General features: G+C 41.5%; 7 protein-coding genes across 9 annotated transcripts in view; 4 read left to right on the plus strand and 3 right to left on the minus strand.

Annotated features, from left to right (window-relative positions):
* Positions 1-4,544, plus strand: part of sarm1 (sterile alpha and TIR motif containing 1) — a 6,937-nt gene extending 2,393 nt beyond the window's left edge. The window contains exons 2-10 of the mRNA XM_010867134.3: positions 1-18; positions 316-546; positions 754-966; positions 1,805-1,896; positions 2,167-2,360; positions 2,439-2,571; positions 3,307-3,496; positions 3,877-3,998; positions 4,175-4,544. The exon at positions 1-18 is cut by the window's left edge and continues 370 nt beyond it. Of these exons, the coding sequence (XP_010865436.2) occupies positions 1-18; positions 316-546; positions 754-966; positions 1,805-1,896; positions 2,167-2,360; positions 2,439-2,571; positions 3,307-3,496; positions 3,877-3,998; positions 4,175-4,328 (1,347 nt within the window). The 3' untranslated portion in view covers positions 4,329-4,544. The remainder of the gene's footprint in view (positions 19-315; positions 547-753; positions 967-1,804; positions 1,897-2,166; positions 2,361-2,438; positions 2,572-3,306; positions 3,497-3,876; positions 3,999-4,174) is intronic.
* Positions 4,545-8,710: 4,166 nt separating this feature from the next.
* On the minus strand, positions 8,711-16,232 carry slc46a1 (solute carrier family 46 member 1). Of its 2 annotated transcripts, XM_010867014.3 has the most exons (7): positions 15,591-16,227; positions 12,592-12,826; positions 12,237-12,393; positions 11,615-12,099; positions 10,596-10,679; positions 10,334-10,490; positions 8,711-10,213 (listed from the first exon to the last, which is right to left on the minus strand). In XM_010867014.3, exons 1-7 carry the CDS (start codon positions 15,915-15,917, stop codon positions 10,156-10,158), a joined length of 1,503 nt encoding a protein of 500 aa, XP_010865316.2. In that variant the 5' UTR covers positions 15,918-16,227; the 3' UTR covers positions 8,711-10,155. The 2 variants fall into 2 exon arrangements, 1 of the variants encoding a protein (XP_010865316.2); XR_001197905.3 differs by lacking the exons at positions 8,711-10,213; positions 10,334-10,490 and adding an exon at positions 10,779-10,910 and having other exon boundaries at positions 10,594-10,679; positions 15,591-16,232.
* An 11,642-nt stretch (positions 16,233-27,874) lies between these two features.
* On the plus strand, positions 27,875-55,733 carry foxn1 (forkhead box N1). The gene is made up of 9 exons (XM_010866904.3): positions 27,875-28,137; positions 48,047-48,207; positions 49,693-50,061; positions 50,398-50,505; positions 50,833-50,963; positions 51,614-51,710; positions 52,728-52,935; positions 54,013-54,486; positions 54,603-55,733. Exons 1-9 carry the CDS (start codon positions 28,104-28,106, stop codon positions 54,923-54,925), a joined length of 1,905 nt encoding a protein of 634 aa, XP_010865206.2. The 5' UTR covers positions 27,875-28,103; the 3' UTR covers positions 54,926-55,733.
* Positions 55,734-56,552: 819 nt separating this feature from the next.
* unc119a (unc-119 homolog a (C. elegans)) lies at positions 56,553-81,632 on the minus strand. Its single transcript, XM_010866793.5, has 5 exons — positions 81,229-81,632; positions 61,268-61,381; positions 59,754-59,847; positions 59,176-59,348; positions 56,553-58,410 (listed from the first exon to the last, which is right to left on the minus strand). The coding sequence occupies exons 1-5, from the start codon at positions 81,509-81,511 to the stop codon at positions 58,298-58,300; spliced, it is 777 nt and encodes a 258-aa protein (XP_010865095.1). The 5' UTR covers positions 81,512-81,632; the 3' UTR covers positions 56,553-58,297.
* An 872-nt stretch (positions 81,633-82,504) lies between these two features.
* On the minus strand, positions 82,505-86,165 carry crybb1l3 (crystallin, beta B1, like 3). The gene is made up of 6 exons (XM_010866673.1): positions 86,101-86,165; positions 85,199-85,272; positions 84,883-85,001; positions 84,421-84,553; positions 83,815-83,957; positions 82,505-83,710 (listed from the first exon to the last, which is right to left on the minus strand). The coding sequence occupies exons 2-6, from the start codon at positions 85,262-85,264 to the stop codon at positions 83,542-83,544; spliced, it is 630 nt and encodes a 209-aa protein (XP_010864975.1). The 5' UTR covers positions 85,265-85,272; positions 86,101-86,165; the 3' UTR covers positions 82,505-83,541.
* A 2,253-nt stretch (positions 86,166-88,418) lies between these two features.
* cryba1a (crystallin, beta A1a) lies at positions 88,419-91,820 on the plus strand. 2 transcript variants are annotated; one of them, XM_010866490.2, is made up of 6 exons: positions 88,419-88,485; positions 89,366-89,429; positions 89,596-89,714; positions 89,942-90,083; positions 90,544-90,686; positions 91,289-91,820. In XM_010866490.2, the coding sequence occupies exons 2-6, from the start codon at positions 89,391-89,393 to the stop codon at positions 91,434-91,436; spliced, it is 591 nt and encodes a 196-aa protein (XP_010864792.1). In that variant the 5' UTR covers positions 88,419-88,485; positions 89,366-89,390; the 3' UTR covers positions 91,437-91,820. The 2 variants fall into 2 exon arrangements, with proteins under 2 accessions (XP_010864792.1, XP_010864869.1); XM_010866567.4 differs by having other exon boundaries at positions 88,432-88,476.
* Positions 91,821-95,969: 4,149 nt separating this feature from the next.
* Positions 95,970-116,351, plus strand: cpda (carboxypeptidase D, a). Its single transcript, XM_029119478.2, has 21 exons — positions 95,970-96,768; positions 97,311-97,558; positions 103,593-103,735; positions 104,088-104,257; positions 104,474-104,788; positions 104,989-105,101; positions 106,628-106,819; positions 108,044-108,211; positions 109,262-109,371; positions 110,315-110,417; positions 110,507-110,649; positions 110,878-111,047; positions 111,306-111,608; positions 112,099-112,294; positions 112,865-113,000; positions 113,130-113,276; positions 113,367-113,465; positions 113,779-113,843; positions 114,091-114,222; positions 114,905-115,193; positions 115,318-116,351. The coding sequence occupies exons 1-21, from the start codon at positions 96,104-96,106 to the stop codon at positions 115,548-115,550; spliced, it is 4,140 nt and encodes a 1,379-aa protein (XP_028975311.2). The 5' UTR covers positions 95,970-96,103; the 3' UTR covers positions 115,551-116,351.
* The last annotated feature ends 2,892 nt before the right edge of the window (positions 116,352-119,243 follow it).

Consider the following 119,243-nt stretch of genomic DNA (forward strand, 5'->3'; position numbering starts at 1 on the left):
AGGGAGATCGAGAAGGAGGTGCTCTGATTATTATTATTGTAGCTGGGAGAAAACATTTGTGAACCCTTATGAATTACCTGCATACATGCAAAAATGACTTCTGAAATAATGTCTGATCTTCATCCATGTCATAGAAATACATGAAGATTTAACAAATAACACACACAAATATAAACTTTTACATGTCACTGTTGAACACATTGTTTTTTTTTGGGCCTATGCTATTTATGTTTCACCATTGTGTTCAATGACCAAGTAGGCCTAAATCACTCTGGATAACAGTGTCTGTTACATCACCACACTGTCCCATGTAAGGTGGTGAGGTCGGGGACTTTGGAGCTGGTGGAGCCGTTTATTGCGTCGCTGGACCCAGACGAATTTGCCCGTAGCTTGCTGGACAGTGCTGACAGCATGCAGGGAAGGACGGCAGCAGACCTTCAGCAGCTGCTGCCTCTGCTGGACGGGGCCAGGGTTGAAGGGAAGTGCATCGCTGCCTTTTACCTGTGTGTGGAGACCAGCATCAAGTCACGCCAGCGCAACACTAAGGTCAGTCAGGCAGTAGGGATGAACAAACAGCCATTGGATTAACCAAGGTGAGCGTTTGGCTTCTTGATCCAGGTGTGAGTTGTAAAATTCAATGCTGGAGAGTGAAAGCCTGCACATTCCGGGGGAGCATATTTCTGCCTAACACTATGGACTATATGAAGTCAATGGGAACACTGCTGAATGTGTGTCACATGGGTCCCGTTGTAGATCTTCCAGGAGATAGGCGCTGTGCAGAGCCTGAAACGGATCGTCATGTACTCCAGCAATGGGACGGCCTGTACCCTGGCCAAGCGCGCGCTGGGTATGATGAACGAGGAGGTGCCGCGTCGTATCCTGTCCTCTGTGCCCAACTGGAAGAGTGGCGAGGTGCAGAGATGGCTTCAACAGATCGGCTTCAGTGCCTACACCGAACGCTTCCAGGTGTGTGTACTTGTGTGAGATAGAGAAGTTAAGAGAGAGTTAGAGGGAGAGACTAGGTTTGATAAATGTACACAATTCTTAGCTGGTTGTTTAGAACCTAACCATTTGTCGTTAGTGTCTTACTGGTTGGGTTCAATCAATCAAATGTATTTCTAAAGCACGTCTTACATCAGCAGTTGTCACAAAGTGCTTTTACAAAACACCCAGCCAGTAACCCCAATGAGCAAGCAACAACTGTGTTAAAGTAACAGTGGCTAGGAAAAACTCCCAGAAGGGGCTGAAATTTAGGAAGAACCCTAGAGAGGAACCAGGCTCGGAGGTGTGACTAGTCCTCTTCTGGCTGTGTCATTTTAAGAGTACAAGTTGTAATAATTCATAAATACATGAGGGCTGTGTCCAGAGTCTATAAAACCTAATCCAGGTCAGAAGCATGACCAACTGGATACGGACAGGGACAACCCAGGGGGGAATGGTCAGCAGAGTGGCAGCAAACACAACCAGGAGGACTTTGGACAGGGACAGCAACCAGTCTTTAGAGCCTGGCACTCAGGAGGTCTTAGCCCACACCTCCTAAATTTAAACTGAGCAGGAGACAAGGAATATATAGAGAGCGTATTCCTTAGATTTACAAGGATTTGTAAAGGAAAACTGACCCTACACCCTCGGCACAATAAAAAACCTTGAGACTGAGATGGGTGCAGTGACACTGTGGCCCTGTTATGAGGGTGTATGTAGATAACTACCCTGATTGTTCATTAGAATCTTATTGCTGGTGATTCTTTAAAACCTTGCTGACTGTTCTCACATCTATTCCTTTATCTATCTGTCCATCATCCAGGAGTTGCAGGTGGATGGAGACCTGTTGCTAAACATCACAGATGAGGAATTGAGCACAGACTTGGGCATGACTGCAGCACTTACACGCAAAAGGTCAGTTTAATAACATATCCGTTTGAATATATACTGTAAAGCAGTTGACAGTCTAAAAGTTGTAAAAACAAGCGTAGAAGTTGCGGACTTAAAATGTGCTGACAAACCCAATTAACACAAGTGAAAGTGGTTGTACATAAATTCTTTTCAATCTCATTCCCCATCCTGTCAATCCTCTTGCTGCTAATTTTTTGCTCAGAACCTTATTTTTTTACTCTCTATTTTTCCCAGATGAATGAAAAATAAGTGTTTGGTTACGTTATCCACCAGGTTCCTTAGGGACCTGCGCGTACTCAGGTTCTACGCCAACTACTCAACCTGCGATCCCAACAACATGGCCGACTGGCTAGGTGAGGTGGACCCCCAGTTCCGCCAGTACACCTATGGCATGGTGCAGTCTGGCATGGACCGCAAGAACCTCTTCCAGATCACCGACCAGCAGCTAAAGTCAGACTGTCACATAGGTGGGTTGTGAGCCGGTAGAAATATTGGACATTCCTTGCTAGACAGTGGACAATAAAGCCATTATATTTATCTTTTAGAGAACGGCATCCATCGTGCCAAAATCCTGGCAGCCGCACGTCGGCCGACAAAGCCGTGTCTGACTGATGCTCAGCCCCCTGGACCGGATGTGTTTATTAGCTATCGCAGGACCACTGGGTCCCAGCTAGCCAGGTATGGAGACGGGGAGAGATCAGGTTGGCAGGGGATATTAGCCAGGTATGGAGACAGGGAGAGGAGATCCAGTGGCCAGGGGATATTAGCCAGGTATGGAGACGGGGAGAGGAGATCCAGTGGCCAGGGGATATTAGCCAGGTATGGAGACGGGGAGAGGAGATCCAGTGGCCAGGGGATATTAGCCAGGTATGGAGACGGGGAGAGGAGATCCAGTGGCCAGGGGATATTAGCCAGGTATGGAGACGGGGAGAGGAGATCCAGTGGCCAGGGGATATTAGCCAGGTATGGAGACGGGGAGAGGAGATCCAGTGGCCAGGGGATATTAGCCAGGTATGGAGACGGGGAGAGGAGATCCAGTGGCCAGGGGATATTAGCCAGGTATGGAGACGGGGAGAGATCAGGTAGGCAGGGGATATTAGCCAGGTATGGAGACCGGGAGAGATCAGGTTGGCAGGGGATATTAGCCAGGTATGGAGACAGGGAGAGGAGATCCAGTGGCCAGGGGATATTAGCCAGGTATGGAGACAGGGAGAGGAGATCCAGTGGCCAGGGGATATTAGCCAGGTATGGAGACGGGGAGAGGAGATCCAGTGGCCAGGGGATATTAGCCAGGTATGGAGACAGGGAGAGGAGATCCAGTGGGCAGGGGATATTAGTTGGGAGGGAGGAGGAAAGCTAGGGAACTTTGATTTAAAAATCAAAGTTCCCCCACCCCCCACCCCCATTCCCCAGTCTGTTAAAGGTCCACCTCCAGGTACGAGGCTTCAGTGTGTTCATTGACGTGGAGAAGCTGGAGGCAGGGAAGTTTGAGGACAAGCTGATCCAGAGTGTCCAGCGGGCACGGAACTTCATCCTGGTGCTGTCGGCCAACGCCCTCGACAAGTGCATGGGTGACACAGGAATGAAGGACTGGGTGCATAAGGTCAGGCATAGGTGGATCTATTGACAGAGGAGTGCTGCGTGCAGAACAATATACGGTTGGGAGAAATAGTTTGTAAACACACTTTAATTACTTGGGACCTCTTGCATGAATGGCTTGCTTCAGGCTAAGCCACAACATTTCAGTAGCCTGTGCTATTTGTTAAACCCAATGTATTCCCAATAATGAAGAAATAGACTGCTGTCCTGTCTGAATCAAGTAATTACATTATTTTCAAATAAAAAAATTTTTGTAGTCAACTTGTGGTAAATTTTAGGTACACTAATAATGGTTTGTAGATATTATGTGCCGCGCCAACCCCAATATTTACGTAATGTAAACATTTTATGTCTTTCTGTGAACTTTCCCGTTCGATCCTACAGGAGATTGTTACAGCTCTAAATGGGAAGAAAAACATTGTACCTGTCACTGATAACTTCATGTGGCCCGACCCAAACTCTCTGCCTGATGACATGAAAACCATTCTCAACTTTAACGGCATCAAGTGAGTTAGTCTGAGGTGGCAGACTCAGTTTGTATGTTTGTAAACTTCTCCAAAGTGCATTTGTCAATTTTGATAATTTTATTTGTCTTTCTTGCACTTTCCTTCCTTCCTATTTATCTTATTCCCTCTTTCTTTGACTCACGCTTTTTGCCATCCATCTTTCTTTCACAATACAGGTGGTCCCATGAGTATCAGGAAGCCAGCATTGAGAAGATCCTGCGTTTTCTAAAGGGCAACCCCAGCCAAGACCAGACAGACTGCTCCCAGACAGACTGCTCTCAGACAGACTGCTCTCAGACAGCCTGCTCCAATGGATCTCAAGAGAAATAGTCTGTGTAGTCTCTTTAAAATGCTAAGAAAACAATAGCTATCATTAATCAGTCCTGACCAACAGAGAATGCTCTGCATATGCGGTGTTTTGATCATATATGCAATTGGGATAGGACTGGATTTGGTACCAGCCAGTCAGGGTTGGATAGGTTACTTTTTAAATGTAATCCGTTACCGTTACAAGTTACCTGTCCACAGTTGTAATCAGTAATGTTACTTTTTGATTACTCAAACTCAGTAACGTAATCAGATTATTTTTAATTACTTTTAGATTACTTTAATATTAAAAGGCATTAGAAAACAAATAGGAATTAGGGCTGTCATGATATCAGATTTTCACTACAGTTATCGTTGCCAAAATAATTCACAGTAACGATATTATCGCGCTATCTATAGAAAATGTAAAAGAAAAAAATGCTGTCAGTCAAAATCATCTTCAACTTTGTTTAGTTTTAAATTTTTTGGCTAATGAATTACACTCAAAATGAGAATGTATGGCCTTGGGGTCTGTAACCATAACTGTACAAATAAAAATATAAAAGCATACAAACAATTACACTTAATGGATGATGAAAAGGCCACTGATAAACAAAAGATCCACAAGGCCTAACACCCAGAGGAGTTTTTGGAAAAATACAGAACATTTTCACCTGGTGAATAGGCTACGAAAAGGCCTTCATCCAAACACTAGTGTATAGGTCCAGACCAGTGTTGCCAACTCCTTAGTAAGGAAAGTCGCTATTGGCTATCCTAAAAGTCGCTAAATGACGTCATCACCTAATTTGCATAATTTCCCATCAGCATCATAAATAGATGTTTTTTTCTTTTTAACATACAAAACTCTCGTTGGGGAAAATAATATACATGCGTATTTACAAATGTCCAGGTACAAGAAATAATCACCTGTGCAAAAAAAACAAAGAACAAATCAAAAAAGGGGGCGCTATTTAAGTCAAAATCAAAAGGCTAGAAATAAAATAAACATTTACAGCGACTCAAGGGGAGATATCATCATGGTCATGGATTAAGAGAACTGCACCAACTGCATGTGATGGACGCTGCCTGTAGGAGAGGAATAACGTCATAGGAGAGACAAAAAGAGTGACAAAATGTTTAGAACTACAAATTAACTTTTTTATAAACCAACCCTCCTCCTTTATCCGGGCTTGGGACCAAAAGTTACCCAAAAGAGACACTCTGACGGAGTGCATGCGCGATTCATTTTCAGTCTGGACGCGGCGGAGTTGCAGCTCGGAGGAACTGCTGTGTGAGGACTGGGCCGCCTGTGAGTGCTTTCAGATGGGGGAGGTGCCCACGGGGGAGGGGCCCACTTTTTTTTGTGGAAAAAAAGTTGCTAAGGGGGTCTGAAAAGTCGCTAAATCTAGCGACAAAGTTGCTAAGTTGGCAACACTGGTCCAGACTCGTAGTTTAAAGAAATAGATAATTTGGCCATCGAAAAACCGGGAGATTAAAACGTCATGTGAATGGGCGACTAAAACGGCGCGTCATTTGCGGATATCTCCCAGGGTTTCTAGTGGGGCTAACGAGTTGATTTCAACACCAGTGCATAGATCCCGTCTCCTTTAAGCACATACACCATTTGTCTATAGGTGACATGAATAAGGTATCCACAAACCGAGAGGAGCTTTTGGAAAAATAGAACCAAGTGAATACAATATTATCACATGCGTATTATTAACATGATATCAATATTTCATTTTTTGAATATCACAGTTATCAATACCGGTATATCGCGACACCCCTAATAGCAATAGCCTATAACCAACTGAACACATTTTGTAGGATCAACCAATGTTAGAGTTTACATAGCTGGCCAAAAAAACTGAATTTGCATACACTTGTGTACACGAAATCTGCAGCAGTCTGATGTTTTTCTCCACAACCACAAACTTTGGCAAAACGTTGCAAAAGCCCCAGGCACGCAAATGCACGTTGGCAAATGTGAACACCCGCACACAAATACATTTTACCCACGTGAACGCAATCTGTGATTATTAGGGCCACCAGCCATGGATTTTCAAAACGCAAATGAAATAAACTGATTATGCACCTGCACTCTTAGCTTAAATTCAATGCAGTCAGCAGCCAATGATAACCACAATTTTCTGAGATGCTAAATCAGGATCACATGGACTACCTGAATGGACGGAGTTGAGAAGGCTGCGTCAAATGCTAATCATCATCCTTTGGTAAAGTGCTTCCCAACACATTTTATCCTCAAATGTTTTATCTTGAAGGTAGTGCCATGTTACAACTATCAAACAAATAGTTGCCTAATCTTTGAAACTCTTCCTGGCTTTGTTGTTCGGTGCGTTTGACAAATAGACCTTGAAACTAGAAAAATATATAACACCAGGTAGGTCTATCGCCTATCATTGTTCTGAGAAAGATGCGTCGAGTGGATAACTAAATTACATTTTCTATGAGTAGGCTTATTATCGTAGATACACTCCGTTTTTACCAATAAAACTAGCGCTTCATCGGTCACTAATCTGGTTATGCACGCCCACCTTTGCGCGCATGATGATCACAGCCAACAACTGAGGAGCGCAATTGTTATTTTGGTTTTAAAACATTATATAAAAAAAATATCAAACAAGCAATGTGTCATAATTATTTTGTTCAACTATTCTTTTACAATTGAAGTAATCCAAAAGTAATCATATATTTTTTCAAAAGTATCTATAATCTGATTACAATATTTTAGTTGGTAACGTAATGGAATAGAGTTACTGTTTTCTTGTAATCCGTTACTCCCCAACTCTGCAGTCAGTGAATGAGATGTACAGTGATTTAAAACATAGTCCGTAGTATAAATAGTCAATGTTATTCAGGTTTGGAAAAAGAAACATTAGAAATTGCCTAAACTGCAGTGCCACTGTAATAAGCTGTTATAAGCGTGGTCAGTTATATTGTTGGCATCTCAGGAAATAACCAGTGTGAAAAATCGGATAAAATCCAGCATAACATTACATAACATAACACATATGACCAACCATCTGGAGAGTCTGTTTCCTTGACATAACAGTGCTTTTTTTTGTTAGGCCCATACTTTTCACTTTCATCCTGTCTTTTAATGTTCCTGTGCAAAAGACAGTGTATGTGAAATAATATCAGCTTTTCATGGTGCTTATAAATAGAATGCTGTATGCTTATTCTGATCTCGTGATCTCATGATGAGGTAGCTCTTTTTCAATTCCAGGAACAACAGCCACTTTATCTGCTTCTTCTGATAAATCGCTTTTAGTGTCACACCCAGGTAGGTCTGATGGGTGAAGACAATGGTTTCCCAGACTGAGCTTTATATCCCGCCAGTTACATATACTCATATAAAATGTACACTTCTGCACAGCAACTACAGGAGGTTCACAAAGAACCAAACAAAAGGCGATTAAAAATACCATTGTCAAAGTATCTTGCGGATGTAAAAAAAAACAGATATATTCCCTTTCCCTCTATATTCCCCTTTGTTCACAAAACCAATGTGTACACTAGACCTTCAGACTGAAGCTGCGAGACGTTTCCATCTCCTGCTTCGCATAAATGATTGCAGTATACAGTCTCGGCATGTTGCATTGCTTAAAACACCTGCAGTAACTATAACTTGTGCTTTGGTTACTTCTTAAAGCTAAGAGATTCTGTAATTGATTTGACAATAAGTTATTAGGTGCATGGAAGCAGTAAATGGAGAGCAATAACCATTAATTGAGGGTCAAACTTACACCAGTATCAGCTTTTCTCCTGTTAAAATCATCGAACTGTACTATTATCTGTATTGAGATTATACAAAAAGTTAGCAAACATGCAGTTGAGTTATAATATTCATAGTTGAATGAAGTGGAATTATCAGATTCAATGACATCATTGTTTTCTATATTTGTGTTCAGTCAATGTCGATTTAGCTAGTTTATATGGTGTGTAGGAAATGTTCCCTAATATACATTTGTCATTTATGAAACGCTCTTATCCGTAACACCTTGCAGCAAGAGAACCACACAGTTGTAGTAACATTTGTCCCCAATAAAGAAATTCAGAAATCTCTGTGGTGAAGGACATCAAGTGCAATTATTATAATATTTTGTGTGTATGTGTGTGTAGGAAGGGTTACAGATGTTTTTGGAAGATGGGCATATGGACTATATGGAAAAGTTATTTGAATTTCCCTAAACAAGACTATATTTTCCTTTACACAGAAATGTCAGCACCTGGAATTTGGTTATATTTGGATTTCACCTTCATGCCAACAAGCTTAAGAATGATTAGGAATGTTTATTCTGAAATGTTTTCCGCTTGAATGTCAGATTTTTCTCATATTGTGAGTAAGATTAGTACTTTTTGCTCATCTTTACAAAGGGTCAGTAATTCTGGATATATACATGTATCACGTTTCTCTCAATACAAGTTTTTTATTTCAGATTCTGGCAGTGTTGTCATTTTACCATACAGTGATTTAATAAAAACAACTAACCCCCAGTATAATGCTAATCGGTTATTCTTTTTGTTATTTAAAATACAAGGTAACACTGAGCTTAACATTTACATGTAATAACCATTATATTGCCTTGTAATTGATAACATTTTCATAGCAGCTTAAAGACGCATTAATAACTCAAAATGTATTGTGACACTGATGAAATACCATTACTTTGTCATGCTTTACTGAAGAGTTTAATATGCCTTGGCCACAATGCCAGTGACATGGACCACTTTGTTACTCTGAGGCCCCTTGTTCCTTTCTTTTAATTAAAAATATTATTTATAGTATTTAAAAACCTGTAGCTTTATCTGTGGATTTATTTAAAAATCTGTAATACTGCACAGCGCAGAAAATCAATTGACATTTATTTGAGTAATATCAGAACCTCTTACACAGGGCAACTTCCAGTCAGTGCTTTTAGTTGGTTTCATGATTTAAAAGTACTGGAAGCCCTTAGGCCTTTCACTGTCCTTTGCTCTCTGGACCAGATCAAAATAAATTATCCCAAATACTAAGTGACAGTTGAACCCTTCCCCCGGCTTAAACTCCTTACTTCCACTGGACCCTTTTATGTGCTAGAAGAGATCTGGTTGCCTACCTGGGCTACTGACAGTTGAACCCAGGTCACACACCGACTGGCCTTGCCAACTGTTGTATGAAGGGGTGACAGGGTTGCAGTGTAAGGGCACTTAAGGGAGTTTACACTAGGCTATCTATGCATGGAAAGATGACAGTAAACTGTAAGCAATGTAACTCAATAATCCCTGACTGCTGCTAGAAGCCGATGGGTCTGGTTGTGTTAGGGTCTGGTTATGTTACAAGATACTAATGGTTGAGTCTGGACAAGTTGGTCTCAAGCCGAATGATCTGCTGCTGGCCTATTGTGAAATCAAGATACACGGTTATTGAATGAGATTTTTTGAGTCATCTATTTTCTGCTTACCCTTGGATAGTCTGATATAGCAGTGTGGCTCATATTTGACCACAAGTGAGTGTCAGCTCAATTTGATTTTCAGTTTAAAATACAATAGGGAAGGCCTTTCTCTTCTGGTCTTCAATGACATGGATGTGCTGTATGTCAGTCACGGGGTTGAACAAGCCTTTTGGTCATGGTATTTTGGAGGTGAAGCCACTGCATCCCACTGACCGTCAGTCAGCCGGCCTGCTTTGCTGAGTATGCACTAGTCAAAAGCAGTGCTTCGAGCCATACGGTGTTCAGAATAATTCAATTACGTGTTAGGTGTCCAGTACATGTTCATCTTCAGCTGTGTTGGTTGGGCATCAGGAGCATCAGTCGTCCAGACACACAGGCTGTCCGTTCTGTCAGTATCAGGATGTTGCCAAGTCTTCTGTTCTGTGTGGACTTTTATCTTGACACTCCACCGCCCTGAAGACACAACACACACTTTTAGAACCCAAATGAGAAATGCCCATAAGCTTCAATGCAACGTCTTAGTAAATACCAGTTATCCTTGAAAACAAGGCTAAATTTGTGAGGAGGTCTTACCCAATAATCCCAGCAGGAATGAGGAGCACGAAAGCTCCTAAGAGGAAGGGAAATCCCTTCATGATGTGCAGTGTGGCTGGGTACAGAGAGTTAAACATGCTGCTGGCCACCAGGGAACAAAGTCCCTCCACACAGGCCACAGAGGCAAACAGAGCACCTGAACAACACAGGGCCAGTAGTGAGCAGTGCGTCACCTCCCTATAACTTCAGAAACATTCATGACATTCTACAGGCGATATCATAGAGCAGGACTGCACTGTACCTTGTTCTTCAGGCCCCGCCAGTTTGGACAGTTTGGCTCTGAGGACAGGAGTGACAGCCATGTGGAGGAAGCACAGCCCATAGCCTGGAATATGTAACATAAAGTATTTTTCCATGTATTCATCAATCCCCATCACTAGGAACACAGCAAGGAAGCTGACAGACCCTGTGTGACCTGACTGACCGGTGTGTAAACTGCGGGAGGTGGTTGATGGGACAGCTGGACAACTCCGGCGTGGCACAACAGAATTAAGGTGCTAGGAGCTGGGTCTGCCTCTGCTGATTCCCTTTTCCACCAGCGTACTTGCTCGAATTCCTTAATGATACCGCGAGGAGAGGTAAAACAACCCATTTTTAGTTGCAGACCTTCCTGTTGGTTGCTAAAATATATTACGAACAGTGCACACTATTGGGGGAGGGGGGGGGGGCGACTTGGAGACACCAGTTACTCTTACTCAAAGCCATGTCATTTCTTTCTTCTAATCTCACACCTTACATTTCTTTCTTCTAATCTCACACCTTAAATCTTTTCTGGAATATTAATATCAAGGTACTGAACGTTTTGAGATTTAGTTATAAACAAGTGTCAGAGAGCATATTAATAAAATGCACATAAAATAAACAGTGTGATAACTGGATAGAGTCCTGTGTCAGTGGAGGTCTAGTAGGCGACAACCTTTTGGCACAATGGTGTTTTGAGCTTTACATTGAGGTTTCGCCACTGTTTCAAGATTCCAGGTTGAATGAACGGCGACTAATCTTAAACACAGGTTCAGTTGTTGTTTTGATAAAAACAGTTGACAGTTCAGAAGAGGGCAAGTTAAAGATAGAAGAGTGTGTGTGTAATCTGCGTGTGTAAAATAACGTGCAGGAAGTGACGTCAAACCTTAACTCCTTGAAATACATTTCCGCAGGGGCAAGCATGAGGTCATTAAACCCAGTTGATAAACACACATGACATCATTGCAATAAGGTGATCTTGATCCGTTTTGCCCACTTGGTCTCTCCTCAGCCTCTCACCTGTGAACATGAGCCCAGTAGTGTTGGCCAGCGAGATGACCACCAGGCCAATGATGTTAGACGTCAGTCCCACCAGGGCCACCCAGGAGTCCTGTAGACAGCGCTGCATGGCCCTCAACCCCAGAAGGCTGCTCAGGTAGGCCAGGTTCTGGGCAGCAGAGCCCCAGCCGATTAACCCCGAGCCCCAGCACAACGGAGAGCTGAGCTCATACAGAACATAGAGCTCCCGGCTGCCAAAGTGCACCGTCACCACCAGGAAGAAACACAAGGTGTAGAACCACAGCTTGTACCTCCTCCATTTTGGGTAACCCCCAGCCACGGCGGAGTCGCCCAGTGCCGAGTATAGGCGGTAGACGGCGCGATGATGGCGGGTGGTGAGTAATTTGGCGCTGGGGTCAGTGGTGATGGACTCAGGGACAAACAGGTAGGCATAGAGGGCAGCGGCCAGGTTAGTGGCCAGGACCAGCCAGAAGGGGTTAATGTACCTGTGGAGGAAAAGGAATCCTGGAGAATAAGGTTATTACGGACTGGAGTTAAATTACACCACTGAATCAGAAGTTCAAAGGTTCCAAACATAATTTTAAAAATGATCAAAGAAGAATATAAGTTGGATATAACGTACCCTTGTGCTTGTCGCCACTGCCCACCTATGATACTGGCCAGCATGCCAGCCAGTCCCAGACAGGCCTCCAGCACTGCTACCCTGAAGGTCCGGGAGGCCCTGTCACTTGTGTCGGCCACATAGGCAAAGCAGCCTGCCAGTATTGTGTTGAAGTCACCTGGGATAGAGAGAAGTTAGTTACTCAATAAGTCTGTTGTGTCCACATAATAAAATAATGTAATTGGTGTTTCCGGGTTAACGTGTTAAATAAGTTGCATGTTTGGGTTGTTATCATACTTCCATCTGAAAGGAAAAACTACAAATGAATCATCCCAAGGATTATTAAAACCTGAGTTGTACATCGGGGTCATGCTACCTGAGAGGCCAGAGAGCATCCGGCCCAGGAGGAACCAGGCAACGGGAAGCTTGAGATACATGACCACCAGGTAGACCCCAGCTTGCAGGGCCAGACCCAGGCAGGGCAAGATGAGCACAGGCCGCCGCCCCCCCTTGTCACTCCAGGAGCCCAGCAAGGTCACCACCAACAGCCCCACTGCAAACCCTCCCAGGTTGATGTACAGGTTCCAGTGGGCTGTCAGGGTCTCCACTTCCTGATAAGGAGGTAGAGGTCAAAGGTAAAAAGGCAATATGTAAGATTACTTACATATTGTACTACTAGCATAAATATATAATATATTTTGACAGAATTAATCAGTGACTGACCTATTCCCCATTTAAACCTTCTTGCCAGTCCGTCTATCACTTTGCTTTGACTTGTAATCTCACCCTGGACTAGAGCCATATGCACATTGACCACTTGTGCAGATGTAACCACTACAGGCCTTCTCCTTGCCCCAACCTGAACGGGAACCAGCGACCCTCAGTACACATCCAGAATAGTAACCCGCAAAGCATTTTAGTCACCGATTGCTGACCGGGGGAAAACAACTACTTGTAGATTGTAGTGTTGATATTGTTACTGATTGATATGCTACTAGCTCTCACCACTAATTTGTCCAGAGGGATTCAAACTCAGGGTCCCGACCCCCAGCAAGGTCATGGAAGAGTTGCAGGGCCATTTTTTGTTTTTACAGAATATTAAAAAATATTTATATATATACACACTCACCTAAAGGATTATTAGGAACACCATACTAATACTGTGTTTGACCCCCATTCGCCTTCAGAACTGCCTTAATTCTACGTGGCATTGATTCAACAAGGTGCTGAAAGCATTCTTCAGAAATGTTGGCCCATATTGATAAGATAGCATCTTGCAGTTGATGGAGATTTGTGGGATGCACATCCAGGGCACCAAGCTCCCGTTCCACCACATCCCAAAGATGCTCTATTGGGTTGAGATCTGGTGACTGTGGGGGCCATTTCAGTACAGTGAACTCATTGTCATGTTCAAGAAACCAATTTGAAATTATTCGAGCTTTGTGACATGGTGCATTATCCTGCTGGAAGTAGCCATCAGAGGATGGGTACATGGTGGTCATAAAGGGATGGACATGGTCAGAAACAATGCTCAGGTAGGCTGTGGCATTTAAACGATGCCCAATTGGCACTAAGGGGCCTAAAGTGTGCCAAGAAAACATCCCCCACACCATTAAACCACCACCAGCCTGCACAGTGGTAACAAGGGATGATGGATCCATGTTCTCATTCTGTTTACGCCTAATTCTGACTCTACCACCTGAATGTCTCAACAGAAATCGAGACTCATCAGACCAGGCAACATTCTTCCAGTCTTCAACTGTCCAATTTTGGTGAGCTCGTGCAAATTGTAGCCTCTTTTTCCTATTTGTAGTGGAGATGAGTGGTACCCGGTGGGGTCTTCTGCTGTTGTAGCCCATCCCCCTCAAGGTTGTGCGTGTTGTGGCTTCACAAATGCTTTGGTGCATACCTCGGTTGTAACAAGTGGTTATTTCAGTCAAAGTTGCTCTTGAATCAGTCGGCCCATTCTCGTCTGACCTCTAGCATCAACAAGGCATTTTCGCCCACAGGACTGCCGCATACTGGATGTTTTTCCCTTTTCACACCATTCTTTGTAAACCCTAGAAATGGTTGTGCGTGAAAATCCCAGTAACCGAGCAGATTGTGAAATACTGCCCGTCTGGCACCAACAACCATGCCACGCTCAAAATTGCTTAAATCACCTTTCTTTCCCATTCTGACATTCAGTTTGGAGTTGAAGAGATTGTCTTGACCAGGACCACACCCCTTAATGCATTGAAGCAACTGCCATGTGATTGGTTGATTAGATAATTGCATTAATGAGAAATTGAACAGGTGTTCCTAATAATCCTTTAGGTGAGTGTATATGTGACTATGATCACCTTGTTCAGAAAGAGCACTGGATTAACTTTTAAATGGTCAAGATATATATTTTAATTAAAGGTGAACTTTCACATAGTCATAATAGACTACCATAAATACTAATCTGCTCATGTTGCTTTAAGAGTAACCAACTTCGGCACAGCCAGTTAATAAACTGCTATAAACATTTATTGTTTACCTGGTAACTAACATAGCACTCTCCCCTGAACAAGTCCTGTTGCTAGTGATAGATTTCTTCATGTGCCAGTGTGTGATTCTTTTAGCTGCTTATCAACAACACTTCTTTCTCATTATGTTTATACATGGAGGGGGACCAGACGATGTTCAGCCTTCACTTCATAAGTCACCGCTCATTCCACTCCAATACACACACCGAGTGAAACGTCATCTTTAGACTTCAGTAGCCCGGGGAGTCTAAGGAAGGTTTACATTGTAAATTCGGGACGGTAGCTTGCAACAATTTCCACCTGTTTACAGGATAAATATAAATTCACCGACACAAATCTGGCCACTGGTCTCGTTCATCTAACTATCTAAATAATGAATTAAACATTCTATTCATGGTGATGTATCCTACAAAAATGAGGTTCACATTGGTGGAAATTTGCAATATGTTGTTCTGTTTCGTTTAGTCGCGCTCCGCAAAGGCGTTTTGACAACAGTGTAAATGTCGTCAGGATTTTGGTCAACATTTGCTTCAATAAGCTCTACAAAAAATAAATGTACTTATATTTAGCCAATACTCATGAAGGTCAACTTGTACTATATTTACTCTATGAAAATGGCCCGGTGGATCTAAAAAATCCCTATGGAAAAATTAATGGTGTAAGAACTGAAAGAGACGCTTTTCCAGCTGTGCCGCAAGGTTTTATAGGGATTCTCATTCATACTACTTCAGTGTATACCCAATCAGAGCTCAGCGAAGTCAACATATACAACAGAAATGTAATGATAACGTTGGTAAGTTCAGTTCTGCTAGTAGAGTTCAGGTCAGTGCAATATACTAAAGGTTCCAAAACTGTTCCCACACACCTTTTGAAGTGGATCCGGGGGCCCGGAAATGTTGCAACCCCCATTTGATTTTGACCCATTGTAGCCGAGATCTTCGCTTATGCGGTCCCACAAGTACTGGGTCGACAGCGGCCACTGAAGAGACAGCGAAAACATAGACAAGAACATCACGGGTTCTACAGAAACTGAAAGCGGGCAGGCGAATGGCGGCTGTTTTGAGCAAATATGTTCCTTCTTCTGAACCTCGTTTTGGGAAACTGTGTCATTTATCGTTCTGTCGTTGTCTGTAGATGATAGCCCCGATAGAATATCCTCAGGAAGAATTGCTCTGGTGTCCCAGTCTTCCATAGTGTTTCTAACATTTAGCTACCGCAATGGCTGCATAGTAGGTCACCAAAATAAAATGTTCCAAATAAAACGCGGTTCCTCCGTCAACAGATAACTGCGAGACTAAAATACTTTGTGGACAAAATGTGAAATAATATAATAATATTCCCGTTTGTTTTTAAATGCAGTGAAATACGTAAGTAAAAAGTTGGCTGATGGACTTCGGCTCGAGTGCATGCATAATTTTATGAAGGCTTCGACTGGCAGCTGGCTGCAGACTTCATCTCTCAGGCACCTCTCTACAGCCACCTATTGGACACCTTATCTCTCAGACACCTCACCAACAGTATATCTTGAACTATTCAAGAGACCAAACCAACGTTCAGACTTTTGAATTAAAAATATTTAAAACTTGAGGACTTTAACTACATACTTGTCCTAAAATAACAGCAACTAAAGCTACAGGAGTTACCAAACATACCAACTGTAATATGGTCAAATTCTTTTAAACTGTTTTCACTTTGTGAAAAACCTCACCATAATTACTCACCCTCTCTATCCTGCCACCTACTGGAGACCATATATCTGGCCCCTCACCAACAGTGATGCAGTGGGGGGTAAAACCACATAAATGCCTTTTTTTAAACCTTTGCATGTGTGAAATAGTGTTCGGTTTTATTTAGGTGATTTTTGTTCACCTATTTTTTGTTGCGTTCCCAGTTATTCAATGCTGAGAATGTGAATATGACTGTTAAAACTTTTCATCACGCCAGCCTCTTTGCAAATATTTGGAATCATGAGTCGTGTGCTCGTCGTGCTGGCGTCACTTTACAAGCAGTGCTTTTATTCACAGCAAACGTAACTCTAACCCGCGTGGATGCCCCAGACTGACGTTAATCAAGCTACTGTTATATCCCAAATTGACCCTTCGTTAACTCTACTACACCTTCGGCCCACATTCATGTACATACATACATACATATACATATATATATACACACACACATATATATATACACACACACATACATACACATATATTATATATATATACACACACACACACACACACACACATATACACACACACACACATATACACACACACACATATATACATACACATACACATATACACACACACACACACACACACACACATATATATATATATACACACATACACACACACAAGTTTGTACAGCTACCCTCATGGGGACCAGAAAATAGAAATTGCATGCTCCCTTGCCCTAAACTTAACCCTAAACCTAACCTTAACCTAACCATAATCTAAACCTAACCCTAACCTTAACCTCAATAAAGTAACATTTATGCCTAAACTTCACCTAGATGTAATGCCTAACCTTAACCCTAAACTTAACCAATGCCTGGACCTTTAAGAAACCCCAATTCTAACTATAAAATCAATTGTAAGTTTGACCCTAAACCCTGAGCCGGAAATTGACTTTTGCCTCATGGGGACTGGCAAAAGGTCCCAATGAGGTCAATTTTTTCTGGTTTTACTATACTCATTGGGACATTTGGTCCCCATTTGTTCAGTAAGACCTAACCCACACACACACACATATAAAAATGTACCACTATATCAATGCTTTTCAACTGCAACACAAAAACCCACGAATACGCAGCCAAACTTCAAATTATGAAATTATATTTTATACAAATGTATTATACATATACACACATACATATATACATATACATACTACACATATATATACACATATACACATACATATACTACATTTGTATAAAATAACTCGCCAACATTAACTCAACCACTGAAGCTAGAGACAAACCAACATTCACGTTTTTGCCCTCCCAAGGTTTCTCAACCATCTTGGCCCCGTTTCAACTTGTATTGTGAACCAATTCTGTAATATTGTGAAACCAACTCTTCACAATACCCCATAGATTTTCTATAGGGTTTAGGTCAGGTGAGTTTGTTGGCCAATTAAGAACAGGGATACCATGGTCTTTAAACCAGGTACTGGTAGCTTTGGCACTGTGTGCAGGTGCCAAGTCCTGTTTGAAAATGAAATCTGCATCTCCATAAGTTGGTCAGCAACAGGAAGCATGAAGTGCTCTAAAACTTCCTGGTAGACAGCTGCATGGACCTTGGACCTCAGAAAACATAGTGGACCAACACCAGCAGATGACATGGCACCCCAAACCATCACTGACTGTGGAAACTTTACACTGGACATCAAGCAGCGTGGATTCTGTGCCTCTTCTCTCTTCCTCCAGACTCTGGGACCTAGATTTCCAAAGGAAATGCAACGTTTACTTTCATCAGAGAACATAACTTTGGACCACTCAGCAGCAGTCCAGTCCTTTTTGTCTTTAGCCCAGGCGAGAGACTTCTGACGCTGTGTCTTGTTCATGAGTGGCTTGACACAAGGAATGCGACAGCTGAAACCCATGTCTTGCATACGTCTGTGCGTGGTGGTTCTTGAAGCACTGACTCCAGCTGCAGTCCACTCTTTGTGAATCTCTCCCACATTTTTGAATAAGTTTTGTTTCACAATCCTCTCCAGGGTGCGGTTATCCCTATTGCTTGTACACTTTTTTCTACCATATATTTTCCTTCCCTTCGCCTCTCTATTAATGTGCTTGGACACAGAGCTCTGTGAACAGCCAGCCTCTTTAGCAATTACCTTTTGTGTCTTGCCCTCCTTGTGTAAGGTGTCAATGGTTGTCTTCTGGACAGCTGTAAAGTCAGCAGTCTTCCATATGATTGTATTGCCTACAGAACTAGACTGAGAGACCATTTAAAGGCCTTTGCAGGTGTTTTGAGTAAATTAGCTGATTAGAGTGTGGCACCAGGTGTCTTCAATATTGAACCTATTCACAATATTCAAATTTTCTGAGATACTGAATTTGGGGTTTTCATTAGTTGTCAGTTATAATCATCAAAATTAAAAGAAATAAACACTCAAAATATATCAGTATGTGTGTAATGAATGTAAACATTATACAAGTTTCAGTTTTTGAATGGAATTTCTGAAATAAATCTACTTTTTGATGATATTCTAATTTTATGACCAGCACCTGTACATCACTTTTCCAGTCTTTTGCTGCCTCTCTCCCATCTTTTTTTAAATGTGTTTCTGGCATTGAATTCAAAGTGGGCATATGTTTTTAAAGATTTTTTTTTTCTTCTCAATTTCAACATTTGAAATGTTGTCTTTGTATTGTTTTCTATTGAATTTAGGCTCTACATGATTGCCCAAAACCATTGTCTATGAACACTGTACATCGCAGTATCCACAAATACAAATTAAATTGACCTGATGGACAAGAAAAGAGACAACATGGGGGGAGGGGGCCAGCACAGTGGCAGCTGAAATAGTCAGGCATCGTCTCGATCTGCAACTCAACCAGGAGGACTCTGGACAGGGACAGCAACGAGTCCCCCAAGACAGATACTCCACAGATGTGGGCAAGGACAAAACGGGAGGAGACTGGGAAAATTCAGAAAATGCATTCCTCATATCAACAAGGATTTATAATGGAGAAGGAGAACTTAGTGGAGAAGGAGAACTGACTCTACTCCCCCATCACAAAAATACAGCAGCGTAAGATCTGGGACTGAGACAGGGGGGTCCGGCGACACTGTGGCCCTATCTGGGGGAGGCCCCGGACAGGGCCCAAAAGGCAGGAAATCAATCCACCCACATTGCCAGGCATCAACCAAAGGGACACCCACCAACTGCAACCACCCTGAATGAGGGCCGAGTATTGCCAGCAGAGGACAGCCCAATTGCCCAAGAGCGCAACAGAGAGACAACAACAAGCCAGTGACTCCGCCCCCGAGAGGCATTGGAGGGAGGGCATCCAAATGGCGATGGGAGCCCACCTGGCAAGACAGCAAGGGTGGACAGTATCAAGCCTTTCTGGTCACCTTCACGCCCCTGGGCCACGCTACACCTAATCATAGACCATGCTGTAGAGATGAGTCTTTAGTAGACACTTGAAAGTTTGCACTGAGTTTGCATTTCTAACCTTAATTGGCACAGTAGTGGAGCTCTATGAGAAAAGGCCCTGCCTCCGTCTGTTTGTTTTGAGATTCTAGGTACAGTTAAAAGGCCTGCATCTTGGGATCGTAGGTTACGTGTAGGTATGTATGGCTGGATCATTTCAGCGAAGTAAGTAGGAGCAAGTCCATGCATTCATTTATAGGTTAACAATAAAACCTTAAAATCAGCCCTAAACCTAACATGTATTAACAAGATTCAGAACCTTTGCCGAACTCTTGGCCCAGCTCATTTAAGATGGACTGAGCCGAAGTGCAAAACTGTCCTGTGGTCTGACAAATAAAAATGTGATTGACAGTGTCCATGATTCCCAATTATTTTTGGGAATCATGGACACCGTGTCCTCCGGACTAAAGAGGAGAGGAACCATCCAGCTTGCTAACAGCGCACAGTTCAAAAGCCAGCATCCGCAATGGTATGGGGGTGCATTAATGCACTTGGCATAGGTGATTTGCACATCTGTGAAGGCACCATTAATGCTGAACTATATATATATATATATATATATATAGTCCTGTAGTATAATAATCTGGGTGCTAAACTGGGCCTGCCTGCATTCCAGACCAGTCACCCATTAAAAACATTTGGCGCATTATGAAATGAAAAATATGACAGAAGATCCCAAACTGTTGGAACAGTTGAAATCCTACATGAAGCAAGAATGGGAACAAATTTCACTTTCAAAACTACAGAAATTGGTCTCCTCAGTTCCCAAAAGCTTAAAGAGTATTGTTAAAAGAAGAGGCGATGCAACACAGTGGTAAACATTCTCCTGTCCCAACTATTTTTAAATGTGTTGCATCAAATTCAAAATGGGCATGTATTTTTCCAATAACGTTTTCAGTTTCAACATTGAATGTGTTGTCTGCTAGGTCCTCGCAACACCCCGGCACCAGCCTCCCGCGCCCTCTGCCCGGTAACACTGCGCCCTCACGGCGTAGTGAACTTGAACGCAGCTCTCAGTCCAGGTCACAATCACCGGAATACTAACACCGGAGTCTCATTGTCTCCTCCTATTTAAGCCAGTCCTCCGCCACCACTTGGTTGTGAGGTATTCTTTGTTGTGAACGTGCCAAGCCTTTGCCTAGCGACTGAGCTAACTACTTTTGTTCCTACCGGTTGTTATTCTCTCCCCTTGCCCTGTTCCCGTCTGTTTCCATGTCTAGTAGCCTGCCTTCTGACCTGCCTGCCTGCCTGCCCAGTGGACTATTCTGCCAAGCCTGCCCGTACCTGTACCGTGGCCTTCTCGAATTGTCAACCGGTTACCGAACTCCTGCCCGTCCATCTCGTTGTGATTCTTGCCTCAGCCCTCGTGCCATAACAATAAACCAGACGGTTGCGTTCCGCAATTGGAACCTCATCCCGTGGTCCGAGTGTTCATTACATTGTCATTTTTTGCAGTGTCCCAACTTTTTTGGAAATGGGGTTGTAATTTATAGTGTAGTTTTGAATAATAGTATAAAGTGTAGCTTTATCCGCTGTTTTCCTATCAACAAATTGGCACAAAGTGACCTTGGAACATACTTAGTATAGAATGATGATATATTGAAGCAGAAATTAAGATAGTTCCCCCGACATAATGAGGTGCATTCAGTTCACATGAACATTGGATAGCTCTTCACCTATGAATGTGTTTCTGTACACAGTTCCAACACCATCATCCAAACAAGTTCACAGACAACACCACAGTGGTAGGTCTGATCAATGAAAAAGAAGAATCAGCCTAAAGGGATGAGGTCAAGTGCCTGGCGGCATGGTGAGCTGACAACAATCTGGCCCTCAATGTAAAGAAAAAAAGTCATAGCCCAGTTCTCATCGAGTGGAGCATCTGTCCAGCTACTACTCTCCTTGTACTACTGGACTCTGACACTGCTTTACAAAGTCTGAAAAGGACATTTTTCAGTTGCTACATGTCTACCTCGGGAGCCTCACTGCTGCTATCCCTACATCCCAGTTGCACACGCTACCTTTAATTTGCCATCATTGCACATCTATACATCACACTTGTAACATACATTATACTTAATACTTGTAAATACTTGTACATTTCTGCCCTCTTCTATTTGCCCTTCTGGTTAGATGCTTACTGCATTTCATTGTACTGTACTTGTCCTGTTCAATGACAATAAAATTGAATCTAACAGGTCCCACTCTGATTCGAACCCCAGTACGAGAGTCAGGCTCTCTAGCAAGGAGTCAAAATCCCATAGGCTCTAGCGTTTTGTCAGGGCATCGGGGAGTGAGGTTTTTCACACATCGCATGGCACTGTACTCACTGGCCTCCATTAGATTTACTAAATCACATATTTTCCTAAAACTTTCTCAAACATTCTCTACAGAATCTGAGGTATGTGTATTTCCATTTGGTGGGTGAGGCAAATTGAGGCTTAAAGATATTTAAAGGACAGTGGCGGTGCTGACAATGTTCCTAACTCTAACTCTATCCCAACTCTTCTGAGTTGTTAAACTGATGGTTCAGCACAGCATCTTCTCAGTTTAATTGAACATCCCAGAACATAAAAACAGCCAGTCATTACAGAGGAAACAAACAGTTGGAGCAGGGTCAACCCATCCAACAAATGTGGAATAGAAGTTTAGATTTTAGCAGAAGCAATGTTACAGGCGCCTTAATTTCAACTTCTGTTTGTTTGGGAACATTGTGTTTCATTGTTTATGTTACCATTTTGTTTAGTCTGCATAGTATGCTCCCACTGCCAGTGTGATGTTGTCCTCGCATCATCCAAAGACATGGCTTGATTAGAAAATATTATTTATAATTATAATATCTTAGACAGTCAGTGACGGGAAAATGTATCCACCTCTGACAATATTTGAATAATGCAAATAAAGTTTGAGCTCAAAGATGTTGCTAATGTTAAGTCTAAAACTGAATGCACTTTATAGAGCTTACATATGTTTGTGTGATCATTCATCACTTACATTTATATGGATGCTTTGACAGTACTGATTTAGCTTGTACTAAAAGTTAAAAGTAAGTTTGTAGGTATTTGAAACAGGTCCAATTCCACTCTCCTTTTGTCAAATGTGATTTAAATTGTGTATTAGATAAGTTTGCTGCTCTTGTTAAAAGCGTCAGCTAAATGACTGAAATGTAAATTGGGCAGGCACACCACTTTTCCAGTTTTTTTTCATAGATTTTTTTTGCCTAAGGTGATGTTCATGGTGCATGTGCCCACACTTGTTTCATAGATTCCTTAGAAGAATATTCTGACATATCTTGTTGAATTAAAAGTGAATTCCATAAAAAATACAGTAAGATACTTTCTGTATACTAATAGAACAATTTTGAAATATAATTTGAAGCTTTAAACTCACTAACAATCAGAATATCCCAAAAAAAATTATTTTTGATGAAAAGTAATTTCCATTATTGCAGCTGAAATCTCACTACTGCTGAAAATTAAAAGCTTGTAGAGTTGATCTTGAGTTTGAGTTGCAGTCTTCACAACATACCACAATATAACATACCATCATGTTAAATGTACATACCTTTTCTATAAAAATATTTAGATCTACACACACACACACACACTCTAGGAATACACATTATGAAATTATGAATAGCATGAACTGTAGAAATATTCCTTCGTTTTTTAAATAGTGTTGTGTTTACTTTGCCCTGAGATTGTGACATTATGTAATGGCAGGGGTTGAAGTACCAAATGTGCTTAGGAGCTTACATTTTCTAGAGGCATTAACTCTGTAAACAGTGTTGTTTCAACAGCTATCATTCTACTGTACAACAGAAACTTGGCTTCAAGACACTTGACAGAAAAGAGCCAACAAACAGGGATTACAGTTTTAATACTATGCCACTAATGAGATTTATGTTCAATATGATTTTTTTGTACGTGCAGTTCTGCGTATTACATAAGCTGGATAGAATTAAAAAGAAATATTACATGTAATTATATGAATGAAAAGTTCTGTCTCAGTTCAACTCCTAAGGATAATTTTGATTGATTTAAATTGAACACACCCATCCATGCTTAGTCATAGTACTGAGCTGCCAAGAGATGACATGTCTTATCTGTTATCTTTCGGCACTTTGTATTGTAAAACACCCATACACACACTGCTCTCTCTCTAATGTACACATATCAGTTAGAACAGGTAAGGGTGCAGGGAAATGTCTGTGCCTGTTGCAGTTAGGATTCATAAAGAACAGATGTGAAAATCTGATATCAACCTAGGAGGGGAAAATTACATAAACATTTTCTCAAGAGCTATTCTTGATGGGGATACCAAAAGTAGTGCTGTCAGTGGCGTCGTTAGGCCTGAGCGTCTGGGGCTCCAGCCCCGGATCTAAGCCCTGAATGTATTGTGATCCTTGCAACGCCTCTGAGTGCTGTAATACTGTTTTATGGCGCTTTTCCACTGCATGGTACCGGCTCGACTCGGCTCGCCTCACCTCTACCCGCTTTGGGAGCTTTTCCACTGCATGGTACCGTCTCGATTCAGCTCGCCTCACCTCTACCCGCTTTGGGAGCTTTTCCACTGCATGGTCTCGACTCGGCTCGCCTCACCTCTACACGCTTTGGGAGCTTTCCCACTGCATGGTACCGTCTCGACTCGGCTGGCCTCACCTCTACCCGCTTTGGGAGCTTTTCCACTGCATAGTACCGTCTCGGCTCGCCTCACCTCTACCTGCTTTGGGAGCTTTCCCACTGCATGGTACCGTCTCGACTCGGCTCGCCTCACCTCTACCCGCTTTGGGAGCTTTCCCACTGCATGGTACCGTCTCGACTCGGCTCGCCTCACCTCTACCCGCTTTGGGAGCTTTCCCACTGCATGGTACCGTCTCGACTCGGCTCGCCTCACCTCTACCCGCTTTGGGAGCTTTTCCACTGCATGGTACCGTCTCGGCTCGCCTCACCTCTACCCGCTTTGTGAGCTTTCCCACTGCATGGTACCGGCTCGACTCGGCTCGCCTTACCTCTACCCGCTTTGGGAGCTTTTCCACTGCATGGTACCGGCTGGACTCGGCTCGCCTCACCTCTACCTGCTTTGGGAGCTTTTCCACTGCATGGTACCGGCTGGACTCGGCTCGCCTCACCTCTACCTGCTTTGGGAGCTTTTCCACTGCATGGTACCACCTGCGTGAAGTTGCCCCCCCCCCCCCCCCCCCCCATGCAAAACGTCGTCAAACTATGCTCAATCGTTTGTGCTCCGTTTGTAACAAGTTTCGTTTGTGCTGCTTCGGTTTTTTAGATATTAAATCCGAGGTCACTCAGCCCCCCCACATGCTCCAAATTCACCCAAAATAGTCTTGTTCGTTTGTGCTTCATTTGTGCTGGTTTGTGCCGATAAAAGTTTCGTTTGTGCTGCGTTGGGTTTTAAAATATCAGAAATTAAATCAAATTAATGTTAATATTTATTAGACCTATAGGCTACAAATAAGGCTGACTGAATAAAATAGATAAATCAATGGTCACAAGATCAAAAATAGTTATAGACAGCTCTGTATTTTTGTGTGAAGTTAGTCAGTAGCCTAAGCCTATGAGCATTTTATTTCGGTTTTGTCTATTAAATCTCTAAAATGTTAGATGCTAATAAAGATAATTTAATAGAACATCATGCAACTTCTACTCTCAACTATGGTCATGAGCTTTGGGTCATGACCGAAAGGACAAGATCCCGGATACAGGCGGCCGAAATTAGCTTTCTCCGCAGGGTGGCTGGGCGATCCCTTAGAGATAGGGTGAGAAGCTCGGTCACCCGGGAGGGGCTCAGAGTAGAGCCGCTGCTCCTCCACATCGAGAGGGGTCAGCTGAGGTGGCTTGGGCATCTGTTTCGGATGCCTCCGGAACGCCTTCCTGGGAAGGTGTTGCGGTCCCGTCCCACCGGGAGGAGACCCCGGGGAAGACCTAGGACACGCTGGAGGGACTATGTCTCCCGGCTGGCCTGGGAACGCCTCGGTGTCCCCCCGGAAGAGCTGGAGGAAGTGTCTAGGGAGAGGGAAGTCTGGGCATCCCTGCTTAGACTGCTGCCCCCGCGACCCGGCCCCAGATAAGCGGAAGAAGTATGGTATGGTATGGTTGATCAACATTGATCAAAACTAAGAACCTTTCTTAACTGAGCACCAATAATAATTGAGCATACAAACAACATTTTACTATGATTTCTAATGAATCATGTGAAATTGAAAACTGGAGTAGGTCTAATGATACAGAACATTCTGCGTTTACATCACAGGAATAAATGACATTGTAATTATACATATAATATATAACCGAAAATAGCTAAAAAATAGCAAATAGCTTGTAATAATATTTCACAATATCAGTATGTTCAATAAAAAATAAAAAGCCATAGTGAGCTTAAGAGACATATAGGCCTATAGCCTTTACAATACACACGTGTATAAACACAGCAAACCGATTATGGTGCGTGTATTTGTGACAATTTTTATATTATTAACAAAACACAGCATACAGTAAGTAAAAACACTTACCTTGAAGTTTATGTCGCATCCACACATCCTGTGATCCGCATCAGTTTGTTAAAAGTTGAAAACGCACAGGATAACAGAAACCTATAAGTGAATATTGTGATTTGGTTTGCCGATTCTTTAGGTCTTACCTTGTTACTTCAACTAGCCTACTGTTAAAAAAAAGTGGGCTGGTACACAGTCTATAATTCTCTCTCATTCAGTGTCTTTCCCATTCATTTAGTTGTGCACAAACGGAGCACAAACGAACGAGAATTTGGAGCGTGTGGGGGCTGGTGACATCATCAACAATAATTTAATGTCTAATATTTTAAAACCCAACGCAGCACAAACGAAAATGTTACCGGCACAAACGAAGCACAAACGATCGAGACGATTTTGGGAGAATTTGGAGCATGTGGGGGGGCTGAGTGACCTCAGATTGACCTAAAAATATTATTTTAATATCTAAAAAACCGAAGCAGCACAAACGAAACTTTTTACAGCACAAACGATTGAGCATAGTTTGACGACGTTTTGCGTTTGGGGGGGGGCAACTTCACGCAGGTCATGGTACTGGCTCGCCTTTTTTGATTTTCCACTGGCCAAAAGATTGGATAGTACCTGGTACCAGATACTGTTTTTAGTACCTGCTTCGTCGAGGTTCCAACCGAGCTGAGACGATACCAAAATGTGACGTAAAAACACGGAAGACTTCTGATTGGACAAAACTGACCCAAAGCGTGTTAGCCATCCAGTGTCAGAGAAGGTTTTTATAAGGAGAACCGTGCCTCTTTGCGCGTCTGTGCCAGAAGTCCTTGCATAGAGATGGGTTAATTTCAGTGCCAGTGCATATACTGTAGGACCAGACTTGTAATTTAAACGATCGTACTTTCCCAAAACTGCTCTCGGTTTGGACCTACGCACTGGCGTTGAAATCAACTCTTTATCCCCGTGAGAAAGTAGTAATGTCAAGCCAAACAGAAGCAGCCAACCAAGCTTTCTAACTATTTTTGCAGTCTGCAATGTATTAGACCGAAGTTACTGCTCACGCGTACTTCCTCGCTCTACCACTCATAACGCTGCCTTGTGTAGCCTACAGTAGGCTACTCTTGATTCAGTCGGCGTGGTACTATACCCAGCAATTAATAAAGCAATTATTTATACCATTTTAATCGAGATTGAGGGTTATAAAGGTTGTTTTAAATGTGTTGGCGTTGAAATGTTAGGTGTATAAGCTTAAATCTAACAGAACATTGCAGTTAAGTAATCTTTTATACTGCATGGCGATAATTCTGTTGGAACTTTTTCACTGTTTTTCAAACCATGTTGTCCAGATTTAGTTTACTTTTGATTTGCCATTCAGTTTTTTAATTTAATTTAAGTTTTTTAATTTAAAAGAAAATTGTTAGAGTTAATTCAATATATTTTTCTGTTCACTGCAGGGTTTACCTTAGTTGTCAAATGCTGTCTTTTCGCCGGTATTAGGTGTACGATATCTCCATTGTTTGTCGCGTTGGAGTCATGGCAGGTTTCTTGTGATGTCACTATGGGCGGGTACAGGTTACAATCTGCAGTGGAAAATCAACATAGGCGAGCCGGGACCATGCAGTGGAAAAGCGCCAATAGTTTGCGCGCCACTGTTACTCTGCAAATGTAGCTATCGCGTGTGAACCCTAACAACATAAAACAAACTGGATGTTAGCTACGTACATTGAGTGCCTTTCTGACGGTAGGCACGAACACTCACCTTGCCAGCTAAGGAACACTACATACATTGCATTGCAAGCTTCTCTCATTGACTCGAATTCAAACAGCTGAAAACACTGGTTGATGTTACTGTAGCTAGCTAGCAAACGTCAACCGCTAGCTAACAGTGTGACTGTAATTCAGTGCAGCAAAAATGAATGCTGGTGACGGTTATAAATGTGTTTAATTGTATTGAGTGGTAGAAGTAAAGAAATACCTAACATACCCTTTATTTGAACTACTTACTGAAAGTTATCTCGGCAAAAGAGAAGTGCTCACAAACACAGATTTAGACTGATTTGAAAACAGTATTTGAGAGAAATAGGCCTTTTTTGTACATAGAAAAAGTCTTAGATCTTTGAGTTCATCTCATGATAAATGGGGGCAAAAACTAAAGTGTTGTGTTTATAATTTTGTTTAGTGTATATATAAATAAATATGCTACTGTGAATCCTGCTCTCCCAGTCAACAGTTGGACAGTGTTCCCTATTATCTAGTAAATTATTTTGTTGTGCTCTAATTTTCTGCTGGATCTGGGTCTACCTCTCCGTGATCATCTGTATGATCTGCACCCACCATGGCGCTGTGTCTTATTGGGCTATGGGGATATCAGAATGACCACATCATATTCCTCACACCTCTGTTGATTCCTCTTCAACCATTAGTAGTTGGGGCACTGGTAAGACTTTGTATGCATGTGTATTTTTTTTTTTTAGTTTTACCAAATAAGTTGACTAAGAACATATTTTAATTTACAGCAACAACCTCAGAGCCATTAGGGTTAATTGCTTTACTCAGGGACAGTACAACAGACGTTTTAAAACTTGATGAATCAACATAGCAACTTGCTGATTACTGGTGAGATTCTTCAGTCTAACCACAAATTCAGTTCAGTTTAGAAATGATGGAAATTAGGATAAAGTTAGAAAAGTCCTGGTTGTATGCATTTTCTTTGTATTTCCTGGACACACTAAAAACAATTCCAATTGTGACAATTCAATTTATTATATCACAATAGCCTTAAGGAATTCCCTTTAAGTGTTAGTTTTGTGTCTTGATTGATCCACACACAATTCTACAATACATTTCAGGTTCAGAATACAAGGTAATGAACCATTAGGAATGAAGTACATGAACATTCCACTAAGGTATTTTAAGGTTTCTTTCCCGTATCATCAATGGCTTACTATGTTGAATACTGTCTGAATCACTCATCTTCATTGCTGCCTCTAAAACAACAAGGTTTTAAAGGCAGCAAACTGGTTCAAATATTGTCTCCACTTAGCTTTGAATTGTAGTTGTAACCATTATGGTTATTTGGTTCATTGAATGGCAAATTACCAAAATATGACAACTTATTACTGCCACAGCTGCAGTTGTGAATATTCTGTAGACAAAAGTATTCCTCTATCCTGGTCAATAATTAGGGAATAGTAACATTACAATGATATGTAACCATGGAGTCAGTACAGCTCTGGAAAACTGGAGACATGCAGTAATTAATGAGTTGACAGGAATATTTAATAAATGAGCTGATAGGAATATTGATTAAGTATGAGATTTGTTTTGATTGATTCTAATTATGCATTTCAAGAACAACTGCGACTGAGCATTTAAAATGAATTTACTGAATTGCACACATTCGTTATTTCTGTTCTAAAATGACTATACTATTCATTATTCTTATCTGATCATAATGCAGTACAATTATTTAGCATAGTAAAACAATAGTAGTTCTTGGTTTAAACTGTCAGTCATATTTCACTTAAATTCAGTATAGATGCCCAACTGTACATTTGTGGTGGAAATGGACCTACTAGAAATGGGTTACTAATTCTGTGATTTGTCCAGTGACCAATGACATCATACCATGTCATTGCAGTTTTCAGTAATATCCTTTATCAAAGGCAGCTTTGCTGTAAAACAACATTGATGATAAATAAATGTATGTCTTTGTACCAGAGTGTACTTTCTGTTTGGAAAAGGAAATCAAGACAAAGGGGACAATAGGCTGTCATGTTTGTCAGGACAAAAGAGCCATGTGCTGTATTGTGTGTCAGGTTTTTTGGCCTGTTCTCACACAACATAAATAAGTCCTTTGGATTAAAAAAAGTTGGAGACAAGGAGGCACACGGTGGGATGTAGAATAAGTGTAAGAAGCTGGTCAGTATGACTTCGCTGAGGGTGTCCTGATGATGTTTGTCCTGCTAGTACTGCTCTGGTTCACCAGAGAACCAGGCTTCATGCCTGGCTGGGCCACTGGGCTCTTCAACGTGATGAATACCAGTGTCCTGTACTCTCTAGTTACTCTGGTTTGCCAGAGAACTAGGCTTCATGCCTGGCTGGGCCACTGGGCTCTTCAAATTTGATGAATACCATTGTCCTGTGCTCTCTAGTTACTCTGGTTCTCCATCCATTCTCTGCTCTCATAGTTTTCTGCTGCTTGCAAGTCCTTTTCCACTTTCTCACCGCCATGTTAGCTATGAATGCAGCTATACACACAATGCCGTGTACATGCTAATGTAGTTACCATATGAATACATAGGGACCAATAGACAACCTTTACTCTGTTAATTATGTACATTTATAAGTTTTCTCATTCCCAAGTATGTCAGTAATGGCCCAGTAGCCATCCTGATGGCAACGCTGTTCTTGTTCATTCCCTCCAAATTACCTGGAAATACTGTAGAGGGCACTCTGAAGATGGTATGTGTGCGCATAAGAGTTTTTTTTTGCCAGTATCGTTAATCAAGCAGTTTGTAATGAAGCAGAATGCAGTTCACTATCTTCAACTCTCCTGACCCTGTTGCTGCAATGGAACATAGTCTTAGGTACAACTGGAAATCATAAAAGTGTGAGGAAAGGGGGAAAATGTTCCTACTGGTTGAATTATGCCGTCTTTCTGGTTGAGTCCTTTCTAATGACTCTGATGGTACTGTCACTTCCTAGCGTTCTATGGTCCAAACATGCACTGGCAAACACACAGGCATACACACACTTCAAATGCATGAGAATGCTCCCCAGTAAGACAGCACTGGCCTCAACGTTCCCTGTACACTACAAGGCTGTACTCTCTGTTATATTCTTTCGTCGATCAACAAATTCCTTTGAGATCAATAGGTGACTGGTGTACACAAATAAAATACATATTCATTTTGTCCCTCTGTAACCTTATCGGAGCTTTTCTGTGTTTAGTGTTCTCTTGATAAGTGACAAGGTCAAAGCCATTGCTCAAAACTGAGACAACCCCAAGTGTTTGGTAAATACAGGGGTGTCACAATGATTAAAAGCACTTAGTGAAGTGTTACAACTTGGAGAGGTTGAAGTGCGACCCTTCAGACTTTAAAGTTCCTTGTCATGGTTGTTTGACGTCGGTTTTCCAATCCGGCAAACAGTGATTTTTGTGTTTGTGTCAATAGGAACGGAATGTACTTAGGTAAGTAGGGTTAAGTTGGTACCGAGTCCTCTTATACATCCTGAAAGCATAATATCTCACTGTGTATATCGGTAGATTACACTATACCTTTTTAGATTACATTAGATTCAACTTTATTTTCATTGAACTGTAAGAGTACAGTACAACAAAATGCAGTTAGCATCTAACCAGAAGTGCAAATAGAAGTATTAAGTATAGTACAGTATGTTATAAGTGGAACCTATAAATGTGCAATGAAGGCAAATACAGTGCCAATGGCAATTCTAAATGAGCAATGAAGGCAAATAGGGGAGGGCAGAAAATGTGCACATATTAAGTATATGTATGTACAAGTGGGAAATAAATAGTTGTGCGATGAGGCAAATGCAAGTACGATTTATAAAGTATTTTATATATTGATAATATATATGTATAACCTTTAGCCTGGTCATACTGTAATTTACCGTGTTGAATTAATATTAATCTTAAAAATAAAAATGTTAAACTTTCACACAGTACATTGCATACATACTGTACTTTACATTCTACAGTACATACATACATACAAACATGAAGTACTTTACATATATACAGTATTTCATATATAATACATTAATTAATACACACATACAGTGTACACACAGCACAGTCCCAAAACCTCATCTCATGATGTTTTTAATATCAACTCCTGGTCCAGGTCCCAGCAGGCATCTATGGGAGAAGACAAGTTATTACATTCTTGCTCAATGATTGGATTGCTGCAGATATTTTCTTGACATTTGTATCCTGGAACCATACTCATATTAAACACTGAATTACCTATGCTATGCAGTACATTACTGCTTTATACAGGCAGATTCTGTTGAGCCAGATGGACAGTAAAAAGTGGGGGTTCTGGAGTTGTTTTAGATAATCTTCAAAAGGTTAGTTTCAGAACTTTTCTGAAAATTGTCAGGGACTCTGCTGTCCTACCCTCAGTGGGAAGCTAGTTCCATGATTGTACTGTGGAAATAAAAAGTCTACACACCCATGGTAAAATGCCAGGTTTTTTTATGTAAAAGAATGAGAGACAGATAAATCATGTCAGAACTTTCTTCACCTTTAATGTGACCTATAACTTGAACAATTCAATTGAAAAACTCACTGAATCTTTGAGAAAAGAAAAAAATCACAATAACCTGGTTGCATAAGTGTGCACACCCTTAAACTAATACTTTGTTGAAGCATCTTTTGATTTTATTACAGCACTCTTTTTGGGTAGGAGTCTGTTAGCATGGAACATCTTGACGTGGCAATATTTGCCCACTTTTCTTTGCAAAATGCTCCAAATCTGTCAGATTGCGAGGACATCTCCTGTGCACTGCCCTCTTTAGATCACCCCACAGATGTTCAATTGTATTCAGGTCTGAGCTCTGGCTGGGCCATTCCAAAACATGAATCTTCTTCTGGTGAAGACATGCTTTTGTGGATTTGGATGTGTGCTTTGGGTCGTTGTCGTGCTGAAGGTGAACTTAATCTTCAGCTTTCTAACGGATGCCTGAAGGTTTTATGCCAAAATTGCCTGGTATTTGGAACTGTTCATAATTCCCTCCACCCTGACTAAGGCCCCGGTTCCAACTGAAGGAAAACAGCCCCAAAGCATGATGCTGCCACCACTATGCTTCACTGTGGGTATGGTGTTTTTCGGGTGACTTTTTGGAATTATGGTGATGTTTGTTTTTGCAAACTTCAGCTGGGGTTGGATGTTTTTCTTTTTAAGAAAAGGCTTCCGTCTTGCCACCCTACCCCATAACCCATTCATATGAAGAATTTGGGAGATTGTTGTCACATGTAGCACACAGTCAGTACTTGCCAGAAATTCCTGCAGTTCCTTTAATGTTGCTGTATGCCTCTTGGAAGCCTCCCTGACCAGTTTTCTTCTGGTATTTTCATCAAATCTGGAGGGACGTCCAGTTCTTGATAATGTCTCTGTTGTGCCATATTTTCTCCACTTGATGATGACTGTCTTCACTGTGTTCCATGGTATATCTAATGCTTTGTCTGACATTCTTTTGTACCCTTCTCCTGACTGATATCTTTCACCAATGAGATCCCTCTGATGCTTTGAAACTCTCTGCAGACCATGGCTTTTGCTCTGAGATTCAACTAAGAAAATGTCAGTAAATCCTACTAGAACAACTGAACTCTATTTGTGAGTGACAGGTGTGTAATGACTTCTATTTACATGAGTTTGAATGTGATTTGTTAATTCTGAACACAGTTATAAGAGGGTTTGCACACTTATGCAACCAGGTTATTGTAAGGTTTTCATTTCCCCCCCTTGAAGATTTCAGTTGGTTTTTCAGTTGAATAGTTCACATTATAGGTCACATTAAAAGTGGAAACAGTTCTGACAAGACTTACTTTGTCTCATTCTTTTACATCACAAAAACCTGGCATTTTCCCAGGGGTGTGTAGATTTTTATATCCATTTTATACACCCGCCACATGCACATAAAACCACATTACCCATGAAGCACAAGCTGAAGGCTTATTTGTTTAAGGGATGGACTGGCGCTGTGCTTCATCAGTGTTTTGAATTCAATTCAGATAAATCAGTTCAAACAAAAAGTGAATTATTTGGGTAATGGAACAGGATATTATACAATATATCAATTGATTTTGAATTGTTTTATTTGGTTATAAATGCATTGAATAACAATGACATACAATTTGTATTCATACATTTTGTGGCATTGCTATGTTTGTACTTCCAGGAATTGCAGAATATACATTTGTGCAAAAATGATTAGCTCAAATCCCATTATCCGAAGGATTATGCACACAGACAGAGACGTCAGTTGGTTTGAAAAGAGCCAAGGAGATTTTTTTAAATATTTAGTTGTCAGATACTCTATCCCTCCCAGATCATTCACAAACACTCTAATGCGGTGGGAAATAAATAAATAAATAATACAAAAAAAAAATTTGTGGTAATGCAGGAAATGAATAAAAAGTAACAGTAAAAATGCATTCCACCCTGAATGACCCACTAGTTATGGTGCCACCATCTGGCCAATCAGCATCGTTTTTGTAATACCAGATTTCAGTGGCAAGACATAAGTTTCATCAAAGTTGTTAGTATGCCAGTCGTTTCTCAGACATTAAGTGAGGTGTACATAAGCACTGGAAAGTTCCTCCCTTTTTCATTGTGGGAGACAATTAAAACCAATAACATTTGTTCAAAAACCTGCTAGAAAGAGTCCATGTTTATTGGACAATAGAACAAAATAAGCTTTGGGTGACCTCCACATTAACTTGGGGTGGTGTGTAATGAGAGGACATATAACAAACATTTGGGTTATAATCTGGGTACCATTTTCCATCACTGAAAGTGGACATACAAGCTCTTATTGATTTAATGCATGAAAACTCTTGTCTAAAAGGACAATTAATAACATTGAAGGACAACTAACTTTTATTGTTCACATAACAGATCATCATCATTGGCAAGTTACCGAGTCCATTTCTACCACTGTAAATTTTTCACAAGGAATGAAAAGTTCGACCGAATGTTCCACCAAGTGTCTGGAAACAAGATGAGGGTTCACCACACCACCTTCTGAAGGGATGATTAACTTCCACCAAGTCTCTGGAAACGAGATGAGGGTTCACCACACCACCTTCTGAAGGGATGATTAACCTCTACCAAGTCTCTGGAAACGAGATGAGGGTTCATCACACCACCTTCTGAAGGGATGATTAACCTACACTAAGAATTAGCAGTGACTCAAGGAACCTGGGTCTGTAGAAATGTAACTTCTTTCAAATTAATAGACAGACATACATTTTCATCTTCATGTAGCTTTATGTAGCTATGTAATAGGAAGCCTAAAACAGTTCTGGTGGATAAAAGGATTTGTTCAGGAAAAACAAACACTTCGCTGTCTAATTATTCTCTCGTCTTTTGACTTGACAAAAAAGTCAGTTATAAATATATCGTCACCTAAATTGATAGATACTCAATGTAATTCACGAATGGCTAATTAGCTGTTAAAACGGCCAGTGGTAAAAGTGGATTTGTTCTGAATAGACAAAAACTTTGCTGGCTACAAACATCCGTAGCTCCGGTAAGCCTAAAAGTAAACTATTTACTGTAATGATGGCCAAACAAGGCTTCATTAATGTTATTTTAGCAGCAGGATATTATGCCGGCAGCACTCAGATTTACATTATCACAATAAAAGCCATCATTGACATTTAGAAGTCCATATAGTTAACAATCTAGTATGTAAAAAAAAAAAAAAGAACAGATGAAAAACATTGGAACGGACATTAAACATAAAATGACAGACTAGATTGACAGACTACTAGATTGTTAATTATATCGCCTTATATAATTCAACGATGGCTTTTAGTTTGAAAAAGAAAATCTGAGTTAGCGCTGCTAGCATAATATCCTACTGCTAGAAGAACGGCCATAACTAGTTGACTGTTATATTGCGACTATCTTTGGTGGATTTTTGAATTATGTCTTAGAATTTTTTCAGGATAGTCAAACACTTCACTAGCTTCACGAGTGTTTAGTCTTTTCACCTGACGTAAAAGTACGTTATCGTCACCTATATTGATACAGTAGTTATTTTTTTAATGTCATTCACGAATGGCTAATAATCTGTTAAAATGGCCAGTGGCAAAAGCCATACAGTTAATAGATGCTATTTGTGGTGGAAGTAAACTTAATAAGAAACGTTACTAAGTTTAACACAATGCGTAATGGCGTCTAGCAACATATTACTGGCTAATAGGCTTTTAAAACGGCCAGTGGCAAAAGTCATAATTCATAGATACTATTTGTGGTGGAGGTGAACTACATAAGAAACGTTACTCAGTTTAACACAATGGTTAATGGTGTCTAACAAAATATTCAAATATTCATATTATATAAAGTCTATATGCTATACTGACACCCGGGAAATGAACAGCTCTGTGGTGTTGTGGTTAAAGACAGCCTTTCACGTGGACGACCTAGGTTAGAATCTTGAGGGGGCAGTATTGTCATTGAACAAGTACAACTGTATTGTCATTGAACAAGTACAAGTACAGCACAAAGATATACAGTTAGCATCAAACGAGCAGTGCAAATAGAAGAGGGCAGAGTATATGTATATCATAAATGTATAGATGTGCAATGCGCAATGCAAATGCAGTACAAATGGCAATACTAAATTAGCAATTAAGGCAAATAGAGGAGGGCAGAAAAATTTATAAAAAAGTATAGTGTATGTTAGAAGTGGGATAAATAGTTGTGCAGGTACAAACGCCAATTCTAAATGATATTCTAAATGTGCAATCAAGGCAAATTGAAGGAGTGAGGTAGCATGTGCAACTGGGATGCAGAGGTAGCAGCAATGAGGTCCCTGAGGTAGACATGTATATGTAATCACTGTAAAAATGCAAGTATGATGGCAATTCTAAATGTGCAATGAAGGCAAATTGAGTGTACAAGGTGTAAGATGCCGCGTACCCTGTACAAGCACCGCTTGTGCTGGGTTTTCACCACCCGTTACAAGGCCTTCTGGTCGGCAAGATTAGTCTATAAATGTTAACATCAAAGATTTATGTCTTTGTCTTGTGATCTTTTTAAAAATTCACAAAAGGCATCTGAATCAATCAAGACACCTTAATAATGCATAATATAGAACTACAATTTTTACTTCTCTAGGACATAAGGATTAAATTGGTTAAAATAAGGAGTGTTTCATGTCAGTTCTTATTTTCAAAGATTTAAAATAATAAATCTGCGTAATATCTTTCTGATATGTCTACTGGGTAGACAGCTGCTGTTTAATAGCATGAAAGATGTGCCTCAAATGGAATTCCATTTTCCTTCATTTTGACTGGGCCAATGTCAAAATAAACATACCTTTGAGAGAATAGGGTGTCATTTTGGATGAAAGCATTGAATCACTGAGAGGGTAAATACATATCTAATTCATATACCTTACCAGTAGCCAAAAGAAGAAATCACAAAGTTATAAATCTATTTATGGTCCCTGGGGGCTGGGAATGTCTACACCAGATTTTTAAACAGGAGCTCGTTAATCATAATTTTAAGGACACAAGAACCTGGAGTTCTGTTTTCTGTTTCTGAACTGCCTCTCTCTCTCTGCATCTACCTACCCACATACAGTAACCAAAGCATTGGTCTTGTTCTAAAAAGCACTAGGTTTAACGCGTTATTCACATACTTTCTCTGTGATAACATTATGAGTTTACACAATCTTAGTGGTGTCCCGATGTCAGGACAGTCTGTAGTCAGGTTCCACCAAACTCCACTAACTACCTGGGCTAATGTGACATATTCCCTTGGCAACCACAGCAATGCTTTGGTTGCATCACTCCCAGGGCAGCTGTCGCCAGACATCTCAGATATGCAGGTGTCCAGGGGAGTTTTAGTGGCACACACACATCCACCTGTGTTTGTGGGTGTGTGTGTTGTCAAGGCGCACCCTGTCAGCACCTCAGCCAAACAAACCTCACACCCAGTAAAGACGTAACTGAGTTACTGTACACTGTGCATAATGTCGAAAATGATCTGTTGGTCGATCAGATCCGTTTTGATTTGCAGAACTGATTTATATTAGTAGGATGAATCATTCTGATGACACGGCACAATTTTGTCAATCTGTTTCTGTTGCTGAGACGGTTTCAAGCAATATGAAGTTTTAAGTGGAAGTATGTCTGTTATTATTTATCCTTTTTTTAAACCTTTTCCATTTTAATGAACAAAGATAACACTAAACCTTTATGAAAAATAACGTGTTTTTTCCCAGATTTAAATTAAAAGCCACCAAAATAAATTTTATCTCCAAATATTCCAGATGATAGATATCAATGACCACTGCATATAGATAGGTCATACAGAGTATCTTTATTATTATAACCTGGAATTGCAACACTGATGAAGAGAAAAGGCAGTGTGAAAATATTAATCCCTGTGGTGTTTATACTGAGGTGACAGAGTTGGTCAGAATTACAGCACTGGGGCTAACGTGTTCAAAGTGTATCTATTTCATGAATCCATTCCCAGTGTTATTAATAAATGTTCATTTCAGTTGAACTGGATCTTGTAAAAAATGTTTAGCATCATGAGATGTAATAAGAAAAACAACGTTAGGTAACCTTGCAGAGAACATTATATTGAAGATGCCTGGGCTTGAGTAAATTATTGGGCTAGTCTGATCTGGACTAGTTTGCCCACCAAAGTACTAATCCCTTTGGACAAAGACTTCACTCATTTTCTTTTCATCTGAGTTGAGGTCAGAAATGAACTCATATGACACAACCTCCTCTGCAGCCCTCCCCTTTATACGGGTAATGGTAATATCATCCTCTTCCAAAGCATTGGATTCAGCAAATATGATATGCCAGTTGTGTGAAATCTCACAATACAAGGGAAACAATCCAGACCAGGGTTATTTAAATGTTTTTGTATTTCTACCAGAGAGATTTCTGAATTTCTGAACTCCTCCAAAAAGTATAATGTAAACCAGGGGTGTCCAAACCATTCCACAGAGGGCCGTGTGTCTGCAGGTTTTTGGTTTTTCCTATAAATTGGTTCCCAGTTCACACCTTAACAACCAGGTGAGGGTAGAAACTAACCAATTAGTAACCTAATTAGTCAATCAAGTACAAGGAGAGAGCGAAAACCTGCAGACACATGGCCCTCCGTGGAATAGTTTGGACACCCCTGATGTAAACAATCCAGTGTGTCCTCAATCCAGTGTGTCCTCAGTCCAGTGTGTCCTCAATCCAGTGTGTCCTCAGTCCAGTGTGTCTGTAAGGAGTTGATAGGTTCCTATTCTAAGGTTCAAGTTGGTTTAGACCTGCTTGAAACAAGTGTAACCAAGCGTGTGGCATCATTCTCTAGCACTCTCCCTGGTTTGAGAAATCAGGATTGTTTTTGTTCTTGAAAGAAACACGTCAAAGTTTAGACGTTTTATTAATCACTCCATCAAATTGTGTGCCTGCATGTTAAGAATGAACGTACAACACATATATCATTCTGCTGTCTACTCCCATAGAGACTATAAAATTACAATTGATCTCATTACATAGCAGTTACATAAGTATAGTGACAATTTGTGGAACACCTCTTTCTATTAAAATTTCAAATTGAGTGTTCACGATCAGTTTCTTTATAATCCTGTCCATAAAATCTGATTAACCTTTAATCTCTCAGTAAATGTGCACATCCTAATTTTTTTGCATGCTGTCATGGTGCTGCCAATGGTTGACTACATATAAAGACGGGTGAACATAAGTGAGTTTAATATATAGGCATTGATTGTTGATGTGTACATTTAAAGTTTCATTATAGTATATCTAGATGCAGGGAGATGGACAGAGTTTCCTCTACATTATAGTGCAGCAGTTTAGTTTTCAGTATGGAGGTGGCATGATGTGGGAAGTATAGTCGTATGGATCTCTGTGGAACAGATGGACGGTTTCCGAAGGCAGCTGCACAGGGAGTGAAACTGTTCACGTGATAATAATGGACCTGGACTTCCTGCTCTCTGCCTGCCAGAGGATTTTGTTTGGAACAGTGGGTCATCCATGTAGGAGGGGTCAGCAAGTGACAACCAATAGAGAATGTTTTAAGATTTGAATAAACCACTCCTATTGGACGAAAACTGACCATTCTAGTAAGAAATGCAACTATGGACACTATCAGAGCACAATGCAACTATCAGAGCACAATGATATATTTGTACATAAAGTTAGTGGAGGTTGGTGTCATTTCGATAAATTGCCCTTTAGACAGTTTTCCTACATTCCACCTCATCAACAACATCTGTGTCTGTCCCCTGTGGCTTCTTCACTGTGTTGATAGGGTTGATGAGACGTCCAACTGTAACCTAAGAGATTATTCATCTGTAACTCATCTCGCTGTCTAGCTATCATTCACTTCTGACTCGCTTTTGTGATGAGGACATGATTTGAATAATGAGAAAGAGGGAAAGGAGAAGGAAAGAGAAATGCGGGGGCAACTTTCTACGTTCCCTTGGAGGGTAGGAGAAGAATTTACCTGTATTGGCATACTTCTTCAAGTCTTCGCTGTTTCTTTCTTTCTCTCTCTCTCTCTCTCCATCTCTCTTTCTCTCCACTTGCTTTCTCACCACCTCCTTTTCTCCCTCTCCCCCTCTCCGTTGTTGGTCTTGAACAATCTGTCAGTATAAAAGTTTTGAGGAGGTCTTGAGGAGTTCAGTTCATCATTTTCTTTTGCACAGAGAGGTTGTCTGTCAATGAAAGGATAAAAGGGTCAACACCTCTACCCAGCCCTACTCAGTCTACCTAAACCAACAACCTCCAATGCCTGTTACTGTTCTGAAAGACTTTGATACACCTGGCACTTTTTCCCTGAGCCTGTGCCTTCCACCCCGTACCTGACTGCCTGGCACTACTCTACAGCACACCTGGACCGAACTTACCTGGGTACGTGTAATCCAGCTATTTATTAGTTTGCTAGTGCTCCTTCATATAGGTGAGGATGAAGGTGATTCAGAATGTCCAAAAAGTTGTTACATTTTCCTAAAAAGCGACAACAATATATTTTTTTGTATAGATACATAGCCGTTTAAAGCCAAAGTACAGCAATAGACAATTTATTTAAAATATATTTAAATAAATAGTCTAAATTGAATGTATGTAATAATTATTTTAGTATTTAATAAAAATTTTATTGGAGTAAAATATATGTATATATCTGAATGCAGGCAGTGCAATAAAGTACAAATATATTTTCTTAAATTATATTTTTGTTGTTTTTATTTTATTTTTATGGTTAGCGTATTGAAATTACCCCACTTGGAAACTATGTTATACCAGTTCTTATGGTTCATGTGCATACACAAAGAATCGCAGATCCTGTCAGTAAAGTAATCTTTTCATTGGACAGTGGATGGAAGTTAGATGGTTCCATTCACACACGTCCATTTCTTTGAGTCAAGTAAAGAGAGAGAAAGAGATTGAGACAGCAAGAGAGAAAGATAAAACCAGGTAGAGAAGGGGGGTGCTTCAACATTACATTTGCTAGGCCTTTGGAACCTGTTGTGGCAGGTTTTCTTCTGTTTCTCACAGCTTTCTCTTGGCCTGTCATGGGTTGGCTAATAGCCAGACAGAAAGAGAAAAATAGAGAGCAAAAGAAGAGAGAGAATGAGACCGATATTATTGCTCTGAAGGCTGCTCTTCAGCTATGCAACCCGCTACCACACTCTTCTTAGTCAAAATCGCTTCAAAAGTATTCATCGACAGATGAATCCCTCAACTGCCAGGTGTTTATGTAAAGCCATGTGGAATATGTGAATCTGATCATTCTTTTTTTACTTCATCTACTAAAGACTGGATTGCAATGATCGACTGACACGAAACATTCTAAGATACTGTGGCCAGTACAAGGTAGAACGAGGAGGGGTGAGTTAAGCATCTCTAAATGGTCAAGAATGGGAAAACTCTGGGACCATTTCAGTATTCTCATTAAACCCATCTATAATTCTAACTAGGTATTGTTTCTTTGTTCCCTGTCAAATACCTCTGAATTAACACTGGTAATTATTGTATGGCACATATGGGACTGTGTATCGGTTGTGTGTTTGTGACACTAGTGTCAAAGGTAGAGCTGCTTTGTTTAACAAAGAGGATTTTCCTTTGCACTTCTAAAGGAAACAACTAAGGACTTCGGCCATGCTTTTTTGTCAGTTACCTGTCTTAGCTAACAAAGGTGACATGAAAGTTAATGACAGAGAATAAGGTTACGTAGCATTACAAAGTTAGAGCCATGGTAGTCTAGAACTGTGGGACAAACAAAGACATGAGACGTTAGAACGGTTGATATGACAGCTGCTCATAAATCTGAGAGAGCAGTTATAACGACGTCTTTACCACCTAATAATGACCATTGTCATGGTGACAGAATGACAAGGTGTCTGGAAACTTTTTTGTAGCTTAAAAAATTTAATTAATAAGGTATATAAACAAAGATTCTTCCTGATGATGCAATTACAAAATGTTCGTCTTGACAAATTATAGTCATTTCATGGATGTTTTTTTAGTGAGTAAGTATTTCTTTTGCTTACATACTACATGACCTTTCAAAACTAACAGCAGCGCTGTGATGTGCATATAATATTTGAATTTCCCATGATTGGCAACTCCTCAGTCAGTACCTTTAGATGCAGACTTGAGGACCTGTAAAGAAGGGAAGAGGCTCTCTGATAATGTTTTAGCCTGGTTTCACAGCATTAACAAATGGTGGGCTTAAATAATTACAGCAATCAAGTGATCAGGCTTGCCAGTTTAGAATGATTTATACTTTTAAAATGCAGCTGGCCAAAGGTAAAACATTGCAAGCGGACACGACAACACACAAAAAAAATCTGAATACAAATGAACGCGATACACACTATATACGAAAGCTATGAAAACTATATGAAGGCTTTTTCTTTTCAATAACAGTCAAATTTGTAGAGCAACCGGTCCCCAGATGACTCAAGAAAAGCTTCAATTTAAGGCCTGGGAAACAGTGGCCACAGTATTTCCTGGCCCTTATTCCAGCCCAGCTCAAACCAACCTGACGCAACATATTGACTAGTCATGATCTTCACAGACCGTTCTACTATATAAATTGGTGCACCACAGCCCACTCCAAGCTGCCAGCTCCAGTCTTATGGTGTGTGACAGGATCATGGAGATAATCCACAGGCATGACATTCATAATGGATTACATGGAGTGTCAAGCGGTCCCAAAAGTGTAAGTAAAGTGTGCCAAGGGTCCTATTTTTTCTTTGAGATTAGTTTTTTTCTCTCACTGCTGGCTGGCACTCTGAGCGTTCGTAATAAAAACACAGGAACCAAGATAGCAAAGAAGAAAAATAAACATTTCCTAATTACATGATGGATGAAAGTGTAGAAGTACGTTTCAAAAACTATTTCAACTCAAGTCTGTAGGAAATTGTTACATTGTTAGGATTTAGCAAATGGGATAAATATGAAAAAGGACATGGACACTTAAAGGAAAACCAGTTGCCCTATATATTGGTGTATCAAATGATTTATGTATATCTTATTCTCTTCATGGAAGATGGAATCAGATTTAACCATTCATTCAATAGCTTTGGCTTGTGAGTTGTGGGAATATCCTCAGGACAAATTATGGACATTGTGATAGCTTTTTTCTATACAGGGTTAGTTTTTTCTAAAGTTATGATAGGATGGTAGAGTTGGCTGACTAGCGCAATTATTGTGCCCACAAGTCAATTCACAGACAATGGTAGCTTTTATATTTCTTAATGGCAAAAACATTAATCAGTATTCGTTTCTGGTTGTCGGTAACATGATCCATAGACAGTTCCCAGACTTTAATCCTGTGTAATGAATCATTTGGACCTGTAAAAAAGAATAAGCATATTTAAGTTGTTCTTATAATAATAAAAAATATACAAATTAGGAGCATAAACTAAAAGTAAAGTAATCTCCAAACTGAGTCAATCCTTGATAAATCAACACAGGTAATGAAGTCTGTTGTCATTTCCCAGAATGATTTAAGGGAATCATTCAATTACACTTTTCACAAATTATAAATCCTATTAATTGATCTTTTGTTTGGCATCTCTTTAAAGGACATTTTGCGAAACCTTCATCCTCACTTTGTGTGGAGGCAAGATACTCTTGCGTCCTGTACCATTCGTTTTTTAATTCCTAATCATTTCCTTAATACTAGTGAGTAGGATATTTACTTGTTTATATTTATTTCCTTATTTATGAAAGTAAAATCTTGCCCATGGTGATACTTGACAAATCATTTTCTTATACATGCTACCTTATACTCTGTTGGAACAGGTAGAATATTAATGCAGATTCAATTATTTTGAGACACTGTAGTTGAAAATGAAAAAGTGACATACAATATTTCTTGTGTATAAGTATTCCAAGGATTTGCCATGACACTCCAAACTGAGCTCAGATGCATCCTGTGTCCTTTGACCATCATTGAGATGTTGTAATGATGGGCGCGGGAGACAAGCGGGGATCCAAATGCAGAGCATAAACTTTAATGATAGAACCTTCAAGCAAAAACAGGGGCTGCAGAACGGCCGGGTTCACAAAGAGCATAGAACAGAAAACAGGGAAAAAGACCCAAGGGCAGTCCCAAATGTCCAGGAGGAATACAATAGTTCTAAATGCCAGGAGGAGTACCGAAAGGAGATGGTGGAACAGAATGCTCCTGACACAGGCTACAGCTCCAACAATAACTCACAAAGGATGGCCGGCGAGAACTCCCACTAAATATCCCCCAAACTTTACACAGGTGTACACCATAACGGAGAGTGGCTGATGTGACGTCAGCCGAGGTGCGTTCAGAGGCGAACAATGTGCAGGTGTGTGGCAGGTTGCAGGAACGTCCCCATACAGGAGGACCACGAACAGTATGGGACCTCACAGATGTCTCTGGAACTTGATTGGAGATCACCTGTGGTTAGGGTTAGGAGATTCAATTGATTGCCCATGATTTAGAAAACAATGTAAACACTACTGTCCTATGGTCCTACACTCCACAATGCATGTTATGATAGAAAAGTCCAAGGAACTCACTGTTGACCTCTTAGGCAGAATGATTGTGTAGATGCATGGGTCTGGGGAAGGTGATTACTAAAGCACCGCTAAAGCCTTGAACATTCCCAGGAGCAGAGTGGGCTCCATCATTGTGAAATTGACATTTTTTGAAACCACCAAGACTCTTCCTAGTGCTGGCTATCCAGCCAAACTAAGTAACCGGGCAAGATGTGCCTTGGTCAGGGAGTTCACCAAAAACCAAACTACCATTTTAACAGCTTCAGAGTTTCTCTGCAGAGAAGGGAGAACCTACCAGAAGGACAACCTCCTCTGCAGCACACCATCAAATAGGCCTTTCTGGTAGAGTGGCTAGATGGAAACTCGAGACTAAAAGACATGACATGCCATCTGAAGGATTGAGACAGCATGAACCACTCAAAAGTCGGCTCATAAGTGGCACAAACCTGAACATTTCAAATGCTAAAACCACCCCCCCCCCCCCCCCCCCCACCCACACACACACACACACGCCATCGAACCCAGCATTTAGAAGAGTGCAACTTCTCTTCTGTGGCAGGTCACCACTGGGAAGGACATCATGCTGCCATGCTAGTCACTCTTTGGCTGCCAGATCTTCAGGCTTAGAACAGTGGTCCGTTGACTGAGTTCCCTCAAGGAGGGTGTGCCACTCAGAAGCCTGCTGAGGAGTGGCACACACCAGGACACTGGCTGAAGAGTTCCTCCATCTGAATGGGGGGGACTTCCACTGGTGCTCTTATTCTGGAGGCATGCTAGACCACCCCGGGCAAACGATCCTATCTATTAATCTATTACAGCATGTTGGTTTGTTCACAGAGTCTAACTTTTGGCAGAGGTCATATTTCACTTAAAAACAGTTTACTATATTCTGCAAACACAAATTCCATCTTCACCTTCAATCCAGTCAACCGTCTAGAGAGCCAAAGAATTGCAGAACAATTCTTTTTTTTCCTTTTGATTGACCATTCTTTTCCCAAAGAATGAATCTGATGCTTGTGTTAGGCAGGTCAAAGCTCAAAGAAGTTGTTTCCACAACCAAACAAAAACTGTATCAGTTCTCTCTTTGGCACTTCACTTCCTCTTTACTCTAACACAACAACATCTCTCTTTCACTCTTTCTCTCGCCTACACATGCACGTCTTCATTTCACCTTTCAACCAACTTCAGCAAAAGTTGGCTTTCAATGATCTAATCTTCACGGGTTGTTGCAGATTTTAATGAGCTGGAGGTGTGTGTGTGTGTGTGTGTATCAGTGCATGTGAAGGTGGGTGTGTGCATTTGTGCATTCATGTGTCTAAACCCTTCCTGGAACCTCATCCATTTGTCTAAACCCTTCCTGGAACCTCATCCATGTGTCTAAACCTTTCCTTGAACTTCATCCATGTCTCACCCCTCGCCTGGGATCAGATAACAGGGCTGTAAACTGAACAGGATGGAAGAGCTCCTTTCCCCCTTCCATAGAAAGCAATGTTAACTTTGGTTAACATGGGGGTGTTTTCCAGGACACAACACACGCCCTCTGGGGAGAATGTCGTTGACATATGTGGATCAGCTGGTAGAGCATGATGTTTGCAATGCTTTGATTACAGTTGGTTTGACTGAAGTGTATGCAAAAGTGCAAACTGAAACACGAATTTTGTATTAAGACGAACAGAAAGAAGCATTTGAGATTTATGTTTTACAAAACACCGATTTTTTTTCCCTGTGCTAATTTTTATAGGAGGAATTGTACTTCCTTTCTGTATGTGTTCTCTCCATTTATTCTAGTAATTCTGTTGTCAAATTCAAATTAAAGTGCACATAATTTTTAAGACGTGGATTTAAAGCGATTAACAGCAAATTAGTTATTATTGGACTGTCTAAGCATGCTGCTTTCTCACACAGTCCAGCCACAGCAAGGGACAATGAAGCACTACATAGAACTTTCTGGAGTAACAACATTCTACAGAAAGTATGTGTTGTCACAGCGTTCATACAGTTGGGAAACCCTCAATCGATTGGTACATACATTTCAGTTGCAGGTTTACAATCTTACATTTTCTTACATCTCTGCCAAGATGAGTAAATAGCTGCCTGCGCTTACTGTACAGGAAATTATACCATTACTTAACAATGGTAAGAGTCAGCGCTACAAATATGAGCAAATATCCCACTAGCTTGGCTTCCTGAGACAGCTACAAGTTGAGATAGACAGTTCAACAGGGACTGAAATGTATTCCTGAAAGTTGAAACATTTTCAAAATTTGCTGTTATTCCAGTTAAATGAACCAACAATAGTATTGAATGGAAACTCTACAAGATCACCCCTTGTCCGGCAGGTGGGAGGGTTTTTGTGGGTTAAATTCACTGTGCAGCAAGAACTATGCCCCAGCAAAAGGTTAATCTGAATACCAACAACTGGGAAGTGCCTGGAAAGATGTATGGGAAAGGCTTGTATTAGTCAACAGCCCATAAAACCCAACATACATTACCATCCTGTAGTCTTATACAATAGTGGCTCAGAGACCCATGAGACCACTCAGATGTTATACAGGTTAACTGTTGTAGCTTACCTGAAAGGTACATTCATAACATAAAACAGACATGACTCAAACCCTCACCCTTTTGGCCCAAGCGGGCCATCAGCTCCGCCACAAAAGCATAATTCAGTGGCAATCGATATGCGCCCATCTAAACTGTCTACGATAAACCCAGTCTATGACTGATGGAGTAATGTGTAATGTAATGCAGAGATGGCGAACAGCAAGCACAAAGAGATAAATCATCCAAACCGCAGTGCCTACGACCCGTCATGAACCGGTAATGTCAGACCCGTCCCAAACGTGAACATGTCTCTCTTGTCAAGGTGACAGGTGCAGGCCTGATCCAAAGGACACCGTCATGTCTACAGACTCTCCCAGCTCCAGGTTTTCCCCCAGTATCAACAGCAGCCTGACAAAAGCACCAACCACTCAGACCTCCACCCTGTGCAACTGTGAGCCTCCAGGGATCCGCCGCCAGCCACAGGTATCAGAATCCACATAAAACATTCATTATTTACAGTTTCACCCGGAACGACAACAGATGTTAGCCTTGGGCATTAAACATTCACTCCGTTTTGATTCAGCCCAGAGGCATGCATGCTTTGCTTGTATCATCAGCCCTTATCTCTTTGATTAACAAGACCTGGGTTTAGGAAGGATTCGTTTTATCTCTGTTTTTCTTAAGCCTGTCTGGAGTGGTAGTTGGGCTAGGTTTGAACTCCATGTTCCCTCATTACTAGCCCTAACCCTAACGCTAACCTAACATTAAACTGATGCTTAACTACTGTATAACCCTAAACCTAACCTTAACATTAACTTGATGCTTAACTACTGTATGACCCTAAACCTTGATTGTACAATATTACCTAAACCTTCAGATCCCCAGATGTACATATGGACCTGGATCACACACACACACACACACACACACTCACACACGCACACACACACACACACACTCACACACACACACACACACACTCACACACTCACACACACACACTCACACGCACACACACACACACACACTCACACACAGGCTCTTTCTCTCTTCAAAGAATTGATGCCCTGGAGGAAATGTTTGGTTTTATCCTGACAATTCACATTTATCTTCATTTAAAGTAATTAATTACCTGCCCATGGGGCTGCAATGTGGCATTCACAACTAGTGCTCTGGATCTACTGTATCTGATCCAGAAGGTCTACATACCAGCACTCCCCACCGAAACAGGCCCCATGGGTTTCAACAGAAATTAGTATGGCAGCTGCACGGCCCTCGTCCGTAAAGCACTTCAGAGGGTGATTAAAACAGCAGAGCACATCACAAGGTCTGGCCTGCCATCGCTGCAGGATCTCTACACAGAGAGGTGTAGGAGGAGGAGCAAACGGATCATTACAGATACCAGCCACCCATGTCATGGACTGTTTAGTAAGCTGCCGACAGGCAGAAGGTACAGGAGTATCCCATCCAAAACTAACAGGCTACGGGACAGCTTCTTTCCTCAGGCCGTAAAGCTGCTCAATTCAGGAACCCCTCTTCCCTTCCATCCATAGTCCCATGCACACCTGTCACTTTATATCATGCTCATCTGCCAATCATATCATGCACACCTGTCACTTTTACATTGCACCACAATTTTTATTATTGATGCGTGTTTTTTGTACAGTGTTATTATTGGTAGTTCGTGTTATCTTCTTATTTATATATTATAATTACTGTTACTTTTTAACTTTTAACTGGACTGTCGGAAGTAGGAAAACCAAGCATTTCATTCCCATAACTTGTTATTGCAAATGACAAATAAACCCTTTTGAACTTTGAACTCTAATAGGATGCCATTTGGGACCCAGGTCATGCTGGCCATGTTCGGTAGCATTGCCACAAGGCTCCAGACGCCAGCCAGGAGAATATAGACGTTTGCGAAATAACCACTTAATCAATCATTCAGTGTATGAATCTTCCCCTTAGTGTGAGGAGAGCACTTCTGTGTTGTACACGGCCGCCCCACAGGAGGGAGAGAGTGCCACCTACAGACCGAGAAATGCAGTAGCAGAGACCGGCAGGAGGCACAGCGCTGATGGAGCCCCGGTATCCAGGGATCCAGACTCCACCTCAGGGTCGGGGGAGGCAGACCGTTTCCATCCCTACCGACGTCAGTTCAGCGATGGTGGGGTTGTCACGGGGGGCCTGGCCCCTGGACCCCCTGGATCTCATCCTTTCATCTGCCTCCAAGAGGAAGAGGCCCCAGACAGCTTTTCTACCATACACACACCTAGCAGTGTGGAGCAGACTTCCTGGTATCCATACAACGGGAGCTTCCCAGACTCCACTCTGATGGTATGATACAGTGATCGTCATACTATAAATTGCTATTCAGACGTGGGGTATATGCCAGTAGACACGTCATTCACTCTTAGAGCTCTGACACACGTACACAGTCTATGGAATCGCTCTTTTAGTGGGGACATCATTTTTCATTAGCATTTAAAATCCAAGGTTCTAAACCCTATCGAACCCCAATCCCAAAAACCGTCCTGGGGATTTTCGTTCCCCACCAGGTAAATACAACATGAACACACATTCACATGTGGCCATCATGCTGATGGTAGTCTCCTCAAATATCCTTACCATTTTTGTCCGTTTATCTCGACGGATCCCTTTCATTCATAACAGCAGGGTCCTCAGCATTCCTACCCAGAACCACCAGCTGCACCCGAGGAACCTTCCTGCTTCCTGTCCCAGAGCAACGCGTCCTACAGCCCCCCCACCTCCCGGCAGCAGGTGAGTGGGTGCAGGACCAAACTACTGGGCCACAGTCAGCTAAAGACAGAGACTATTACCCCGAGGGCTGCTGGTTTGAGTAGCAGTTGGCATAGGAACCACTCACAGGCAAGGAGTAGTGCCACTCAGCCCAGTCACCCTGCCAAGTAAAACCTCCCTTCATAAACAGGGCTAGGTGATGAACATGAACCTGAGCGAAGCAGCTGGCTTAGCAGCACAGACCTCAAGGGTTTAAATAACTTCACTGTGTACACTGTTTCCAAATAAATACATGTACTGCTATGAAACAGAAGCACGTGTGTGCACGCCTGTGTGTATTCTTTTCAGTTCCCTACAGATGTTTATTCTACCAGTGGACAGTCCAACAGATCCCAGTTTGCTCTCCAGGGTCTCTCTGCTCTACCACATCAGGACTGCAGCCTGCAGGCACTTTTCCCCAAACCCATCTACTCATACAGGTAAACACCTTACTTCAACACTCCAGTCCATAGGTATGAAAAATAAATGTCCCATAGTGAGACAACATTTGCTAAACTCAACGTGTTATATACCCCTGAAACCTGAATACTAGTTTAGAATGAAAGGTTACCCAAGTATTCTTTATTCAGTCACCATTTCATTTAGTTTCTGCACGTGATGTTTTCTTATTAAGGACCAGGTGGTAAACTCCTATCAAGTATCAATGTTAAATATCTGAATGTGATGGGAAAAGTAAGTTGTTAATTAAATATTTTATCGCCTTTATCCCTCAGGCTTGCAGGTGTTAGGGGGATGGTGTGTGTGACAGAAACAGAGAGAGAGGGCTGTTTCATGCCCTAGGTCCACAGTGGTGCGGCATGAATAGCAAAACCTCTTAATAAAACCCACAGAATGTATGTTTTGATTTATGATATTTGTCAGTTATATCCACCATACAGCAGCCTCATTAGTCTGAATTACAACTTCGGACTTTTCCCTTCAGAGACTGAATTTGTTAAACGATATCTTGAATGTCCTTATTTTCCTACAGAAATGTAGCATATGTCAGCAGTGGCTTGTTGTCACTGATGATGTCCTGTACAATATATTAATCCAACTTTAAAAATGACTGTTTTTCTTCCATCCATAGCATCCTCATCTTCATGGCTCTGAAGAACAGTAAGACAGGGAGTCTACCAGTTAGTGAGATCTACAGCTTCATGACTGAACACTTCCCCTACTTCAAGGTACAGTAGGAGGACACTATAAGCATTTACACTTACAGTGTCCTGTATTATTCTTAGCACTGGGTTAGGGAGACTCTAAGATCTGGGCTAAGGTACAGTGTGAACACACCTTAGCGCTTCTGATTGACCCAGCTGTCATCTCCATGTTTGCACAACTCCTCCTTCTCAATGTTTTTCACATTCTGTGCATGTTATGACCATAGCTATAAATCATTTATGCACTGAGAAACTGTATGATTTTAGTATTTTCCTAATGTGCAAATGCTATATATAAATAGGACACACAGACTGTAGAAAACATTAAATAGGAAACAAGCCTAGTGGTCAAGATTGCTGGGCCAGTAAATTAAGGGTCATTACTGGTTCTAGCAGATAATTGTGAATGAGGGAAAGCATAAGGTAAACATCAATATATAATAAGCAGCTAAAACACTGATCAACGCTGAAATGTCACACTCTTGGATTCAATTAAAAAACAATGAACCCATCCCTTGACTGAAATGAAAAAGCATGAAAAAGTTTACGTGCTCTAATGGTGTCATTCTTTTCAAGATGTTCACGATGTTGAAACCAGTTAAATACAAATGAGGGAATCACATTACACAAGTTAAAAGTATTTTTCTTAAACGTTTATTTTAATTTTATAAATCTATACAATATATTGCACTACTTTTACGGTAAACAAAATAACAGATATCTCTAAATCCCCAAAATGTCATTAGGTATCCATAAATCACCAGACAGACAAGCTCATTTGTGAACAGCAGTTACCAGTTACAAAATGACCCCATCCAGCAGTAGACACAGCAGGACCTCTAGGTGTGTGCACATGCATAAGAGTTTGGTTGAGGAATCATCTTTCAGACAGCATATTCAATATATACTTTACTGCAAAACCTACATAATTTATATACTGCGGTACAGTGTATGCAAATTCAACTAATAAATACCAAGTTGTGTGAACATTTGTAAAATACATTTTACTGTACATTTACGCTCTCTCTCTCTCTCTTTCAGACAGCTCCAGATGGATGGAAGAACTCAGTCCGCCACAACCTGTCTCTGAATAAATGCTTTGAGAAGGTGGAAAATAAGACAGGAAACTCATCCCGTAAGGGCTGTCTGTGGGCCCTCAACCCAGCCAAGGTGGAGAAGATGCAGGAGGAGCTACACAAATGGCGCCGCAAAGATCCTCTCACTGTCCGCAAGAGCATGGCCAGGCCAGGTACATAGTTAGTCGAAAAAATGATACACAATTACTCCACTAAGACCTGGCCTATGTTTCATTATTGTTTCCTCAAAGTTCATCCAAGGTGGAAGATCATCATAGTATTAAACCTAAATTAGAAGGTTCTATATCATTCAGAATGATTACAATCTAATTTGAATTATGTGGGACTTGGAATGTTATCCTTGAGACTGAGCAACATCAGCATTCACTTTACCCTCACAGCATTGGTGGGCGTTACAGGAGATTTCAGTATGTGACACACACATTTTGTGTTTCTTTTTACACACTAGACACACACATGCGTGCGAACACGCTCACACAGGCACACACAAACACACACACTTTACACTAAACGTATATGCTGCTGTTTATTAATTACTACTAGTTTTCGTTATTCGTATGACTTTGTATGTATTTCTTGTGTTAATAATTTTCAGAGTTGTCACCAGACATGGGTTTTTGGGGCTAGGTGTTTTTGGGCTGCCCAAATGTTTTATGAACTGACATGAACGCAGCTGAGATCCCATTATGGAACAAAGGCGCGTGCTTTGTTTTCATTTTCAAGGTGCATGCTTTGTTTCAATTGTGCAGAGTTGATTTACATAGCGAAGCACACCCACCCACACAACCCTCAAGTCTACTGACTTTCCTGATACTTCCTTTAATTATCTATTGAAGAGGAAGTCCATTGTGTTTGGACTTTGTGTGGATTTGACATCTAAAATAATGTAATCATTTTATAATTTATAAAGAAGAACAGCAAAGTCAGTGCTTCAGTTAATCTCAGTTTAACCAGTTTGCGCTCTCTCTGTCTCTCTCTCTACCTGTGTGTGTTTGCTCTGTCTCTCTCTCTGCCTGTGTTTGCTGTCTCTCTCTCTCTCTCTCTGCCTGTGTGTTTGCTGTCTCTCTCTCTCTCTCTGCCTGTGTGTTTGCTGTCTCTCTCTTTGCCTGTGTGTGTTTGCTCTGTCTGTCTCTCTCTCTCCCTCTCTGCCTGTGTGTTTGCTGTCTCTCTCTCTCTCTCTCTGTCTGTGTGTTTGCTGTCTCTCTCTCTGCCTGTGTCTGTTCACTCAGAGGATCTGGATCGCCTGTTGGGGGAAAGACCAGAGAAGCCAAAGTTCTTACCTTCCTACCAATGCCAGAACCCACTGAGCAGATGCTCCACAAACTACAAAATGACCCCATCACCCTTTGCCCCATCCCAGCCTTGTGAACACCACAGTCCCCCTCTCAGATGCCCCCTTTACCCCCATGTCTCCAGTCCTTCCATGAAAGTTAGCCAGCACCCCAGCTACCTGTCCCCAACGACCGCCCATCCTTTCCCCTTCTATTCCCCCTGCATACAGCAGCCTTCATCGGGTGTCCACTCTAATGTAGGCACCCTGGGTTCGCCCCTGGTTGAGCAGCAGACACCCACTACCTATGGTGCCACTCTACATGCAGATTATGGTGTTGGGCACAGGAGCATGCAAGAGCTACTTCTTGAAGGAGAAGCTAATAGCGATATTGACACTCTCAATCCCAGCTTGACTGACATGCAGCTCCACGGTAAGAATAGAGAGGTAGACAGAGAGAATGGGAGAAAGAGAGAATGCAAAAACAAGTTAGCAATGTTTTCATACAATCTACAGAACAACTGACAACTTGTTTTACACTCTTCTTAGGTTACTTGTGGGAGGAGCTGAGAGAAGACAGCATGGCTCCTGATTCACTGGTGTTAATCAGCCCCTCCCCATCCTCTTCCCAGCCAACTCACCTTGTTCTGGGGTCTAGTTTGAGAAGCACTGGTCCTGTCAATCAGACACCAGAGGTGATCACCGTCAGGCTGGGAAAGGAAGAGGAGGATGGTGACGAGATGCGCTTAGCAAGTGGAGGTCCATCGGACACCCATATTGATGGAATGTACCACACAGCCTACCCAGGCATGGAAAGCCTGGCTGGGTACCTCACAACTTATGTGGGGAACAACTGCATTCCTCTGCTGTGAAACCCAACAAAGGTGTTGCCCTATAGGGCTTCCTAAGAGGGATACCCTAGACCTAAACCTGGACCTCCAAGAAAATTCAAGACTTGTGAAGGACATTTTACAAAAGGCCGAATTTGAAAGGGGTTGTGGCATTAAAACAGGGACTTTGGTTGTGCTCAGATCACGACTAAAAGTAATATATCCATGGTTTGCGGAGAAGCAGAACATTGGCTAAATCTACCATGAATAATATAAAATAGAATTTATATGCATCAGTAGGTTTCCAGGAGCTATGAAAACTGTGTTTATACATATTCTTAACTATGACTGGGTCACTGCAAAGACATGAGAATGGATCCCAAAATGGATGGCACAGGTTGTTTAGAATTTATGAGAGGAGAGCAGTTACACCTAACTTCCCACAAGATGGCAGCAGACATCTGTTGTAACTGATACTTCAGTATGTTGAGTTTTGGAGTATTTTTCTACTTACCTGGATTTAGATGAACTAATGGATTTTTATGTCTCTGCGTGCAGTTCGAAGAAAGCTGAGGTGTAGCATATCATTAGCTTATTACAATTGCTGGCTGTCAGTGAGTAGACACTAGCGAGTTATCTCAAAAGCAAAAAAATTACTCAGAATGTTTAGGCTCAAAAAGATACATCTCTTCTTCTCCCGCAAAGTCCAAGGGGACTTTCCATGTGTTGGGATTATTTGACAAGTAAAGCTAGCGTGCTCGCTATGTGAAATAGCTGTCTTACTTTCCCAGTCGTTTAGTATACAGACCCCCACCTACTGAAGAGAGAGCAGACAATCCAAAGTAGTCCACAGTCCATAAACCAGGAAGTTGATTATCACTAAGCATTTTATTTATCAGATTATTATGTATAGTTTTGTCATTCTAACAAGCCAGCTTTGGAGTGGGTAGGGGTACATTTCCCTGCTAGTATTCATCTATTAGTAAATGACCAGCAATTGTATTCCTTTAATCAATTAGAGTTACAGGCAGACATTTAGTGCTGATAACACTCCTTAATTATTGTACACTACCGAGAATAATAGGTTTGATGTTACATTTTCCCACTATTGCAATTCGTATTTTATAGTTATGACAGTTTCTGACAGTAAATTATTTATACTCAAAACTAATAAATATTATTTAAGAATTGGACTTAATTATTTTGGGTAAATTACTTTTCTCTCAAGAGTTTGACAGAGTCTGTCATTGTAGCTAAATTACCACTGAGGATGGAATCCTGTCTGGCACAGCCAGACAGTCGCCCCCAGGCTTTTCTCAGATTGTTCTGTATGACCGAAGGCCCTAAAACAAATTTAGCTTTGATGGAAATGACATGGCACATTCTCAGAAGGGATTATGAGCAAGCTTATTTCTTGTATGACAGTACTGAGACATACACTGTACAGTTTTTATTTATTGCTCTGAATCGATAATTGATTTTCTAGTCTGTAGATCATTTGATATTTGTCTGTTCATACAATTAAACTGTTTCAAATTTTTGTCCAGATCTATCCAGTCATTGTAAAATAGTTATAATTTAGCAATTTGATCCTTGCCTGCTTCCAAATAGCTGGTAAGTTTTATTTTTACCATTTACATATCAGGTGGAAAAATGACAACAAGACACATTCCAAAAAACCCAACATATATTTATTTCCCAGAGTGGTAATTCCACTGTCCAAACTTTAGATCATTTTTATTTATTTTACAATAAGCACACTTGGTATAAATAAAGTTGTAGATCTCTTGACACTAAATATTGTATGCTGGATATCAAAATGAAAATGAATTACTATCCTTCACCTTAAAGTAGCTATGGTTGCAAAATTCTGGTAACATTTTTGTCTTTAAATCTGGTTTGCAAGATTTGCCAAATTAAGCAAGAATAAGTAGGAGATCCAGGAATACTCCTACTGGAAAACTTTGGAATTTTGGAAAGCTAGTATTTTGCAACCCTAAACACAACAAATGTCATTTCAAAATGTGCCTGTTCCTTTCTACAAAATAATTAATTCAACTGCTTTCTACTGGAATTATGAAGGACAAATAACCTCATCAAAACATCAAAACAATGTTTTGATGAGGACAAATAACCTCATCAAAACATTGTATTCCTATCAGACACAGTGAGTTATTCAGAGCTAATGGCTATTAAATAGACAATCAGTAACACTTTAAATTACGTTGCCTTAAATAATATATAAATAACACATTACTAACAGTAAAAACATATACATTATATGTAGTACCAATATATTATTACTAGTTATTACTACATTTACTACGTTTTTGCATAATCTGTTATTACACAGTTTTACAGTTGAATGTTGCTCCTCATGTGTAACTACTGATGTTATTACACATTCTCTTGTACCACTATGTAAATGTTTAGATAAGTTTACATTTGCAAGTCACTAACTTTAAATGCTTAGTTATTAAATGCTTAATTACCTGTGTAGCTCTTGGCAATGGCACCATTTCATTACATATAATTACTAATTATTTATGTAATGTCACAAAAGAATGTGTACTTAGTAGTTGCACTTGTGGAACAACATTTAACATGTGAATATGTAATTACAACTTGTGTTATGTTGCAACGGTATAATAACTGACTCCGTAATGACAAAAGTACCATGCTATTACATAGTAATACACATTAACCATTATTTTCTTGTCAGCTATTACTGTGTTAGGTACATAATCATTAGAGCAACTTAATATAAAGTGTTAATAGAAATCCAAGAAACAAGCAACTTTTCTGACTTTCTTTAGGAGTAAAACATTTGCCAAAACCCTAGTAGAAATACATTGGATTTGCTTGACTAGAACACATTGTGATGATGTTAAATAACAGAGTGTCTGTGTCACTTGGTCCTGCAACAAATGGCTGGGTCTGTTTGTCTCACTTGTTCAAATAGCTGATTAAGCAGCCCACTGTCCATTTCTTGTTTTCTCCATTTTCTCTTTAGCACACTGACTGAGCCCTTCAGCACACACTAAAAAGACATTCATTGTTACTGGCCCATCTAGCTTCTGCTAGATCAGGCCACATGAAATGTGTCAAATGAATAATTAAGACTGTATGTACACACCTGCAACACTCTCTGTCAGACATAGAAACATACAACTTGACAGGTTATTGCAAGTGTCTGGAATTGCAATGAGGCAATAACAAGCATTGGGGAAATCGGATTGGAAAAAGAATTCCACTTGTGCAAGAGACGGTCCATAAGTCCTGATGCTTGTGACCTATCAGTTTGTTGTCTATTTCTCTGTCTGTCTGTCTGGTCTGTCCACAGTGCCATAGGGGCTTAAATGGATATATAGTAGGAGGTGGGGCGGGTCTAGATGTTTAGGGGGTCATGTATTCCTACGGACCACCACTGTAGGAGTAGTCTGCCTTGTTGTGCATCACCAGCTTGTTGTCCACAAAGTAGAAACTGTCAGACTGGGTCTCGTACGGGTGCAGGATCATTTCACGCACTGGGAAAGAAGAGACAAAAGACATGTCAGTGTGAGGGAGTGTGTGTGGATGTGTGTGTGGATATGTGTGTGTGGATTTGTGTGTGTGGGTGTGTATGTGGTTATGGATATGTGTGTGTGGTTATGGGTGTTGGTGTGTGGATATGTGTGGGTATTTGTGTGGATGTGTGTGTGTGGGTATGTGTGTGGACGTGTGTGTGTGGGTATGTGTGGGTGGATATGTGTGTGTGGATGTGTGTATGTGGGTATGTGTGTGGATGTGTGTGTGTGGGTATGTGTGTGTGGATGTGTGGATGTGTGTGTGTGTGTGTGGGTATGTGTGTGTGGGTATGTGTTTGTCAGCATGGATGAACTCATCCACTGAGGAACCAAGAATTATTGAAAGTGTCAGGGCTCTATGGACTTCCTCTCCAGGCTACATTACCTGAGTCATTCAGGGACAAGGACAACATTAGACATTTTTGTAATTCTGGATAATTTGGGAATAGTACATGCTTAAAAAATGTACCAGTTGCTCAATGCATATTCTGACTTTCTAAAAGGGATTTTGTGATGATTAGCTTAGTAAATGCATTACAATATGAACTCAATTGGTCAACAGTGTGTAGAGTGGAGTGTAATACATTTCTCTATTCACTGACTGTTGACATTCCTATATCTTCATTTCATATATCTCTCTGGTTCCAGTGAAATACCTCCTCCGGTCTGAGTCTGTATATGTATGTATGGTTTGTATGGTTTGTATTTCTGTGCATCTATACTTACTGATTTCTTCTGAAAGTGGGGGGAACTCGTAGATGTGTTCGCAGGTGTTCTTGCTGCTGGGCATACAGAAACCAAACTCAAAGTCAAAGCTCTTGAGAAGCTGCTCTCGGAAATAGTGCCTCTCAATCATCCTGAAGTTGTTGATGGGCATGTCTCCGACTGTGAACTCCACACTGTCAGAGAGGACATGGGGACAGACAGATTGGAGACCATGTTGGAAACACACTTCCTTTGTTTGAAACAGTCGGCTGCAGAACAAAGTAGAACTCCATGTGTCCTCATTTACCACCTCTACTTTACTAACAACTGGCCTGACTGTCCTTCATCTCACATTCTCACTTCCTTCCTCACCCCATTTCCTGTTCTCTAACTCTGACCATACAGTATGACCTAACTTCCTCTTTGGTATATGTCACAAACACACGCACACACACACACACAGGCACACACCACTTCACACTGTCAGAGGATGGTGTTGTTGACACTCCATCTGTGTGCTCCATGAGGAGGACAGCGGGGCCCTGAATCTGAATGACCAACACACTCACACAAGGATGGCCATTTTGGTGTTGACTTACGTGGCTCCGACCTGGCGCAGCTGCAGGAAGGCAGGGGTGAACTGGTAACGGACGAAACGGCCGGCGTTGGGGTCGAAGTTTTTCTTGTCGCCCGCTGCCATATAGTGACATAAGAGGTTTGGGTTGACAAGCCTGAGGCATTCAAGCACAATCTGTCTGTAGTACACCTCTCTGAATAAACATGGCGCCAGAGGAGTTCATCATGACTGCCTTAACTCACAGTGATTAACTCACAGTGGGAAATAGCACTTAGTCAGTGGAGACCTGGGCCCGGTTTCCTAAAGCACTAAGATGATCATAAGACCTCATTATCTTATCAGTGCGTTTCCCGAAAACACCGTTACTGAAGTGGCACGTAATATCACTTGTTAATTAACGATTGTTTCGGACCACTCCTTAGTCCATCGCAACAGCACTTTACAGTTTCTGTGAAATAGCGCCTCCCTCAACATGCGAGGAGTGATGATCGCAAACAGTTAAATATAAGGCAATAGAACTAATACAAATGATCAAAACAGCATTGATTTAGCCAAATTTAGACAAAGTGTGTGAGTGGAAGTAAATGTAATTGAATGCAATTGGTCAACTGAGGATAAAGAAAAACCTATGAAAAACAAGACATAATGCTATTATTTATATTCCTAGTGAACTAATCATGTTTTTATTATTATGTGACTTATATTCTATTCTATGATTTTGATTGGCTGAAGTCCACCCATGTGGTTGAATATAACAGTATCGTCTACCCTAAATATCACTACTTCGAGTTTTACTTTTTCCTATTGATGTTTAAGTAGTAGTAGAATACATCACCAGCGATATTATATGCTTCTGATAAGTAATCAAGCTCTATTGAAATGCAATAGGCTATATTAAAAAAACTTATTCATGGCCTAATTCCATTCCAAACCCCAAACGTGGCCTAATTCCATTCCAAACGGCCGTAATGTAGCACTTACGATGCACTTTATAAAGTGTGACATATGTGATGGTTTGGGAAACAGGCATAAGTCCGTCGTAACAAAGTCTTCTTTAAGGCTACGTGCATTGTTAAACCATCGTAAGTGCCACGTTATTGGGAAATGGGCCCTAGCCAACAGGAACCTTGGCTAATTCATTTAAGTCTGGGCCAAGGGAGATAAATGCTGCTGACGCAGTACGTCTTAAAACATATGTTCTGATGTATTAATATGATCATTAGCACTGTCGTAGCGGTAGCGTGGTGACGCCGGGCCGGGGTGCATGCTGTTCTTACAGGCCCCGCCCCCCTGCCGGGACGAAAAATGACTATGGCGTAGATTAACCTCACAGCCGACGTCTGACTGTGATAATCCCATAGAAAAACACAATATAAAGTAATTGTACACAACAATATTTATCACAGAGGCCAAGCTCCCCACCCATCGCAGACCCTGGTGCTGCCACACTCCCTGCCACCCTGATAGTTACACCAGTGATCATATCACTGACCAGCTGCTAACAGTATACTGCTAACACACAGGCCTAACCCTGACCTGGTGCTGGGGGTTTGGTGATCTCAAACAGCACTGTTCCTGTCTCCATGTCTCGGATCTTGAACCGCGTGAAGTCAATCATGTGAACGTTCTCTTCCGGAGAACACAGATAGTCTGAAACAGAAAGACAGAACACCTTTCAGTCAAATGCAGTACGGCTACATAAGATCCAATTGACTGTGACTTTTTAGGAACGAATGGCGCATCCACAGAGATCCACCGGGTCTGCATGTAATCATATCCGCGTTGTAAGACAATGATCATGTTGTTTCATACACATTCCCCTAAGTGATCCTGAGCAGTAGCACTGTGATCCTGCCCAGTCCAGCCACTCGGCCAGCCTATCATATCCTGACCTAACAGACACACAATTAGCTATTTGTAGTCCTCTAATCGCTGCCTCTTCCAAAATGTGACATTGATAATAACCAGTCTCCCTGTGCTAAAAAAGCAGGGCTCCAGGGTTTCACGTCACACTAACAGAAATGACAGTTTGAAATTAGTTTTGAATAGGTGGAATGGACAAAGATCTGGACAGAACTGGTGCAATAACACCTCTGGTTCTGATAGCTTAGTTGGTTAGACTATGGAGCCACACAGACAGAACCTTCTCAATCAGTTTGGGAGTTTCAGCAGTTTCCATGTGGTCATCACCATACAGTAAACTGTTCATAGAACAATAACAAAACCTGTTTCTATACCTTTCTGCCAGTAACAGATTTTTCCATTGTTGTTTGAGAAACAGTTTTTAACAAGAATTCAATGTTTTCCCATTTAAATCACCATCTATTACATTCAGGTACAGTTAAGCCTAAAGGTATTCATACCCATGCCAAATTTTGAGCCATAGTGAACTTTTATTTTACCAATAGGTTTCTTCTGGCTGGAAATGACATAAACAAGTGACAAAACACGGTAAGATATTGTGCTGGAGATACAAATGAATAACGTAACAATTTCTGTTTTTGCCATGACTTGCAGTTGACTAGTAACTGATTAGAGAACTACTGCTGTTCAGCTGTTCTCAATTTATAGGTGATTAGAATGCTCTCTCATGGTGGAAATTGCAAGACCATTTTAAATGGTATAGAAACAAAAAAAATCTAAAAAAATTGCAACAATTTCAAGGGGTATGAATAATGTTGGCATTTTTCGTAAAAAATTTATAAAAAAGTTTTGTCACTTGTTTATGTCATTTCCAGCCAGAAGAAACCTATTGGTCAAATAAAAATAACCTATGGCTCAAGATTTGGCATGGGTATGAATACTTTTGGGCTTAACTGTATGTAATTATTTCTGTTTTTTTTTTATTGGGGCTTTAGGTTTGGGGCAACTGGTTCATGAGCGTTAGCATGTGTAATGTGCGTGTTGTGAGTGTTTGCTGGATAGGTGTGTGAGCATGTGTGTGAGCATGTGCACATGAGCACACAAACAACCAAACAGTACATTACCTGTGAACGTGCGTGTTTTTATGCGTGTATCTTTGTGTGTGTGTGTAGCTGTGACACTCAGGCCTCTGGATTAGGCCTAAGAGGCTTATATTGTTTCACCGTCACATGGACAGATTGGAAGATGCTTAGGGGATTGGGGGAAACCATAGGTTGTGCTGGACAACGGTAACCGCCCCACACCCCAACCTATGTACACACTGCTGTCTCCCTCTCCCTCTCTTCAGTTCTTCAGGAACCAGATGGACCAAACTAGCTAAAGCCAGCCAATTACCAGGAGCGATGTTAAGCCTCTTGGTCACCGTGCTACATAATGACGTTATTGGAATGTTGAAAAATGAGTGTGTTTGTTAGGGCTGTCACAATGTCAGATTTTCACTACATGGTTATCGTGGCCAAAATAATTCACAGTAACGATATTATCGCGGTCTCTAAAGAAAATATAAAAGAAAAAAATTGCTGTCAGTCAAAATCCTCTTCAACTTTGATGTGCTTTTTTCTCTTTTTTGGCAAATGAATTACACTCAAAATAAGAATGTATGGCCGTGGGGTCTGTAACCGTAACTGTACAAATAAAAAAATTAAAGCATACAAAAAGAACAATTACACTTAATGGATGATGAAAAGGCCACTGATAAACAAAAGATCCACAAGGCCTAACACCCAGAGGAGTTTTTGGAAAATACAAAACATTTTCACCTGGTGAATAGGCTACGAAAAGGCCTTCATCCAAACACTAGTGTATAGGTCCAGACTCTTAGTTGAAGCAAATGCATCATTTGGCCATGAATAAGCCATGGAAAAACCGAGAGGAGTTTTTGGAAGATTACAACGTCCTTTTTTCCAAGTGAATTGGCTACTAAAACGGTGCGTCTTTCCGGATCTCTCCCAGGGGTTCTAGTGGGGCTAACGAGTTGATTTCAACACCAGTGCATAGATCCCGTCTCCTTTAAGCACATACACCATTTGTCTATAGGTGACAAAAATAAGGTATCCACAAACCGAGAGGAGTTTTTGGAAAAATAGAACTTCAGTTTCGCCAAGTGAATACGATATTATCATACGTATTATTAACATGATATCAATATTTCATTTTTTGAATATCACGGTTATCAATACCGGTATATCGTGACACCCCTAGTGTGTGTACATAGTTGTTATGACCGCAACTAGATGATTACGGTTTCGACCAATAAAGGCTCCACCCACAACACTACCGCCACCACAACCAAGAAAGAAAGCTGTGGTTACCCTGGCAACGCTGACATTGAGTTCTTGGCACATGGGAGCGAGCCTTGCCTTCCTTACTGTGACTGTGATATCTGATAAGGTTGTTGCTCTTAGAATATTGGACATCTACAGATAAGGCACTACACAGGAGGCCCATAGACAGACTGTATCCATGGCACAACACACACAGCACTGCAACGCCTGCTTCTCAATAGTAGTTCTTGCTCCCCTTAGTACAAAGAAGATCGCATCTCAATACTCTAAAGTGGCTTCCCCCCTTCATCCTTACTGATCCAAACAATCAGACAAAAGTGATTATGGAGGACGCCAGCTGAACCAGGAAATTGCTTTAACCTGTTCAGCTCTTTCATTTAAGAGTAGATGGCTGGAATGTAATACCACTGTACTGCATTATTATTGCCAGTAGCCCGTTGAGTCATCTGAACTAATAGGTCCTGAAGTATTGCAGGCTCAGTGTGAGATAGCATCAGAGACATTAGTGCCAGCAATGCCAAAAGGAAAGATCCGAGCCAGTTCCATCAGAGTCTGTTATGAAGACTCACAGCCACGTGCCGAGTAACTAACACACATAACCACACATAACCACACATAACCACACGCCCGCACTCAGACGGCAATAATTCAGATTCAGAGATAATGTGATTAGACAATCCCTGACACGCACCTTTTCCTCATTGTGATAAAGACTGAAAATAAATAGCATTGAAAAAATTTACACTATTCTTTTTTATACACACTCTAAAACCTTAGGCATTTTTTATTCAAATATTACACTCCAAGTAAGTGAAATGTAACTAATGACCTAAATGTTTGGTATGATATTGAAATCGTTTTTTATTATTCTTTTTTGCATGTAGACTGACTGATTAATTAAACTTAGCTCCACAAAGATCAAACATATACATTTTTGTAAAGTTAACCAATGATTTCTCCAATTAAATGAGAATTCCATCTGACTGTCAAAACTAAAACAGGATTCCAATAGGTATCACCCATCCCTTTGCTGAGATTTATTGGAGATTAGGGAAGTTTGGGAGAGTTATAAAAATGTATCAAACATTTTTGGCCACTGTACTATGCTAATCAAGACTTCAAAAATATGGCCAAATTGTATATGTAAAATATTAAAACTTATACATTTGTCAAGGACATTAGCTAGGATAGGATTAAAATAAAAACAACTAAACAGTTTAGTTTAGACATTTATTCCTCCTGGTTTAGATCAAGGCCATTACTTGGGATAGCAAAGTGGTGTAAATCACTAAGTCCAACAATAACTGCTTCAATGCAGTGGGCATTTTTTTTTTCTTAATTTTGTTAGGGCTCCTAGTGGTCAGTTTCAATGGCATATAATGTTATCCTGGGTACCTGGACAAACGTATAATGTCAAAGACAATCTGGAGTCATCCCTCTGTCTGTATTCTTGTCTCTATTCTCTCAGTACAGTGAGTTAGGCCTGTGTGTCGATAATAGATGAGCCTAATGTACGTCATAGCCACTCTGTTGAAGACATAACACAACTCATCCTCTGCACTTACAGGGTGATTCAATTATCAGTGCACATACTTCCGCCAGTGGAACACCAATAGAGCATTTGATTTATGTCTTAAAGATTGAAAAATTAAAACAAATATGGCGTGAATCCATGGCATGATGAAAAAAGAAGATAGGAGAGGAAAGTAGAGAACATTAAGAGAGAAGAGGTGGGAGATCAGAGATTGGGTGGTGGGAGAGGAGGTGGAGGCAAAGGGAACAGGAACAGACAGGAGAGAAGGGGACAGAAGAGTACAGAAGACAGCAGCTGAGAAGAGAAGATAACAATAAGACTATAGGCTATTGTAAATGAATGTTAATAGATCATTAACCAAATGATAGCAACAACTTGGTCCATGGTGACATACCAGAACTCCCCTGTGCAACTAGGTTAAATAAGCTCCGTCTTAAAATAGACACAGAACTATCAAAAAGACATTTCTGTCATGCCACAAAGTTGAACTCTAAATGAGTATACATACAAATATCTGTAACCTTTTCAGTAGACTTTCTCAGCTTATTGATACCATTGAGCATGGTTGTACATTTCAAAAGTTTGCATAGAATATGTACGATTTTTTAAGAAAACATGAGTGAGCAGGCAAAACACGTCTTTTATTTCTTTTGGGATTCACATTCAACGGTAAGTCATAACAGAATGGCACAATCATAAAACAAAACATGACTTTTGACCCCTGTTCAAAAGTCTGCATACCCTTAGTTCTTATTACTGTGTATTGCCCCCTTTAGCATCAATGACAGCGTGCAGTTTTTGTAATAGTTGTCTATGAGGCCCAGAATTCTTGCAGATGGTATTGCTGCCAATTCGTCTTGGCAAAATGCCTCCAGGTCATGCAAAGTCTTTGGTCGTCTTGCATGAAGTTTGAGATCTCCCCAGAGTGTCTCGATGATATTAAGGTCAGAAGACTGGGATGGCCACTCCAGAACCGTTGCCTTTTTCTGCTGTAACCACTGGAGGGTCAACTTGGCCTTGTGCTTAGGGTCATTGTCGTTCTGGAAAGTCCAAGAGTGTCCCATGAGCAGCTTTCGTGCACAAGAATGCAAATTGTCTGCCAATATTTTCTGATAACATGCTGAATTCATCTTGCCATCAATTTTCTCAAGATTCCCTGTGCCTTTAGAGCTCACACACCCCCCAAAACATCACTGAGCCACCACCATGCTTCACAGTGGGGATGGTATTCTGTTCACTATAGGCCCTGTTGACCCCTCTCCAAACATAGCACTTACGGTTGTGACCATAAAGCTCTATTTTGGTCTTGTCACTCCAAATTACAGTGTGCCAGAAGCTGTGAGGCGTGTCAAGGTGTTGTTGGGCATATTGTAACCAGGCTTTTTTGTGGCATTGGCGTAGTAAAGGCATCGTTCTGGCAGCTTGACCATGCAGCTCATTTTTGTTCAAGTATTGTCATATTGTGCTCCTTGAAACAACCAGTCTTTTTCCAGAGCAGCTTGTATATTTGCTGAGGTTACCTGTGGGTTTTTCTTTGTATCCTGAACAATTCTTCTGGCAGTTTTGGCTGAAATCTTTCTAAGTCTACCTGACCTTGGCTTGGTATCAAGAGATCCCCGAATTTTCCACTTCTTAATAAGTGATTGGACAGTACTGACTGGCATTTGCAAGACTTTGGATATCATTTTATATCCATTTCCATCTTTATGAAGTTCCATTACCTTGTTACGCAGTTCTTTTCTGCTCCCCACAGCTCAGTATCTAGCCTGCTCAGTGCATGCACATGAGAGCTAACAAACTCATTGACCTTTTATACACCGACAGTAGCAAATAAAAGACAATTGCAAATTAAAAAGATTCCCTTTCAATTGCCATTTTCAGCTGTGTGTGTCGCCTTATGTGTCTGTAACAAGGCCAAACATTCAAGGGTGTGTAAACTTTTGATCAGGGCCATTTGGGTGATTTCTGTTATCATTATCATTTAAAAAGGAGCCAAACAATTATGTGAAAATAAATGGCTTCAAATGATCACTATCCTTAAATAAAAGACAGACTTTTTGCATGATCAATCATATTTTCTAAATCAGTGCAAACATTTCACAATTTCTGCCAAGGTATGAGCACAAACTTGGGGCAAACTTAGGAGCACAACTGTATATGGGATCGGACTGTATGAATATGTGTTTTGTGTGTGTGAAAGACACAGTTTGTATTTATGAGTGTGTATATTGTCAGCAGTAATGATGCATCCCAGATGACACTTTCTTCCCTTCCTTCATGACCTAATAGGACTCTAGTCAAAAGCATTGCACTATGCAGTGAATATGGTGACATGTGACAAACAAAGACATTGTCTACATTCAGTCTAAATGTTCCAGCTGTAGTACATGGATATTTTTAAACTTATTCCTCAGTCTTTAGTATCCATGTTAATGTCACTGAAGCTAGTTGGACAGTGGAGGAATACGTGCTTGTTAGACATTGTGATGCTCTTCCCGCAAACACACTTTCAGTAGCATGACAAAGCACACCTGGGCCTACATAATACATGACAAAGCACACCTGGGCCTACATAATACATGACAAAGCACACCTGGGCCTACATAATACATGACAAAGCACAACTGGGTCTACTTAATACATGCCAAATCACAACTGGGCCTACATAATATATGACAAATCAAAACTGGGCCTACATAATACATGACAAAGCACAACTGGGCCTACATAATACATGACAAAGCATAACTGGGCCTACACAATACATGACAAAGCATAACTGGACCTACATAATACATTGACAAAGCACAACTGGGCCTACATAATACATGACAAAGCACAACTGGGCCTACATAATACATGACAAAGCACAACTGGGCCTACATAATAGCAAAGTCTGCACCCAATCACCAGATTGTCGGATGTATTGATGTTCCAGTACCAGCACGGTTCAGTGAGTCAGGACATTCAGCAGTTGCCGCTTAATCTCCAAAAAAACTATTTCAAACTGCTGGCAGTGCAGATATCTGAGAGTTTCTTGGCAGACACTTGAGGGATACCACTTTGCAGTTAAAAGGCCAGTTAACTTTGTAATCTAGTCATGGCCTAGGGTGGTACAGAGGTCTAAGCCACTGCCTCCAATCCATGTAGGCCTACTCTATACTGTAGCAGCATGGGTAAGATTTCAAAACGCTATGTCCTCTTTCAACTAAAGCATAAACAACTGCAAATATATATGAATATAATTTCCACCACATTATACTCTAAAAGTGCGACAAATCTGGAATAACCTTGATCTCTGTGTTGTTCCTTGGCTGTGTTTGGGTAGCAGCGTCACGTGAATCTCTATGTGGAGATTCACATACGTAGAGCTACTGTTGTGAAAATGTCAAAGCCATTGAATCTACATTAACCGCAGAGTTTATGTTTGAGTTTATGATTTCGTTGCGGTGTGGGCAGAGGCTGATAATCCACCTAAAATATGCTCACGCAATGGCAAGGGACCGCACTGCAAGAAAGCAAGAGCTCCAACAGGTCTAGCCGCGTTAACTGACTCAACCTCCAGTCCCCGCGGTTATATTGACGGTCCAGGCGGGTTTACGGTAATCAAATGTTTTTTTGAGAAAAGGCGAGTTGCATGGCATTGCTATGCTTAACACATTTTTGTAATAATCTGAGAACTACAGAATAAAGCCATAATATGCATCTCAAAGTAAGTTACGTGCTTCTCTGTCACTCAGTATGAAGCATATGGAGTTAGATAGAAGCACTTGATCTAAACAACGCTACGCAACCTTTATGTTAGAGCAGCATTTTCTATGTTTTCTGCTTTAGGGTTCTTCTTCAGAATTTCACTTCGTCCATTCAGTCCGGCGGTTGCAGGTGGTTTATTTGGAATTATGGGTCTGTGTGGGTAAATAAAACAGCTTAGGTGTGATAGCAAAAACAAAATCACAGAAAAACAGATCATCCAGCCCCATATACGTGTTTGGTGATGTGTGTTGGTGGCATCACAAGATAATGTGCATATAGCCACCGTTGAGCAAGATGCACTGACACGCGAACATTGGTTAAACTTAATATTGAATCACAATTTCCGGTTACACTTTATTTGTATCCAATTACAATCTATCCAAAAAAGTAAATTCTTGCTAAGGTTAAGATTAGGTTAGGTTTCGAATAAGTGTTAGTGTAAGGTTTAGGGAAAGGGTTAAGGTTAGAAATAGTCTGATATTTAAGGTATAGGGTTAGTGGATATTGAAATTGTTATTTGAAATGTTATTGATAGACAGTAGTGTCACACTAACGGAAGCACAGTGATTCCTCTTCATTCTGTTAATAATGTGAGCTTGTGGAAGTGCTTATGGAGGGGCGGCAGATACTGTTTGTGTACTGAAAATAGTGTTCACATAGTGTGAGCTCTACGGGCCATTCTGTGAATGAGTGGTTCAGATACTGCGTATCACTGTCTCTAGTCTACAGTAAATACTGTATTAGGATGTGCTCTGATTGTATAGACTGATCTCTGCTGCTCCATTTGGTGGAGGGCTCCTGGCTGCGAGCCCTTTGGATGTTTCCATGTTCATAAGCGCTATGCATGCTTGATTGTGCTATTGTGTGCATGAGGGGTCTTCTTCATGGAGGTTTGACTGAGTGTTTATGAATAACATGAAACCATGTGCTGTGTGTACATCCATGTGTGTCTTTGTGCTTGTTAACTGTGTAACTATGTGCTTGCTGACAGTGTGTCTATGTGCTTGGAGAGGAGAGCACTACTTCACTTCCTTTTACAGCGTCACCTAGCAACACTCCCTCTGATGCCATGCCATTCTGCGTTCTGCTCCACCCACCAACCCCTCCTTCATTCCCTCCACCCCACTCCCCTCTGCTTCACCTCTCCTCCGCTTCACCTCTCTTCTCCTCCACCTCTCCTCTCCTCCACATCTCCTCTCGTCCACCTCTCCTCTCCTGGTCTCAGATCTGTTTGTGATGTATCGGTGTAATTCATTATGGTCAGTGTCATGACAAACATACAGATCTAGGATCAGGGTAATTAATTGGTACATTACAGTGATCTGTCTCAAAACTTTTGAACATGAGATATTTAAGTTTTTAATAATTAAATTGGCAAACATATCTGGAAACATTTTATTTGTCATTATGGGTATTTATGTGTAGATTGATGACATTTTAAATGTATGTGTATCACAAGAAATTGTGGAGAAAGTGAAGGTGCCTGAATACTTTCTGAAGGCATATATATATATATATATTTATGTATATAGTGGCACACCCTATCCTGCGTTAGTGTCCGGCCAACACTGCAGGGAGAACCACCTGGTCCAGGTTGCAAAATGGGGCCTATTCTTGAATGCAGCTCAGCTGCCACCCCTTGACGAGGAACAGCTGCCCCCAATCAGGCCTTGGCAGGTGGAGGATAAACGGCCCCAGGAAAGCAGCTCCGGGTAACAGGAGTTGAAGAAAGAGGAGAAGAGCGGAATGCTGTACCCTGCCCTGTGGATTTTTATATTTTATTTTGGGTCATGCTTTTTCTGCCATGTTTGGTTAATATATGCCCTCCAGGGCCTGAAACATTGGCACTGTCTGTTTCCTGCGTCTCAGTATACAGTCCTCTCTCTCTTTCTCTCTCTATCTATCTATCTATCTATCTATCTATCTATCTATCTATCTATCTATCTATCTATCTATCTATCTATATCTATATATATATATATATATATATATATATATATATATATATATATACACTCAACTAAAGGATTATAGGGAACACCTGTTCAATTTCTCATTAATGCAATTATCTAATCAACCAATCACATGGCAGTTGCTTCAATGCATTTAGGGGTGTGTTCCTGGTCAAGGCAATCTCCTGAACTCCAAACTGAATGTCAGAATGGGAAAGAAAGGTGATTTAAGCAATTTTGAGCGTGGCATGGTTGTTGGTGCCAGACGGGCCGCTCTGAGTATTTCACAATCTGCTCAGTTACTGGGATTTTCACGCACAACTAGGGTTTACAAAGAATGGTGTGAAAAGGGAAAAACATCCAGTATGCGGCAGTCCTGTGGGCGAAAATGCTTTGTTGATGCTAGAGGTCAGAGGAGAATGGGCTGACTGATTCAAGCTGATAGAAGAGCAACTTTGACTGAAATAACCACTCGTTACAACCGAGGTATGCAGCAAAGCATTTGTGAAGCTGCAACACGCACAACCTTGAGGCGGATGCGCTACAACAGCAGAAGACCCCACCGGGTACCACTCAACTCCACTCTACAAATAGGAAAAAGAGGCTACAATTTGCACAAGCTCACCAAAATTGGACAGTTGAAGACAGTTGAAATCTGAAAGATTGTTGCCTGGTCTGATGAGTCTCGATTTATGTTGAGACATTCAGATGGTAGAGTCAGAATTTGGCGTAAACAGAATGAGAACATGGATCCATCATGCCTTGTTACCACTGTGCAGGCTGGTGGTGGTGGTGTAATGGTGTGGGGGATGTTTTCTTGGCACACTTTAGGCCCCTTAGTGCCAATTGGGCATCGTTTAAATGCCACGGCCTAAAATTGGGCATCGTTTAAATCCCACAAATCTCCATCAACTGCAAGATGCTATCCTATCAATATGGGCCAACATTTCTAAAGAATGCTTTCAGCACCTTGTTGAATCAATGCCACGTAGAATTAAGGCAGTTCTGAAGGCGAAAGGGGGTCAAACACAGTATTAGTATGGTGTTCCTAATAATCCTTTAGGTGAGTGTATATCTGTGTCTGTTAAATATATAATTTATATATATATATATATATATATATACACTCACCTAAAGGATTATTAGGAACACCTGTTCAATTTCTCATTAATGCAATTATCTAATCAACCAATCACATGGCAGTTGCTTCAATGCATTTAGCGGGTGTGGTCCTGGTCAAAGTAAGAAAAAGTGATTCACCAGACCAGGCCACTTTCATCTATTGCTCCGTGGTCCAGTTCTGATGCTCACGTGCCTACTGTAGGCGCTTTCGGCAGTGGACGGGTCAGCATGGGCACCCTGACTGGTCATACGCAACAAACTGTGATGCACTGTGTGTTCTGACACCTTTCTATCAGTACCAGCATTAATATTTTCAGCAGTTTGAACTACAGTAGCTCGTCAGACCACACAGGCCAGTCTTCGCTCCCCACTTGCATCAATAACCCTGTCGCCGGTTCATCGCTTTTCCATCCTTGGACCACTTTTGATAGGTACTGACCCCTGCAGACCGGGAACACCCAATAAGGTCAGATCCTTAGCCTTGCCCATTTTTCCTGCTTCTAACACATCAACTTTGAGGACAGACTGTTCACTTGCTGCCTAATATATCCCACCCACTGACAGATGCCATGAAAACGAGATCATCAGTGTTATTCACTTCACCTGTCAGTGGTCATAATGTAATGGCTGATCTGTGTATTTACAGGCCTATACACCATGTGTTTGTAGTAAGAACTACACACAAGCAAAAGATACTACTGTCTAGTAGGGTATTCTACAATTAACTACAGAACACTAAAGACTTCTTTCAATACTAAACTGTGGCTAAAATCATTTTTGTGCGATGGTCTGACACTGATAATGTATGTCTTGCCTCCAGTGCATCAAAGCTAATGAAATTAAAATTAGATACAATCTTGATTCAGGCAGTTTCTTAAGAATGGACCTTTATGAAACGACAACTTGGCTCTTTGTGGTATCCCTCAGCAGTAAACAATTGGCATCTACAACATGGTTCGATTTCAGTCCCAATTTCAATCTATAGATGTTCTATAGATAGTAATACTATCAACAAACTTTCAACAAAGCAGACAGACGACTACTTGCTAAGGTTTAGGGCCGAGTAAGGTTTTGAATAAGATTTAGGGTAAGGTTTAAGGTTATGGATTGAATAAAGGTTAGGAATAGGGTACAGGTAAGGGTTAGTGTTTGTAAATACATAGTTAAAATGTTACAGATTATCAGTACACAATCTGTAGAATATCTACAGGCACACTTTTGGGACCCATGGTTCCTATAGATGAAGACCTGACACGAAAAGACCATTCATGGCAATCATCAACAGCAAGTGACTGGATGACATTTATAGCTCCTAAAACCCCAGATTAGCCAGGGGGAGACTTTTCAACCACCGGCTTTGCACATTTCTCCCTCTTTCTTGTTTGATAAACCCAAGCTGCCAGTCAACATAGATAATACATGGATTTGATTTGGCTATTAGAATGAGCCATTAAATATGTCCCATATAATACACAGGAACACCTGTTTAAAGTACATGCCCAAACCCAACATACCTACAATTGAAATAGCTGTTCAGTTTGAATGTATTGGTGAATAGTACTACGCTTTTTATTGAGCTTCTTCAGGCGACATATATCAGATATGCCGCCTGTAGGCCACCAGTTGATTGGATGTGAGGTTCACTGAGAGGTTATTATTTAACAGCTAAATGCAGATGACATTTCTTCCCTCTAATCAGCTCAGTCCTGTTGACTGCACCGTCTATAGAAATCGCAGCTCGCTTTTGAGCGTAAGGGTGAAAGGTACTGTGTGTGGAGAATGGTCTCGGGGGCAAAGTAGCGGGAGGGTTTAAGGTGTGCATTTGAGGTGCATTTGACTGGGAGGTAAGTGTTTCTGTACTGTTGCACTTCAGAACAAAATTTGCTTTGCATGTTAACACAATGTTCTTTGGGGCTGGGTGTTACATCTCGCTAACCATTGACAAGGTAACAAAGAGACTGCCACATAATTTCGCCAACCATAAATGATACTCCAAACAGCACCTTATTCCCTATATAGTGCACTACTAACCAGGCAGAATACAGGGGGTACGGTTATGTCCCCATACCATATGACATTCAGTCCTCCATCACAATGAGTGGGGCACTACAGAGTATAGGTTGTCATTTGGGACACCGTCATCACCTCAAGTACTGTTCCATCTGTACTTAACAGACTTACACAATAGACACACTCACATATACATCCACATCCTTTTCCTGTATGTAACCAATGTCAGCGACTAACTGACCCAAAGCTCAACTTGTGGGTGTGCAGCATTTTCTGACATTCCTGCGACTAACAAATAAAATGTTATTTCCTGTTATGCAGTACAACAACAGAAATCAACTACAATGACGCTGTTCAGTATGTTGCTCCTTTATGGCGATGCAGGCCTCCTGCTTTGTAGTGCAGCAGTCTTTTGGAACAGTCTACAGAGGGCATTTACACACAGCGAGTTACAGCAGAAATCTTCAGTCAGCAGAACACTAGCTTGGGGATTTGATGATCACCATGGGGGTGCTGTTGTGAACAGGTTAAACGGATTAACCCTTTGGAGATGTAACAGTTAACTGAAGTGTCCCATTTTGACAACAGTCGCTCGAAGGTTGATCCAGTACTCCTTCAGCCCCAGACAACATTTTACATTACATTTTGGTCCTTTACCAGACGCTCTTATCCAGAGTCTCTAGATGACTAGGGGAGACAACCACATATCACAATCATTTGTATATTTAGCCTGAATAATGCAGTTGTGGGCCGTCAGCCAGTGTGATTTTTTGTAAAATATTTGGTAGGATATTTAAGTGCATCTGTACTGCTTTGTCTTTAACAGCATAACATTAGGCGGTGGTAAGACTTTGGCTATAAATATAGGCCTATTTCTCACACACACACGCACATATACATACACCACTCCAAAAAAGATGTACTAAGTGATAACAATGTATATAATTTCTGTTCACTAGATAATTGTTGTGATTCAAACAAACCTCTGTTTAATGTTTTTAAAACTAGTTGTTTAGCCTAGTGTTCACAATGTAGGGCCTACTCAGGCTAGGGTTTAGCAGTCAATTCCTTACCCCCTGAACAAGCAGTAGAAGTGACTGAACAACTGACATATAAGTTAGATTCTGTTGGTCTAATCTTATACTTTATTATTCTTTAAAAGAACTTAGAGGAGCAAATGTAATCAGTGGTGGAGCAGTAGAAGGCGCCGTAAAAGGTGCTTCTTTACAGGTATCTTCCTTTGCTTCATAGGAATTAAATGAACCCAAAATGTTCTTTCAAGCACCTTAAGTGTACTCTTAATACAAGCTTTAAATAAGAACATTCTACGTCGTCAAAATGGACATGGAGCTTTATGCCAGGCTAGAGCCAGGTTTTAGGCCCATAGGGGGGCACATCTCTCTGACTTCTTCTAATATCTACTAAAACAATACATAACTGTGCCCCCACCCAGGGTCATACAGCTACCTTATAAAACAGAAAAACGGTTCTCTATTCTGATAAGATTATATGTCAAACGTCAGAAAGAATGGAGGCCTGTTCAATGAACACACAAGGGTCGAAAGCCTCTCAGGTGTGTTTCATTGTTCCAAAGGGCAGTTGAGGCCAATGTGAATTCAGTTCATCACATCATTTGCGATTGATGAACCTGTGCCCACACACACACACACACACACACACACACACACTCACACTTCCACATGTGTGGCGTGACTCAGCTCTCTATGTTCCCTAGCCTGTCTGGAAAATGATTTGCCTACACCAGTCCACACCAACACACAACATGACGTTACGGCACAGACACATTCAAATATAATAATATGGGTAACAATAATGACACACAATAACACTGGTTAAACAAGGGTTTGTCTGACAACAATATAATATTCAACGTTCTGCATAGTTGCTTACACTTCCTCACGCCCACAAACCCACACACACACACGCACGCTAGGAATCAGGCCATTGAGCCATTCTGACAAAATGAGTCTCTTCATCAGAAGACGATAAGTCGATGGCAATCCTCATACGTCAATATGCCAGTTAATAGATAACACGTTGTATAATGGAGGCCGGTCTGATGCGAAAATTGACAGAATAGGAGAGCGAAGAAAGGAGAACAGAGTAGAGGAGTGACAAAACAGGAGAAAAGACAGAAGATTAGACAGTATTCGGTCCTGCCCACTGACATCAGATTAATGACCCCTCCATAGAAAATTAGGAGACCTTGTGACAGCTGTATAGAGCAAATTTAAAGCAGGCCAGTCACTTAGATCAATATTATTTAAAGCTGCAGACATTTTGGTGACAGTCAGGTCCAGAGAGTGGAAATATAGTCAGGGAAATGTAGTTTATTTTATCAGACAGGCAGGTGGTGCAGTGTTTCCCTGGTTTAATTAAATGTCTCTATAGATGCAGATCCAGATAAAGGAAATGGAAGAGAAGTGGACTGAACTAGCAGAATTAGAGATTCACTCCTGGAGAGGTAATGTACACACTGTAACATGTTGTCTGTTCATTAGAAGACGATCACACTTCAGACAAACCAACACGCACAATGAGGTCTGACCAAATGGGGGTGACTAGAAGCTTCCATACAGGCACCTCGTTTCACCTTGTTACATGTCGTTATTACAGACATGTGTTGTCCAAAATGTTCGATCTGTTGGAATTTTAGTGGTGCACATTAGTCTAGTAGAAATTCAAAACATATTGAATATTGAAATGCAGACTGGACACGTATGTAATTATATTTCTCCTGTAGAAGCAGACTGCGTGGTGATGGGGGTGCATTGTAGGTCCAATTTGCACTCCTTACATTCTATTAAATGCATTACCATCTGTATGCTGAATAAACTCATACAGTGACTGCTCTACTTGATTTGCTTACTTGCCATTCCTGTATCTGAAAAAAAGTGTGCTTCCCTCCCTTATAAACAAACCACTGTCTCCCTGCCACACAAAAATGGACACACTGCCATGAAACTCATTTACAAGCAAGAATTACCATAGCTTCACTGTTACAACGTTAGTTCCTGTCCATATACAGGCAGTTAAGTGAAAAATGTACTCCATGGATCTCTGCACAGAGGTCTCAACATACAAAGCAAATTTCTGTAGCATATGTATCAACTGAATAATTCAGGTTATTTTGTTCAATGATAGAAAATGCCCTGTGATACAAATGGAGCTACATAATCAAAGAACAGAATTTGATAAAATTGCATATCCTAAAGGGGTAATATTAGATATATTAGCAATATTAGATATAACCCATTTGATCTATGGTAGGGCTGCACAATTCTAGGAACTTGCCTTTTAATCAGAAATTTTATGCCCTGGAAACACATTTCCAGATGCGTTCCTTTTTTGAGTTTTATGTTACATCCTGCTTTACACTTAAGCATTAATTAATTATCAGGTCAAATAAGCACCACATTTCATTCCTTTCTGACATAATCCAGATTACATGTCAGTAGAGAGCAAAGATTAGCAGTAGCCAGCTACCATGAGTGATTTATGTATTATCTCACCACCGCAGCTGAATTCTGCTCTTTCTCTGAGGGTTACAGAACCAAAACACCATTATTGGACGTTGATATGGATACAAGGGATGATGTCAGTGAGCTAGTGTGCCTTATTTGATGAGTACCTCTCTGGATGATGATAAATGTGTTTTTCTAATGGTACAGAGACAGTAAGCAAATCTTATTATATTTAAATGACACTGAGTACTCCATTGAAGGCCTTACCACCGTTAAGTTAACCCACAAGCAGCAGGCCACTATTTAAGATGGAATTAGAGGGTCAAGTACAATATGGATGCATGTCAAGTCTCTAAGGCCCTAGAAGTAGCTTATGGTGAAAAGATAATGGGCTAGTATCGTACTATACCTGGCCTTCATTATACTGTACTGCCCTGTACATCCTCTACTGATCCGAAAGGTAAATTGGTGAAAGCAATATAACAGCCACAAGTCGGTTGTTTAAACTTTGTGAGGCAGAGAAGGACAAAAGCTAATTTTCTTCCTAGGTTTTTATCTTTCTGTCATTGACTGCTGTTGTGGTTTTAGGCCAGGTACCTGTTTCATTACAACACCAGTAATGTTCCAAAAACAATTTTTTTTTTTGAGGATTCCCCCCCCCCCTAAATCCATGCAAACAAAGAAGAAAAGAACATAGAATAATTACAGTAACAATCAATACAGGACTAAAAAGAAAGACATTTACTTTGACCAGGGCTCATAGGGTTCTGCTACATAAACGTCCATATGCTTGGTATTCATCTTTTGGCTGGCTGTATCTGTGTGGTTCTTGTGTAACAATCTAATTGCAAATCTTTGACTAGCCTCTGGCTGTATCAATGACAGTTGGCAGGCACAAAGCATTGACCAACCTGCTTCAGGTTGGCGGAAAGGCTTTATAAAAGCAGTTTTTTCATCAACAGAAAGAACCACAATATTAATCCCTGCCTGTGTGGTTCAAAATAAATGTACAATACACACACACACACACACACACACACACACTGACCTATCTCTTTATTCCTTTTTCCAACTCATACTTTTCCTCTGTCTCACTTACTCTCTCTCTCTTGCAAGTGAACACACACAAACAGGCACACATTTTAAATGCTTTCTTTGATTACACAAATCAATATTTCCATTAAAAAATGATCAAAACATTACAAAGGTCTATGTTCAACGACACTCAAGGATAAAAAACAGCAAAGCTGCACTAACAGCTGACACGGAGCAGTTCGCCCTTTTGTTTTATGTAGGCCTGCGATCTGTAGACCGAGCACAACTAGCCTGACTACCAAACACCAGCACTCTCTCCTGCACTTTTGGAATATAATTAAAACAGAAAACTGAACATTTTGGTAAAATATTATAAAATGGGTTTGTTTGGCATTGTTAGGTTTTGTGTTTAAGCTAAAATACAAGTAGTGGTGTGGGTGTGTCAGCAACCCAACCGGAAACCAAATAAAGCTTGAATTATTCACTCTTGATTAGCGATCATTGCATTCACACTCTGTTCTCAGCAGCAAACGCTATGTGGAAGATATTTCTTTCAAAAGAAATAAAAATTCCCTCTCCCATGCCCCCACACACATCTCATTTTTTAAACCTATATTCTAACAACATAAAGTAAATTTGTTTAAACCTATTTATGAAAGCTATGGATGCAATGGGCTTGGCTATAAAAAATATTCAGACCTCTTCAATTTAACCACATTTTGTTGTGACTTATAATATAATTTATTTAATATATTTTGCTATAAATATACACAAAACACCCCAAAATGACAGTCTTCTTGGGGATGCTGGATTTGGGAAGTTTCCACCATTCTTTCTTGTAGATCCTTTTGTCAGATTGGATTAGGAGTGTCAGTGAAATGCTATGTTCAGGTCTCTCCTCGGATGTTTAAGGAGGCCACTCAATGACATCCACAGTATCCAGCATTGGCTGTGGGCTTTAGGGTTGTGGTCATGTCAATGTCTGATGTCGTCCGCTCTGGGGTAGCACTTTGCATTCAGACTTATCAGTTGGAGTTTGGCCTAATTAGATCAGAGAATCTTTTTCCTCATTCACCCAGAATCCCTCAGATGGCATGTCATATCATCTCAATAAGAGTCATCACTGGGTTCTTGGCCACCTACCTGACCAAGGCCCTTTTCCCTGGATACTTAGTTTGGCCCGGCAGCCAGCTCAAGGAAGAGTCTTGGCGGTTCCGAAGTTCTACCATTTCACAATGAAATAACCCACTGTGCTCCTTTAATGCTTTAGCAATTTCATAATACCTTTCCCTAAAACTATGCCTCGACAAAATTCTATGTTTGGGATCTATGGAGAGTCCCCTAGACTTTATGTCTGGGTTTTTACTCTGACATGCACTGTGAGATGCAGGACCTTATATAGACAGAGGTATGTCTTTCTAAATAAAGTCAAATTAATAAACTTTACTACAGGTGGATTCCAATCAATCTCCAGGACATCCAGAGGACGCAGCTTACATATGAGCCAAATTTGACTGTAAAAACAGAGGTCTTGAATACTGATATACATGAGCTTTCCATTTTCAGCAAATTTGCTGTTCGCTCAATTTAAATTATATATCTTTTAACATATATATATATATATATATATATATATATATATATATATATATATATATATATATATATATATATATTTAATATGTGTGTGTATGTTAAAACTTTTCAAATGTCATACTGTCCAACAAAGCCCCAAAGTTGCAAAATATCTTGAATCTCAGGAAATAAACTTACTTGGGTAAAATTACTTGGCTAAGTCCCCTATCAACATGGTTTTATCAAGAGATGTGGAAGCCACAACTGAATCTGACCCATGGCCCAAAGCAGCCCGCAGAACCGAGCATGGTTATGTCAGCAGTACTCCCTTTGTCTCAGAGGTGTAAGGTAAGGTGTATGTGAGAATTGCTTGTGTTTTTATGATTAGTGACCAGCTGAGAAAGTTTGGGGGGGGGGGCACACAGTCGTAAAGGGCTTTTAGTGAATACCTGTGTTCCAGTCTACTAAATATACCCAAGGGAAAGCATGCCGAGCTAGCCTTCTGTCATGTCTACATGATCTGTTCTGTCCACATGGTCCAAAAACAATGCAAGTATCAATTTAATTTGCCACCCCTCAAGTATCCTACTTACTAACATTATGTCGCTGGCTAAAGTGCAGCAATACGGTGAGCCCAGGTGACAGCAACCTGTCAAGACTTCAACTACACCGATGGAAGAATGGTTTGATATCTACACCAGTAACAATGTATGACCGGGGACCAGACCGTACATGCCAGCCAATGGAGCAACAGCAGGTGCACGGCGGCCTGAACTGTTCGGGTAGCATAAAGCTACCCTTCAATACCAATTAGCTTACTTACTTTCGGTGATCTTCTGTAACCCAAGTACATCCTCAGGAGTTATTACCGGGTTTCTTAGCAACTCGTCTTCCGATGTAACTGGGACACCCGCGTCTGTTGAGTTGCAGCCTTTCTTCACTTTCATGGCCAGGAGCGGTTTATGGAGCGACTGGCGGGAAACGGGGCTGCCGCAATTTCTCTCGAGACCTCCGATATCTGCGTTTGTATTATCTTTCTTCGCACTGGCGTTAGTTGCGTCCTGGCTTTCACACAGAGCCTCTGTGCTGGTACAAGAATAGCTCATTCTCCCTGCCTCCTCCCCCTCCCGATTTGGTGGAGATATAAATCAGACTCTCTCCCTCCCGCACCCAAGGCTCAATCGGCTCTCGCACTCCGTATTTAATTTAAATCTTTAGTTCTTTAAACCCATCGGTCCGTGGCTAAGGCGACGACTGAATAGTTCTGTATGTTCTGGTGCTTGGTGCGCGCGTGCGGTGGAATTCAGAACGCAGAGGAAGGAAGGATGTGGTGAGTCGTCAGCGCTAACATTAAAGCCTCATATTCATGCAAAGACACATCAGCAAAAAAGATAGCATAACATTTTGACAGAAGCTGGATGTTTTTATCCTGCATGGATGTCTCCGGAGGCCAACCAGCGCATGGTCCTGTCCACATGCACTGATTATCCAATGAGTCAGAGACATTCTCAAGACAGACCTGCGTCAAGATTGTGACAAGTTGTCAAAATGACATATAGGCTACCAAACAATGTTACAACGTTGGAATTGTGTTCTACATTTTACCACACTTGCTTTAGGACGGACAAAAGGCTTGACATGATTCACAGACATGGGCTTATAGTCTTATGTCACAAATTATGAGAAGTTGCAATAACAATTAATTTGTTCAAGGACAACAGAGAGCTACTAGGCAAGAGCTTTGGCCCAGTAACCAATCAAAAAAGTTGACAGTTGGAAGCTGTGATCAATGCCCTTGCCATAAATTGCTTATTGGTCTAGATTTATTACTAGAAACTAGAAAAATCCCCACTTGGTCAGCACAGATTATGCCAAGCAGTTTGTCCCTTTGAATGCATGTGCTAAAATCTAACACATTAAATCCCAAAATTGTTACTTTGTTAGATTTCAGAAACCTGACATCAGCACTAATGGATTGGCTGTTCACCATAATCTATGAAAATGCAGTACTATCACTAAATATAGTTATAAAACTCACAAGCACAAAAACAAAATAAGTCACTTGACAGGAACTACTGACTGCACTTTCAGCACTGAGGTTAGAATTCTTTATTTTATTTCATATTTTTTCCATTGGAAAGTTGCTTTCCAGATGCCAGCATCCCTGAGAAATATACAGTATTGTAAATAAGAAGTCTCCTGGCCAACCCCATCACTAAGAGGAGGGAAGGGTCACCCAAAAGGTCAACATGTCTAGAAAAACACTACCAGGTAGGCCTGTCTCCCAATCAAACCCCCTGCAGAACTTCTGATAGCCTCACTGAATGGGGCATGGGCATAGCTTTGAAGCCTTTAAGGTAGAATTTAATTGGAGAAATAATGGTCTAATCCCTGGATTCAGTGGCCAAGTGGGAGAATAAATTGGGAAACAGCGCCTCCCTGTGGGTGATTGAGCTCACTGCAGGGCATGGACAGGACACGTAAATCTAGTGGCTGTCCATGGTAGCTTAGAGACTGGAGTGAGTGTAGTATGGGTAGTATCTACTTTACACAGTTTGCAGGAGGGTAGATCGTTGTAATGAATAGGCTTATTCGGCATCAGTTGGTATATAGCTAAGAAACACATAAGCAAGTAAGATGTATAAAATCAATGGGCTTTGCAGATATGGAAACAAACTACTGAACACAAACTAATTAAGTTATAACTTATTCAAATCTTTTTTAACCAATTCACTTTCCCCCATTGAAATTCCCATCATAAATATCATAAGTTGTCTCGTGCAGTAATTTTATCAGGGCTTGGACCAGAGAGTACAGGAATCACTTCCACCAGTATGATTATATTCAGGTGTCGTGGAAGTCAGCTGCTGGTGAAATGCAGAAGCAACCTTTGCCCTGTAGATGACACTGTTTTCATTCTGGGATTTTGCGTCTTAGCACACACCTCCTGAATGATACTAGTTAAAAGTGATTGTGGTGGAGCCAGATGAGTTGTAACGTTGTTAGCCGTTAGCTTATTGTGGCTGTGTAGAGATCCATGATTGAGCTCCGGACTCAGGTACGGTTAGTCCATGGCTAGCCCGGCTCCTGCCCATCTGTTATGCTGGCCCGCGACCTGTCACCTTGGCAGCCCCATCTAGGCGGTCCACTCAAAGCAACCCCTACGATGAGTCTGCATATCCCTCACTCTCCTGATGGACTGGATCTGGGGATGGTGGGCACCCCACTCGTTCCAGTGCTTGTAGGCGCCGCTCTCAAACACGTACTGGTAGCCACGGTAACCTGGGTACTGGTAGCCAACCCAGCTGCCACCAGGGGAGACAGAAAATGGGAACGAGAGAGGAAAGTTAACACCTTAAATGGACAGTCTGGACGGATGGATGGCGGATAATTTGATGGGCTGACTCACGTTCCACCGTTGACCTGGATGCTGGCCACACGGTCCTGGAAGCCATAGGACCACAGGCTGGGGATGTCCTCATCGCACACCTCCATCTTACGGCCCTCAAAGTTGTTACACTCATACAGGCAGATCTTGTGGTCCTGGGGGTCCTATAGATATAGTGAGGCAGAGGGAAGGAGATCATCAATAGAGTTTACCAACCTAGTCCCTCGCAGCCCTCGAAGCACGAAGGAAAGCAACGTAGATGATGATGATGGGTGGATGGATGATGGATGGATATAGATGGGTGAATGGATGGCAGTGTGGGTGGATGGATGATGGATGGATATAGATGGGTGGATGGATGGAGGATGGATGGAGGATGGATGGATATAGATGGGTGGATGGATGGCGTGTAGGCGGATGGAGGATGGATGGATATAGATGGTGGTGTGAGTGGATGGATGATGGATGGATATAGATGGGTGGATGGATGGATGATGGATGGATATAGATGGGTGGATGGATGGATGGATATAGGTGGGTGGATGGATGATGGATGATATAGATGTGTGGATGGATGGCGGTGTGGGCGGATGGATGTGTAGATGATGGCTGGACGGAGGGTCTCACCATGCGGACAGGCCTAACAGACATGAAGCGGTCACATCTGTAGCTGTTGCTCCAGGTATCCCAACGGGGATACTCGCCCTTCTCCAGCATGAACATCTCTCCAGTCATATCTTGCTGCTCATAGCCGACCCAGCTGTATGGTACATTAAGTAAGTGTCACAACACAACCAGAAGACACCTTAAACTCTCATGAACATTATCAGAAACATTGAGTCTAGAGTCAGCTGAGTGATTGCAAGGTTTGTTAGGAAATGACTGTAAGGTGTCACAGGTTGACGACAAAAGTGATGTATCATTGGAGATTGCATGTTAGAAATGAACTATGTATGAACTTGGTATGAACTAACCCTAACCCTAACATTGGATTAGGATAACTTACACCCGTATGGGTATAACAGTGTGAATTCCAATTTCTACGGTGTCTATGCTCTATGTGAACAGATAAAGTTAAATGTGTCATACGGTCCACATTCCACCCTGATGGAGCCGATCCTCTCAAAGCCCTTCTCGCACAGGTTACGGCATTCAGCCGTGCACTCCATCTTACGTCCCTGGAAGTTCTCAAACTCATACAGGTACATCTGGAAGGAGCGACAACATCACATTAGGGTTATTTATACCGTGATAAGCTGTAAATCAATACGGTTCAATCTACTGAAATTATTTGACATGGAGATCACTGATCAAGATGGCTGACCTGGGCCTTGAAAGCAACTGAAAATAGTTGTTAGTTGTGGCTTCATTTGTGAACTGTCAATAATTAAACTTGAAGACCTACTTTGTGGGCACGCAGCCCTATGGCCGAGTGACTCCCAATGCTGCCCTGGGCTCCGGAGTGAGACATGGTTGAATCTGTGATTATGCCGAGAGGGAGCGGGAGAGAGGGTGAGATGGAAAGAGAGATTAAAGCCTTTTTGAAGAACTACTTCTTTTCACATTTATTTTGTGGCATTCCAGTTGCTTTCTAATGTGAACCTACTTAAGACCCCTGGCCCACCAAGGTCATTTCTCTTGACGGATTAAAATATTTAAATTGGGGATTGCAAAGAAAAATATTTTCCAGCAGAGTTCAGATACAAGGGAGAAAAAAAAACAGTCTTGCTTTTTGAACTAATTCCACATTAAAACCCAGTTCTCCACAAAACCGTTGATAAGAACATAATCTACTAATGTAGACTGCTTATGCTCTCTCATCAACTCTACCCCAAAATACACACATTGTGATTTTTAAGCCCAAGATCCATTTGCACAATTTCCCCTCACTAATTATTGCATTTATTCTGTTAAACAGCAATTTCTCTGGAGAGAAAAAAAGGCAACCGTCAAATATCCTTTACAAACCTCATGTTCAAGCACATTTTTCTTACAATTACTAAATTAGATGATGCTTTAATTTGCCAGATGCCGGCCTGTATCACTGAGCTAGGAGGAGATCACAGTCAAATGTTGCCTAACATCTCACCACCATTTCACCATGAATTGATCCATATCACAGACAGAAGGTCACGGTAACACAACACATCCCTTGCTTGGCATAAATAGACAGAGTAAATCCCGGAGTTAACTGGAGCCAAAGGCTTCAATTTGACAATCCTTAATAAAGGTCATCGGATGAAGAGACCCCACCTTTGCCCCCCATCTCTCTCGCTCAGAACCCCCTTCCCTGAGTGTGAATCTCACCGAGCGGCTGGTTGTCAAGGACAAGGGCGAAAACGGACGTCCAGACGGATGGGCCTAAGTGTTGGAATCAGGCCCCCGGAGTAGGCATATATATATACATTTAGAGTCCCACGCCACCTATTGGGCTGGTGTCCCACATCGCCATTGGATGAGTGGAGTTCTCTTTAGGTGCGGAGGGCGGGGTCAGGGGTCATGTATACTGATCTCCGCTGAGCCATGCTGAGTCGGCTGCTCGCTTTGTTGCCCTGCGCTGCTGTGGGGTCCTGGGACACAGCCACCACCATCAGCAGAATGTACCAACAACCCTCCCTTTGTTTCTCTGTGAGGTGGAACTCTCCCGCTCTCTAACTCTGTGCCTCTCTCTCTCTCTCTCCTGCTCTTTTCTCTCCCTCTCATCCACTCTCTCGCTCTCTCTCTCTCGCCCTCTCTATTTGTCTCCACCCTGACTCTAGCCGGAGTTTGAGGTCGGATCAGGCAATGTGCTGACATCAGGACACCATGAGCGATCCTCCATTCTGTGGGGTGTGAATGATTGTGGAGGCCGATGTTCTGTTCTGGCGTGCAGGTATGCAGAAATGCATGTGCACGAATGCACATCCAGCCACACACACTGCTAGGTTTAGTCTACTGCTATAGCAAAGGATAACTCAACGCCACAGAACTATCTGCCTACATCTAGTGCAGTGAGAGCAACACTTGGCGCCCTTGGCAATTTAATATCCAATGATTGTCTACAGTTAAACAGGCAGAACATGTCTGCTGGGAGGCACAGCATGTGGTAGCTTTTTCTACCTGGCCTAAGGGGAGGTTATCTGGTAGAGTTGGAAGAAAGCTTGTCAAGTGAATTCAATACCGGTTTCCTATTACATAATAGTTACATAAAAAGATAAGTGGGATTTTGTTTTCAACAAAAACATACAAATTGTAAAACAACTCCCAGAACTTCTCTTGACAGGAAGTCAGCCATACAAAGGAAAGGAATTAACCATATAATCCTATCACAATACCCAAAGTATGTTGGTAACCATATAACCCTATCACAATACCCAAAGTATGTTGGTAACCATATAACCCTATCACAATACCCAAAGTATGTTGGTAACCATATAACCCTATCACAATACCCAAAGTATGTTGGTAACCATATAACCCTATCACAATACCCAAAGTATGTTGGTAAACATATAACCCTATCACAATACCCAAAGTATGTTGGTAACCATATAACCCTATCACAATACCCAAAGTATGTTGGTAAAAACAATGTTATCAGTTAACTTAGAGGAGAGGGCTGAGTGTCATCCAAGGGTTCCCAACCTAGAGGGCCTCCAAAACAGGGTGCCTGAGCTTCCGCAAGGGGATCTTACCTGATTTGAGGGGTATTATTTTTTATTATCAGTAATTATAATTATATGTATTCTTTTTATTTTAATGTTTTTAATATAATAGGCCCTTTTATAAAAACCTTGCTCACAATGCAAACTTCAGGGAGATATTTCAAATGTTGGACATAAGCTGAATTACAACAACACTGGTTTGTGCTTGTGTGCTGTAGCTATGATGTAAATGCCAATGTGTGTGTGTGTGAGTCCTTAAACAAGCATTAGCGTACACTTATGTGAAAACGCCAAAGGAGTAGATGAGACGTGCCAGTTGATGATTGAACAGGGGATTACACAGACAGAGCTGCAACCAGGCCTTCTGAGGTGCTCTGGTAGTGAGTACAGAATTCTCACAGAGGTCTTGGTTCAGTGAGACTTGTTGTTTCTAACTAATTTAACACCTCTTGTCGTGACGGCACGACTCATACAAAGGCGTCTCAGAACAATAATCTGAAAATGATGGTTATGTTCACAGCAGTACAATAACAGTACGTAAGACACTGACCAGTTGTTTCCAAAACCACATTTTCAGATTCTTACACAAACGTCTTGGAACAATATCTAAAATTTCGGCTACCTGCGCCTTCTGATGCATGGCCCCTATCTCTTTCATCTACAGACGTGCATTAACTGCTGCAGCCATGTTGTGGATTAGGCACTGAGCCATGTCTCGGGCGGGGCTGGGCCTGGGCCTGGATTGGGTGTAGGCCATGTCTGTATGGTCATGGGGTCCAGTGGTTTGTGTTAGTCAACACTGGGCAAGGTGCCCTGTGTCCAGACCACTACACCAGGACACTGTGGCAGGCGGGGTAGAGCCTAAAGCCCTGCGGCTCAGTCCAGTACAATGGGGAGCCCAGCAATGTGCTGACTGCTACCCCATCCCGCAGGCTGGGACTCCATTCACTGCCGCTCTGTATAAATAGGCTCGTTTACACAGGGGTCAGGACATCGTTTTGTGGAGCCCCCTGTGAGCGCTACACAGCTATTTTTTGGGGTAGGTCAGGTAAGCCCTCCATCTTTAGACCATTTAGCCTATAGCCTTTTGTTGGCACTGTTGACCATTTGCGTTGTCCATTGTCCTGTTTTCTCCTTTGCCGTTTTCTGCTGAGCCTCGACAACGTATAGAAAGGGACATACGCTCGCAAACAGACACACGCGCAACTGGAAATGGACACACCAATGGGCCTTGACCCTGTAAAGTCTCTCTGTCTCTACCTTTCACAGTCAACACTATGCCTCTCTAGTTTCCCGTGTTTCAACTATAAAGTTGACTTTACCTGATCAGGGTGTGAAAGTTGCGTGACTTTACATGCAGATGATAGTGTTTCAGCATGGGAAACTGATGACAACAAATAAAGGAAAAGGTCATTGTCACTTTTCCTTTCGAATTGGGTAGATAATTTGCATTCTACCACGTTGTTTGCACGCAGTAAAAGATTTAGAGAAGTCACAGATGCAATGCAACCTGCAATAGGGTTGCTGGTTTCTTTACAAGTGAACTGTGTACTATTAGTTATGTAGAATGTTAGGTAACACGTTTGTGTGTTAAAGTGGAGTGTCTTCAGTGTTACACTTCTCAGTTGGGATTTTTGCCCTGCTTTGTATCATGGCTCTTGCTTTAGCGAGCTGTAATCAGTACTAGCATCCGTCGAAACACAGCGTATCGTTTCATTCGGGCTTATCATCAGTCTCTATTATACAGTAATAAGTAGTGCCTGGCATTACAGCATAACCATGAGACATTAATGTGTTTGGGGATTAGCTACTGGGACAGACTGATGACAGAGCTTGAGCTGACCAGAGATCTGCCATGGTCTGTCTGAGGGGTCAAACTGTGACTCTGGGTGACCGTCTGTGACTGTATGTTTTCTGCACTGCTCCAGGTCAAGTATTACAAAGATTTCAAACATGGCGCTGACTAATCCGAACCCTATGGGACCATGGAAGGTGAGTCAATGTTATGTACACTATGTTTCCACATCCCCTTAATGTTTCTGACCTTTTATAAACAGACAGAATGGTAAGAGCAGTGTAAAAAATAAGAGAAAAACAAGCGTTTGTGGCAAAACCATTATTGGTTAGGGACACAGTAAATGTGTACTCCTTGTTTTAGGTCACAGTTTACGACCAGGAGAACTTCCAGGGGAAGCGTATGGAATTCACTGCTTCCTGCCAGAACATCATGGAGTGTGGCATGGACAATATCCGTTCCCTAAAGGTTGAATGTGGCGCGTAAGTCATCCATCCTCTCAGTACCCAAACTTTTTCCCATGATCCTCCAGGGACCAGGCAACCATCTGCCATGTCAAAGCTGGTAGGAAGTCTTTGCTGGTGGGAAGTGTCAATCAATCACATTTATCTGTACCGTCTGTATCTCTATACTTCTCGTCCATTTTAGTATCTGTCTGAAAGTGTTTTTATCTGTCTCTCTCTCTCTCTCTCTCTCTCTGCGTGTTTAGCTGGGTGGGGTATGAGCACTCCAGCTTCTCTGGGCAGCAGTTTGTGTTGGAGCGGGGAGAGTACCCTCGCTGGGAGTCCTGGAGCGGCAGCAATGCCTACCACATTGAGAGGTTGATGTCCTTCCGCCCAATCTGTTCTGCCGTGAGTGTACTAGCCAAGCACTGTTCCGGTCCCTGTTGGACCAGTTCAGACAGGCCCTCTTCCCTGTGGGCTACATTCCATTATTATTCTAGCATTACACTTAGAATTTCTAATACATTTCTTGACTCAAATGAATATGTTACTGCAAGTACAAATATTGAAACATAGGCTGGATATTGGAACAGAGTCTTACATGTCTGGCTCTTGGGATAGATGCTAATAGTGTTGAGTGTTTTCAACAAAAACATACTTAGGTACAATTTTAACATGTAACAGATAGAAGTAGCAATCACTGATAGCCTCAAGCAGCAATACTGGAAGTACTAAACTATGATATTGAAACAAAAATTTGTAATATAAAGATTAGGTAATTCTTCTCAGTCTGTCTATGTTAAACAGTGCTGAATGAAAGCAATGAATGTGACCTGAAATTGACCTCTCCTCTCCTTGACTTGCCCAGAACCATAAGGAGTCCAAGATTGTGGTGTTCGAAAAGGAGAACTTCATTGGCAAACAATGGGAGATGAATGATGACTACCCCTCCCTGCAGGCCATGGGGTGGGGTAACAACGAGATCGGATCCATGCAGGTCCAGAGTGGAGCGTGAGTGTCAGGACTACAAAGTCTGGCTTCATTCTTACACTAGAGAAGACTGTAGGCTCATGAGTCACAATGAATTGCATCTAGTCATCACAAAACTTTGACAGGATAGTTACATAAGCAAAAATAGATTTTTATATTTCAAAGTGAAACGAGAGTCAAACAGTTCAGAGCTCAGGCAAAATAGCATCATTCCCTTTCCAACAGTGTTCTTCTGGCCAGGTGCAGATCTACATGAAGTAATGATGTGCTTTGATTAAAATGAATTGTAATAACTACATAGTTAAAATCCATTGTGTTAACTACATAATTGAAATCCATTGAAATAATTACATAATGTAAGTCCATTGATCATAAAGTAACTAAGTTAAGCCTTATTTCATTATTTAAATGATGAATTAGTGCCCAATGACCTTATGGACCTCTGTTGGCAGATGACACTGCAGTGAAAAATAAGAACGAAATAGCAAATATAGGGGTGATGTTGGAAAAACTGTTAATATGTACCCGTCTCTTATACATTCTAGACTCTAGAGGGTAAGCTCTGGGGCTATTTGCTGGATATTTTCTCACGTCACCTTCCGTCCCTCTCTGCCCCCCTTTAGCTGGGTGTGCTACCAGTTTCCTGGTTACCGGGGCTACCAGTACGTCATGGAGTGTGACCGTCATGGCGGGGAGTACAAACACTACAGGGAGTGGGGCTCCCACGCTCAGACCTTCCAGGTCCAGTCTCTGCGCCGCATCCAGCAGTGAGAGCCTCCACAGCCTCCTCCATCTTTCATCCCTCCTGCTCTTCCTTCTCCTCCTTTTCCTTCTTCACCCTATCATTCCTGTCAGACCTCTGAGACCAGCCACTCCTGACCCTTCTGGTGCTCCACAGCTAGATGTTTACAGCGCCTTTGTTTTGTTCAATTGCCCGAAAGAAGAAAAACTAGAAAACAAGAGAAAAAGAGAGAAATCTGACGTAGATGGATACTCCCCGCAGCGGCGGTGAGAAGGTCCCGGGTGGTGTGGTGGTACGACTCAGGCTTTGATGCTCTTCTTCTGTTGTCAAGGGGCATTCACTGCCACGGTGATCAAAACAGAAAGAATGAGCAACAAAAATAAAGAACAATACAAGTGTCTGCTATTAACCTGCTCTTGGGTCAAGTGCCTTTATTTTGCATTTTTATTTCACTATCTGATACAGAGATTATAAAACCAAAAGGGATGTAATTGATTGGTACATGCTCAGCATCACTATAAATTGTGGGGTTTGATGGAGTCACCACAGTATTTTACAACTCCTAGCCTTCAGTAACAGAAATATCACTACATACTCAGTTAAAATGATCCTAAAAATGAGTTCATTGTATGGGCAATAGTCCCCTCAATGTGAAAATGCCTTGGTTACTCTCTTGGTAATTAGAAACATAGGAAATATACAAATAAATTCATAACAAAGGGAAATAAATATCATAATGCAAAAGAAAACAAAGCTTTAATCATTGAAATAAAATTGTATAAAAGTCAAATGTTCCCCACTACTACTGAGACATATTAAAGTGGCTGTCCCATACAACCGCTTTTCCTGTCTGTTTTAAATCATTACAGCTAAATCCCAAATGACAGATTTCCCTTCGGCCCTTTCTTAAACTTGAGGGTGGGGCTTTCAGTGCATTCTGTTATTACCAAAAGTATCTGATGCCAACTGTATATCTGGAAGCATCAGCGTCCTTGAAAAGTGCTATAGAAGTTCAATATATTCTCTTCTTGGTCATCACCCTTAACATAAAAAAGGGGTAGAAAAAATATGAAAATACATATACTATTACTATGACATTGAATCTCCAAATTGCTTAATAATAACCTATAATTAGTATTTTTTTATTATGAGTGTGTCATTATGCTTTACGACATCAGGGTAATGACTTAAATATCCCATGACTATGACTTTGGATTTTCGATTATTCTATTATTATGTCTCATGGCTTATCACATAATGTTTAGTCATATACGCAGGTCAATCAATCAATCAAAATCAAAATGTATTTATAAAGCGCTTTTTACAACAGCAGTTGTCACAAAGTGCTTTACAGAGACACCCGGCCTTAAACCCCAAGGAGCAAACAACAGTAGTGTTGAATTTCAGTGGCTAGGAAAAACTCCCTAAGAAGAAGGTACATTTAATCGCCCGGTAGTATTATGTTATGAAATCCATTGTTAACTAGAGCTTCATTCAGTGGGTTTTTAGGGTGATTTTGTAAATATCCACACTTTAGATTTTTGGTTCTTGGAGAACATTTTCATTAACAAAAATATGTACCAAATTTTATCAGGAACCACAAACTGATATTGGCAGTGATCATTCTATTTCACAATGGATACATTCTAAGCCATTTTTTCAAAACACCTCCTGATGTCCTGAATTTTGAGACAAATATAACAGGTATATCAATTACTTGTTTTATCTGGGTCTATATGCTTATACCTGTCAATTAACCATGTAATAAAAAAGTAAACACCCCCTAAATGGTTGGGAAACTGCTAGTAATTTATCCCAAATTTCATTAACATGATATATATCGTGCTTCCAAGTGTTAAATAGGTTCAGAAATCCCAGTGATTCATAATGAGGGGGCATGGTGCATTCGACCTATTGGGATAAATTAAGTTCTGACTTTGCAGGAAACAGATGTTTAAAAGGCAATTTCAATTTTCTGCAAGGTGATGTTGGTAACAAGACACAACATAAATCATGCAAATTGTAACAGTGAATGGGAACAGTGAGAACAAAATTCACAGATATTGATTCAACAAGGTGCTGAAAGTATTCTTTAGAAATGTTGGCCCATATTGATAGGATAGCATCTTGCAGTTGATGGAGATTTGTGGGATGCACATCCAGGGCACGAAGCTCCCGTTCCACCACATCCCAAAGATGCTCTATTGGGTTGAGATCTGGTGACTGTGGGGGCCATTTCAGTACAGTGAACTCATTGTCATGTTCAAGAAACCAATTTGAAATTATTCGAGCTTTGTGACATGGTGCATTACCCTGCTGGAAGTAGCCATCATAGGATGGGTCCTTGGTGGTCATAAAGGGATGGACATGGTCAGAAACAATGCTCAGGTAGGCTGTGGCATTTAAACGATGCCCAATTGGCACTAAGGGGCCTAAAGTGTGCCAAGAAAACATCCCCCACACCATTACACCACCACCACCAGCCTGCACAGTGGTAACAAGGCATGATGGATCCATGTAGTCATTCTGTTTATGCCAAATTCTGACTCTACCATCTGAATGTCTCAACAGAAATCGAGACTCATCAGACCAGGCAACATTCTTTCAGTCTTCAACTGTCCAATTTTGGTGAGCTTGTGCAAATTGTAGCCTCTTTTTCTATTTGTAGTGGAGATGAGTGGTACCCGGTGGGGTCTTCTGCTGTTGTAGCCCATCCGCCTCAAGGTTGTGCGTGTTGTGGCTTCACAAATGCTTTGCTGCATACCTCGGTTGTAACGAGTGGTTATTTCAGTCAAAGTTGCTCTTCTATCAGCTTGAATCAGTCGGCCCATTCTCCTCTGACCTCTAGCATCAACAAGGCATTTTTGCCCACAGGACTGCCGCATACTGGATGTTTTTCCCTTTTCACACCATTCTTTGTAAACCCTAGAAATGGTTGTGCGTGAAAATCCCAGTAACTGAGCAGATTGTGAAATACTCAGACCGGCCCGCCTGGCACCAACAACCATGCCACGCTCAAAATTGCTTAAATCACCTTTCTTTCCCATTCTGACATTCAGTTTGGAGTTCAGGAGATTGTCTTGACCAGGACCACACCCCTAAATGCATTGAAGCAACTGCCATGTGATTAGATAATTGCATTAATGAGAAATTTAACAGGTGTTCCTAATAATCCTTTAGGTGTGTGTAGGTGTATTAAAAAAGTTATTGTAAATGCATGAATCTGAAATTGATTGATTTAGATAAATCCAAAATGTACTCTATATGCAAATCAAAGGTTAAAGCTGTTTAGCCCACAGTAGATAGATTTGTGCATCTAATTCAGTCTATGAAAATGTTAATAACTACATGTTTTCCAAGTAACAAAACTTGTTTTCATCAAAAGTTTAAAGTTGTCCAGCCCTTTCTAGAATTGGCACTTTCACTGAAGTTATTTCTAATGAATACCTTTTGTTTCTAAATGTAAGGAATGTTATTATATTCACCACGATTACAAATCGAAGGATTTAGGTTGTGAAGCCAAAGTTTCTTAGACAATCTATGTTGTGAATAAATGCATATTTATAATGTTTGAAACATTATATGAAATCTACTATTACATTTTTTATTAAATCAAATATGGTAAAACTTGTCCAGCCCTTTCTTGAACAATGTGTACTTATAATGAAGTTTCAATCAGAATCTTTGATATTGCAAATTATGCATACACACAATGAAAATAAAATCATACCGTCACTAACAACAGCTGTCACAAACAACACAATATGTGATCATGAGACATTCCTGGTAGCAATCAGTGAAGAATCTAAGTTTTTTTCAACGTTTCAGTATGGTAACATTGAACGTCTGTTGAATGTCGGTCTAATATGAAAAAATCTTCACCACAGTGGTGGACGATAACATCAGCTTCTAAAAATAGGCGGTGTGGATGGACATATAATATAATTGAATACTTATAGTAAAATAAAATGTAAGAAGCATTATTAAGATACCCATTCTATATAAATGTTATTCAAACAGTATATGTTTTGATGGTAAAAACCTGGCGAACGTCATTACTGTGGTGTTAATTATTTTTACTCTAACTGCCTAGCTATTTACGTTACTTGATTAATATCATCAGCTATAATTTCACAAATCTTTACTACAACTTTATGAGATGAGAGATGTGTGCTAGTGGAGGACAAATGAGTTATAGATTTTCACGTACTGAAGCGAATTTAATAAATTACGAAACAACCCTCCTGAAAAAAGTAACATTTGGCATACTACGCTATCATATGAAGCATGTAGGCCTACATCAGGTGTTTCAATGCTTTCGAAACCGATGCATTAAATAATTCCAAAATAATAAAGCATTATTCTACAGGTATAATACAAAAATAATATTAAATGTGTGAGGGCAAACAATAGCAAAAACAGCGCAAATCAGTAATCAAAAGACTTGTAATGCATTAGGAAAATGTGAATCAATAAATGCTTTTACTGTGTACAGTATACATTTTTTTGATACTGTAGTGAGGGTAAAATCTGTAAACCACCTTAAGATGAGGCTCCTCCTCAAAGAGAAGGTTAACAGGAAGTTAGATGAAAGCTGGCTGGCAGGAGAGACTAGCTAGTTAGCGGTTTTTCCATCGTTTACAGTACCTTTTTATTTCACAATAGTGGATTTTCAAAAGGAAGAACATTCGGAAACATGAGAACACCATTGTGGGATCGTAGAAATACAGCGCCAAAACTATGCTTTTCACTTTTCGGCTTCCTCCTTTTTGTTGTTCCCAACGTTATTACGGCTCTAAGCGTCGGCGAGGCGAGGCTTGTCAGAAGCAGCACTAATGATGAAGCGAAAGAGATTGAAGACTACCAAAAATACTATAATTATTTGGAAATGACCCAGCTACTGAAGTCCATGGCGTTGAAATATCCTCATATCGCAAACCTATCCAGTATAGGCCTGTCCGTGCAAGGCAGGGAGTTGTGGGTTATGCGAATCACAAAGGACCCCAACGCCGACATACCGGGGAAACCCAAATGTAAATACGTGGGGAACATGCACGGAGATGAAACAATCTCTAGGCAAGTATTGTTATACCTTGTGGAGTACCTACTGGCGAGGTTTGGAGAGGACGCGCGCATCACGGAGTTGGTGACGAACACGGATATTTACATTATGCCCAGTATGAACCCAGACGGGTTCGAAAAGTCCTTGGAAGGGGACTGCAATGGCGTCTCGGGGGGTCGTTCAAACGCCAATAACATTGACCTCAACAGAAGTTTTCCCGACCAGTTTGACAAAATCAACGTCACGCAAGAGGACATTCCCGAGGTTACAGCTGTCATTAAATGGATCCTGGACCAAAAGTAAAGTATTTTTTTTTCTGTATTTATGTGCCTGCACATGTGGGAGGGATTGTAACTCCATTAAAATGGTGAGATGGGGCTGAAATGTGTATGAGACGATGAACAGGCCCATATTGCTGCAAAATGGTATCTACCGAAACCAAGGCATTTGCAGCAGCTTGCATCTATTATTGTTTTCAGAGACCTGAAAGAACCTCATAGGTCCCAAACACTCTCCATGCACACAAAAGATCTCTGTTTACCTAGGGGTCCACTGTTGCCAGCTAACAGTTGGGAATGCCGTTGGTCAACATTAGACTTCATTAGGCCTACATAGCTTAGTAGCTAGCCATAAAAATGTTGCCTTTTGTCTAAAAAAAAACCTATCACAACAAACACTGTACCCTTCTATTTGTCATTGTCTAAACCGCGGAACTGTTGACAAATCTAACGATGCCCTGTTATAAACGTTCAACCAATTCTTTCTGCTGTAGAGCGAGGACAAGGCTGTCTTATTTTGCCGGTCCTACAGAATGCATGCTGTTGTTGTTTTGTCCCTCCAGGTTTGTGCTGTCAGGGAACCTCCATGGGGGCACTGTGGTGGCCAGCTATCCCTTTGATGACTCCGCTTCCCACAAGATGCAGGGTTACTACAGCCGCTCTGTGGACGACAAGCTCTTTAAACACCTGGCACTGACCTACGCCAAGAATCACCCTGTCATGAGGACCGGGGAGCCCAAATGCCCTGACTCCCCCGACGAGACCTTCAAAGATGGCATCACAAATGGAGCAGAGTGGTATGATGTGCCTGGTAAGATTTGATTTGTCTTGGACCATCAGACTACTGCTGTGATGAGGTCTTAAATCATTTGGTGAGCATATCTAGGTTGTGCTGCTTTTCCTTTTTTGTTACACCAGATGGGTTGCCCCTAATATCTATGTTTTTGTTTTGGATTGCGTGGGCATTTCATCCCATCTTTGTACTTTGTTTCCTTGTTTTTCAGTTCCTTGAGAACTTTCATGGCCTTTTTACCGTATAATCCCACACTTTCTCTCTAGTAACATTCAGGCATTATTGTCAAAACAGACCAGAGTTCTGGGTAGACATGACAATGAAGTCATATGGGGTTCATTTTTATTCTTCTTTCATCAGAGAAACTGACGATGTCATGTGGTAATTTTACCTCTGAGGGGTTTATAATCAGCTGGGTATCAGGTTAAACGTAGCTGTGTACGAGTTCATGGATATGTTGCGAAACTTCTAATTGAGAAGTTCTAATATCAGATAACATTTAGGTCTGTAGTTGGATCATTTAGGATAGGCTATAAGATGACAGTAGGCTTTCCCTGCCTAGGTACAGGCCTACGTTCCGCAATTCTGAAGTTGAAGTGGAGGTGCATTAGCCTAATTAGTTTAATGCTGGTTTTCACTGTCTCTATCTTGTACACGTTTTCCATTGCCCAATGTTAACTGCACATTTTGTCCACTTATTTTGGGTCTATTTGAGAACCAAACCAGCACAGCTGTTATTGTCTGTCCAGTCTTAATTCACAAATGCCCTAATTAGGTTATTAAATCAGAGCACATGTTTAAACATCCAGGTACTCCATTGTACTGACTTGAATATAGCCAAAGGACTTTTGGCAGGGGACAACAGACCTAGCTAGCCACTATAGTATTATTCACCTCTAGTGCAGTACAGATATGGTGTCTCAGGTTATGGGTCTCAGGTTACCCATCTATCTTTTACCAGCTGTGTGTGTGTGTGTGTTTTTCCATGCTGTCCCCCTACCACTTTAATTTCAGGAATGGCAACGTGTCCCACTGGCAGTAATTGGACTCTCACTCTGTGCTCTATTGCTGCTGGCAGGTTAGGGGGGGTGGAAATACAGCCACAGTAGGGGGGATAACAGGATGATACTCTTATCTCAGTGACTGTTTTAGGTGACCGTCAATGTTTTCATTTATGTGTGTAATTAGGGGTTGTGAATTCCAGGTATGTATATGAATCTCAGCTTTTCCTCCATAATACCGGAAATTACGTAGGCTACTTCTTTTGCTTAAGTCGTAGATTAGGAGTCAGCTGTGGCCAATTATCGGTTTCTTCATTATAATTAAACTAAATATAAATTGACACATTGGTGGCTTCCTCTGCTTCATTCATGCACCATCAAAGGAATAGCAAAGGTGCCAATTATAAGTTGTGATTCTGATGTGTAATATGCATTAGGCAACCTGTTTTTGCAAGTAATTAACTCTGAATAGATTGACATCATGTTAAACAAGCTAATGACAGGAATGAAACATACCCAGCTATATTTTAAGATCTTATGAGAACGGGAATATTACTTTAAATTCTAATATGTACCATGACCTTCAGAGACAAGACTGTTGATTGAGAAAGCAGAGAGAGAAACTTTGACAGTGACTGAATGCAAGGAAAAAGAGGGTGGGAGACAAGTAATGGACTTGGGAGTTTGAGTTGAGTAATTGCCAAAGATGACTCAACCGTTTGATGAAAGCTCTTTCCTATTGATTTTGTCAATTTTATTTGTCTTTCTCCTAAGTTTACTCAGGAATATACTTTAGGCCTAGGGGAATGGCCTTAAATCAACTGGAAGAAGAATCCTGTTGCTAAGGTAGTTACATTTACTTTGGCTTACAGCCTATTTCAGTAATATTTAGTAATATATTATTTAGCCAATTATTTGGAATTGCAAAGGCATGCAGTTTCCTAAACAAAAGTATGCTGCACAGCCCCTCCCAGTCAGTCAGTCCCTGGTACCTTGTGGTCTCATGTGTAGTGTTCAGGACTCAAATGAGAACCATTATGTCTACTATAAGTTTGTCATTCCAGCACCTCTAAATTGATTTGCACCCTTGATAAATAAGAGAGACAAATGTTGAATCATATCAGCATAATAATAATGAGCTATATTTATTGTTATTCTCTAACAAAGTAACTATAGAAGAGAATTGACAAAAATCTCTGAAATAACAAATGTATTAACACAAAAAATGTGGGGTAAACATTATTGGTGCCCTTGTTTTCAGTACTTTGTGCGCCATCCCCTGGCAAGGATACCAGATTTTAGCCTTCTGATATTTTTGTGATTAGATTGGATAACAAATAGGAAGGGATCTTATTCTTCTATTCAGAATTTTTTCCAAATCCTTGAACTCCTACAGTCTGCGCCTACCAGAGTTGATGCTAGACTTTGTTATGACGGCCAATATGGCGCCTACTACCCAGTTAATATCTGAGGTTTTCAATGGGATGTAGGGCAGAAGACGGAGTTGCCATTGCCACCATTTCTTTTTGGATTTTTATGTAAGCTTGGGGTCGTTGTCTTGCTGGAATATCCACTTCTGGTCAAGCTTTGGGTAGCCATGTTTTTCCCTGTTACTTTGTTGAGGTAATGACATTAAGACTCCCAATACCAGTGGAAGAAAAAGCATCATAATATTGGAGGTCCCTTGCCTTATTTGTCAGTAGCCTTACAGTTGTTTCTGCATTCATATTCTTTACCTGGTTTCAAGCCAAGTAGCTGTTGTCATTGAGGGGGTGTCTGCTGTACACTGAACAAAAATATGAATGCAACAATAAAAAAACTAATGTTGGTTACAACACCATGTTGGTTACAACACTGAACTGCATTCAGGTCAAGACACTGGTGAGGATGACAAGCACACATGTGCTTCCCTGTGATGGTTTTTGACAGTTTGTTGCAGAAAACTATTTGGTTGTGCAAACCCAGTTTCACCAGCTGACTGGCCGCTCCTGCCGGTGGAAAAGACGAATATGGAGGTCCAGGCTAGTATGGAACACATGGTTTGCACTTGTGAGTACTGATGGACATTCTGCACAATTATGTAAAACGATGTAGGCGGCAGCTTATGGTACAGGCATGAACATAAAATTCTCTAGCAACAACTCTAGTAGACATTTCGACTGTCGGTATGTCAGTTGAAAGATCCCTTGAGACATCTGTAGAATTGTGTTTTGTTGTAAAACTTCACATTGTGGTGGCTTTTTATTGTCCCCAGCACAGGTTGCACCTGTGTAATGATCATGTTGTTCAAGTACCTTCTTGGTGTCTTGGTAAAGGAGAAATGTAAAACAATTTGTACTCACCTCGTACAAATATTTTTTAGTTTTTGTCTGTGAACTTTTGTCAGCTCATAAAACATGGGATCAACACTTAACATGCGTTTTCATTTTGTTCACTGTAGATTTGGACACTTGGGGATCTGTAAATGCTGCCAATTTCTGTAACTTTCTGACTATAGCCCTTGGGTTCTTTTTTGCCTCCTGAACCATGTTACTCACTGTGGGTGGGGACAAGATTGCGTCCTCTCTGGGGCAGGTTTTCTGATGATCCCATACATAGATAGGCTTTTGTTTTCTTGCTCTCATAACCGTCATCTGTGCAATTTTGTGTGCTGTTCTAGTGAACTGTTCTGAAGAACACAACCTCATAGTTACATCACTATAGGCCTGATTGCTCCAGCTCTGCCTTTCAGAGTCATTCAAACAGTGTTGTTTTCCTGCTGGCCGGATTAACTACACTGTGTTCATAGGTCTAGCAGCTTAATGTGTTTGTTGCTTTTGTCTGGATTCTGGAATGAAGCTCTTATTTACTGGTAAATGGAAGCAGGCTATTTTTGCAAGGCAGTGTGTCACTGTGGCTGGGGTCAAAAGCTAAAACAAGCTCCAGGTTGAGTAAGCCTAATGCTATAAACTATATTATTGTTTAGTCTGTTACCATAAGTCTCAAAGGTTTGTCATTTATTGTGTCAACATTCAGTCAATTGTCTACTTATCTTGAGCTGTGCAGTTATTGTCCAACTTCCTTTGAGATTCCATGAGATATTAGTGCTGTTTAACGACTAAAATAATTAGTTGCGATTAATTGCATTTTAAAATGTGTTCAGGTATGGCCCTAAATAAACACCTTTCTGTTTAAAAAGCAGTGCTTTATATTACATTTTGACCCTGCTCTCCCTGGTAGATAGGGTTACGTGCGCAGAGAGAATTACTTACAGCGACGCATACAAAACTTAGATATTCATTGCTATTCCCATTTTAAAGACACGCTGGCTACTCTGGAAGGTTCTGGGACACTTTCTCCAGTTTGTTGCCATCTATATTTACACATTACCCCATAATGACAAAACAAAAGCATGCTTTTGAAAAATGTGTGCCAATATTTTGGTTTCCCCCTCTCCAAATATCACATGTATCACTGTATTCAGAGGTTTTATTGAGTACTTTTTTGGTAGAACCGTTGGCAGTGATAAGGCAATCGATGGACACGGGGCTGACCTTCCTATAGAGGAAGGCGGCTGTGTATCCTGCCTGAGGAAGGATGTGGAGTGGGTGTGGATGCCCGTGTGATTGATGTTTGCTTTTAGATATAATCTTGAATTTTGTGTTGGCCTGAGCGAAGGGTTAAACATGAGTAAGCCACTAAATGGTGACTGTTATCAGGACCGTTACAGTACACACACAAGCTACAGCCCTCTAGGTTGTTCCACGCTTAGTCAACCAGTATGTTTATTCATTAGGAAGTGTCAGGTCCATGGCTTAAGCCAGGTGGTGTTTGTGTCTCCTAACCAGGCTCGTGGGGCACTGCCCTGTGGATCTGTTCTACCACCACCTTTACACAGCCAGGCTGAGAATTACAGGCTCCACACAGCCTGACTGTAACAGACATCCAAGGCTGGCACACGGGTTTCCCCTACCAGCATGCACTGGGCTGGGGTAAACCTTGCTCCCATTTTGATTTGAAAACTATATTGAAATGTCTCTGGAGTTAGACGGCTGCATGATCACAGGCCGACATTGTCATAATCAAACTAATTCTTTATCCCAGTTATTTTGAGTTGGTCTTTTTATTTTGGAGTACATTATACTCTAGCCTATATGATCACCTCTGTGGCATTTACTGCTCTACAAAAGCAATACAAATGCATTGGGCTATGCCTAGTTTTTCTATGGAATTATCAGTTCAATCTTTATTTGCATTATAATTTATATTATTGTTGTGGTATTTCTCCTTTATAAATATAAAGAAGTGAAATCAAAACTGTATGTATCAGAACTAGAAAAAAGTTAGTAGTTTTGATTGCTGAAAATGTTGAGCGTGCCTGTGTTTTTGAAGAGTTTTCTAAACATTGTTTTGCACACATCCTTAGATTGAAAAAGACTCATACTGCATGGATTAAAGTACAATTACTTACACATTAAAATCACTGTTTATAAAACGCCAAGTACACATTAAACCAACTCTAAATGAAGGCATCAAACTGAACCGACTGACTGGAGGCGGTGTAGTGCAAGACCGGGCCTTAAATCTGCCTGAAACAACCAGGCCCGCCTAGGGCAGCGTCAGGCCTGCACCTTGTGGGGATGGCAAGTGCCCAGGCTTTAAATGAATGTCTGTGCAAAGCCTTACCTGGGAATGATGTCTGGGGAAGCTGGCACCACGCCACAGTAAACACTGTCCTCCACCAAGCCCCGTCCTGGAGGAAAGGTTTTGAGTTGGCCGCAGACTGCTCTGAACGGAGCACTTCACGCCGGTTAACACCTTTTAGCTTACACCCTAGGTTTGGTGATTTAAGGCCGTTCCTGATGCCGAACATTGGGCGTGTGCTCTTTCTGTGGCTCTCATGATCTACATGGGTGAGATTGTGTGTGACCACCCACTTAAATGGTATGCTCATTCACTTTCTTTTGCTTGCTTTTAAAAGGGATGCTGACGCCTACATAAGTCAGTTTGAAGCAGGGTGATTTAGACATGCTTGTAATATGACATTTTGACAGTTTGTAATCCCTTTTCAGGAGGTATGCAGGACTTTAATTACCTGAATGGAAACTGCCTGGAGATCACCATAGAGCTGAGTTGCTGTAAATTTCCATTAGCCTCCGTTTTAAAGAAGGAGTGGGACTACAACAGGGAGTCGCTTATTGCCTATTTGGAGCAGGTAGGCTTTACATGGAGACCTTTGGGTCGTGGGTATTCTGTGGTGATTGAAGGCAAAACGACTAAATTAATCTGTTATAAATTAAGTCTTTAACACAACAGTCTTGGAGAATGTGTGAAAGGGGTCTGAATCATTTCCAAAGGCACTGTGAATATCTATATGATAAGTCTGTCTGATGGACTTTCTCTGACTCCATCCTGATGCTATATACTGTGTGAATGGCTGTTGCCGTTAAATCAGTTTACAGTTTTAGGCAGCAGGTTTTCTGAGGCTTTACGTCGTCCACTTGTAACTTTAAAGTTATGTTATTCAACAGACATTGAGAAGGGTGTTTGAATGGTGTTTATCCCAGGTCCACATTGGAGTGAGAGGCTACGTGAAGGAGGCTACTAGTGGGACACCGCTGCCTGACGTCAGGATTGTGGTGGCAGGCATCAACCACAACCTCACCACGGCCCAGTTTGGTGACTACTACCGGTTGCTGCTCCCAGGGACATACAATGTATCTGCTGTAGCCACAGGGTGAGTACTGCTGGGGGATTGAGCTCCTCTCCTTCACAGGTTACAACAAATATAAAAAAATGAATCACTGCCTACTCCTGGTTTTGGATCCTGTTTGATCTCCTGTGAACAGATTCCTTAATATTAATGACATTTCAAATATATCACGTGTATGTAGAGATTTCTACTTTATTTTGTATTTTTATAAAAATGTATTATTTTTCAATGTTTTCATAGGTACATGACCAGCACGGCATTTGGGGTCCGAGTTGCAGAGGGCAAGGCCGCCGAACTCAACTTCACTCTGACACCCTTGGGAAAGGAACCTATTGAAGGCATAGCCAAATCCTCTACCCCTACCACCACTACAGCCCAAGCGGTCTCCACCTCTACTGAGCCCTCCAGCACCGTCCCTGAGATGGAGGCCGCTGATGATTCAATAATCTCCAATTCCCCGGAGGTCCAGCCCCCATCCCAGCCTGAGCACCAGCCCATCCAGCCACAGAAATTCCGCCACCACGGATATAATGACATGGAGCTGTTCTTGCGGATGTACTGTTTTGTTTTCTCTATAGTTTGTACCTTGCAGTAAAGCATGTACTGTTGTGCGTTCCATTGAACTGTTTGTAGACATCGTGTGGGGGATCTTCTGATATGTTTCTGTGCTATCAAGGGATGTTAGGAGGTGCAAAAAACGTGCTTCAGAAGATTCTGTACAGTTTGATCAAGAACACGTTCTTTTTACACCACAGGTACAGGACTGACTTCCCCTCAATTACCCATCTCTACTCTGTTGGGAAGTCGGTTCAGGACAAAGAGCTGTACGTCATGGTGATTTCAGACAACCCCACCGTCCACGAGCCAGGTAGGGACAGGCTTTGGCCTGGTTTGCACTAAAGCATTCTTCTCAACTAAACGTTTATAGCAGTGCTATTCGAACTGGCTGTAGTCTGCAGAGGTCTGCAGTTTGTCGCTAGACCCCATCAAAAAATCTGTACACACAGAGCAGTTCTTCTTTTTTTGCTACAACAGAGGGTTTTAACGTCACTGAGAAACCTGAAAAGACATTTATAGATGTACATCTGGTGTGCTTGCTAGCATTTTCACATTTCCTAGTCTGGCTAGCCAAACAATGTATAACAATGTTGGTTTGGTCTCATGCTTGAACATTTTAAGCAACGGTGTAAGTTTGGGTTATTGGAGCTCTTTTCCAGGGGTTACATTGACCTGTCTGTAATATGGGGTGGGGGGGGTCATGACCCCTCCACCCCCCTTGATTCTACACCCCTGGTTTTAAGAGATAATGCTTGACTGGTTACGATAATTATCCAAAGTATGTTCATTTCTATATTCATAATCGATATACAGCTCTGGAGAAAATGAAGAGACCACTGCAAAATTATCAGTTTGAGTAAAACAACAACATACTAATGTTTTAACTAAGGAGGAGTTCAGAAATCAATATTTGGTGGAAGAACCCTGATTTCTAATCGCAGCTTTCATGCGTCTTGGCGTGCTCTCCACCAGTGTGTCACATTGCTGTTGGGTGACTTTATGCCACTGTCACAAAAATTCAAGTAGCACAGATTTGTTTGATGGCTCTTCCTCTTAATAATACATGATATTTATATAGCGCTTTTCAGGGACCCAAAGAAGTTCGTATGAAAGTGACATGAAACAGAAACAAAATAAATACTATGAGAAAACAACAAAGATTGAGAGTGTGGAATTTGGTATGGCTTGATCAATTTCCAGAGGTTTTCAAAAGGGTTCAGGTCTGGAGATTGGGCTGGCCATGACAGGGTCTTGATCTGGTGGTCCTCCATCCACACCTTGAAAGACAAATCTGCCCGATTCCAGCCTTGCTGAAGCATCCCCAGATCATCACCGATCCTCCACCAAATTTCACAGTGGGTGCGAGACACTGCCTTGTAGGCCTCTCCAGGTCTCTGTCTAACCATTAGACGACCAGGTGTTGGGCAAAGCTGAACATTTGCCAGAATTGAACCCTTCTTTTCCTCACTCAAAGCTTTTCTTTTCAACCCTATTGTCATGCTGAATAGGTATTTTTAATTACCTTTGAGGTACTACTTGCACTGTGATTTTTATACTTTTGCACATTAAATTAGATTTGGTTCAGGTAATCACCTAATCAGTACCTCATTAAGTAAAATGAGCTGTACCTGTGTTAGAATTTAACAGACACCGGAATGGAATGTCTGCCATGCATGTAGAGATGCTGATTTAAGAACAATTAGGAGTGGTATTTTCCAGAGCTGTATGTTTACAGGTTTTCATTTGGAATAGCGAATTGTAACGGTTGTCTTGGTTTTACTACATCAACAAACCCTATGTAGGAGTTAATAACATTCCTTTTATTTTTCCCCACAGGTGAACCAGAGTTCAAGTACATAGCTAACATGCATGGGAACGAGGTGGTAGGTCGGGAGTTGCTCCTCAACCTCATTGAGTACCTCTGCCTTAACTATGGCAGCGACCCTGAGGTCACCCAGCTGGTCAATTCAACCCGGATACATATCATGCCTTCCATGAATCCTGACGGTTATGAGATTGCCAAAGAGGGTAAGAGGGGATGTCTGTGTGGATGTCAGTATATAAAATGGAGAAAGCGTGCATGCATGTGTGTGAAGTAGCCATGGAACTGTCCCACTGTTTACAAATACAATTGTTGGAATCCTATATCTTGAATGTGTTCAGAGTGACTGACAGGCGATGGACAGAAACTGTCTTGATGTCAAGAAGTGCTGAGTGAGACCATAAAATAGTTCTAAATGCATATCCTCTTGTTACCTAGCTCCTGTAGTTTTCCTCCCACTTCATATTCAATGTCTCTTTAAACCATCAAATTGTGCTGCTAATTTCCCTAACCCTTAATGGATTTAATAATGATTTTTAATATTTAAGGTGGTACTACCCTAGTGATTAAAGAAGCCCTGTGAATGTGTTTTGTTCTTTGTTTTGCCTCGCAGGTGATGTCATTTATTTAGGAGACGTCTTTGTTTTGCCTCGCAGGTGATGTCATTTATGTAGGAGACGTCTTTGTTTTGCCTCGCAGGTGATGTCATTTATTTAGGAGACGTCTTTGTTTTGCCTCGCAGGTGATGTCATTATTGTAGGAGACGTCTTTGTTTTGCCTCGCAGGTGATGTCATTTATGTAGGAGACGTCTTTGTTTTGCCTCGCCGGTGATGTCATTTATGTAGGAGACGTCTTTGTTTTGCCTCGCAGGTGATGTCATTTATGTAGGAGACGTCTTTGTTTTGCCTCGCAGGTGATGTCATTTATGTAGGAGACGTCTTTGTTTTGCCTCGCAGGTGATGTCATTTATGTAGGAGACGTCTTTGTTTTGCCTCGCAGGTGATGTCATTTATGTAGGAGACGTCTTTGTTTTGCCTCGCAGGTGATGTCATTTATGTAGGAGACGTCTTTGTTTTGCCTCGCAGGTGATGTCATTTATGTAGGAGACGTCTTTGTTTTGCCTCGCAGGTGATGTCATTTATGTAGGAGACTTCTTTGTTTTGCCTCGCAGGTGATGTCATTTATGTAGGAGACGTCTTTGTTTTGCCTCGCAGGTGATGTCATTTATGTAGGAGACGTCTTTGTTTTGCCTCGCAGGTGATGTCATTTATGTAGGAGACGTCTTTGTTTTGCCTCGCAGGTGATGTCATTTATGTAGGAGACGTCTTTGTTTTGCCTCGCAGGTGATGTCATTTATGTAGGAGACGTCTTTGTTTTGCCTCGCAGGTGATGTCATTTATGTTGGAGACGTCTTTGTTTTGCCTTGCAGGTGATGTCCGAGGGTACACAGGACGCAACAACAGTAACAACTATGATCTGAACCGTAACTTCCCTGACCAGTTTACTGTCATCACTGAACCCAGGCAGCCTGAAACCGTCGCCGTAATGAACTGGATCCGGAATAATCCCTTTGTGCTCTCAGCCAACCTACACGGAGGTAAGCCCTGGACTAGGGCTCCGCAGCCTTTTATGCAGCAATATGAATATAAGTATCTTACAATTTCTACTGATTTGCATGACTTCTATGCTTCCTCTCACCTTTTCTTCCTGTTTACTCCTTTCCATCTATTCTCTCTTCCTGTTCCCTCCTCTATCTACTCTGTCCTCTTCCTGTTCCCTCCTCTATCTACTCTGTCCTCTTCCTGTTCCCTCCTCTATCTACTCTGTCCTCTTCCTGTTCCCTCCTCTATCTACTCTGTCCTCTTCCTGTTCCCTCCTCTATCTACTCTGTCCTCTTCCTGTTCCCTCCTCTATCTACTCTGTCCTCTTCCTGTTCCCTCCTCTATCTACTCTGTCCTCTTCCTGTTCCCTCCTCTATCTACTCTGTCCTCTTCCTGTTCCCTACTTTCCATATCTTCTTTACTTTCTTCCTCTCCTCTTGGCCCTGGAAGGCTACTAATCTGTATAATTTAATTAATACGGTTATTTAGATTTAGAAATACATAACATAATTCAGACTTAATCAGAATAGCTGAAGTTAGCTAACACTATTGTCCCTGCTCCCCCTTTCACTTTTGCTGCAACAGATAAAAAAAATAAAAAAAAACTTAAAGAAAAATCACAACAGTTTTTTCGAGCAGGGAGAGAGCATTCCAACATCAAGACACCTCCTTGTCTCTTAGCCGTGATCCTGCTTGACTCAAGTGTTTACATTTTGTATCTTACCCAATACACATTACCTTCGCACAACGGCCTAAGGAATACTAATTCAAATCATACAATCTCCTGAGCGGTCGTCCTATGGGACGGCCAATGCAAATTTAGAAGTAAATTAAATCTTACTGCTTTTTTTCCCCCTTCATTGGATCAAATTGCTTGTTGTGCCAAATCAAATACCCTTCTGTGCCGGCCGGACTTTCATTGGTGATTGCTGACCTCGGCTTGACCTATTACTCAGTGTTTGGTCCACCACAAACAACACCCTTTTGGCCCTCTATGGAGGACACATTTCCAATTGCACTAATATACGGAATTCTCCCCACCGCAGGGTCACTGGTGGTTAACTACCCATTTGACGATGACAAGCAGGGACGTTCAGAGTACAGCAAATGCCCTGATGACAAGGTCTTCCAACAGGTGGCCAGAGCCTACTCTCAGGTCAGTTTTATCAGTTCGATTATGTCACATTTTATAGGAATCAAGAATTTTTAGCGCCCTTCGTGTAATTAAGAAAAGGTGAATGCAAAACAATGAACAAAACCATGTCAAAAAGTATGATTTTATTCTGCAAAACATGTTTCAAAAGTGATACATATGATGTCACATTGCATTTAAAATCCCTTTGACATCCATCACCATGGGTAAAACTGAAGAGCTGTCAACTGAAAGGACCTACACAGATCAGATAATGGATTAAAAAAAATACATAAACAGTTAAAATACCTTTAAGCACAGTTAGGGCAATAAACAGCATGTTTCGGAAATCTAGAACCGTTGCAAATTTGCAGAAAGAATGATGTGCATATTGCACCCATGCACAGTGACAAAGAAGAATCCAAGGTTAATTGTTTCCTAACTGCACAGTCTAGTGGAATCTTGAGGTTTTCAAGTCTCGAAAAACAACTGTTAGACACCACATTCATGTCAACAAGCTCTTTGGAAGGGTTGCAAGAAAGAAGCCTTTACTAAGCCCAACCCGCAAATTGCAGTGTATGTACATTGCAGAGCATTATTGGAACTACAATTAAAATTGTATGTTTTGGTCAGATGAGATGTATTTTTTAACTTTTTGGCCATTCACATGATGGGCATGTTTAGTGACCAAATGGGTCTGATTAAAGTTTGTGCCAACCTTGTCAGAAGTGGCTGAGTTTGGTTATTCAACTCCAGGGGTGGCTATATATATTTTTTTTTGTGCAGAATTCTCTTTTGATTTTGTGAAGGGTGTCGATACTCCTTGAGTTAACTGTATATATACAAAAGTGAATTAATCATTCAAATTCGGGTTTGTAAATCCAGTGGACAGTTGATAGGTTTATGGTTGTGCTGTTTTTATTGTTTATTCTATTATGTTTTTGACCATTTTTTTATGGGTGTGTAGGAAAATGAGCTGATGCACAAAGGGCATCCTTGTGAGAGCCTTTACCCACAGGAGTTCTTTGAGGACGGCATCACCAACGGCGCCAACTGGTACAATGTCCCTGGTACGTGCCAATACGCATGCCCGAGAGGATCGTGTATGTGCATGTTAGTGTGCGTGTGTGTCTAGCTCGTCTTTGTTTTCTCTGTCCAGGAGGGATGCAGGACTGGAACTACCTGAACTCCAACTGTTTTGAGGTGACTATAGAGTTGGGCTGTGTGAAGTACCCGAAGGCCCAGGAACTTCCCTCGTACTGGGAACAGAATCGCAGAGCCTTACTGCAGTTCATCCACCAGGTGGTCATTTACTATCCTTTATCTGTCTCGCGCCCTCTGTATATCACTCTTCCTGTGTCTCACTCTTCCTGTGTCTCACTCTTCCTGTGTCTCACTCTTCCTGTGTCTCACTCTTCCTCTCGCTCCCTCTCTTTCGGCAGCTCAGTCAACAGGCGTTCGGATAAGTCTTTCGTATTTCTGCCTCTTCGCTGGGTCTAACTTAAGTAATTTCAATGCGTGCGTACGCAGGTTCACAGAGGAGTGAAGGGCATGGTGAAAGACAGGAAAGACGGTACGGGCATCCCCAATGCCACCATAACGGTGGAGGAGATCGATCATCCAGTCACCACTAGCTTGGCTGGAGACTACTGGAGGCTGCTGATCCCTGGAACGTACCACCTCACAGCTTCGGCACAGGGGTGAGAGACCAGCCTGGCTGACACCAAACTCCGCCCCACTCCTGCTTGGAAAGGGTGTTTTGATGTTGTCAGGAAGTGGTGTTGATTAATGAAGGAGACGTTGAGTGGATATCCCCATTTCAAAAGCGAATGGCGTCATGTCTACCTTCGAATTATCTGACATGTTAGCCTCTGGATAAATCACATCTGCTAAATGACTTCATTTAGAGTTTAAAGGCTTCCTATTCCCGAACCCTTTTCCTCTTACTACCTACTCAGGTACAACTCCGTTAAGATCTACGCCACAGTGCCGGAGGAGGGAGTGGAGATTGTTGACTTCCGGCTGACACGGGTGCATTTGGAGCCCAATGGCCAGGCATCTAAGGACCTGGGGGCCACCCAGGACCCTGCAGAGGTGGAGTTACAGAGCTTCATTAAGGAGCTTTCACTGGGCCAGGGGCTGGAGCAGCTGATTCAGAGTACAGCAACAGAGAGCATCTTCAGATACCGACGCTACCAGGAGCTGTCAGAGTTTCTACGGGGTTTGACTCTCAACTTCCCCAAGATTACTTTACTGCGCAGGTAGGACTTAGGTGTCACCCCTGACCTTATGTAAAACAGAACCTGACCTTTACCCTTTTACATTTAACTACCATAACTATGTGGTCTTGACAGTTCCCAATGCTGGTATGTATTGGCCAGCATCTTCTGTGGTCTGGGTGGGGGTCCATCAAGCTAACAAAGGCAGGTTTTTGTGACCTCACGCATGCTAATCCAGTTAACTTTCTTGTTGTATGTGAATTGAAGCAAACTGGCTTAGTGCATCATCTTTCAGACTGAGCATGTTGCGATTGTTAACTCTACAAATCCATTGGAAGTTGCTTGGATGAAACAAGTTTGTAACAAAAATTGGGCTAGAGTTGTGGAAATTGGTACAAACTACTTCCTCAAGATCATTTCAAATATACCCCAACCCATAACCTTTGATCCCCAAGATACTACATAGGGAACACTGATCTTCAAGAATGAGGTTATCTACAGTGGAACTGATAACAGCAAATATTCTGTCTAGTTTGGGCCACAGTGTGGAGTTCCGAACCATCTGGGCCTTGGAAATCTCCAACAAACCTGACGAGCCCGAGCCGTCCAAACCAAAGATCCGCTTTGTGGCCGGTATCCATGGCAACGCACCTGTGGGCACGGAGCTACTTCGGGAGTTTGCTGCCTTCCTCTGCATTAACTACGGCAAAAACCCAGCCATTACCAGGGTGAGAGATCGCACCCATCAACCCTCACAAATACACGATCACATAATTGACACCCTTGTGCAGCTTTTGTTGCCTCAACGCAGGGATCGACATGTTTATTGCTGTGCTAATCTTCTGAGGGCCAGAATTTAAATAACACCACAGTTAATAGCCAATAAATATTTGTTGTCCAGAGAGACACATTCTTTGAGGAGAACCCAAAGCTACAGTTACAATTTACTTACTTGCTTAGGCTAATCTTCACATAGGATTCATAAATAATTGGATTGCTTGTTTAGAAATGTTACCAGTTAGTGGCATGCAGTTATACGAGTATGTGGGCATAGCTGACTGTCAGGAAATGCAATTATTGTCACTCCAGGTGCTTAATGTCCTTTTTCCCCATTGGCCAAAAAAAATAAAATGATTCCCCACTAGGAACATTCCAAATGGAGTTCTCAGGGCAGCTGAGAGACCGACAGAAATATATATGTATGTATATATATATATGTCTGTCTTTCTTGTGTTATTTCACTAACCACTGATTTGTGTCTTCCTCCTGTCCACGCCTCAATTCTCCTCCCTGTGAAGTTGATCAATGAGACCCGCATCATCATCCTTCCCTCCATCAACCCAGACGGACGAGAGCTGGCGCGAGAGAAGCAGTGCAACTCTACTTTGGGAATGACCAACTTACATGGCAAAGACCTGGACACTGACTTCTTTGGTCAGTACCTGCCGCAGGTGTAGTTTAGGTGGCAGTGTTGTTGCGTGGTGTGATTTCACCCCCTGAAGTGACCCTACAAATGGAACAGGGGAACACTAATGGTGTCTGTTGCGTGTGCTGCTTCCATAGGTAACGCCTCACACCGTGTCGTTGAGGCTCAGCCAGAGACCAGGGCAGTGATGAATCTGATCTTAGAGAGAGGCTTCTCACTCTCTGTGGCCTTGGATGGAGGCTCCCTGTTGGCTACCTATCCTTATGACAAGCCTGTGCAGCCAGGTAGGAGCGGGACACTTCCGGATTGAATAGTTGGAATACTGTACGACATTTAAATAACGTTTACTGAAAGTGTACTTTTAATTTTTTCAGTCGAAAATGAGGAAACTCTGAAGTACTTGGCCAATGTGTATGCCACAAACCATCCCAAGATGTACCTGGGGGATACAGGATGTCAAATCAATGGCCAGAGTATGTGGACTGGGACCTAGAGGATGTATTCTGAATTCAAATGTGGTGGACTAGAAAGGAGGCTAGCGCTCTATCACTTTATTCACACTGTATATTTCATAGCTCTTGGTCTTGGTTCTACTGGCTTTGCTGTGCCTGACTTGGAGTAAAATGTACTTACTATTAAACTGTTGTGCCCTTGCACCACCTAACTGTACTTAAATGAATGCCCCGACAGTATGTCCCTCTGGAAAAGGGCATCTGCTAAATGACTAAATGGTAAATGCTCCTTCTGTTTCTGTTTGCTTCCTCTCCTCCTCGGCTCTCTCCCCAGTGGGGAACATTCCGGATGGAGTTCTCAGGGCAGCTGAGAGGCAAAGTCACATGGGCAGCATGAAGGTATGTGTTCTCACCGCCTCCCACCTAATGCCATCTACTACGACAGCGTTAACATTGTCCTGGAGGAGGGGGTTCTGGTCACGCAGTAAATATATGTCCTATATAAGTCCTTGATCTACAGTGAATTTATGAACCTGATATGTGTCTGATGAATACACTGATACTGCTGCACATTTTTACTAGAGCCTAACTGTTCATCAATTCGCCTCTTTGGATCGCTGTGTCAGTCACTGTGTTTGTGTTCTAGGACTTCAGCGTGGACTTCGGCCACTGTCCAGAGATCACAGTGTATACCGGCTGCTGTCTGTTTCCCCCGGCTGGACAGCTGGCCACACTGTGGACCGAAAACAGGAAGGCATTGCTCAGCATGCTGGTGGAGGTCAGTGCTACCCTTGACCTTTTGACCAAGGTTATGTGGTATAAATACGTATTTTAAGTTGTGCTTGAGAATATCTGATTTGCAATGTGTCATGTATTGCCCTCTACCGCCTGAGTTGCTAAAAGAGCAAGAACAGAAGAAATCTGTAATTTGAGTTTCGAACATTCAGGCAACGAGAAGGGCTGTTTGTGTCTGTTACATTGGTCTACCACTGTAACTTTTAGCGATTAGCATATGGTAATAAATAGTGTTCTGGGAGATAAAGGCTTTCTCAGAAACCTTTCTGATTAAATGTTAACTGTAACTATTAGTAGCCTCTTCTTACCTGGTGAATGTGTCCATGATTATTTTCATCAATCCAGTGTTTATTTGCTTTGCAAATGCTATCACAGGAACACTACTAAATAGCACAACTAATTTGCTAAAAACACTTTCTTATTTATAGCGGTTTAGCTGTCTTTCTAACCTTGTCAGCTCAGGGACTATAACCACCAGCCTTTAATTTACTGGCCCAATGCTCTTGATCTACCCCTTGTGTTTGTGATTTGACAGGTAGAGCTCTGAGCGCATTTTCAGTGCATACGTTATATACACCAGTGAACACATTTAACCACAGAAGATGCATTTAGGCAAAACCACCTTGATGGATTACACTTTTTCATTTACTTCGCTCTCCCTCCAGGTCCATAAAGGGGTGCGCGGGATAGTAAGGGATAAGAGTGGCAAACCCATTGTGGGGGCCATGATTGTGTTGAATGGAGGTGTGCGGGTGTTCTCGGGTGAGGGAGGCTACTTCCATGCCCTGCTAGCACCAGGAAACCACAACGTTGAGGCTGTGGCCGATGGCTATCAGCAGCAACGGCATGAGGTGGTTGTGTCTGCGTATGAAGCCGCCAGCTACATCGTCATTGAGTTTGACATGGACAACCGCATCTTTGGTCTGCCCCGGGAGTTCGTTGTGGCTACTGCAGGTAAGCCTGTGGAGAAACGGCAGCGAAGACGTTCCCTTTTCGTGTAATGCTGTCAGATAGTTGCGGAGGGAATAAGTGAAATGCTGGAGGTTTTATGTGTGTTTTATGCTTGTCACCCCTACAGCGGCCTCCATGACGGCCCTGGTGGTAACAGCCTGTATCATCTGGTGCGTGTGCTCGGCTAAATCCGGCCAGCAGAAGGACGGTTTCCACCGGCTGCGCCAACACCGTGATGACTATGAGGATGAGATCCGCCTCAACTCCATTGGCTCCAAGAAGTCCCTGCTCTCCAATGAGTTCCAAGATGAGAGTGAGAGCGACGAGGACACGCTCTATGCCAACGCCAACAAATTCTGAGCTGGATCTTGGATCTGTCTTGAGATACTCTGGGGTCCTACATACATAAAATGCATAATGTACAAAGCCAGTCTGGCTTGTATTTATTAGGCAGCCGTCAAATGAACGTGGACTGAAACAGGAAGGGACTCCCTGGACTTCCAAAAAGAAAAAGGTTTTAATGTTTTACAATGGTGCCCCAATGAATGCTGTCCATCTCGGTGACTGTTAGGTTGGCCATTATGGTGCCCTATAGCTCTGCCCTACTGGAAAGGAGGAGGGAAAGGCTGGAGGTGGAGGAAGAGGGCTCCTTGTTGTCCGTCCTCATACGATGCTTCTGTCAACCCCTCATCAACCTCCACATAGATTTATTGAATTCTACTTGAAACTTGTTCACATTAACAAACTACCGTAATTTTACATATTTCAATAAATGTCATTTTTGTTTTTGTCAATGGAAGTCAGTTTTGCCACATTCTAGTTAGACAATATTTCTGAGTGAGCATAAAACACAGTGCCTTTCCTGCTGTAGATTTAGGCTAGACCACTCATTTAGGGCTGCAGTAGAGAAGCATCGTGTTGTGGGTACCAGAAACATAGTAAATATACACAATTAGAGTCTGTGATCCATCAGATACTCAGGTGGTATGGATGGCACATTAGTCATCCAGGATTCATGCAGGGCTCTATTGGGCATACATGACAAGGTCCTCTATGCATAGTACTATGTGCACTGTATGTTAAAGATGGGCAGGAAGGCAGGAATCCCCACTTAATTGGTCAGGGAAAGTTCTATGAAATTTATTTAGAAAATGAATGGTTTTCTTAAAATCCTTCAACTTTTTAAGTCCCTTAATGCTTTTTTTAATGTACAGACCGCCTTGGTTTTCATATTTCCAAACTAGTTGAAAAATAATGAGCTAAACAGATGTACATTTTGTTTGAAATTGTCCTTATTTGTTTTCATGCACTCTAATGATCTGTTTGTACATATGATACGGATCTGGTTTGGTCAATTTGTGGAACATGGCCAACCTAAAGTACAGAAAAGGTGCCTCTGCACTAAAACCGTCCAGTAGTGTTAGGTTTAACACGATGGCTTTAACAACAGCAGTCACCAGATTTGCTGGTAAGGGAGTACAAGCATGTAAGGTGTGTTTACTTGTTCCTGCCCAGAACTAAAGATTCCATGTTCTACTCAAATCAGTGTCTTATTGAGTAGCTGACTGGTTCAGGTTAAGGTTGTTAGTGCTAGATTGGATGAAAACTCTACACTATGCCCTTCTCCAGGACCAGTTTAAAGGACCATTGATTCAGGGTTGTTGGTGTCCTACCTATAATTTCAGTCTCACACAACAATCAATTTTGTAGCAAAGCCAGCTGATTATGGGAGCGGGGAGAAATTAAGTTATTTTTCTCTTTTCTTTTTTAGTTTGTGTGTGTGTGTGTGTGTGTGTGTGTTTGAGAGAGAATTTTCTGAATGGATGTTGGGGTTTTTGATGTATATTTTTTTTTTATGAAATTGAATTGATTGTAGATCATGACCTATTGCCAAGTGAATTTGAATGATAAAAATAAGTGCAATTGAAGATAACCCCAAACTTACTGTTACTTTGTATGTGGTGATTTGACAGACATGCTCACATGAACACCCAAGACAGTGATGAAATAAAACTATGAAAATGTAAAACAATGGCCCTGATTTACTTTGATTTTAGTCAGCCATTTTGTATCTGTCCATCAGCAGCAACAATTCATGTAAAATGCTGATGCAGAAACACCATTACAGCAGTTTCTTTTCACCCATTTTTGCCACTATTGGACTGCTGGACTGGATGGCTATTTTGAATCAATACAACTATCATGATGGCTGTTATCAGAGTTGATTTTATGTATTTAAACAATTTGAGCAGTTGTTTCTGTGTAAACTACCAGCATGTGTTACTTTTTTTCCCTGTGGAGGGGAAAGCAACTGTAGGGTTGTTGTGGTGAAATGCACACACCTTATGTATCACACTAATTGGGAGACCTCGCCATCTATGGCAACTAAACTTCAGTGGTGTATACATTTGTCTATACAAAATAGGGAGACCCCACTTCTTAAAATGTAGTCAGGTAAGGTCGTTTTGTAAATGTCTTTGGTCAAATGAATACACCGCAGCTTGACAGCAACACTGCATTTGTTGATGTTGCAGGCTGGTCTTGGGAATATGCCAGATAGTGTATGTACATTTTTGACAGTAAAATTCATAAATATGTTTACCTTACATTAGGGTACAGAATGCCCACTAGTGGTATGCACATTTAGAGTTATGTAGAATAATCGGCCAATAACGAACCTCCCGTACCTATCAAATATTTTAGAAAAGCTGTTTCCCAGCCCAATGCCTTCCTGAATATAACATTTAAAAACTGTTCCAGTCTGGTTTCAGACCCCATCACAGCACTGAGCCTCCACATGTGAAGGTGGTGAATTACCTTTTAATGACAATAGACAAAGAAGGTTCTGCATCTGTCTTCGACACCACTGAAGTGTATAGGGATATACACAGATCAGCCATAACATTATGACCACTGACAGCTGAATTGAGTAACACTGATAATATCGTTATCATGGCACCTGTCAGTGGCTGGGATATATTAGGCAGCAAGTGAACATTCTGTCCTTAAAGTTGATGTGTTAGAAGCAGGAAAAAAAGCACAAGTATCTGAAAGACTTTGACAAGGGCCCAATTGTGATGGCTAGACGACTGGGTCAGAGAATCTTCAAAACTACAACCCTTGTGGTCAGTTCCCAGTCTGCAGTGGTCAGTATCAAAAGTGGTCCAAGGAAGGAAAAGCGATGAACCGGCGACAGGGTCATGGGTGGCCAAGGCTCACTGATCCACGTGGGGAGTGAAGGCTGGCCTGTGTGGTCCGATCAAACAGACAAGCTACTGTAGCTCAAGTTGCTGAAAAAATGTATGCCGGTACTAATAGAAAGATGTCAGAACACGGTACATCGCAGTGTGTTGTGTATGGGGCTGCATAGCCTCAGACCAGTCAGGGTGCCCGTGCTGACCTCTATCCACTGCCGAATGGGCATGTGAGTATCAGAACTGGACAATGGAGCAATAGAAGAAGGTGGCCAGGTCTGATGAATCATGTTTCCTTTTACATGCACCCTTTCATGGCAACAGTATTCCCTGATGGCATTGGCTTCTTTCAGTAGGCTAATGCGCCCTGCCACAAAACAAAAATGGTTCAGGAATGGTTTGAGAAACACAACAAGTTCAAGTTATTGACTTGGCCTCCAAATTCCCCAGATTTCAATCTAATCGAGCATCTGTGGGATGTGCTGGACAAACCAGTCCCATCCTTGGAGGCCCCACCTAGCAACTTACAGGTCTTGAAGGATCTGCTGTCTTGGTGCCAGATACCACAGAACACCTTTAGAGGTCTAGTTGAGTCCATGCTTCAACGGTTCAGGGCTGTTTTTGTGACAAAAGGGGGCCCTACACAATATTAGGCAGGTATTCATAGTGTTGTGGCTGATAGGTGTATTGTATGCTCAGATTCAGCCAAATTCAACAAAGTTGATTGGACGACGCTTCACTTTACAGATGGACGATGACCCAAAATATACTGCGAAAGCAACCCAGGAGTTTTTTAAGGCAAATAAGTGGAATACTCTGCGATGGCTTAGCCAATTACCTGATCTCAACCTGATCGAGT

Source organism: Esox lucius, chromosome 1 (assembly GCF_011004845.1).
Source record: "Esox lucius isolate fEsoLuc1 chromosome 1, fEsoLuc1.pri, whole genome shotgun sequence".
In the NCBI taxonomy this organism is placed as follows: domain Eukaryota; kingdom Metazoa; phylum Chordata; class Actinopteri; order Esociformes; family Esocidae; genus Esox; species Esox lucius.

Coding starts and splice junctions, on each gene's coding strand:
- slc46a1 (XM_010867014.3), bottom strand. CDS start 15,917: ATGGAAGACTGGGACACCAGAGCAATTCTTCCTGAGGATATTCTATCG. Junction 12,100..12,236: donor CAGTGGCGACAAGCACAAGG/GTACGTTATATC, acceptor TTTCCTCCACAG/GTACATTAACCCCTTCTGGC. Junction 10,491..10,595: donor GGCGGGGCCTGAAGAACAAG/GTACAGTGCAGT, acceptor TGTGTTGTTCAG/GTGCTCTGTTTGCCTCTGTG.
- foxn1 (XM_010866904.3), top strand. CDS start 28,104: ATGTTAGCTACGTACATTGAGTGCCTTTCTGACG. Junction 48,208..49,692: donor GGATCCGCCGCCAGCCACAG/GTATCAGAATCC, acceptor TCTTCCCCTTAG/TGTGAGGAGAGCACTTCTGT. Junction 50,062..50,397: donor TCCCAGACTCCACTCTGATG/GTATGATACAGT, acceptor CATTCATAACAG/CAGGGTCCTCAGCATTCCTA.
- unc119a (XM_010866793.5), bottom strand. CDS start 81,511: ATGAGCTATTCTTGTACCAGCACAGAGGCTCTGTGTGAAAGCCAGGAC. Junction 61,382..81,228: donor GTTACAGAAGATCACCGAAA/GTAAGTAAGCTA, acceptor TTTCTGTTTCAG/ACTATCTGTGTTCTCCGGAA. Junction 59,848..61,267: donor CACCAAACCCCCAGCACCAG/GTCAGGGTTAGG, acceptor ACTATATGGCAG/CGGGCGACAAGAAAAACTTC.
- crybb1l3 (XM_010866673.1), bottom strand. CDS start 85,264: ATGTCTCACTCCGGAGCCCAGGGCAGCATTGGGAGTCACTCGGCCATA. Junction 84,554..84,882: donor ATCAGGGTGGAATGTGGACC/GTATGACACATT, acceptor TGTACCATACAG/CTGGGTCGGCTATGAGCAGC. Junction 83,958..84,420: donor CTGTTAGGCCTGTCCGCATG/GTGAGACCCTCC, acceptor CTATATCTATAG/GACCCCCAGGACCACAAGAT.
- cryba1a (XM_010866490.2), top strand. CDS start 89,391: ATGGCGCTGACTAATCCGAACCCTATGGGACCATGGAAG. Junction 90,084..90,543: donor TCCGCCCAATCTGTTCTGCC/GTGAGTGTACTA, acceptor TGACTTGCCCAG/AACCATAAGGAGTCCAAGAT. Junction 90,687..91,288: donor ATGCAGGTCCAGAGTGGAGC/GTGAGTGTCAGG, acceptor GCCCCCCTTTAG/CTGGGTGTGCTACCAGTTTC.
- cpda (XM_029119478.2), top strand. CDS start 96,104: ATGAGAACACCATTGTGGGATCGTAGAAATACAGCGCCAAAACTATGC. Junction 104,258..104,473: donor GTATCTGCTGTAGCCACAGG/GTGAGTACTGCT, acceptor ATGTTTTCATAG/GTACATGACCAGCACGGCAT. Junction 106,820..108,043: donor TTATGAGATTGCCAAAGAGG/GTAAGAGGGGAT, acceptor TTTGCCTTGCAG/GTGATGTCCGAGGGTACACA.